This window comes from Crinia signifera, chromosome 19 (genome assembly GCF_055691185.1).
Source record: "Crinia signifera chromosome 19, ASM5569118v1, whole genome shotgun sequence".
NCBI lineage: Eukaryota > Metazoa > Chordata > Amphibia > Anura > Myobatrachidae > Crinia > Crinia signifera.
In genome coordinates, this window is record NC_139226.1 from 109,151,452 (window position 1) to 109,280,727 (window position 129,276).

Genomic DNA, 129,276 nt, shown 5'->3' on the forward strand with positions numbered 1-129,276 from the left:
GGAAAAAACGGAACTTGCTGGTTATAGATCTGACTGTTATTATCAATCAAATACTCCAACCTTATCTTATATGTATTTAATGTATCTGCCATCACAGGGCCGAAACTAGGGTTTCCGGCGCCCGGAGCAAGGCAGTCTTTTGGTGCCCCCCCCCCCCCCCAGCGATGCTGCTGCGAAATTTTCGGGGGGGGGGGGGGTTGGCCTAATTTGGGGGCGTGGCCTATAATCGCTGCTCCCCCCGCGAGGCCACGCCCCCATTTTGCCGCTATGGGGGCATGACCCAGAGGCTCTGTGAGCCTCTAGCCATGCCCCCAGCCCCCTGGCTGCGGGAATAGACGCTGTGCGCATGCGCACAGCGTTTATTCCCCGCTGCTTAGTTAGCAGCTGACAGGGGGGACCGACCAAATGACGCCTTGTCCCTGGCGCCGGAGACCCCCCCCTCCCCGCACAGTCCTCTCACCGTTGAAGCCGCAGGTATGTCCGTCCATCTCCTACTAGCGCTGCGGCGGGAAGCGCTGATGACTTCAAAAAGACTTGCCGGACGCTGATTGGCTGAATTCTTTTCGAAGTCATCAGCGCTTCCTGCAGCCGCGCTAGTAGGAGATGGACGGACATACCTGTCACCGGACCTCACAGCGCCCCTCACCTCCAGCGCCCGGTGCGCGTGACCCCCCAGCCCCCCCCTAGTTACGGCCCTGGCCATCACCACCTCCGCAGACAGTGAGTTCCACACCTTTACTGCCATCACGGTAAAGAACCCCTTCCTGTTAAGGGTATGAAACCTCCTCTAGTTTAAGTGGATGCCCTTTTGTATTGGTCACCAACCTTAAGGTAAAGTGGGTGCTTGGTACTTACTTATATTGCCCCTTAATATATTTATTTAGGTTAGGCATGTCTCCTCTTAAATTACATTTTTCAAGTGCAAACATTCCTAGTTTGACTAATCTGTCTCAGTACTCTGTCCCTTTACTTAGCTTAGTTGCCCTTGTTGAGCCCTTTCCAGTTCAGTAATGTATTTTTTTGTAATGAGGGCTCCAGAACTGTACTACAAACTCCAAATGATGCCAAACTAGTGTCTTAAAGAGTGGCACAATTACAGCATTGACCCTTGATTCTATACCCCCTTTTTATACACACTAGTATCCTATTGGCCTTATTTGCAGCTTGGCATTGAGTACTGCACTTCTAGGTCCTTTTCCATTTTCGATGCTCCTAAGTGTACCCCATTAAGATTGTATCTAGCACACTGATTATTTCATCCAAGATGCATAATCTAACATTTAGCAACATTAAAAAGCATTTTCCATTTGTCTGCCCAATCCTCAAGTTTGTTTAATACGGTGGTAGCCAACTCCAGTCCTCGAGAGCTACCAACAGTTCACATTTTCCAGACAACCTAGCTGCTGCACAGGTGCACTCATTACTCACTAACACATTTAAAAGACCCGCAGGTGTAGATTATTACTTCACTTGTGATTCTGTGAGGAGATCTGGAAAACATTAACTGTTGGTAGCTCTCAAGGACTGGAGTTGGCTATCACTGGTTTAAGACCTTCTGTAGCATGGATACATCCTGTCCTGTTTTAATCACTCTTCTCAATGTAGTATCATCCACGAAGATGGGCACTTTTCGTAATATACCATCCCCTATATCGTGGAGAAGTATGATAAATAGAAATGGCCCGAACACAGAACCATGGGGTACCCCACTTAGAGGGCCACCAAGAGGTATCATGGGAGGGGTGGCCACACCCCCTTAACAGAAAAAAACCTTTAAAGCAGTTGAGGGGGGAGTGTTATCATGCCTCCTCCCTGCTCAGCAGCACAGCAAACTCAGTCTACAGCATGTGCTGTGCTGCTGACAGGCACAGCATGAGCTCTCATACGCTGTAACGCCAGGGCCCCCCCGCCCCCTCCAGGCCCTTTAAGCAAGCTACAGTGCAACTAAAGCTTGCTACACATTGAGGGCCAGATGTACTAAGCGTGAAAAGTGATAAATTGAGAGTGATAAACCACCAGCCAATCAGCTCCTACCTGCCATGTCACAGGCTGTGTTTGAAAAATGACAGATAGGAGCTGATTGGTTGGTGGGTTATCACTCTCTATTTTATCACTTTTAACTTCAAGAATTTTTATTGAACATTTTTCTCATTGTACAAAACAAAACAGGGGAGGGGGGAACAAAAAGGACATTTTATCACTTTTCATGGCTTAGTACATCTCGCCCTGAATGATGTGTGTACCTACCCTCAGCTTTGATGGGGACCTGGTGGGTTGTCGGCATCAGCAAGTGCATACATCAATGGTTAAATATAGAAATGCAGCGGGACGTAAATTTATGTGGCACAAACCAGGCAAATAGGCTTCTGTTGCAGATCAGCACGCAAATGAAGACAGCTTCCACTATAGGGTGCGTGAAAGCATTATGCAATGTTGGTGACTACGAGTTTCTGTGACACTTGCAGCCATAGCTGCTAACTGATCCTGTTAGGTACATGATTATTAGGCATTGCTTACTATTCATAGCTATACTCCCAGGAGCCAATGGCGGTGCTTATCCCTACAGACCTACATACCAGCACCAGTAGCAGCCTTAAAGAGAGTAGAATAGTGATTTTGGACAAATAAAGTGACAGTTATTCCAAAAATAGAGGAACAGAGTGAAATATGGTGAAATGAGTGTTGATTGGCGATGTTTCCTATCCATCCATGTTTTTTTTTACTTCCAACAGTGGTTTTTCTGCTTGATGGCGGCTTTCTGATGACATTAAATGTTGGCTAAGCCATCGTCTTCCAATGATGCTCTTCAGCTGATGAAGCTCCTGCCACTGCAGGAATCTTTTGTGCATGCACAGATTGGGTTTCTTTCTAGACATTGTGATGGTTCTGCTACTGAATGGTACTGATACAATGGTAACTGACCACCAGATCACATGATACAATGCTTAAGTCTTTCCACTATTTGATGACAAACTTTTCATGTAAACTCTACAGGTGGCATTAATGTATCAGCCATTCATTATCATGGCTTGTACTGAAGATTCTAACATGGGTACTCAACCACAAACACTAATGCTGGGTACACACTAGGACGACAGGGGTCCGTTCCCATCAATCTAGATCCAATTCCGACCGACTGGATGTAGATTGTGTGGTGATTGGGCCCTTTTCTGTCCTGGTGTGGACCGATACCGATCCGATGCGCGGTCTCGCGGGTCGGTCGTTATACAGATCCTACCTGCAGCAGGTAGTATCTGGAAACAACCATACTCCCGGTGCGGGTCGCCATCTAAATGCACATCGTGAGCGGGTCATGCCCCCCGCGTCATCGTGAGCGGGTCGGAAGAAACACTGACGACCCGCTCACGATGTGCATCGTGAGCGGGTCGTCCTGGTGTGTACCTAACAGTTTAATGATACCTTCTGCATAACTTGTAACGAGGCCACTCTCCCTACCTGACCTTCATGTCCTGGCTATCCCTGCCATGCTCACTTCCTGACTTCAGGCCTCCAAGCTTCAAAAAGTGATAAAATGGAGAGTGACAAACAACCAGCTCTTACCTGTCATTTTTCAAACCCAGCTTGTAACATGGCAGTTTGGAGCTGACTGGCTGTGTATGGGCTACGTATCGCCCTGCTGCCGGGGGGGGGGGGGGGTCAGTGGGGTTGTCAGCGCTAACCGCCGCACATGTGCAGACCCCCGGCTTCCGGCTCAGCACTTCACAGGGACAGGGCTAATTTTGGAGCCCTGTCCCTGGAGAATGGTACATGCAGGTGACAGGATCGCAATTTACAATGCAATCCTGGGCGGTAATATTCCGCCCCATATCGCATTGTAAATGCGATCATTCATAAATGGGCCCCTAATGCCACTTGTACACCAAAATCCTGGATCGGACCTGGTATTTAGAACACAGTTCCAACCTGGATCTGGGATTTGCCAAGTTTACACTAGCAGACCAGCAGCACAAGTACTGACACCCCAGCAGACCAGCAGCACAAGTACTGACACCCCAGCAGACCAGCAGCACAAGTACTGACACCCCCAGAGGACTAGCAGCACAAGTACTGATTCCTGCAGCAGACTAGCAGCACAAGACAGTACTGACACCCCCAGAGGACTAGCAGCACAAGTACTGATCCCTGCAGCAGACTAGCAGCACAAGTACTGATCCCTGCAGCAGACTAGCAGCACAAGTACTGATCCCTGCAGCAGACTAGCAGCACAAGTACTGATAGCTGCAGCAGCAGAAGCCCCCGGGGAGCTGTCACCTAATGACACACACCAAGGCCACGCCCCCTCCCGCCCGCTCTGCTGCTGCTACCGTCACCGCTCCCCGCCCCCCTCAACTAGTCGTCATCAGCCCCGCCCCCTCACTTGGTCGTCACCAGGCCACGCCTCCGTGACGTCAGGCCGCGGTGTCCGCCGGTCAGACCGGGACTCGCTTCTCGCAGAAGATGGCGGCCTCAGTGCCCGGGGGCACCGGGACCCAGCTCCCGCCGCACCGCTCGGCCCCTGCCCGGATTGGATACTATGATATAGAGAGAACGATCGGCAAGGGCAACTTTGCGGTGGTGAAGCTGGCCACGCACATCGTGACACGGGCAAAGGTAAGCGGTGACACCAGTCGTGGGGTCTTGTTCTGTGTGTGTATGGGTCCCGGGCTGGGGAAGGCGGCAGTGAGGGCACAGGCAAGAAGGGGGCACCGGGTAGGTGGAAAATTAGGCGGGGGAGCTTGTAGCTTAGTCTGGGGGAGTGAGCACTGCCTCAATAGGCCGATTCATCAAGGGAACAACCAGGGGGATCCCTGCGGGGGTACGGTGGCGCTGCCATCCTGGTGCCAGGGGATGCCCCTTCATGGGGATACCTCATCCTCCTGTGCCCCCCCAGATGGCAGCCTAGTGCCAGTGAATGCCCCTGAATAGAGGAGAGACCTCATCCTTTGTGGCCCCCAGTTGCCACCCACTGCCTGGGCATTCAGTGGTGTGTAGGTAGTCAGCTATCTCCTACTGCTGATGCACAATTGGCGCTATTACCCTACTATACCCCCTTGTCCATGGTGGAAGGATGAGGTGAAACCCTCTGTCGCACAGGTAGCATTAAGCTCTGTGACAGGTAGTGTTTCCATCCTTTCCTTGGCATTGATCAGTCCGATACATAGAATATATAACGTGTAATCACACACCTTTCTTGTTTTGCTCTTGGTACCTCTGTATGAGCACTATACCTCTGGGGCACTGGTTTCATCTCTACGTATCTTTTTTTTTTTTTGTGCAGTTACAAAGAATAAATAAAATACAGTTATACAAACTGGTAGTACTGATCTGTGTAATAGAATAAAAAAACATATATAAATTGTAAAGTGTTTAAGATTTAGAACTCATTCATTTAGAGGTATAATTTATATGGTACCACAAAGCATCATTGCTGTGAAATGTAGACATTGGGTACATACTTCTGCAGGTATGGCATGTAAATGTTTACTGTGTGATGGTTGCTGATGGATGTGGGAGTTACAAAGGGTTTTAAGAGCTGTGGAGTTGAAAAAAAATATGTGCACAGTTACGTGGCTCATTGATGTTTGCTGTGGCTTGCACACTTGATGTAGTTTACTATTATCCCCGAGAGAATAGGAACCATGTAGACTGCATCTTTTTATTATTTGGGTGATAAGGTAGATCAAGGAACCATACTGCCAATGCATTCTGGCGTGTATACTGCGCGTGGAATTTATAATCTGCATTGTGAAAGGAAAGAAAGTCTGCAAGCCAATGTAGCTAACTAATATTTTTCCAGGAGTTCCCTGTTGAGGATTGTGCCCACACTTGCCCAAACAGTGCCAAGTACCCTGTCTTACTTCACCGCCAGCATCCTGGGTCTTTTAAACCTTGTTTATGTTTTTTTTTAATTGATGAGACTACTGGTTCCTGTTTCAAGTGATCTCTGTGGAACATTCTTTTGGTTCATCAATAAACATTGGGAGAGAAGACTAGGGCACCTTACTGCTAAATTCTGCAAAACCTGGTTATTAATATCAATAGATTCTGCTCTTTCCCTCACTTCTTCAGAGATTTTGCTGACTTGGAAAAGGCTTTTCTCCTCCTCTGCATGTATCTGTTTCTGCATTGCTGCAGTCACTGTGCTAAGCATTGAAGTCACAGATCTCAGTAATGTCTTGGTTGATCAGACGAGAAGCCGTAGCGATGTCGCAAAGGATATACGTAATTTACCATTACAGAATGCCGCATCGCATTCCCCTCCATGCCTCATAGAGGTGTGGGCAGCCAGGCATTTCCATGTTGACCGGCAGCACGTTGCTTTGAATTGAATACCCCCTTTCATGAAGTGAAAGGAAACTTTTTGAGATGTCTACACCACTGTAAATGTCCATAATCTGCGCAGCTGGCCTTGACCTCACTTCCCGGGGCACATCGCTTTGAATTGAATTCCACCCTATGAAGTTGCTTTTTGCATACGATATCTATGAACATTTATTTTTCCATTCTGCCTTTGCGTAGTCTTCTATGTATGGATTTCGGCCAGGGTTTTGAGACAAACAGGGCCAGAGCAAATCCAACTACATGGAGAAAATTTGCCTTGGGCTGTGAATATTTTTTCATCTTAACTGGGAGTGCTACTTTGAAGTGGACCTGTCTCTTACTTGGGGGGGGGGTATCCATTTTTTTGTGCTCACCCTGTATGTCTGCTGCCAGTTTGCTAGAGACCAGTGATATCACTGAGGTGCTGCCTATATATTATGTGTGACACCCTAGTTGCATTCCTAACATGCTTATTTCTAGAGAATGGATTTTTTTTTCTAACCTTTTGACTGCCAACATCCCTGTGAGAGATGGGCAAAATATCTGCTAAAAATGCCATCGTCGCTCACATTTGTTATATAAATTCAAATAAAAAAAGTTGTGTTAAAAAAAAAAATAATTATACTTCCTATATAAGGTAACATTACAGTTCATTATGATGAATAAAAATGTTTGCTTGCCAATTTTCACACCTATTTTTGACAAATTTGGCACTCAAATGGTTAATGGAAGCTTGTGGGGTATAAATATCTAATCACTGTTTTTTTTATTTATTTTTTAATCAAACGTTGCAGCATATTATTCAGCTCTGGGCATTGGGGTGTCTTCAAACAAATAACGTGTGCAATAACTAGCAATAGAGATCATCTTGCTCCAATCATAAGAAGTATCTAGCTACGGGCTACCATCAACTTACCGACTGTCAAAATGCAGACAGGGCCAAATGCCGCTATTTAAAATGTCGACATGAGATTTTCATGATTCTTTCGTTGAAACCGATTTGTTCTTACTTCACAAACCAAGCGGGCATAGAGTTAGACAATAATAGTGCATACCTCCCAACTGTCCTGCTTGTCCTGATGTTCCTGTGGCGGTAATAGGTCACACCCCCAACATTTCGGACTGAAATGTCCCTCCTTCCTCCAGTGCAATGTTGGGAGGTATGATGAGTGGCGTGCGGTCCACTTATATGGAATCCATGTCGACATAAACTCCCAAAAAACAAAGAACATGTCGGCATAATGAATGTCAGCATTTTAATATGTCGGTATTTTGACTGTCTGCCAATGCTTGTTGGTATTGTGACAGTCTGTATTTTGAATGTCTGGAAATCTTACTGAATCCTGTTACGGTTGGATTGAAGTAAAACCAGATGTAGACATTTGAGAGATTCTCGTCGTCGCTGTGTGTATGCACTGTAGCATTTTCTCGCACCGTTTGTAATCTAGTTCACTATACCGCTAAGTGTGTACCCAGCTGTAATTCAACCTGGACTCCCCTCTTTGCTCTATATGCTGTGGTTCTCCGTGTCTTCTAAAGCTTGCATGCGTATTTTGCAGCTCATGTGGCCCTGTTGACCGATACTGCCAGGCTTCTCCACTGTTAGTCTAGTTAAAGGGGAGGGCAGAGGGCAGAGCAATAGATGAAGTACATATGAAAATTCAACATCACTAGACAGATACAGCGTAACATTTGTGTTGCCCTTTTGTCGATATGGGGAGATGTTATTTTATGTTCCAAAATCTGTAGACACTCTACTAAGACATTGTCTGTGAGCCAATCCGGAGACCATATGGAATAAATGCTTTAATTAAAATATGAATATAGTCTTATACCATGTGATTGCCTCTGTGTTTGTGCATGTGCGAGAGAGAGAAGAGATATAGATTCATGCCTTGCCGGCAATCTTTCCATTTCCTCTATTGCTACTACCACTAGTTAATAGGCCGTTGCAGTGTGTGCCCCTTTCTGCATATTTGTGCCAACCTCTTGGGCCGGGAGCTGTGCAGGAAAATACTAAGCCATGCTTAAAACAACAATTTGTTCTGACTTTAATTACAAAGTCAGAGTATTGGCAGAAATCCGCAAAGGAAAATTGCAACTCATGAACTGCATCTCCCAGGGAACATCAGTGTGTGACAAGTCCTGGGTGGTGCATCCCCAAATAAGTTGGTTAATATTTAATAGAGAACACTCGTGTTCTGGGCCTGATTTAGAGATTGACATGAGCTTGATATGTACGATGTAACCCTGTGATGTTTATCGTATTGTGCATGTTCAGATCGGTTTCAGCAATGTTGGTCGCGGTGCCCCTAAAGCCACAAAATGATTAGCATTCTGCTTGCGACTGGGGGTGGCAGCACAGGGACATGCCAAAGCCATTATCTGCAGCCTTGGATGCAGCATCACTGGTTTCTGTAGTGCACCCCCCCCCCCTTACATTCTGAGACTGGCACAGGGGGGGTTATTCTGGTTAACACACAAAGGTAAATTCACTCTCTAATGGACAAAACTGTGCACTGCAGATGGGGCAGATGTAACATGTGCAGAGATAATTAGATTTGGGTGAGTTATTTTGTTTCTGTGCAGGGTAAAAACTGTCTGCTTTTATTTTTACACTGCAATATAGATCTCACTTAGTGTTCTTTGCCAACACCAACTTTGAAAACCCATGCAGTTCCTCTTCCCTGCCTGGGGTGTCACTGTCTGCTGCAGTGCTTCTACCACAATGTGGTCTGTATATAAGCACTGATATGCAATCCAGACCTGTGCTAGAAACAGCGGTACTCTTTACCTAGAACGGCGACCATCGTATGCACTAAAAAACGGGTACGATGCGATGCCCGCGATGGCCCTGAAGTCTTAAATGGCCCCCACAATTTTTAACGCCACCCCACGATCAACGTGAACCCGAAAGCGTGGCGAGCGCAGCGAGCCCGCGAGGGGCGGCGGTACGCGTCCTCCGACCTTTTCATACCCCCACTATCCACGTCGGCGTGGAGTTGAGAATAGAATAGTGTGGCAAACGCAGCGAGCCACCGAGCCCGAAGCGCGGCGAGCGCACGCGGATACCTTCACAGGTATCCGCGTCCCCTCGCGGGGCTCGGTGGCTCGCTGCGCTCGCCACACTATTCTATTCTCAACTCCACGCCGACGTGGATAGTGGGGGTATGAAAAGGTCGGAGGACGCGTACCGCCGCCCCTCGCGGGCTCGCTGCGCTCGCCACGCTTCGGGTTCACGTTGATCGTGGGGTGGCGTTAAAAATTGTGGGGGCCATTTAAGACTTCAGGGGGACTATTAGGGCTCTGTGGCCCATTTAACATTGTTTCCTATGTATAAATCGCGGGCATTGAGGCATTTAACACTAAAATCGCGTCCAATCTGACTTTTAACATTGATCCCTATGGGAAAATCGCGGGCATCGCGTCGCACCCGTTTTTTTATGTGCATGCGACGCCCGCGATTTTTTACCCCCGACGCCCGTGATGCCAATCGCGGGCGCCGTTTTAGGTAAAGAGTACCGAAACAGCACAGCAGACAGCGACACCCCAGGCAGGGAAGAGGAACTGCATGGGGTTTCAAAATTTGCAGGTGCTAGAATGAACACTATCACTTTTAAGTACACCCCCCCCACCCAAAGTTAACTCTCTCTGCACACGTTACATCAGCCCCACCTGCAGTGCACATGGTTTTGTCCATTAGAGAGTGAATTTGCAGAATAACCGCCATGGTCCGATGCTGAATCTTCAGAAGGAGCAGCGAATTAGAGAAGCCAGTAAGTTGTGTCTATTTCCACAAGATGCCTACTGCAGCGTTTGCAAAGCAGCAGCAATGATGACAATTGTGTGAATCTCTGATTCCGCCCTCTCTTCTGCTACATCCCTCCTCCTAACCTCTTTTGATCATCCTATCCTGCCTCCGTTCCCATCCGTTGCTACTTATCTTATTGTTTTTCGTTCGTCCACCCACCTCCTTTTAGTATGTTAACTCTTATGAGTAGGGCCCTCCTTCCTCACGTACTCACCCTACCTCTTTACCTCACCAGTGCTCCTGCCCTGTTCTTCCCTTCCTTTACTTCATCTTCTGTCTCCTCGACAATTTCGACACCTACTTCAGAACTGATGCTGATTTTAGTTCTACCAACTATACCCCTATTTATGCTGTATTTTATCATCACACCCTGTACGTTACCTTGTAATTTTTTTTTTGGGTACTTATGTATTATCTGGACTCCCATGTTAAATGCACCCCATTTTTTCATACCCCTACTATCCAACTATGCATGGACTTGATTTTATATAGTGTGGCGAGCGCAGCGAGCCACCGTGCCCGAAGCGTGGCGAGCGCAGCGAGCGGACGCGGTCTCATAAGAAAAACGGGAGTCCAGATATTACATAAGTACCTTTTTTTTGTTTGCTATGTACAGCACTGCGGACACTTTGTGGCACCTTATAAATAAAAGTACTACTACTACATACTCTAGATTAAAGGATTTTTTTTAAATTGTGTATGTACACAAATATGTTCTAATATAGTACCAGATTTTTCTTCCGACAAGCCAGATTGGACAATAAATCTTTAGGTGTATGGCCAGCTTTAGTCTAAAAATTCCACTAATCTTCTAAAGAACCAGGCTGGAAATGGTCATCGCTGACATTCGATACCGAACCCCAAAAACAGCCTGGACGCGCCTGTGATTTTCACAAAATGCCATGTTTCCACCCCTAAATGCTGGCTTCCTGTCAATCAAACTCCAACTTCTATGCGACTGCTATACATACAGATAATTGCCATGCAGGTAATTGACCGGGTTGCAATATCTCTGATTAGCGTTCCATGCTGCGTTAAGTCCAAAGTGCTCCGTATTATAAAACGTAACGCTACACGCCAAATTACTTTTCACTTATGTATTGCAATTTTTGGTAAATATGAAATACATTTAATAAATCACATTTTTGGTTGCAATTTGTTTCCCAATTAAGAGGACTTAATTCTGTGGGTTTGTTTTGTATTTACACTGGAAGGCCTCACGTTCTAGTCCCTTACATTAGAGATGTTTTTAAATGGAGAAACTCCTATTACTGAGTTCGCTGATCAAGCTGTCAGTTTGTAACCTGTATGCACACACACACACACACACACACACACACACACACTTACCAATACACTGTTCTATATATGTCATATGGACCATGCCCGCCCAATTGTGATGTCATCTTCAATAGCTAATTGTAGATTGGCCAGATGTAGCGCTATATCCACACAACATATCAGCATTGGCTGTGCTGCACGGCTCATCACCAGATACGTCTGTGAACAACGTTGCTCCCAGACCTATCTGGTGTTCACATCTGCTGATGTGTTAGAGATACATAGAAAACGGTGGACCCAGCCTTAATGAACTCGTCTGTGCATGATTAAATAGTGTACATGAGGTTTGAAGTTGAGTAACCCTGCGTTACATAATTTTTTTTGGATTTTCAACAGTTATATTCTTTCTTTACACTGCTTGGTATATACTGTATGCCAGTGGCTCCCAAACACAATACTCTAGAACAGGCATGGGCAACCTGTGCTGTTTTGAAACTGTAGAAAATCCTCCAGATTTTCTCATCCTTATAGAGGATTCCAATATGTATTAATAGGGTCTGGAGGAGATATCAGGCATCCCCTTTTCACCGCAATACCCATACTGTAGGTTATTGTATACTGAAACATTATGCTTGTGCCAATAGCTAACTCCATCATTAAATCCCATTGGCGGTTGCAGGCTACTTCTCATTAACTCCCAGGGGTAAATTTACTGAGACAGGACTTCTATTGAAGATGGGATTGAAGATGGGATGTTTCCCATAGCAACCAAGTAGATTATTATTATTATTTTTTTTTAGCACCTTCTAGAAGATAATTATTATAATTGGTTGCTGGGGTCAACATCCGTCTTCAATAGAATTCCCGTCTTAGTAAATGTACCCTCCATATTGAGAACGGAGGATCTCTCTCAGATACTGGTTCCTTGCACAGGACAATGGGGGCTTGCGCACGTCAACTACTTGGAAACCTGAAAGCGAAGGCTATTGCGTCACCGGTGGGAAAAAATGTATCCCCAATATTCTGCATATACAATCTCTACAACGCAAGGTTTGATGCGTTTCGCCAATAGATTAAACCCCCCCCCCCCAGGCTTTTTGTGGGCATTAAGTTCTATAGCATACCTTAATTTTTTTTCAATAGAATTTGATGGTGTACGGTAGGTATGACCTATATGTAGACATGGTCATGCTGACTTCTCTACGGCCTTTATCTTTATGGTCTGTCATTACTACTCTGTGAAAGCAATAGATCATTATTTTCTTCGTTTCTCATACAATTTTCTTTCACTCTTTTATAAGTAGTCCTCCACTCATGTGCCTGAAGAGTCCAGACGCGCGGATGGAAAAGGGCACTATAGTTGGCCACAAATGGAGCAATCATAGGTAGCAATTTGCTTATATTGGAACAAAATTGTCCTGACATCGCTCAGCGAACCAAAACAACCGCGTTCCAAGTAAACAGATCAAAATCAAATAAGAGGTCACCTAACCTTTTATAGATAACCGCAGTTTCCCCAAGGCCTCTGGTCTTCATTGACTACAGCGGTTGGGCTGTCCGCTTTTGTCTAACTTGTGTAATTTGTTTTCAGACATTTGGCCAAATTAGAAGTTCCAGTAGTTTAAGATCAGGCTTAATGAATGGATTTTAGTGCATATAACCATCAAATGAATAATGTTTTTATACTGTCTTCTAAGTAGTGTTACTGGATGTGCCACAAAGCATGTGTATGATGCTTAGTTTGACTTACGGCGAATGGTTTTTGTATAACGGTTTCAGTTTCTGAGAGCGAGCATGGATTTCCTATTCTGGAGAGCAGTTAATGATGTCACTAGTAGGTTTTCAAGTTCTAAAAAGGTACTTAAGTAGTCACGACCACTTTTCTGGACCTTGCGGTTTCACTTGCTAATATAGAAGGTAAGCGGTTTCTTCCTCTGGACTGTAGTACCACCACTGTGTACATTGTCCTTTTTAAGACTTTCCTACTGCCAACGGCTACTCTAGTAGGGAGCTCATCTTTTTCTTCCTGGATAGAATTTTATCAGCACAGTACAAGCTATGTTCAGAGGGGTAGGACATTAAATCAGAGTAAACAGACTAAAGAGTGAGCTTAGCAACGCCAGCCGTGCACTGATACCTTGCTATCGGAAGTGTGATAACGCTCAGCCTTTACCGTAACTGGTGGTGGAGTACTGTGTACATATCAAGTTTTATGTTTGGGAGGGGAGCGGGGGTTAGGTAACCCCTTTTATATAGTCTGAGGATTCAGTTATTTTTTTTTTTTTTATATCTGTGTGTTTAGTAAAATTTTTGTTTTAATCATTTCTATTTTTAACTGTAGGAAATTAAGATGCAGCCAACGATGATGTCTTAGATCCTTAGCTTACACAGTGTACAATGCTTTGTAAGTGAACGGGGGTCATACTTTCTTTTTTTTTTTTTTATTGCAATTCGATCGTCAACTTTGGGAATAGTGATCCGAGCTCTTGCTGTGTTGACGGCGTTGGGAGCATTTCATTGACCGCTAAACATAAAGTGCAAGTTGTCTGAGTTAGATTTTCTAACCACGTTCACAATTTCAGATCTAGGGGGTTATTCAGATCTGATTGCTGAGCTGCTAATTTGCAGAGCCCTACATTCAGTTAATTGCCAACCAGCCAGAATGAAATCCCGATCTGTGCAAGTCTGCGAATCAATGTGCACGGCTTGCGAAAAATTGAAGTCGATGATCGATTTCCAGCTATTTTATACGCAAGATGCACGCCATCAAATGATTTTTCCCACGGTGTGCTGTGCGTAGGAACAAGCTGATTGGGGCTGGAGCAGACGTCACATGACTTTCCATCAAACACTTGGGCACATGTATGTTTTGCCTGACACTCCCATAAAATGACTAGTTACCACCCCACAAACGTCCTCTTTCTGTCAATCAAGATGCGCGTGTGCCTCGTTTTGACTGAGCCCATCACCGCTGCATGCACCCACCCTAACCCTGCCTGTCTCCCTGAAGTGGAGACGGGCAGGGTTTCCGCCATCTGCCACAGAGTGAAGGGGACGAGAGTGCCTGTGAGACGATCGCGCGTCCCCATCAGATGCAGTGCCTTTCCGCCAGCTCAGGGAATCGGGCTGAGAGGCGCTACATCTGTGTGCCATACACATGCGCAATCTGTCGCTTTTTATCTCCCGGCCTGCAAACTCGCAGACATGCTCTCAGTTCTGAATAACCCCTTAGACGTCTGTTTTGTGAGGAGAGATTTGTTTTCCACAACTCCATTACATAACACTGCGTCCAGTCTCTAGGCGAAACAGAAGGGATTCCGAAGGTCAGTATACCGACACCAGAGTCCCGACCGCCAGTACTCCGACAGGTGGGTGAGCGAAATGAAGCCCCTTCCGGAACTGCCCTTGTGTCACTGTGCATACAGGTGCTAGTGGTTGTATGTGACGGCCCAATGTGCTGCCAAGTCCTCTCATGTTTGAGTTTCCAATTGCTTTGTGTGACTGCAACCAAACCCATGCACCGCAGATTGCATGTGTCAGATATATTTGCAGAAAGATATGCCGGAATGTCAGACCTCCACCATACAGGTGGTGAGACCATTCACTGAAGTGCTGCTAGGCTGCCACACTCATGTTTTGTAGACTATGTTGATTCTGGTATGCTTGGAAAGGTTTTGGTTGTAAAAAGCAGCTTAAACATTTTATTTAGTAGAGTTCCTGGGTTGCCGTAATCTATAATCACGCTCTTTGTGCTGCTCTATGATTACACGCCTCTCTTACTGTTACTTCTAAGGGGGGATTCGGATCAGTTTAATGGCCACAAAGTGCCTCAGAAACGGCCGGGCAAAGGAACTTTGTTACTCATGTTTTTGTTGAGGAATACTAGCAATGGTTTCAGTAGTAGAATGCCGCACTCGCAGCTTGAAGAAACTATGCATTTTTCTCTATCATCCGGCAGGGGACACTGGCGTTCACGCTGGGTAATAGAGGTGGATGGCTGGGAACTGGCACACTGTAACTTTAAACAGCTGGCTCCTCCCCTCTAGTACCCACAATCCCCAGTTAGAAAAATTGTGCACTGGGAGCTGGCCACGCAGGAGTTTGTCTCCGTTCTAGCTTCTCCTTTAGTGTTGTTTTCTAGCTGTTCTCAAAGGTTCTGCTGCTGCAGCTTTGAGATACTCTTATTCTCTCCCTGCAAGGAAGCTTTGGCGCCGCTGGCTAGTCCAGCGCTCTGTCAGGGTCTCGTCAAAGACGCCTGCCAGACTCCAGTGTTCTGCGGTCCCCCTCCAAAGGGACCGTCAGACACGAACTGCCTGCCTGCCTGTCTGTCCTGCGTTCCGGCGGTGAAGACTCCTAATAGTAAGTACCCCTTCAGCGGGCGTTCTGTGTGGGCTTAAAGTCAGTGCGCGCGTGTGGACCTGTAGCGCTGCTACCGCCGAGTGCTGGGGGTCTTAACCCTCTCTGGGCGGGAGGCGGCCGTGGGGAGACACGCTGTATAGCGCTGCCAGAAGCAGCTCGGGCGCGGTACCGCACGCGGCGGGCGCCATTTTTTAAAAATCAATGCCGCGGGTGAGGGGGCTTTGGGCAGTGGATAATGCTATAAGGCTGTAATGCTTTATGCTGTGCTGAATACTGCTGTTACAGGCTTTATTCTAAAGCGCTGTTTCTGCTTGTCACCTTTTTCCCTTAGGTGCACACAGCAGTGGGGACTGTTAACCCTTTGTTCCCTTGATATAGCTGTATAGCTTTGAGTAAGGGGGAGGGTGTTTTGCTTACAAGGAGGCAGTGCTTCCTCTGGTGCCCACAGTCCCTTTGCCCCTACACCTCCTCTGTGTTATCGCTGTGTGTGTGTGTGTGTGGGTTCATTTGTTATAAAATGACTCCACCGGATATGGCGAGCATATTCACTTGGTGTTCCGCTCGGGGTTACCCGTTCAGGAGTTTCCATCTGCCTAGGCTTCTTCCGTTTTCTGCAGTCGGGGTTGGATTCAGGGCTTCGTCTAGCTTCCCTGAAGGTCCAGGTTTCTTCACTGTCCATTCTGTTTCAGAAGAAGTTGGCTTCGCTGCCAGAAATCAAGACAGTTTTTGCAAGGGGTGGCCAGAGTCCAGCCCCCCTTCGTTCCTCCTACGCCGCCGTGGGATCTGCCTTTGGTTTTGCGCTTCCTGCAGTCCGATACTTTTGAACCCTTGGAGCAGGTAGATTTAAAATTCCTGACATGGAAGACAGTTACGCTGTTGGCTCTGGCTTCGGCAAGGAGAGTCTCAGAGTTGGGTGCTCTGTCTTGCCGGGCACCTTTTCTTGTTTTTCATTCGGACAGGGCGGAGCTTCGTACAGGGCCTCCTTCCCTGCCTAAAGTGGTTACTTCTTTTTCATGTGAATCAACCGATTGTCATCCCTGCCTTTACGGACTCCGACCCGCAATCGGTCTCCCTGGATGTGGTCCGAGCTTTGCGAGTTTATGTGTCCAGAACTGCGTCTTGAGGAAATCAGACGGCCTATTTGTCCTGTATGACGCCCTTAAACGGGGTTGGCCGGCCTCTAAGCAGACCATAGCTCGCTGGATCAAGCTCACTATTAGGCAGGCCTATTTGGCTGAAGGTAGGGCTCCGCCTTCTCTATCACAGCTCACTCCACCCGGTCGGTGGCACGTCGTGGGCGGCGCGACGAGGCGCGTCTTCAGTTCAGTTATGTAGAGCGGCTACTTGGTCGTCCTCTCACACCTTCATTAGGTTCTATAGATTTGACACGTTCGCCTCCTCAGGGCGGGATTTTGGTCGATTGGTCTTGCAGCTCCTCCGAGTTTCTCCCGCCCAAGGGGGAATCTTTGGAACCTCCCCAGCGTGAACGCCAGTGTCCCCTGCCGGATGATAGAGAAAAGAGGAATTTGGTACCTACCGGTAATTCCGTTTCTCTGAATCCGCAGGGGACACTGGCCTCCCTCCCTACTCTGGTCGCCTGCCGGTCATTGTTGTCATGTGTGTACAGTTGTTGTTGTCTGTATATATGCATATATGTTTGTAAATATGTGGTTATTTGTCAGTAGTAGTCTGGTGTCCTTCCTCTCGTTCCAATTTTCCTAACTGGGGATTGTGGGTACTAGAGGGGAGGAGCCAGCTGTTTAAAGTTACAGTGTGCCAGTTCCCAGCCATCCACCTCTATTACCCAGCGTGAACGCCAGTGTCCCCTGCGGATTCAGAGAAACGGAATTACCGGTAGGTACCAAATTCCTCTTTTTTTTCTCTTTCAGCCTTTGGCATCTGTGTCAGCGTCTGACGGCGTGTCGGGTTCCCCCACACATGCTTTTTTTATTTTATATTTTCAAAATAGCCAGAACCTGCCCACCTTCATTTGGGGCATGACAAATTGGGAGAGAAGTTGGCTGGTCTGAGGAATACGTTTTCAGGTTGCCTGGTCTGATGAAAACAATGGTTAGGTGTGTGGGGTGGTGGTTAGTTGGAAGGTTCGATGAAAGTTGTTCTGCTGTGTGGCCAGCATAATGCCCCTTTTACACTGCCATAGATATGTCATGTTATTGCAGATGAATGCGCAACAATGCAGGATATTGTGTAGTGTAAAAGAACCATCCTAGCAAGCAGTGTCAATGGGAACCTGGGTCAATGGCTTTTGTTCACAGCAATGAAGCCGCCAGCGTTGGGAGATGATCTCATGTCCAAATGCCAGCTAAGCACCAGCCTTTCCATGATGGCACCCACCCGGCATTATGCTGGGTAGAGATGCCAGTGCAAAGGGCATCGCAACCCGGGTCGCACCCAGATTCAAGTTGTCTTCAAATCCTGGGTGCAACACAGCTAAACAGTGTAATGCCACTTTCAGGTTGCAAAGCCAGGTCAGACCCGGGATTTTGATCCCAGGTCCGACCCTTTCACACTCAACTCATTGTACACAGGGCAACCTGGGTTTAACCCTTCTTATAACCCAGGTTGAATTGCTGGGGTGGTCAACCCAGACTATTCATTTTGGTGCTTTTACACCGCACCATGACCCGGGTGGATCTGGCAATAACCAGGATTATTGCTGCGATCTGAAAGGGGTAATAAAAAGGAGTATTACGTTTTGTGCTCACAGGTGTATTGTAGTGTATGGAGGGCTGTGCCTGTATAACCTCACGCTCCTCTGATATTGTTGTGTATGACATGCACACTTGGCTATGCCCTACACTACATTTGGTACTCTTGTTACCAGCGTGCAGGAATGCTGTGGGTTCTGCACCATTGTGTGTTGCCTGGTAGTTAGAGTTCTGCATAGTATTCTGGCTTCCTTACGTGCCTCTAGCTTTCTGCCCCAGGTGTGATTGCTGTGGAGATCCGTATCTGTATCAGACCATTCTGGCCACTTACAGCTCTGTTACAATGTTTGCAGTTTTGTGAAATTACAAGAAGCATCGCGTGTGGTTTTGCCAACCAGATATCTCCCGAATAAATACCAGGGTGTTTGGAGGTAGCAGTGGTTTGTGGGCTGATATGTTGCCAAAGCTCTGCACAAAATATATTCGTGTTGCTATGCAAATTATTGGGTGTAGTTTATACAGAACAGTCTATTTTTTCTTCAATCTATATAAACTGCACAAGATCTCCTAACTGTACTCTTCACATATGTCTAGCGGATATATTATTGGTTCTACCATGTGTGTGTCTGTAAAATGTTATGTTGCTATGTGTATCATATATTGTATGTTAGGACTAGGCCTTTTTAGGTATTGGTGACTGAGGACAGTTTTTTTTCTTTGTTTAATGTCTGTGAAGTGATAAAGTTGTTGGTGATGACGCAAGCAACCAATCAGCTCCTATCGGTCATTTTTAAAACTCCGTCTGTAACTTGACAGTTGTTGATTGGCTGGTGCATTTTCACCCGCCACTTGATAGGCCTCCATACACTAGTCTGCCTTGTCCTAAAGACAAGTTGGATCCTATTTTTATTGAGCTCCCCCGGCCTCAATAAATTATGGAGCGTCTCTCCTGCCCGTCGCTTCCCTGCTCTACAGATAGATGTGTTCCAGTGGCGCATCACTGCTAGAACACACCTACAGACTTTCGGATGAGACACATCACAGGTGCTAAAAAGCATTCGCTATATGCCGCTGACGGCTGCACATACAACTTATCTAATGTGCAGTCCATCCGACTCCGATATCGGCGCAAGGGGCAGCGGATCGGATCGTATGTCATGCATATGCCATTTCACCCGATCCACCAGAATCTGGTGAGATGGGGCCCAAATCGCATAGTGTATTGGGGCCTTATCACTTCACCAGGCTTAATAAATCTGTCCCAGAGTGTAACTCAGAAAAGATACAGCAGAAACGACTGATTGAGGCTGACAATCCTGCCCGGTTCCTCTGATGTCAGGAGACCCTGAGACGTCACCTATCACCAATATCCTAGACAAGCCGTCCTGATGGGGAATCCTTGTCAGTCACGGTGTCTGCGTACGTTAAATACTGCGCTCGCTGCTCACGTACTGTGTATGTGTGTAGCTGAGATGTTAGCAGTTGAGTGCAATTTTTATTTATTTTATTACATTTCAGCAGGGACAGATGGGATCAGTTATAGGAGAGAATTAATTAGTTTTAAATTATGATGTTTTGGCTTAATAGGGTGAAGCTGGCAACCACACGTTCTGATTGCCAGACTGCATTTCCAGCATTAATGCTGTGAGCTGTTATAATACAGATTTATTCCCTTACCCCCCCCTGGTTACAGCATTGCAAAGTAGAAGTCATCTGGAGCCTGTTTTCCTGTTTGTCGGGCTGACTTCAGCAGCAGTGCAGTGTGTTAGGCATGCTAGACTGAAGAAAACAAGGAAGGCATTGACTTATTCACGGTATACACAAAGCCTTCCATTCTGCCAATCCCTTGCTGTACCAAAATATTAGGTGGAGCTTACGTTATCTCTGAAACATGCCAGCTCCCTTCACTTTTTTTTTTAAATTGTTGGCCAATACTTTTAAAGATCTGCACTAGGAGGTGTCCGTTTGCAAAAAGTTTCATAGTGTCAAGTAAGAGCCCTGTGATTCCCATACTATGTAGATTAATTCGAATCGGGTGAATGATTTAGAAAGTAGAGGCAATTTAATAGATTCCATGAAAAATACTTAAAAAAATGTTAAAGTACAATGAAATGAATAAATATGAAGCATAGTAAGGATAAGCCAATGCGTTTCGTCCGTTCCTGACTTCTCCCTTGAAGTCCTACAGGATGAAACGCGCTAGTCTTCCCCTTGTATCACCTCTTACAAGATAAGTGCCTAATACCTCATCTATTTATTTTTTATACTTACTATGCTTCATATTAATTTTATTGTAATTTAAGATTTTTCAAGTCTATTTTTTATGCCTTCTATTAAATTTTCTCTACTGATTCTAATTGTTCTATATAGTATCATTTACTGATTATTGCATGACACTGTTTGTCGTTATTACCCCTATCCCCCTTTCTCTCTCTCTCTCTCTCTCTCTCTCTCTCTCTCTCTCTCTCTCTCTCTCTCTCTCTCTCTCTCTCTCTCTCTCTCTCTCTCTCTCTCTCTCTCTCTCTCTCTCTCTCTCTCTCTCTCTCTCCCACTCAAAGCAAATGCTTTGAAGGCTAGTCTGCTACCTTTGTGATTCTCTCTGTGCATGTGTGTGAGAGAAAGAGATGTACTTTCACTCTCTGCCAGCAGATGGCACAGAAACGTACATTAGACATATACGGATGATAAGTATTTTGTTTATTACTGGGCAAGCCAGCATCTTTGATCACTGAAGTAATCGCCCTAGAAGATAAGAACCTGGACAGATGTGATTTGTTGGTGGTAGCAGTAAATCAGTTTGCTGATAATCACCTTTTCCTGTGTGAATGTGCTTATCAACTGATGGATACGTTTATAACTTATTCATTTGTTTGGAGTTGGGAACGTTGAGAAATCCGTGGTATCTCTGCAATATAGAGAGGGAACCAAAAGTATGGCTTTCATCTGCTAAATTTCCAGCTAAAAGCCAGGTTGATTTATTGAGTAGAACCCAAACAATAACTACTAGGGGGTGTATTGTTTGAATACTCACCTTCTGTGCATGGGAAGATGGGGTATATAATGTGCCCTTTCCCATCTCGGCTAATGTTGCATAGATACTTACGCTGGCCGTGCAATAGACACATATTTGTTTTTTTTGTAGCTTTAATAAATTTTTGTTCATTTACTGTAATAAGTTTTGTCTTCCTGTACTGTTCCTTTGTACGGAGCTGCGAAACACTTGTGGCTTCTTATAAATAAAATTATAATAACAATATTAAGAAAAACCAGCTTCATCTTTAGATGAAAGCGTGAGGATTTTATTGTGGCTTATATCTGATGGCTAAGTGTCAGGCGACCATCAAGGAGAGTGCCACGATTCTGCGACCAGTGTTTTGTAGTTCTGAACACCCTAGATGCAGGATGGGGGGTGATGGTGGAAAGATGCCTGGAGAATGATCCATGCAGGTGATGGCACTGGAGAGATGCAGCTAAGGTTTGTGGATCAGGATTGGTGTTTAAGTACCTGGAGAGATGCAGGGGGGTGTATTGCCCCCCCCCCCTGCAGTGAGGTGGTGCACTGGTCGCATGTTTCCTGGGCGGTTTAATGTTGTTGTTTTTTTTTCCCCCTTGTGCATCATTTTTCATCTACTTCGGGTTGCACTGTGTATGCGACCCGCTGGTGTTCATACTGTGTCGCGGTACGGATCCTGATGCATACATGAAGAAATGTGTTGGGCATTCCTGGATAGTTACTGAGGTACAGACGCAGATGTAATGTACTATGGGTCCAAATTCCTTGTTGGGCATATGGGTCGTGTGACTTAAGGTAAATCCCTAACAATCCTGCTGCATTTGTAGATAACCGTTTCGGCTGCTGAAGGCGAACTCTCATTTATTTAAATCTTTTAGATGACCTTGTGTTGTCATGTTGATGAAACTATCTCTAGAGAATATGGTATATTGTTACTCTTTTATAGGTACTTATTAATCTTATTTGAAAACATTTTATTGTAACGGAAGACTTTCATTAGATTGTTTTTTCTAAGTTTAAACTGAAGGTATGTGACATTGTGCTGCTCCCTGTCTAATACATTCTACATTTCAGATAAGCCCTTAACACGTGTATGTTCACTTGCAGGATTTATATTCGTGTAGGTGTAGTTGTCCCCTGACTCATAGTCATAGGGGGTTATGCAACCTCCCACGCTATTTCTGAAGGGGGAAATGGCGGCGGGGCCCTATTCAATGCTGACAGCATTGAAGAGGGGTCACTGCAGAACGAGCCCTACTTTAGAAGCCGTCGGGCCTGTTCTGCCGATAACTGGCGTGGATTGCCGCAATCCAGCCGTTTACGTGAGCACGCCCACTTTCCGCCAATCGGCTGATGGGACATTGAATCCCACCTGCTGATTTGCTGTCAGGCACAACGCAAACGGGCCCAGATCACAGCTGTCGGGAGGGATCGACAGCCGTGATCCGAGATTGCATATCCCCCTAATAGTCTGGTCACAATAGGGACTACACACTACACAATACCCACAAGTAAACATGGGGTTCACCGTTTTGCTTTGTCCTCCATACCTCTTCAATAATGGACGCAGGCATCTCCTGTGTGGCTTGTACTCGCTATGTGGGAGTGGCGACACGTACACAGTCTGACAGCCTATCAGAAAGAATTGGCCTATCTTTTGATTTGCTGCCTGATTGTCATCTGCAGTAATGAGGAGATATCAGGTGAAATGTTTCATATTGTGAGGTTGCGCTCTGTGTTGTAGCAGTCATGAATGTTATCAGGGGTGCGGAAAGCTGGAAGAACCTTCAGAATCCGCAGTGACCACTTGCTGTTAACACGTGAGGGATACTATTTGCTCAGTATGCACCATGGTCATGTGACTTCAGCAAGGGCACATTCCCCTACCCAAATCATGTTTGTGTGTGTTTGTCTTGCAGACTGGGTAGCAAATGAATATTTGACACTGGATTTTTTATACCCTTTCCACTGTCCCAAAAACTTGGGTTTTGCTGTATTATGCCGAGTCGTAAATATAACCCAGGTTCAAGTGACATGAGAATCCAACCTGGGTACCGAGCAGAGTTGGACCTGGGTAGAAGTCAAGTGTAAACAGGTGACCGTAGTCCTTGTATAAGTCCCACGAATTGGAGCACTCCGCACACTGGATTAAGGTTCAAGTGACATGAGAATCCAACCTGGGTACCGAGCAGAGTTGGACCTGGGTAGAAGTCAAGTGTAAACAGGTGACCGTAGTCCTTGTAAAAGTCCCACGAATTGGAGCACTCCGCACACTGTATGCGGTGACCTATTGCAGTCTGCGTCTAGTGTACAGGGCTGCAGCACTAGTAGCTGAGTAGCTGTTCTATAGCAGCATACAGAGTGATGAATAGATTGCTGAGGATGTCCCTTTCAATCTTCCCAGGCAGACTCTATCATGCTGCTGCTGCAGTGCAGGTTGTACGTGCAATGACTTCTCCACGAGAGAGCTTGTGCCGAGAGAATGTACAGTGTATCTATCACCTCTGGAGCTGCTCCAGTCTTCCTCGTGGACACCTGTAATCACTGTGTGATCAGTTGTTACATCATGAAGATCGGACCCATCTCAGGATCTAGCTTCTACTTTTCGCCTTTAATTTAATTGTTTCTACAGAGCGAATCCTATACGCGGTGACGGCATCTGTTTATGGGCAATATTCAGCCTTAGTTCACTTCACAAATTACAGCAGTGACATCTCTCAAGCAGATGGTATGGGTCAAAGGGTGGAAATACATTGGGTGGAATGTTGTCATACTTGGCATGGACACCGTCTTAGGGGTATATTCAATGGTTTTTGCAAACTGTGACAGCAAGCAGTGCCGACTGCTCGCGGTCACAGCTCGCACTGTCAGTATTCAACTGACCCCCTGCACACGCCGTTCCCACCTTGTTGTTTTTTTGCAGCGACGGGGAAACAGCTTGTGCGGCAACTAATACAGTGAGGCATGCGGCTAAATGCAGTGAGCTCACTGCATTAGCTGCGAGCCTCGCTGTCTGGGGGAATCCTCGCAATCATCTGACAGCGAGGGTTCCCCCGGAACACTGAATAGGGTGTTTGGCTGGCGCGGGGGTTAAACGGCAATGGTCGCTTGTTTTCGGCGATCCCCGCATTGTATATGGCCCTAAGTGTACCGCTGCACTTGCCATGCTTCGGGCACGGTGCCTCACTGCAGTCGGCAAACAAGGCAGGGTGCCGAGGTATGGTAGTGTATGAAATACCGCATGCCGGCTAAAAAAAATTTGAAAAAATCGTCAACCTTCCCATTGTCGACCTAATGCATGTGTCGACCTTCCGTCTCTTTTTAACCTCTTTCAGATGTCGATTTAAGCCTGATCGACCTAATGTATGTCGACCTTCGTTTCCCAATTGCACAAGGGTAGCACTTCTCCGGTATAATTCCTGTGTGTCGGTTGTGTGAAAGCTGGATTAGCATCTAGAACAGTGATGGAGAACCTTCAGCCCTCCAGCTGTCATTGAATTACACATCCCAGCATGCCCTGCAACAGTTTAAACATGGCCAAATAGTAAAACTGTGCAAGTCATGCTATGATGTGTAGTCCAACAACAGCTGGAGTGCCAAAGGTTCTGTATCACTGACCTAGAACATAATATTTCTAATATCCTCCTACGTGCAACAACGTTCCTGGGGTAGGGGTTGTCTTTGCTCTCATACAGTCACAGATGAAAAGCAATTGCAGCTTGCGATTGGTTGAACCACACCATGCTCCTCCCACTGCCATTTAACAAAAAGTAATTGGCCAGTTCTGTACCACAGGACTGATCATGCCCTAAAGGTGTGTACACACACAGTGCAATTTGGTTGCTCAGCAATTTTGGCTTAATATCTCTCAGCAATATATTGCTCCGTGCACCGTTTTCATCGGCGACCAGCGATTTTGGCTGAAAATTGCAAGAAATTCTGTCTCTACCTCATTTTGAATAGAAGTTGCTGGTGCACAGTGCATTGCTGGACCGACTGGGTGAGCGCACTCCTAGCGACTTAGCGCCCACAACACAAAAAAACCCACTGGCTATCTGGTCGCTTAGCGACCATTCAGCCAGCGATAATGCCCCAAATCTACCTGTGTGTACAGGGCTAAAGAAATATGGCTGCACACAAGGGAACGCCTTACCCATGTTTACTAAATGGAAGTGCAGCTTTAGGGGCTGTTGAAATGATCAGCGTGGCTGAGAGATCATATTGTCGCCTGGCTTTTCCTCAGATTCAGGTAACTGACAGTTACCATGTGTGTGTTGGCAGGCAGCTGAATTCGCACACACATATGGATGGTTATATTGGAAGCACGTTCTTTTGGGTTCCGCTAGGACTGGCTCACAGGATTGGCCTGTAATAAATCTGCATTCAGTGTAATGGAGTATTTCCTGTGCACATGTAACCCACTGCATGTTTAGCATATCTGCCGTTTGAAGCACTGGTATCAGTTGTTGGCCCAGGTGCAAAAATGTAATTTTGCCGTCACCCCCCCTCCCCCAATCCAAATTCAGAAAATGCCACTCAGCATTGGGTGGCAGCAATGGGCCCCTTAGACCTCAGGGGCCCCATGCAATGCACCTGCTGCACCAATAGTAGCTCTGCCTGATGGTTCTTAGATTTGCCGTTCTGCTACTCAAGCCGTGGATCAGGCAGTAACTAGTTCCTGCTAAGACGGCTTCATGCATGGCTTAGGGTAGCATGTCTCCTAGCACACAAGCGTGTTCCCTGACTTGTAATTAACTGAAAGCTGCAATATAGGACCCATGGGAGCCAACTAATGAATTGTGGTATTTAGGAATGTGCAGAAAGCCGGGGAGGGGGAGGAGGATGATCAATTACTTTTAATAAACATCAGCCAAACAAGGACGACGTTCTCCTTACGTCTAATGTCGGAGTAATACTCTGGTTTCATCTGTAGCGTTTTGTGATCCTGGCGCGCTCTATCTTGATGAGACTCGCGGTGAATACAGTTAGAGTGCACAGTCTCCCCCTTGTTAAAGCCCTGAAACTCTGAGACGTCTGCCATAGATTGGATATGGCTCTTGGCACTTCTGGAGGAGGCGATGAAAGCCTTTCATGTGATAGGAATATGTCAGCTTATTGCTGAAATAAATTATTATACTTAAATAAAGCTTATTTTATTTGGTCTTATTGATGATGTTCAACTATTTTGGGTGACTCCCCTTATGCTGCGTTCTCATTGCCGCCCCTGCAAAATCCCGGGTTTTTGTTCCCGTGTTTTTGGCGGGGCACAAAGCATCTCCGCTCTACAGACCTGATTCATACTGCACCTTAGACCCGGGAAATTCCTGTGTCTGCCCCCTTCACACTGCTTCCCCTGGTTTGCCTGCCATCAAGTGTGTGGCATCTAAGAGCAGCTTTGATTGGCTGTTTAAAAAGCAGCTTTGAGCAATGCAATGAACTTGCTTTTTTGCATTTTGTGAGAAAAACCTGGATCTAGCCTGTTCACACACCCGTGTATTACCCAGGAAAAACCCTGCAAAAAACCTGTGTGTATTTCCCGGGGCATAACACCCGGGAATTTCACAAAGACCCTTCCACACTGAGACAGGAACTGGGAAATTACTGCTTGCCCTGGCAAAAACCTGGGTTTTTGCGGCAGTGAGAATGGGGTAGGAGTTGCTGGACCATGTTATGTCACTCTCAGCCTAACGTGACATTGTCTCTCCTATCTAAGCGTTTGTCCTTTACTTGCCGTTAGGCCCATACACACTGGGTGATTTTTGAGCGGACAGCAGCTCAATTTTGACATTTGGGCTGCTTTCCGCTCAAAAGCCGCCCAGTGTGTATGGTCCGGCTATGAACGCTGATGAGCACTCCGACATCATCGCCAGCAACCACCATTTATCTGCTGGTATTACCAGCAGATGAGCGACTGGGTGGGCGGCTGTCACTAGCGACAGATATGATTTGGCTTACTAGGGAGTCATCCACACTGTCCACTGGCATAGCCACTGCTCTTCTCCAACTGCTGCCCTGCTCTTAAACAGAACCATTTGTGGGTATTTGTGGTTGAAGCAGCACATCTGCTTCCTGTCCCATCATCAACTGCTAATTGTGGTTGTAATGGGGTGATTAGAGGGACATGGAAAGCTTAAGGACTTTTTTATTAACCCTTTGAGTGGCAGGTAAATTTGTCAAAATAGGTATGCAAATTGCCAAGCAAACATTTGTATTCCTCATAATTTTTACCTTTTTATATAGAAAATATAATCTATTTTTTTTTTTTTTTTTAAAGGAACATTTTTTATTTTAATTTATATAACAAATGTGAGGGATGCTTGCATTTTTTTGTGAATATTTTGCACATCTTTCACCGAGATGTTGGCACTCGGGGTTAAATAGGACAGGCTGTATTCCGAAGAGTGTAGTGTCCCAGCAGGTGAAGTGCCATAGGGGCAGCACGGACGGTGTCATGGTTAGCGTTACTGCCTCACAGCACTGAGGTCATGGGGTCGATTCCCACCATGGCCCTAACTGTGTGGAGTTTGTATATTCTCCCCGTGCTTACATGGGTTTCCTCTGGGTACTCTGGTTTCCTCCCACATTCAGAAAAACATACTGGTAGGCTAATTGGCTCCCAACAAAATTAACCCTAGAATGTCTGTGTGTGTGTGTGTGCATGTGGTAGGGAATATAGATTGTAAGCTCTACTGGGGCAGGGACTGATGTGAATGTTCAAATATTATCTGTAAAGCTCTGCGGAATGTGTGTGCTATTTAAATAACTGGTAATATATGTATGTATGTATATAGGATTCAGTATTGAATCCCGGCGTTCAGAATCCCGATGCCGGAATCCCGTCAGCTGAAATGCCGACAAGGGGGGGGGTGCGTGGATCGCCCCCCCTTGCGGGCTCACTGCGCTCGCCACGCAGCGGGCCCGGTGCCTCGCTACGCTCGGCACACTAATTTATTCTCCCCCCAGGGGTGTCGTGGACACCCCAGGAGGGAGAAAGTGTCGGCATTTCGGCGGTCGGGATTCCGGCGTCGGGATTCTGAACGCCGGGATCCCGACCGCCGGGATTGTAACTGCATCCCTGTATATATGTGTGTGGGGAACAGTGTTTTGTTTTTTTACTTGTCCTTTTGATGTATATATTGTTAGATCCTGAGGCTGGTCCTGTTTGCTTCTATAGACAAGCGAGCGCACAGCATGAGCGTGTGCTCATGTGTACACTATGCCTGCTCAGATATGTGTGTGATGCACTGCGCCAGCCGGTAGCTGCATTTATTGTGTATTTGGTCTCCAGGCAACATGTAGATCAGATGCTCTGTAACTGCATTCCTGGTGTGAGACTATTACACTGCGAGCTGCTTCAGTTTTCCATCCAGCCTCTCTACCAAGCCTTTGCCCGCGCTGCTCCACCAGCTGTTTTTTTTCCCCCAAGCTACAAGGAGCCGTGCTACCTGCATCCTGTTCTATGTGCGCTTATTGTGCAGCCCCACGTCTGACGTCTGCCTTAAACCAAATGCAGTATAAAAATATACCATCTTATGTTCCGATGGACTCCATATCATTACCGGTTTTTATCTTAAACTCTATGCATCACAGTATATAACATTTTTGGACATTGCAATCAACGATTCAAATAAAATCTAATCGTTAACAATTGAGTACATTTAAAATTTTAAACCAATCGTTAATAAATGTATTCTAGGGCTAACCCCCCCCCCCCCCCCCCATTGCTCTGACGCCTCTGTTTGATCACACGTGTGACACCTGCTACTACACAAAACATGAATGGTTAAAATTTTAAATAGATTATTTTTTTTGCTGTATTTTTTTAATCATTAAAACCCCTCGCCATTGATCTAAATGAGTCTGGTTTGATATGTGTACATATAGGATACACTCTGGCTGCATTTTCTGCTTACTCAATGCAATGTGTTCTGTACACTTATACCTGGATGCGTGCACTGATGCACACCATACAAAGGGCCTTATGAACCTTGTGCTAAATTGATTCTCCCCCATGGAGATACACGTTTTTTCCCTTTTGGTTCAAGATGCTAATGATTGCATACGCTTCATTCAATTGTGGTAATCATGGTCACATGCATGGATGTAGTACGCGGACAGGATCCTGAATGTTTTATATAAGAGAATACTTCCCCTTGCTTTTCCTTATGACATGACCCATTATGGGGTCTGGTCATCACCTGACTAGAGAAATCTTGTCTGATTGTTCTGAAAATGGGAAATATTGTTTTTTGTTTTTTTTTGCATTGGCATCCGTGGTAGCCCTCAGATGTGTTCTTTATGTCTACATTCCTTCCAGTAGCTTGTTGCTATAGTTCCTACAAAAAAAAATGGATATCCATACACAGTATGTGTTTATTTTTAGTCTGCATTTGAATACCGCACAAAACAGGAGGAAAGTTACTGGTACCTGACTTGTACCTGAGGTCACCTCATAAATCGAGAAAAGGAATTTTCCGGTTTGTGTCTTGAGCTAGATGTACTTAGCTTGAAAAGGGATAACATGGAGAGTGATAAACCGGCAGCCAATCAGCTCCTACTTGCCATGTCACAGGCTGGGTTTGAAAAATGACAGATATGAGCTGGTTGGTTGGTGGTTTATCACTCTCTCCATTTTATCACTTTTCAAGCTTAGTACAACTCGCCCTGTGTGCCTTATGGAGGAAATCGAACCAGAGAGATGTCTGAGGAGGTCAGACAAGCTTGCAGCCATTAGGGTGGCCAATCCTGGGATGGGATCGGCGGGATCCCGGGATTTGGCCTGAAAAAGTCCGGGATTTCAATCCCGGGATTGGAGTATCCAATCCCGGGATTAGACTGCGCTTGCGGGCAGCGTCTGAGCACACGCTCAGACGCTGCCCAGCTCCCGAATCCTGACCCCTGCATGCGGCCTGCGTAGTGTGACAGTAGAGGTCATGCTGCGAAGCCTGCTGCTGTGCCTGCCCCCTTCCAGTCTCCTCCGCACGGCCTCCTGCCTCTGCCCGCCCGCCTCCTTTCCGGCCTGCCCTGCACTGCCTCTTCATTCTCCGGCCTGCCTGCTAAGAAGGAGGTGCACGAGCCTATTCTCCGGCCTGCCTGCTAAGAAGGAGGTGCATGAGCCTGGAGGCACCGTGCACCTCCGAACCCACTCCCGGCCAGCCGCCCGCTAATGTAAGTAATTGTGCGGGTCGGCCGGTGGGTATGTGTGGAGCAGAACTGTATTAGGGATGCCAATCCCGGGAATCCCGGGATTGAGCATTTTTCAATCCCGGGATTGGCATCCCTAGCAGCCATTCATATGCTCTCTTAAATCCGATATCCAGAGACCACGGTCTTCCTGTTTCCTCTGCTCATGGTATCAGGAAGTTTAAGGCCTGTAGCACAATAGCCAACCTTCTCGGTCCTGTCCACTGGAGAAAACGTGATGCAGAAATTGCAACAGGGTGCAGACAACGCCTCATTCAGGTATCCAAATATTCTTGCTAACTTTCAGACATGAAGTATTGCCGTTACAACTTACATCGTTGGTTGTCCATCTTGATATGGTATGAGGCTCCACTCCTGAGAGAGCGTGAGACCCAGAAAGCCAGACGAACATTTGTCAAAAAGCTAAAAGCAAATCAAAATCCTTCGGGAGGACTGTTGTGGGCAGATAAGACTATGAGAACTAATCCCTGTGTATATATAGAAAATAAAACTGACATTTTCAAAGAAAAGAACAACATAAATAGAGGTTCAAGTATGTATTAGTGTGTTTTTGTCACTTATGTCTGGAACGTGTACATTGCATTATAATTGATCAAGATTACTACGGCATTTTAAGCAAAAATGTTTTACCCATTGTCCTAAAACCTGAGTCTGTTAAAAGTTGTAGCTCTTCAAAGATACCCGCAAATGGTCTTTGAAATACTGATGGGCTATAGTGACATGTCAGACAAAAAATCCTAAATCCAAAAACTTTTGAGAAGATCCCAAAAAAAACCCCATGGGGTTGCCGAAAACAATGAGCTAAACCAGTGGTTCCCAACCCTGGTCCTCAAGTACCCCCAACAGTGCACGTTTTCCAGGTCTCCACACAGAATCACGATTGACATCATTAGCTGCACCTGTGGATCTTTTAAAATGTGTCTGAATAATGAGTGCACCTGCTGGGTGACCTGGAAAACATGCACTGTTGGGGGTACTTGAGGACCAGGGTTGGGAACCACTGAGCTAAACCACCAGTAGGTAGCTGCCATAAGCCCATCTGGTGGTGTAGGTATTTTAACCAATGGTCCTGCAAATATTAACGGAAGGGTTTCAGTAACTGTCAATGTCTCTCTCGATGTCAAAAGCAAAGGGTTTGTTTTGTTAGCAGGGAAATAACTGTTGTTGGTTCCAATTTACGTTTTGTTGAGATTGTGAATTATTTTCAAAGTATGCAAGTGGCGCCAAATGTAATATTATAGAATTAGAACCATATTTAAATCTATTCAAATAAAGCTCTGACCAGATCAGCTGATATCCATGAAAAGTCACCGGTTTCGGAGCACAAACGAGACTTTTCACGGTGCACCCATTAGGTTGGTTGGATTAAGTTGCTGTGCGGTGCTAAACCCAACCTTAATGAGTGCAAATAGAGAATCATCATCATTTGTAGCTGTAGATTGGTTCCAGCCACCGCTGAGGTATTACCCCTGTTTGCTGTTTAAACATCAGCAGCAGACTCTGCATTAAAAGTCTGGGCTGCCACCTGGATCCCTCCTCAGCCTTGCAAAACATCTTGCTGAGTGTGAGGGTGGACTGAGCATTGGACTATACCAGAATTAATTGTGGCTTTTCATCTATAGCCCAGACACCTTTATCTCTGAACGGGACTGGTAACTATACAACATGTGCCTTGCCTATTATGTAAAGTTTGAGATCTGAGCCTATCTATCTATCTATCTATATATATATATATATATCAAGCATTGTTTATGTTAAATGTTGTCTGTCTAGTCTGTCTTGTTTTATTCATGAAGTGCACTTCTCTCATTATGAGTCTTTTTTATTAATTTCATGTATACAATTGCTTTTTTTTAAATAAAAAAAATTCATACTTTGGAAGATTAAATTGCAATCTGATTATTTTCTGAACACAGCTGCGCTTCCTGTCGTTGCATGTCGGCTTCGGCTGCTTGCATTATTAGCTGTACAAATAGAGATCAATTTGCAATCTCCAGTCACTCAACATGGAAAATCGGGCATGATGTGACCATTAAATACGCCCCTTACTTGGTGAGTAATCCATCTATTATCGGTGCATTGCCCTGATAACTTAACGATGTGTATGCGGCAACAATCTCAAAATACCAATCTGGCATTCTCCATCATCCAGCTTGTCTGTTCGTTACCAGTTGGCCACATTGTGCAGTTCTGTGGGCAGTGTGCATAGGAAGCAAATGATACATTCGGGGTCACCACTTTCTTGTGAGTACAGCTTCCTCTAAATGAAGTCCTGAGGATGGCCAGATAATTATAAAGTCATTTTGGGTGACTTATTGCCTGAGTACTGGGTGCCCGCTACTATCCCAATTGTGATTTTGGAGTCCCAGGAATCCGCCAGCAAATACTTTGCTAAACTCTTATGGACTAAACAATTCACCATTTGCGTTTTGAGTATTTTACTATATGTACGCTGTTTTCTCTTTACCTCTGTACCTTTCCATTTAGATTGAATGAAGAACTGCTCTCTGATGTAGTTATCCGCTTTGCCTTAGCATGTGATCACCGTATCCCATTTCTTATACTGATAAATAGTATTGGCTGCTACACCATACAATATGGTCCCAGAATGAATATACATACATTAGTGCTTCTGCTTTCCCTGCTAGCTGAACAAACTACAGGCTGACTTATTTATTATGGTGGTTTTGAATTAATTAAACAGCCTTATAATTAAGTGCCTGTTTTCGCACTGCCCTTGTGGGATTTTGTTCACATTGCTGCGCTCGCTTTTTCCTAGACAGAATTAACTCCCTGCTCTGACACGGCAAGGATAAATTACAGCAGCCTGGTCGCGGTGTAACCTGTGCATGGCCACACAAATCGGATTTGTTTGGGCTTACACACGTGGCGTTTAATACCAGGTGCTCAAGCACGTCAACAAAGCCATAGTAAGTGCTCTCCTGCCAGGGATCTAAATGGCAATATACGCCAGTAGTGCCTTACATACCGAATTCTGGCAAGCATTCCCTTCTAACTGCGTTATGTCAGAGTCTGTGTTGCTTGTAGTGTTCACATACTTACCACTCAGTACGGTATAACGCTGCTTTTAGAGTGTATGATGGTACTGCAGTACACTGTCAGTAGTACTGAGGTAGGAACTTGTCATCTTTTCTCTGGAGCAAGGTCAAATAGGCTTCAAACACCCGTCTGTGTGTAGTCTGTCTTAGTTCTATGAATGTCAGAAGATACCCAAAGGCTCTATGTAGATTAATAGTACATCTATAAATTGCAACCTTCTCTATTAAAGAACTATACTCCTAATACATTTACTTTATCCATGTAGCTGGCAAGATCAACTAGGACCAATATTTAGATCTCCCTTCCCCACTTTGTTACTTACAACTGTAATCATGTCTTGTACTTGTGGGTTAAATATTAGTATTTCAGCTTAGTATTTTACCTTTTTTTTTTTTTTTTTATACAGTGATAATTGCAAGGTCATTTTAGAGACATTAAAATGTCTTATCTTGGGTTGTTGGCCATTTGAGGTAAAGTAAATTGTGACATTTGCCTGGTCTGCCTTTAGTGGGGTATCTCGGGTGCTACTCAGTCCACATTGAGGGCCAGATGTATCAAGCTTTCAAAGGTGATACAATGCACAGTGATAATGGACAGCCGATCCTCCCTGCCATGTTACAGGGTTTGAACAATGCCAGGTAGGAGCTGGTTGTTTATCACTCTCCATTGTATCACTTTTTAAAGCTTGATACATCTGTCCCTGAGAGTGAAGTGTGCATCCATTTCAGATTCAAACAAGGATGTCACAAAAGCACGTCAAATGTGGTATTGGGGGGGAGGGGGGTTATTTAATGTACCAAGCGGTGGAGACATTACTCATACCCCTTTCACACCATCCTGAATTCTCGGGTTGGCCCCGGGAACAACCTATGTCTAGCGCTGGTGTGGTTCCCGGGCCATATTTCGGGAAATTTTACCGGAAATTCAACCCTGCTACATAGCAGGGTTGTTCCCGGGACCAGCTCGGGAAACAGGCCGGTGTGAAAGGTACTTACCTGGCATCCCAGCTTTCTTTCATCCGGGCAGCGGGGTCCCGGCAGCAAGTTTCGGGGTCCAGACTGCGGGGATCCAGCAGCGGCGGCTGGGTGCTTGTATCGCTATTTGCCGGGCAGGAAGCGCTGCTGGATTTGAAGACTGGCCAGACGCTCTCAGCCAATCAGCATCCGACCAGTCTTTTCAAAATTATTTAAAATTCACCTGCCCCGCTGACCAGGAAATAGCGCTACAAGCAGCCAGCTGCCGCTGCCGTATCCCCGCCACCTGCTTCCTGGACCCCGCTGCCCCCGCACACCAGAAAATACAAGGAATATCCCTGCATGATCCAGGGACCATATTCCCAGGTAAGACCCTGCATTTTCTGGTGTGAAAGGGATATCATAGTAACCAATCTGCTTTTCCATAAGATTATGTACAGGTTGAGTATCCCGTATCCAAAATGCTCGGGACCAGGAGAATTTTGGATAACGGATTATTCCGTATTTCGGAATATTTTAATATTTCAATTATGTATTTTGAAGTATCTTGCATGTATGCTGTATAAACACATAAAATACACACAAATATATTTTATTACCACATAAAATACACACAAATATAATTTATTTGTTCAAAAAACAAGGTTTCAAAACATGAAACAAAATTTGTGTACTATCTCAGATATTGAATTTGAATGCCAAGCAATCATTTTCTTGCACATATATAGTGCCAGTTACATATCATGTCCTCAGTGATGCTGTTACATATGTCCCCAGTGAGTTTTTAGCAAAATTTTTTTTTTCTCACTTTCTAGAATGTATGGTTTTCGGGATACTCGGATACGGGATACTCAACCTGTAAAATGTATTTGATAAATGCCACATTGAAGCTCATTGGTGGTTATCGACAACATCCCTTCTCCACTGTTTTCACTGCTTGGTGCGTTAACCCTGCAGTTCTGTTGTCGCAGAGTCAAAAGGTCCACAGAGGTGGATAATCTTTCCAATCTTTACCTTCTGGTTTGTTTATTGTTATTCCAGGTATGAGCCTGAATCCCAGCATGCCGAGCGGTCCCTATCCCAGCGGACATTGTATGCAGCGTTTCGCCTGAGTGGCATGTGCTTAATGCCAGAGGGCTGTGCACGCCCACATTTCATCCCTTTCACTGGAATTTCCATAAAGTGTACGAAGCAACACTGGGTTTAACATGACTAACACAGGATTGCTAATAGGTCCATTGGATGGAATTGTACTTGATGTACAGTTCTAGGCAATAAACCTATACAACACTTAATAGCCACAAGCCCCCCCCCCCCCCCCCCCCCCCCCGGGGAAACTTACAAAAGTAATAAAGGAATCATAATAAATCTTACTGCTTTTAGCTATGTAACTACGTCAGACACTGAGAAAAGTACGTACATGTGGTTGTATTATTTTATGTAGTATGAGGTGATAAAAATGATCGCTCGGAGGTTGTTAAAATCAAATAACATGAGCTAACGTTTCAGGAAGCTGATTTTTTATGTAGTTTGACCATTTATGGCCTGAATAAAATATATTCTTATTCACAATAATAAGCTTCCTTTTGAAACCAGTGTTGTACAAAACACTTTTGTTCCGTTCGTTAAAGAGCAAGCGGCCATCAGCCATTAAGAGGTTAATACATTTGCGGTGTATATATTGGTAAAGTTGAATCGAAGCCCTAGGTCAGGCAATAGGCATCCTGTGGCTCTTTAGCTGTTTATTTTTTGTTTGTTTTATGAAACTACAAATTCCAGTATGCCGTGCCACAGTTTTAGCACTCCCTAATAGCAAAACGGTGGCAAAGCATGCTGGGACTTGTAGTTTCACAACAGCTAGAGAACCACAAGGTTGCCTACGCCTGCCCCATGTACACATGGCAGCCATGTTGTGTGGCCTGCTGGGATTATTGTGCACATGTAAATCTTATGTGGACATCATCAGTATGGCTGTAATGTATTTCTAGTAAAAGGCCACACATTTTGCTGTGAGTAAATGGAGAAGCCGTATTATTTTACCTGAGAAAAATGCTAGCCTGCCTTTCTCATGGACCGAGGAAGCGGTCATCCATTTATCACTTCTATTTATTGCAGCTGCGATGATGTGATCTGCGTCGAGCTGTCATGCAGCCCGGAATCTATCTGCAATCATTCTTGGTGCAGTTTATTTTTCTTTTAGTTACATTTTATTTTTATTTTTTTACATTGCTTCCCACATACTGTCATTTCTGTTCTCTCTGATGACTGACAGTTTTCAGCGTTTCATGATGTTCCTGTATAGAAGGGCTTCTGTTTAGGGCAGAATGCACCTTGCATTTATTTAGCCACAATCTGCTGTGCTGCCTCAGACAAGTGAGGAGTCTCAGCCGTTCTTCCAGTCATCCATAGCTGAAATGTATTGCTTACGGTGGTAACATCATGTCATGGGAACAGGTTAGGGTTCGTGCTGCTGATATGCCCTTTAGACACAGAAATCTGACCACAGTACGCACCTCAGTGTGTGGCCATGTCTCCTCCAGCCCCGCCATTTTATACCTGAGGTTAGGACAATATGACTGATCTGTGGCGCATGAATTACAACGAAACAGAGAATATTCCATATGTGATAAGTCGTTGCCCTAATTATTGATCCACTGTTGTATACTGTATAAAACTTTATTCTGTAGTTAAGAGAAATACGGTTTACTATTTTTTTGCAGGAAAAAGTCTTCATTCATATCTTGCAGCAATATTTGATATCCTCCTACGGGATGAAGAGCCATGCATTTTTGATCCAAAAAAGAGCCTCTATAGAACCTGCTAAATTGTGAAATGTACCAAGATCCAAAATGCTTGGTCACAGTAACTAAAGCCACCCTTAAGGTCCATACACACTGGCAGTTTTGCCTAGCGTGTATGGTGAGAGATGATGGGGAAAATCACTGGGAAGAAAAACGCTCGGTGCATACACACTGAGCGTTTTCCGCCCCTTTTGGAGATTTTTCCATTGGGTGGATGACTTTCCATAGTGGGATGCTATAGAAAGCCGTCCACTCCGCCGCTCATCTGCTGGTAATACCACCAGATGAGTGGCCAGGCCAGTGATGATGCGGGAGTGTACATCAGCGCTCATCCCTGCCCCGTACAAACAGGCGGCTTTCAAGCTGAAAGCAGCTCAGACAAGTAAACTGATCTGCTTTCTGCTCAAAGTCGCCCGGTGTGCATGGGCCTTTAGATCGCTTTGCCATTGTCCTCTGGACTACATTTCTACTCCTTTTACAGGAGAGGGATCTGAAGGATTCTCCTCTGATCATTTCTGTGCGTGCATGCACAGTCTTAATATCGCACATGAGTGGTATGATTGTCTGATGATTGCATATGAGCGGTAAGATTGTCTGATGATTGCATATGAGCGGTAAGATTGTCTGATGATTGCATATGAGCGGTAAGATTGTCCGATGATTGCATATGAGCGGTAAGATTGTCTGATGATTGCAGATGAGCGGTAAGATTGTCTGATTACATATGAGCGGTAAGATTGTCTGATGATTGCATATGAGTGGTAAGATTGTCTGATGATTGCATATGAGTGGTAAGATTGTCTGGTGATCGCATATGTGCGGTAAGATTGTCTGATGATTGCATATGAGTGGTAAGATTGTCTGATGATTGCATATGAGCGGTAAGATGGTCTGATGATTGCATATGTGCGGTAAGATTGTCTGATGATCGCATATGAGCGTTAAGATTCTCAAAATGTATAAGTGCGCAGGAACTATTTTTTCAAAATATATAAATATTTTATTACATTTTTAATTTGATGCACAAATAGATCAGTAAAAATGTATATAAAATAATAGACAGCTACAATATAAAATATTGTTTAAATCTCATAATTCCACCAGTATAACCATATTAGGTGCTCAATAGGGGTAATTGCATATAGTTCCTTAGAAGTATTAATGTGAATCCCGGTATTGAATGCTTGCGCCGCCGTCCCTCCGGATGCTCGCTCACCTTGGTGTCCAAGCAGTCTATCAAGTGGGGGATGGCAGCAGCTGGCAGTTTGAGACACATGTGATCCACCAGATAAAGCAGGATGGAGGAGGCACAAGCGGATTCCCCTGGAGCTGGAAAGGGGTTCTGCTTGTGTCCGGAGACCCTCTCTTTACGCGTTTCTCCGCTATGTGGGTGACTGCGGTTTCATCAGAAGATGATGCGATGATTGCATATGATTTTTAAGATGGTCTGGTGATCGCATATGAGCGGTAAGATTGTCGGTACTTGTTTAGTTTTGCGGCACCCGATATATCGATGCGATCCTATGCGATTTTTTTTTTTTTTTATTACCTGTTCATAACCCCACTATCCACTACGCATGGAGTTGTGGCGAGTGTGGCATAGTGTGGCGAGCGGACGCGGATTACTGCACTCGCCACACTATATAAAATCAACTCCATGCGTAGTGGATAGTGGGGTTATGAACAGGTAAAAGATTGCATCGGTATATCGGCCGATATCGCATCCGATCTATCATGCTCTGTGAAACTAAACAAGTACCAATTGTCTGGTGATTGCATATGAGCGGTAAGATTGTCTGATGATTGCATATGAGCGGTAAGAGAGATACATGTGAGGGTGATAAACGTCCAGCCAATCAGATCCTGACTGTCATGTTATAGGATGTGCTTGAAAAATAGCAGTTTAGAGCGGATTGGCTGGATGTTTATCACTTTTTATTACCATTTCATTTATCTCTTTTTAAGGCTTAAATAGTCTGGCCCTCAGAAACCACACATCTAATAGTCTGATATATGTAAAATGAAGAGTAATTTCCTATTGGGACTTAAATGTAAATCAGGTGTGGAAAAAATGCTGAAGAATTCTTCAAAAATAGAAGTGTTTTATAGTTTACTTTGTACAAATGACATTTCACTAAATTGATAAAAGTGGTGCTAGAAATCATCCCAATTTTTGGGTTGACCACCCATGGCCTTAAAAACAGCCTCAATTTTTCTACTTGCACAAAGTCAGAAATATTGTACGATTATAGTCGGGTGTATGATTAATCAGTCATAACAAACAGGTGGGAATGATCATTTCATATTTTAGTTTGAAACACGCGCATTAACAGAAACCAAAACCGCTGTATAGGAGGCTTAAAACTAGATAAGGAACAGCCAAACTCTGATAGAAATGTGAGTTTGTCAAAAGACAATTTCATGTCACCTGTCATATCCCATAACAAGACACAAGGGTTGAGATTTAATAGGATGAGAGATTCAGAAATTGAGAGATTTGGTGAGAAATCTTCAGTTTTTTTTTAAAGCGGCAATCCTTTACACTTCAAAATCAAACTGGTTTAGCTGTGTAAATGATTTCTGCTTTAAAAAAACTGGAGATTTCTCACCAAATCTCTCACTTTCTGAAACTCTCATCCTATAAAATCTCACCCATGGTCCTTATTCTGCATTAGCAAGGTCTTTCCAAGGCAAAGATTTCAAAACCAACTGTGGATTCAAGATTTGTGGTTCAAGCTCTTCAGAAGAAGCGCAAAGAAACTGGGAATCTTGAGGACTGTAGACACAGTGGTCAGCCAAGGAAATGAGTGAAATCAGATTAAAAATACATAATGTTTCGCTTTGAAATTGGAAGTTCTCTAGCAGTGCCATCAGCTCAGAACTGGCAGAAACTGGTAGGAACCAGGCACACACATCTACTATCCGGAAAAGTCTGGCCAAAAGTGGTCTTTGTGGAAAAATAGCTTCCAAAAAGACTATGGACTAAAGCATAGGAACTAGGGTGCAGTTTGTTTGGCGAAGGGCTGACGTTACGGAGTGTCTGCAGGCAGGTGGAAGTTTCCTGCAGGTTTGGGACTGCATTTCAGCAAATGGAGATGGGAATTTAGTTAGGATTAATGGTAAATACAGCTAGGTACTTAACAACCACCATGCAGTACCATCAAAGATTGGCTTCAAATTTATTTTGCAGCATGACTTCGACCCCAATCATACAGCCAATGTCATTAAGCACTATCTTTAGCGTAAAGAAGAATATTATATAATATGGCCTCATCTCACCATTATCGAGTCTGTCTGGGATTACAGGAATAGACAGAAGGATTTGAGCAAGCCTACATACACTTAAGATCTGTGGTTAGTTCTTCAAGATGTTTGGAGCAACCTCCCTGCCGAGATCTTGTAAAAACTGTGTGCAAGTGTACCTAGAAGAACTGATGCTGCATTGAAGGCAAAGGGTGGTCACACCAACTATTGATTTGATATTGATTTCTCTTCTGTTCATTCTCTTTGCATTTTGTTAATTGCTAAAAATAAACCTATTTGTTAAAGCATTCTTTTAATTTCTATAGCACACCCTACAGACCGCGTAGCATGGTTGTCTATATAAGTTAAAGAGTGTGTGTGCTTGTCTGTCGCATAGCGTAGACACCGTGGCACTCAGAGCCATTAAATCCACCAACAAGGTACCTCTGGACCCGGTGGTGTGCATCTCGATGCCGGTTTTTTTTTGGAAATTTCTCTAAGAAATTTAAAAAAACACCAAGGTTCAATTTGACTTGATTGATCTGGAAAAAAAATTGACGATCTGGGAAACAGATGATGAAGAAACACCACCACACCTGACTTTATTGCTGTCATTGAGTATCAATGCAAACACATTCTAACATTATGGTGGGGAGGTTTTAAAAAATGACAATCTTGGGCCTTTGGCACAGCATAAGATGAAATGGTACTTTATCTGGGCGCCCGATTTTTTTCATCGCATGCAATACAGTGGCATACAATTCATGCGATGCGATTTTTCATTATAAAGACCCGATTTTTTATTGTATAGTCACCCATGGGTGATTTCATACCCCCACTATCCAACTACGCATGGAGTTGATTTTATATAGTGTGGCGAGCGCAGCGAGCCTGAAGCGTGGCCAGGGGACGCAGAATACATGTAAAGTAATCCGCGTCCCCTCGCGGGGCTTGCTACGCTTCGGGCTCGGTGGCTCGCTGCGCTCGCCACACTATATAAAATCAACTCCATGCGTAGTTGGATAGTGGGGGTATGAAATCACCCATGGTTGACTATACAATTAAAAATCACATTGCATGCCTTAAGTAGTGGCATGAAATGAAAAAAATCGGGCGCCCAGATAATACATAAGTACCAATGAAATTTCACAGCAATTTTGGAAATTAAAAAACCCCCAAGGTTTTCCCGGGCAACGCCGGGAGGGTCAGCTAGTTTGTAATGTGTGTGTGTGTGTGTGTGTGTGTGTGTGTGTCATGTTAATAGTAAATCTGACAGTGTAGCATGTTTGGAAAGCCACCTTTGCAGAGAAGTTATTGGACGTCTGGAATAGTTTCGCAGTAGAAGTGACAGACTGATACAGTAAAAGAATTTAAAAATGTCTGAAAAGCATAAACCTGCCCCATGTCATTAATACTCCACACAAATAACTGGGACTGTTACAGCAGTGTTTAAACTGACCAACTGGTTTCTCTCATCTCCATCAACCTGTTTCTTTGTAGCAGATGAATAGGAAGCCGACAGAGAGGAACGTGGCTGTTCTCCCATTTGTCTTGTCCTCAGACTAATGTAACCTTGAACTCTGGATTCCAGAGCTTATTAAGGATAATTTCCTGTCAGGGATGTGCAGGACCTGTCATAGTGTGTCATCTTATGCCTGGTACACACCAGGACGACTAGGGCCCGATCCCCTCAATCTAGATCCAATTCCGACCAATTGGATGTAGATTGTGTGGTGATTGGGCCCTTTTCTGTCCTGCTGTGGACCGATACTGATCCGATCCGCGGGTCGGTTATTATTCAGATCCTACCTGCTGCAGGTAGGATCTGAATAACGACCATACTGCCGGGTGCGGGTCGCCATTGGATCGGACCTGCTCACGGTAAGGAGTAAGGCAGTAAGGAGTAAGGCAGTGACGAGCATAGGCATTTCTGTACATAACTTTCCATCAGTCAGTCACTGCTGCTGTTTTTGTGTCTTCCCCTTTAGTTAGAAGGTATGTTCACCTGTAGAAACCTATTGTAGTCTGGTACATAGCAAGGCCTTACTAGCCATTCTCGTGGAAGGAGAGAGACAATGCATTACTAACTGCATGACTCTTGGTATTGTTCAACCTCTCTGCAACAAGCGGAGGAAGTCGTGAGATGTGGAGGAGGTCACGTGATGTGAAAATTGGCTGCTATTGGCATTTACAAGACGGATCTTGGCAAGATCAAGTTCAGTCTTTGTCTTTGCTTTTGACCTTGCATGTAGCACCAGCTGCTCCTGCTGGTGTTGTCACCATGGAATATAATACTGGAAGGAGATGAAGGCTTGAAGGGACACATAGAACCCACCACTACTAGAGCAATGCACCTTTTTCAGCTGATTTCACTTTCGGCAGCTGTATGGACAACTCCTCTGTAGATCTATCCTTAATCTCCTGCTCTCTCCAGATGGTATAAAATCATAGGACCCCCGTTATTTGTACACTGCTGCCTGGTAGCACCATAGTCTGCAAAAGGAGAAGGGCACCATTACTCCTTTAACCCCTCTTAGCCAAAAGGCCCAAGAGGGAAAAATAGGGATTGGTGGGTCCTCCTAGCCCAAGTTTGGAGAGACCCTCTTCCCCCAAGGGTTAGGGTGGGTGGTTCCTCCTTGCCGAAACTTGGAGAGAACCTAGGTAGGCTTTCCTCCGCCTTGCGGCTCAGGGTCGCCCTCGGGGACCGCAGCTCTCCCCCAAAGGAGAGAGCTTTGGTATGTGGGGAGCAGGTAGCCCATAAGTGTCGTACCTACAGCCCAGAAAACGTGAGCAAACAAATGGAAACTGTGAAAAAAGTGACAAACGTGAGATGGAAAAGAAGTAAATAAGAAAGTAGACCCCAGCCAAAAGGCCAGGGTGGGGATGTCTGAAAAACTGTCCTGTCCCAGGGCAAGGACTTAAAGGGAAGTGCTACCTGCTTCCCACGTACCAGTGCCATACTTGTGCATAGTGATTTTTGGGATCACCTGTGCAGGTTCAGGCACCCCCGCGTTTCCCCGGTGGCTCTGAGCAGCCGGGCCAATCAGCGTCCAACCAAGGTTTTTCTCTGTTCCACTAGCAGGCCCTTCCCAGCCCCTGGCATGGGAATGAATACTCCACTGGGCTTTTTAATGTATCTCTCCCCAGGGGGAGTTACCCCGAGCAAGAAGAAAACACCTACTCAGTCCCGATGTTTCTCGCCTCCCAGGAATTAAGTACTAAGCTGGGCTTTTCACTGTATCTCCATCAGGGGTTATGAACCCCCGTAATGAGAGCAATCTATTCAGTCCCAGCAATTCCCATATTCCCGGTATTGGATACTAGACGGGCTACAAACCTCCGGGAAAGCGAGACAACCGAGCTAAACATCTATGAGGCCACCTTCACATGTTCACATGAGGTTCTAGACCAGTGGTTCCCAACCTTGGTCCTCAAGTAACCCCAACAGTTCACGTTTTCCAGGTCACCCAGCAGGTGCACTCGTTATTCAGACACATTTTAAATTATACACAGATGGAGCAAATTATGTCACTTATGATTCTGTGTGGAGACCTGGACTGAACCTTTCTAGAATGTATTAATGGGACGTTTCACCAGAGATGTTTCCTTGAAGAGTTCACCGTACGGTGTGATATACTGCAGTGGCTGAGCATCTTCCCTCAGAGATGTGTGTAAGAAAGTGAGTGTAAATTCCTACTGGTAATGTGTGAAGACATAGGAGAGAAAAGTAAAAGTTGTAATAGTAATTCTTCCTTAAATTGGCCTTTTAGCCATGCTATAGTTAATGTAGGTGCCTCATACAATTAGGAGCTAACTGGTTGGTACTTTATTAACTGCCTGTAGTATTTCACTGTAGATGACACCTGCTTGGGCTGGAGCCTCGGGTACCCAGGGGTGATACCACAGCATCTTTGTGTGTTACTTCCTCAGAGCTTGGGTACCCAGGGGTGATACCACAGCGTCTCTATGTTACTTCCACAGAGCTCTGGTACCCAGGGGTGATACCACAGCATCTTTGTATGTTACTACCACAGAAATTGGGTACCCAGGGGTGATACCACAGCGTCTCTGTTACTTCCACAGAGCTCTGGTACCCAGGGGTGATACCACAGCATCTTTGCATGTTACTTCCTCAGAGCTCAGCTTCCCCGTTGGGAGATACCACATTGTCTTTAGCATGTCAGTTCCACAGAAAGTGAGTTTCGGAGGAAATTAAACACGATACCTCAGTGACTCAACGCATTTTTTCTGCACTGCAGGCATCGTAGTTAACGCTGTCATTGCTGGAACATAGGCCAATCCCTTATAGATTGGTGCTTATTAGCATGCTTCTGTTGGCACTACAGCCCTACGTACTGTACTTGTAACTAGGGTGTGGTAATGAGTAATTTGGTAATATAGGAATTAATTATTGTAAAACCGGCTTCACCAGTGCTCTTATCCTGTACGTTGTCAGATGAATTGTCTTAGTATACGTTTCTTTAAAAATCCTTAGATTTGTGTATATTTTCGTAGGCCTATGCGCTGCACATATCAGCATAAAGCAGGTACCGGGGTTCATAACGAGACCCTATAGGGGGATTGTTATTGCGACAGTGATCGCTGGGCACAGAGCTGCCTGTCCTAGGCTTGCACATAGTTTCCAGTGTGGGGTTCGAGGAAGAAATTTGGGCTAATCCGCTGATTACTTCTAACCACAACTGGAGTCCTAGTTGATATTGCTGGTAAGATGCCTTTTGGTGATAACAGGGTATAGTAGGTGGCACCCATGTTCTGTAACACTCATCAAACCATCTTCACTGCATGTGATACGGCCTGATTAAAAATAGGACAGAGCCATTTGCCCCACTGGCTTTTGCTATCGTGTTACCCTGTAGCAAACACATCGATTGCTATGGCAATGGTTATGCAACGGACTGCAGGGAATGCTACTGTTATGTTATCAAGTGCTGAAAGTTTTGTTTTTTCAGATTTGTATGAGGGGGGATCTTATCCTATGTAGTAGAATGGACATTTTACATGGACAGTCCATCACTTCTAGAACACGATTACTACTCGTCACAGGAAGCTGCCATGATAAGTCTTTGACGCTTACTGCCGCCCATATAGATAATGTACACACTGACTGATATCGGTAAACTATATTGTGCAGTGACATCACTGGGACCTGCTTAACATGCGGATCGATGGCTATATAGCCAAATTGACCTGCATATTCAGCCAACGGAAGTGGTTGTTAACGAAGCATGGGAGCTCGCGTCGTTAATGATATTGAGTGTACACCTAAAATCTAGTCCTTTCTGGGCGAAATCTTTTACTATATCCTCTAGTGCAGGGGTGGCCAAACCTGTTCTCAAGATCTACCAACAGTTCAACAGTTTTGCAGGCAACCTGTGGATCTATAGTAGGAATGAATGCAGCAGGTTTGAAAATGTGACAGTTAAGGTACCCATACACTAGTAAGATTTATCTTCAGATCTGGCTGGTTGGAACAAAAACATGATTATAGATGAGTGAGTTTGTCAGTTTTCCAGCATTTCCAAGCAAATGGTCCATTGTCGTTTTGCTCTCATCCATAACCATGTTTTTGTTCCAACCAGACAGATCTGCAGATAAATCTGCGTGTGTATGGCCACCTTAAGTAATGACTACAGCTGTGCGCCATGATGGGATTTGGGTAATGTGACAGTTAGTAATGACTACAGCTGTGCGCCAGCTATGGGATTTGGAAAACGTGGGCCGTTGGTAGATCACGAGGACCAGTTTGGCCATCCCTGCTTTAGACGGTTTGCGTTTGCTTGTTATAGTTTTTTGCATAAATACGGCAGCTGACAACTTCCAATTTGGTTTTCTGAGCACTCTAGGATTCATACCCATGTAGTGTGTGACGGACCAAACAATGTTTAGAAACTCTGGGTTTGGTTGGTCTCCTAGCCTTTCCTTGTGTTCAGTGGGTTTGTCAGTTGTTACACAACGGCTGAGGATTTATTTTCGGCATTTCCTTTAGTAACATCGTCTGAATATTTTGCATTACTTAATACATAGTTCCAAGTTGACACGCATATATATTTGTTAAGCATAAAGGTCAAAATTATTTTTCTTTTTGCCTGATTATATAGTGTATTACAAAATACTGGAACCATGCTTTATTTTTTTTTATTTTTTTTACAATCTATTCTTGCCCTTTTTATTTTTTCTGGCATTTCCTGCCTGATTTCATTGGCTTTGTTATGCTTTGAGTGGGAAGAGACAGATTTAGCTGCTTTCAAGCGACATGAGAACAAGATGGTCCCTTCCATTGCGGGTCTGAGAGGCGGCAGTTTTATTTCCATTTTCATCATTCAGACATGAAGAACAACTGTCGTCATATGATGTTATCAGACCCCTATGTACTGTAGGTTGGTTTACGGCAGGGCTAGCCAACTCCAGTCCTCTAGAGCAGGGGTTTCCAAACCGGTCCAAGATCTACCAACGGTCCATGTTTTCCAAATCACCTATCTGCACAACTGTAGTCATTACTAACTGTCACACTTTCAAACCTGCTGCATTCATTCCTACTATAGATCCACAGGTTGCCTGAAAAACATGAACTGTTGGTAGGTCTTGAGGACAGGTTTGGCCACCCCTGCTCTAGAGCTACCAATAGTTCACGTTTTCCAGCTCACCTTGTAGGTGCACAGGAGTACTTATTACTGACAAACACATTTTAAAAGATCCACAGGTGAAGCTAAATACTTCACTTGTGATTGTGGTGTAGATTTATTATAGCGGCGCTAAACGCGCCTCTCGCTACTCTCGCGAGATCCCCAGCGCAGCTCAGAGACAGCAGCAGGGACAGCCTAAGGTGAGCTTAGGGCATCTGTTAAAGCTGGATTTACCTATTGATGTACCCCTGAAGAAGTCCGTACGAACGAAACGGATATCTGATTATCCACAGTGCTTGTCTTTAAGGAGACCCAAATGAGCATTTATTTATCTTCCAGTGTTCAATGTAGATGTGTACTGAACTCTTATTGTACACCTTTATTAAAGAAAATGTTGTTAATTTGTTAAATAAATCTGAACTGTTCCCATTATTTGTCTGTAGGTGACCATATATATTCTAAGGATATATGTTTTCCAATTAATCTGTATTAACAACGAAAAGTCTTGGCACCCTCTAAATCTGTCTATTTGGGTGTTGGTTTTTGGACTCTGACTACTGTTGGGAATTAGACTCTGACTAGCAGAGGGTCCTTTTCAGAGCAGGGATGGGGAACCTTTGGCCCTCCAGCTGTTGTTGGACTACACATCCCAGCATGCTCTGCTACAGTTTACTATTTGGCAATGATTAAAATGTTGCAGGGCGCACGAATCAGTCTTTTATATAATTCTCAAGGTGCTAGAGTGGTTGATCCTTTCAGTATTGCGGACACCTTTGCGGAATACTACTCGCAGCTATATAATCTTAACTCTGACGCGCTCACTCCTCAACCAACGACAGCTGACATTGACGCCTTTCTGAATAGTATTAATCTCCCGAAGCTGGACTCCGGGACCTGTCTGTCCTTGTGCTCTCCCTGGTCCATCTCTGAAATAGAGGCTGCCATTGATAAATTGCCAAGTGATAAAGCCCCTGGCCCTGACGGCTACCCTTCGGATTTTTATAAATGCTTCAAGTCAGATCTAGCCCCCTTATTGTTGCATGTCTTTAATGAAGCATCAGAATCCAAAGGCTTCCCGGAAGAAATGCTTGAAGCGCGAATTGTGGCGATCCCTAAGCCCGGAAAACCCTCTACATCGGTTCAGAATTTCCGCCCTATTGCCTTATTGAACACCGACCTTAAATTGTACGCAAAGATAGTGGCTAACCGTTTGGCACCTTTACTCCCCTCCCTTGTTGCGGCAGACCAGGTGGGATTCGTTCCGGGCAGACAGGCCCCGGATAACACGAGAAGGGTTTACAACATCTTGGAGTACTGTGATTTGAATCAGGACCCCCTATTGCTGCTTTCTCTGGACGCTGAGAAGGCGTTTGACAGGCTCCACTGGGGTTACCTTAGATCTGTCCTGTTACGTTTTGGTATTAGCGGTAGATTCCTGGATGCCATATTTGCTTTATACTCATGCCCCTCCGCAAGGGTGTATGTAAACGGCTGCCTTTCCTCTAGTTTTCGCATCTCCAACGGTACTCGGCAGGGCTGTCCCCTGTCCCCGCTCATCTTTGTACTGGCCATAGAACCCCTCGCTGAAAAAATTAGATAAAATTGTCAGATTAAAGAACCAATTATCAGTGGGATTCCCCATAAAATATGTATGTTCGCAGACGACATACTCCTATGCCTATTGGATCCTGAGAAATCCCTCCCCGCTCTCCATAAGATTCTTGAGGAATATTCCAAGGTTTCCTTCTATAAATTGAACACTTCCAAGACGGAAGCCCTCCCACTAAATGTCCCCCCAGCAGTCGCTGTGCTATTAAAAGATAAATACCGCTATGCCTGGCAAACAAAGTCAATAAAATACTTGGGGGTGCATGTGACTAGGGATGCCAATATAATCGACTGCAATTTTATACCATTACTAAAATCTTTTGAAAAATTAATTCTAGAATGGTCCATCCATGAGATCTTGGCTTGGCAGGATAGCAGCATCTAAGATGATATTATTGCCTAAACTTATATATCTTTTCAGGGCTATCCCTAGACTTCCTTCCAAGTCTCTGATATGTAAATTCAACACCTTGTTTTCGAAGTATATTTGGAAGGGCTCTCGGCCCCGAATATCTAGGGGGGTCCTCTCGCTGCCTAAGGAATTGGGGGGGGCCGCCTACCCAGATATTGAGAGATATCAAATGGCGTGTATACTTAGTCAGGCCAGAGATTGGTTTGAGCTTCAGTCCCCTAGGCCTTGGGTGGTGATGGAACGCTCTTTCTCATCAAAAATTCCTCTATCCGATTTGCTTTGGGTCCCTCCACATGCATCCCCAATATGGTCTGGTCCGGGTGCAGCTATCAAAGCTACCCTATTAGTCTGGTATAGAACTATATCGGATGATGTTAATGTGTCCCTGTCAGGCCCCGACCTATCAATAAAATCTATAGCCAGGCTCATACCGAACTTGCAGCTGGACTCTTGGATTGAGGCAGGAATTTTACACCTAAGACAGTTGTTCTCCGACGGCGCCCTTTTACAATTCTCCACTCTGCAGGCGCAGTATGGGCTGCCCAAACAGGACTTCTACAAATACCTCCAAGTACGTCATTGGCTATCCGCTACTTTTAAAAATGCTTCAGTCTGCCCATCCTTCCCTAAATATCTATTCTCCAATATGTCTTCTCAGACGCATAGAGGGGGGATATCAAAATGGTACAATTACTTAATTACAAAAGTTAAAAAAGGAAAACTGCCAGCACAGTTAAAATGGGAAGCAGATCTTTCCACCACCTTCACTGAGGAGGAATGGGATTCCATTGCCTATTCTGGCTTTAAAATGTCCAAATGTCTACATCATTCTGAGATGTTTTATAAGTTGTGTCAGAGGGCATACTTCACCCCTCAGCGGCTACATGGGATCTGGCCTGCCGTCTCCAAGCTTTGTTGGAGGGGTTGCGGTGATGTTGGTTTAATCTACCACATTTTCTGGGACTGTGCACTGATACGCCCGCTGTGGTCTGAAGTATTCTCTCTCATTACTGACGTCCTGAAAATACGCGTCCCTCCTGACCCGATAGTGGCGTTACTACATCGTAATATGTTACTCTCTGGAGGAGATCTATATATACTTAGGCACATTTTGATTTCAACTAAGGCAGCCATAGGCCAACATTGCAAATCTCCAGTAGTACCTTCAATCTTGCATATTGCTAATACTACTCATAAACATTTCTTATTCGAGACCGCTAATGTTAAACACTCATCCTCAGCCTCGTCGATCCATATCAAATGGTTCAAATGGAGCGAATACAGAGAATCACGAGGCCTATCAATCTTCTATTCTGAACCCTTAGATCCATCAGCCCTTTCCTCACCTCCACATTCCTCGGCTGAATAATTCCATAATGGGAGCATAAACCCCTTCTGGGATATACGCGGTGCTCTAATTATACTACGGCACACACTGGGGCTCTATCCCTTACCCCTACCCCCCCCCTGTCCCTCGTGGGTCCCTTCCTCTTCTTTCTTCTCACCCCTTCTACAATAAATACTGGTCTTGCTTATTTGATTGAGAGTTAAGCAATTTTCTCACAGAAGTTACTTTGATGTTGAGTTTTCCCTTTCTATAATTATTCGTATATGCACATTACGCTTTTATACAAAAATTGTCTGTCCTTATTTTGTACTTGTGCAAGACTTAATAAAAATTTATTATTGAAAAAAAGAAATAAGAGTTGTAAGAGGACCTCGTGGTTAAAGTTGGAATAAAACCCATTAACTTAGGGACCATTATGTTCCTTTTATATGGGCTATTGGGTATCAGAAAAGTTAGCTATGAAACATTTTGGCCTTGATTATAATAGATAAATAAATTGCACATTTTTTTATATTATCAGATTCTCTTAAAGCAGCACAACCGTCTTGGACAAAATGCATAATAAATCAGAGTTGCACTCTAAGGTTAAATATAGGTTATTAAAATGATATTTCCATACTTCGACATACAAAATTGAATGTCAACTTTCCATACTTTATTTTGGTATTATTAGTATCAATACAGTGTTTAAATGTAGGATACACATATTATATTTATAGCATATAAGATATATATATATACCTCTTATCTCTATTTCATAGATTTACATTGCACATTTTGCTTTATATTTTAGCCCATTCATAGTGAAAGGGACCAGCACACTCCACAGCTGATGTTTTCATTGCTCTTTCAATATCTGGGTTAATGTGATTCCTACTGAGTTTTCATTATTGTTACACATTACATAGAGATGTCATTTTTACATCTCATTAGTGGCACGTTTATTTTTGTTTGGAAAGGTCATAAGGCAAATAGCAAGCATGATATTGTTAAAAATGCTGTGCTACATCTCAGGTTAGATATTTGATATCCAGACTCTTGTTTTTTTTTAGATGTAAATAGTCTCACCAGCATCATCCATTTGTTGTCTAACATTAAATGTACAGTTTTTCATTAACTATTTCCTGTTAGAGCTAAAGGTTAATGTTCAGATGTTATTTAGCCTAAATTAGGGTGAAGTAAACATGATTTTACCAAAAAAAAAAAAAAAATGTTGCAGGGCATGCTGGGATGTGTAGTTCAACAACAGCTGGAGGGCCAGAGGTTCTTCATGGCTGTTTTAAGAGGAACAGCTGTTGATTTACCTGAAGTTGGTTTCTGTCTTAAGGTACCCATACACTAGTAAGATTTATCTTCAGATCTGGCTGGTTGGAACAAAAACATGGTTATGGATGAGTGACAGTTTGTCAGTTTTCCAGCATTTCCAAGCAAATGGTCAACTGTCATTTTCTCTCATCCATAACCATGTTTTTGTTCCAACCAGACAGATCTGCAGATAAATCTGCGTGTGTATGGCCACCTTAAGACCGAACTTCTTAATTTTAATATTTGGTGATGCTTTGAAGATTCAAAAAAGAATTTGCTTTTACTTATTTGAATATCTGGTGAGTGCCCCTTAAAAAAAAAAAAAAAAAAAATGCTATTGATTAGGAGGGTCACATGACTGCTTGTTCCTTGTGGTCATTGCTTGGTTCTAGTTATTAGCCAGCGGGAATACCGGCTGTATGTGAGCGCCGGCCACTCCTGGATTTTTGCATCTGCTGTGAGGCGTGTTTACCTTCCCAGAACAAGTGTAGAGGGGATGCATGTCTTGAACTGTGTCTCCTGGTTCAGACATTTAGAATAAACAGACGTGGCACAGCTCAGGTGTCCATCCGTGAAACAGCAGAGAGATCTTCGTGTTTGCATTGGTGGAGGTTTGGATAGTTGCAGTCTGACATTGCCGCACATCGCTGCCCATTTTACCCTACGATCAGTCAGGTTGGTTATTAAAGCCCAAAATACCAATCCGCGATGTTCCGCAATTTCTAACTACAACATTGCATGTGGTAAAAGGAAAAACAATACCCAGAGCCCAGATATATATTTGGGCCCCTACACCTAAGGATGCCCTCACTTTACTCATTTGATTCTGGCTGGTGGTAATGTCAGGATTTTGGGGTCGGGATTGTGACCACCGGGATCCCAATGGTCGTCATATTAATTGTATACCGTGCACAAAGGTGAATGTAAGGTTGTAGTAGTAACATTACGTACCAGCTTCCACATACACGCAGCGTTCTACCACTGATCTACACTACAGTATAGGTAATGGTATATTACATCTACAATTTCTTGGTCTACAGTCAAAAGCTTGACCACTATTGGTCGACAGGGTCAAAAGTTTCACAGTCATAAGGTTGATATGAAAATAGGTTGACATGAGTTATTTATAGTTTTTGTGTCTGTTGACATAGGTCTGTATGGACACCGTCTATGTGTGCGGTGTCCTCTCGCATGGCCAGGCGCACTATTATATTCCACGCCGTAGCTGTTGGTAGGGTATGAAATACCACCTGTCAATACATGTCGGCTCAAAAAAACAGTTAAAAATACATGTCAACCTTTTTTTTACTGTCGACCAATAGATGTGGAACTTTTGGCTTTTGACCTAGACATTGTAGCTCTAATGACTGCATACCACGGTATAAATAGTAGACCATGTCTAGGTCGACCACTAATGGTCATGATAGCGTTATTAACCAGTGACCAGGTCGACACCTTGAAATAGTCGACATATCCAAGGTCAATGTTGGCTTATGAAACATGACCTGTTAATAATGTTGCCACGCACAGCACAACACTTCCCGAGCTACAGCATAAACCTATACTCCAAGTCTGTGCATAAGGAAATGTTCCAATAACATGTCCTCTGTTGGTTCCCTGAGAAAATGGAGCAAGGTTCAACTTGTGCCTTTGCAGGGGAGTAATATGCAGTGATGATGGTGGAGGTCTGCTTATGTTAGAGATGCCTGGCTTTCCCCTCCTCTCTCCTAGCTCATAGTGGGGCTGTTCCCTACCCAGACAAGTACTCGATTCATCCACTTTATAAACTGGTGATGTGGGCAGAGGGGCGTGCTGACCATTGGTTTAGGACATTCACTTATCAGACCCCCTGGGGGATTCACTTATCAGACCCTGAGAGAATTGCTAACATTTGCAGGTCACAGATCTTGTGCCCACATGGGGGAGGTGGCAGATGGAAAGGGGCTGAAGAGTTGTGTTGGTTGATTAGTGGATGCCTAAGAAGGCTGCCCACACACTGTTTTCATTCTTAATCATTAGTACTTGCATGTAAATGTCACAAAGCTTGTGTCTGACTACAGCTGCAGTCCCAGTCCTACACTGTATTCACAGGTTTCTCTATGGCAGTAGGAGAAGTGACTAAATTGCAGACGTCAAACCTGCGCTTTTCTTTTAAATCTTTAAACCGAATGGTGTGTACAGACTGTAAGATATGGCTTCCGATGTTGTCGATATAGTGAACATAGGAAGCCATATCGCATGCTTTTTTAGGGCTTGCGAGCCCGATACGCTGCAGATGCGCGCTCCCGTGTGAGCGCAAATCGGCAGTGTAATAGAGAGGGCAGGCAAGACTATATAGTGCAGATCTGTACTATATAGTCTAAATCTAGCATGCCGTGCGATGCGAGTCCCGATGCGACTCGCATAGTGCGGCATATTGCCCCCGTGTGTATACACCATAACACTACTTTGAAAGGTGTACAATCTGTATTTGTGGGGCGATGAAAGGTAACATAGATTTTTGGGATTTGTCTGCTTTCCAAGTTTCTCCTGCGTTTAACATGTATTTATAATTCGTTAACAGAGGTTATGCAATCATTCCCCTCAGTCCTCGCTGTAGTCCTGCTTACAATAAATACTTAATAAATATGCACATGCACAATCCTTCCTATACAGAGAGGAGGAGGACATGCAAACTCCACACAGATGGGGCATTTTCAGAATCAAACCCCAAGTTCTAGTGCTGAGAGTCGGCAATGCTACCAATATTCCATGCATGTATCCTGAGAATAATTCCTATGGGAACACCAGAGCATCCTGGTCTCATTACTCCTAGGCCGATGCTTAGGAGGGGTATAGGTCATAGGGTTGACTACTGAAGGTCAAAAGGGCTTAGAGCAACACATAAAATAGGTTGACAGGGCCAGAAAGTTGACACGAGCATTAGGTCGGCAATGGAAAGGTCGACATGAGTTTTTTACATTTTTGTCCCTAAAGTCTATGTGAACACTATATCAGTGTACCTCTGCGCTGGCTGTACTTGGCACACTGTTATATTCGCCCTCCACGCCCTAGAGGATGGTAGGGTATGAAATACTGCCTGTCGGCCTAAGTCGGCTGAAAAAAACCCTGGAGAAACTCATGTCTCCACGCTCTCTCCAAGCTGGAGGCTGTCAGCACTTTTCTTCCGACTACACAGTAGTGAGTTGGGCAGCAACGTATTAAAGTGCTAAAGCTCATACAGAGCTGCAAATATTACATTGTTGAAATTAAGCAAAAACTTGACCTGTAGATAAGAACCACTTGGCCCGTCTATTCTGCTCCTGTCCACACATACTCGCACTATACGGTTGATTTCGGTTGGAGCCAATTAACCTTCCAGTATATTTTTGGATTGTGCGTGTAAACTAGAGTACCCAGAAGAAGCCCACGCAAGCACGAGGAGAATATACAAACTCCACAGAGTTATTGCCATAGTGGGAATCGAACCCATGACCTCCATGCAGGAGGCAGTGACGCTAACCTTTACACCGTTCCTGGTGACACAATTGCAGTTTTACTACTTTTTTTCAAAAGATAATTGTTCATCCTATTCACTGTATAATATGCGCTAAAAGCTTAAAACAGCCGAGGAAAATAATGTACATATTGGATGAAAGCAAGCGCGTCGAATGATCACACCACTTTATGCTTTACTATCTCATCACCTTCTCTTTTATTAATAGGTGGCAATCAAGATAATCGACAAGACCAAACTAGACGAGGAAAACCTGAAGAAGATATTCCGTGAGGTGCAGATCATGAAGATGCTTTGTCACCCCCACATTATACGTCTATATCAGGTACATGTACCCAGAAAAGTCTGTACAGTTGTTTCCTTTAAGTTAATGCATGGGGGACCTCTTGCAGTATGCTCCTATGACCTGAAGATTGTAGGGAAATGTTAGTTAAATGTGTTAAGGTGCAATTTTTTTTATTTTATAAGATTAATAGGACAGGTCCTAAATGTTATTGATAACTAACATATCTGCAGGAAAGTTCTAAAGAGAAAATGCGCCTCCAAAATAGGTCGTGTGAAATTCATGTCGTAGGAACTGGGTACAGAGCTGGCATTGTGTAGACCTACTGGCACAATGCTCTCCTGAGTTACCTTGACCTACCAGTGCTGCGATTGGGCTCAGAGAACAAAGTGGACCTGTTTTCCCCAAATAAAGCAGCGGATTTCACTAGATGAAATCCTAATAGGACAACGTCCTTGTCCAATGCTTCAGCTAAGTACCTTTTATCTGTTGACGTTGCTTAAGTTCTACCGATTGTTCTCCTCCTTTTCATGTAATGCTAGAACCACTGATGATCGGAAATGCCAGGAGGAAAGCGAGAACACCGATGAAATGGGAAAATAAATACGTATTCAGAGACCAACCTTTTCTAAACCAGAGCGGGCCGTCGCGTAATGAGGGGAGAACTTGAGGGAAACAAAACCACCTCATTTGAGGTCCAGCAACAGTGAATTAGATATTGTCCTATAAAAACTATTCAGACGTTTGTCCTGGCGACTTCTCTTTGTTATAGTTCAATATTTGTTCACTCACTATGGCGCAGTTACCCTTACTCTGAAGGGGCCCCCGTCGTACGTGCGGCTCAGCCGCCATATAGCACATTGATCTAAAGCCACCACTCTGTAGTTCATAATGCTGTAGTTTTGAAGGATAAAATGAATTCTATAACCACTACCCATTCCTTATTAGAGTGAAGGATGTGACGGATGCTGGGATTAACTTGGAATTCCCATCACACAAATAAGGCAGTGTGTAGCAGAAATAATTCCGTGCTAGAGGTGAAGAGATAGTAGATGGAAATGGTAGCATGTAGCCTACCAGCTTTTTTTGCAGCGCTTACATATGTTGTTCTTGTCTTTTTTAATTTCAATTTTACGATCTATTCTCCACTATAGATAGATGTAGCGCAGACTTATTTCTGCAGCACGTGGTACAGATAGAAAGTTTCAGACCATACTTAAATCCGTGATCTTACTTCCTATTGGTCAGCAATGTTGTAAAACAGTATTAAGAACAGCTTATAGTATGCCTGCAGTTGGGGAACCCAGACTTAGGCCCTTATTCTGATCGATGCGGATATTCCCGCTTGCGTACGGGCCGCCGATGTTTATCTTCTGCGCATGTGCAGAGGTCACTCTGCGCATGTGCAGGCGATTTCGCCGCAAGGATTCTCTATACGCCGCACAGGGGGCGTAGAGGGGCGTGAGGGGCTACTTATCCTCATTACCCTATGCATACGCCCCGCGTTTCATGGGCGTTCCCATGCAAACGCGGGGCGTATGCATGGTAATGAGGCCGTGACGCGTGGGTACGGGGCGGGCATCTGACATCGCCGGATGTCAGCTGCCCGCCCCCATACAAGATTTCACACGGACAAGTGTCCGTGTGGTCTTGTGTTGCGGGACCTGGTGGAGCGTGCGGCCCTGCATTCGATGTTCGGCGACCATCGAATGCAGGGGCTGCTCCCAAGACGGAGGAGGCTTATCCCCGTCCAATTTCATGCGGATCACCACATATCCGCGTACGGACGGCAGGTGGCGATCCGTATGGAAGGCGGGGATTCGCCTGCACGGTCGGAGCCGCATATGCGGCTCCGGCCGCACCAACCAGAATAAGGGCCTTAGTGATATTGGTGGAGCAGATCCAGTAGGTGTATTCCAAACTGGATGTTGGTCAGATTGGAGCCCCAATTCCAGTTTAGGTCATGTCTACTTGCGATGGTCTCTGGGTCAAGACTTGGACTGTGGTAGTGCAGCTTTTTTTTCAGAAGGTGATATTCTGCACTGAGCTGGTAACGTGATTGGTCAGATATGTTGCCTTCTTTCCAGTGAATCTGCCATAAGTACGGGGTTCTCGGTTTGTGTTTCCGGTAGATGTCAGTGAAGGTCATCCTAAAGACACACGAAATGTAAATACAATGAATGCTGCCTTTCTAGAATCCATAGTTGAATTCCTCTTAAGATTCCTGGGTGTAAGCATATGGTTAAGGGATACATTAACGAACTGCTAAGCGTTCTACCCATGTGTTCTTTCACTACCAGTCTTCCTGGGTATTGGGTAAAGCACCAGGTCACGCAGGACTCCATTTATACATTATTACATTATTCAAGCCTGTTTGGAACAAAAATAAAATGGATCTTTTTGGTCTGTTTTGAACTGCGAGACTATTTATATTGCATTATCATTAATGCCGTGACAGGTTTTTAGTGCTTGCTCATTATTTTCATGTTCTGCCATTGTTGTTTTGGTAATGGCTCTGTTGGTGTTACTAAAATGATGGTGGACATGGCTGCCTTGTTGAGGTACATGAGGTGTTGATTATGCCCTACGGTGTTTGGACAAACTTAAAAATCTGTGTCCTCCACAATCAATTTAAAGGTGGCTGCCATTTTAAAAATGAAAAATATTTGTGGCATGTAGGGGTGACAATGACCTACTTTTTTTTCTTTTTTAAGTGGTCATACAACCGGTGGTGGAATACTATGTGTCTTGACCCTTTTTAGTATTTTGGGCAAGACATTGCAGTGACATTGTTGGAGTTCATTCCATGGGCTAGATGTACTGAGCTTGAAAAGTGATAAAACGGAGAGTGATAAACCACCAGCCAATGAGCTCCCATGTCACAGGCTGTTTGAAAATCTCAGGTAGGTGCTGATTGGTTGGAGGTTTATCACTTTCCATTTTATCACTTTTTAAGGCTTAGTATGTCTCGCCCAGACAGTTTTTATATTTGCTACCAATATGCAATGAAGACAGCGTAAGGCACGGGTGCCCGATGACTGCCGACAATCAGGATCAGGACAGTCAGTATACCGACATCAGAATCCCGACTGTCGGTGCTCCGACAGGGGGGATCCCGACTGACAGGTGCTATGTTCCCTTGTGTAAAGCGAGCCACTGAGCCCGCAACGGCTTCTTTGCTCTCGTCCCCCTGTTTGAGCACCGGCAGTTGGGGTTCCGATGTCTGTATACTGACTGTCAGGATCCCGATTGTCGGGCAGTCAAACAACACCCGTAAGGCACAACTGTATAGAAATGCTGCCTAGGGGTTATTCATACAGCTGACCTCATTTGCATCTTTAGGTGCCTATCTTTCTATTGGTCAGTACCAGATAGCCATTTCTCTGTCATTCTGAAAAATCCTTCATGATAAAAATCCCCTGAAAGTGTCTTCCCCACTGTTACATTGCACTGTACACCTAGCCCCCTTCTAGAGTGGTATAAAAGATCCAGAACTCCAAACTATGATCGATCACCTACTCTCAGATCAGCTCCAGACATCACCACCTGTAAATCCCAGAAAAACCCATTATAATATCTATATGATACTGGAGGCCTACAGTCTATGCTTCTTTACAGGTGGTGCTGATGAAGAACACGGAGTACAGATGTTTCCTCATACATCTCAGCTTAATACACCATGCAGCACAAGATATCTGGGGGATATTCTCAGGGGTTATTCTCCCTCATGAGGGTTCACGACCCCCATGGAAATAGAATAGAACAAGTGGCGAGCACAGCGAGTCCGCAAGGGGCTTCTTTGCTCTCTACCTCTGTCGGACTACCGGTGGTTGGAATTCTGATGCCGGTATACTGACTGTCGGAATCCTGACTGTCAGCCTGGTATACCACACCCTTTATTGCCTTATACTTGTATATCTGTGTGTGACTGCGTTTGTATACAGAGCACAATGGATCTTGTATGGGGGAAAAAAGCTACAGTTGCTGCATCATAGCCTTTCATGTACAGATTGAGACTTAGGGACAGACTTATCAAGCTTCAAAAAGGGAGATAATGGAGAGTGATAAACAACCAGCCAATCAGCTCCTACCTGTCATGATATAGGCGAGTTTTGAACAATAACAGGAGCTGATTGGCTGGTTGTTTTTCACTCCATTTTATACCTTTTTTGAAGCTTGATACATCTGTCATACACACAGATATACAAGTGTCTAATTTAATCAGCACAGTCTCCCGGTGCGAGCAATTGCGACTAAGACGTATTTTCACCCAAAAAGATGTTCGACGCTAACATTGTGTCTTACAGCACCTGATGCGCCAAGGGGACCAGTTTGTCGCAGCAGTGATAGGAGGACACATCTGTACATGAAGTTCATTTGAAAGTAAACCGTATTTAAAGTCTTGTATCTATCCTACCTTGACTTCCTCTCTGTACTTATTGGTTATGTGTCTCTTCTAGGTGATGGAGACAGAAAGGATGATCTATCTTGTGACAGAATATGCCAGCGGAGGGGAGATATTCGGTAAGCCGTGCGATAAATGAGATCAGTTAAAAAGATATGAAGGGAGAAGTGGGTGTGTGACCGTCAGTTTGATTTACGTTTGCTCACGTTGCGTGTGTTTGTGTGTTTGATCTGTTGCTGTACTTGCACAACAGGCCTTTGTTTTTGTAGTGAATTATATCTCATTATGAGTTAGTGTAGCCTTTTCTCATCCAGCTACATAACCGCCGCTGGCCACAGGTATTTCCCAGCCAGTGATTGACTGTTATCTGCAAGGAGCGAGTTTGGGGAAGGCGAAGTGTGAGTGTAGCGCAGTATCCGGAATTATATTATTATTCAAGTATATTCATGATCCACACGGAATACTGAGAAGCCGATAAAACCATTCATGTTTGGGAGCACGTATACCTATCGCCAACAGCAGATCAAGGGTTAATTAAGCCTCGTGACTGGTAATGAGATGCGGGTCCGTGGTGCATGCAACAGCCTGACTCTGTAAACAGGATGTATCATGCGAGTGGGAGTCATAACATCATTTAAGCAGTCTCGTGTCACTCTGGGCTATTGTGAGTTAAAAGAGGTTTATATATATAAAAAAATAAATAATAATAATTCAGGTTTATAGTATTTATGATCTGCGTCTTATCACTTTGTTACATACAACAGCAGCAATGGAATTTCAGTGCCGACATTAAGCTATCTCTTGCCAGTGTACAGTGGATTAAAAAATTAAGGGGATTAAGAAGGAAACATTCAACTACCAGCAGAATGTCCTAATTTCTGGAGGTGTTAGGGGATCCCGTTGCCCCCCCTTTCCTTTGGCTGAACATCCTGTTCTGAGCCCTCCTTGTGAACACATCTCCCGCTCCCTTGCACCAGCCTCCTGGCTATCCCAATACTCCCGCTACAGAAGAAGGCTTTGGTTTTCATGCATTCTTTCAGCAGCCGCCCCTATAAATAGGACCACTCTCTTCAATGAAATGTCTCACATTCCATCCCAAAGTGCAGGATGAATCCTGTTTCTACTGCGCCGGACAGCAAAGGGAAATAGGGCTTGTGTTGAGTTGGAACCAGATCTGTGTGAATATACAGGATATAGCCTATTCTAGTGCACGCTGCCAAATTGCAAAACAAAAATGAAGAAACCTTTTACACGTTCATCAATCACATGGATTTAGCCCAAATTCCAGGTTTATAAATACACAAGTAGATTATGTGTGTTTGAGTTAATGCACATATTTAAAGCGAAAGGGACTTTAATGCGTGATGTCTGAGAATCCTATTCTACATACTACCGGAGATGACCTTGCAACTTTCCCTGCTTAACTTATTACAGTTAAAGTATCCCTTACCCAAATATCAGTTATCCAAATTTTTCCGAAAACCATAGTTTCCAGAATGTACTTTTTTTTGCTAAAAACATGCTGGGGACATGATATGTAACTGGCACTGCTGGGGACATGATATGTAACTGGCACTGCTGGGGACACGATGTGTAACTGGCACTGCTGGGGACACGATATGTAACTGGCACTGCTGGGGACACCATGTGTATCTGGCACTGCTGGGGACACCATGTGTAACTGGCACTGCTGGGGACACCATGTGTAACTGGCACTGCTGGGGACACCATGTGTAACTGGCACTGCTGGGGACACCATGTGTAACTGGCACTGCTGGGGACACCATGTGTAACTGGCACTGCTGGGGACACCATGTGTAACTGGCACTGCTGGGGACACCATGTGTAACTGGCACTGCTGGGGACACCATGTGTAACTGGCACTGCTGGGGACACCATGTGTAACTGGCACTGCTGGGGACACCATGTGTAACTGGCACTGCTGGGGACACCATGTGTAACTGGCACTGCTGGGGACACCATGTGTAACTGGCACTGCTGGGGACACCATGTGTAACTGGCACTGCTGGGGACACCATGTGTAACTGGCACTGCTGGGGACACCATGTGTAACTGGCACTGCTGGCGACACCATGTGTAACTGGCACTGCTGGCGACACCATGTGTAACTGGCACTGCTGGCGACACCATGTGTAACTGGCACTGCTGGCGACACCATGTGTAACTGGCACTGCTGGCGACACCATGTGTAACTGGCACTGCTGGCGACACCATGTGTAACTGGCACTGCTGGCGACACCATGTGTAACTGGCACTGCTGGCGACACCATGTGTAACTGGCACTGCTGGCGACACCATGTGTAACTGGCACTGCTGGCGACACCATGTGTAACTGGCACTGCTGGCGACACCATGTGTAACTGGCACTGCTGGCGACACCATGTGTAACTGGCACTGCTGGCGACACCATGTGTAACTGGCACTGCTGGCGACACCATGTGTAACTGGCACTGCTGGCGACACCATGTGTAACTGGCACTGCTGGCGACACCATGTGTAACTGGCACTGCTGGCGACACCATGTGTAACTGGCACTGCTGGCGACACCATGTGTAACTGGCACTGCTGGCGACACCATGTGTAACTGGCACTGCTGGCGACACCATGTGTAACTGGCACTGCTGGCGACACCATGTGTAACTGGCACTGCTGGCGACACCATGTGTAACTGGCACTGCTGGCGACACCATGTGTAACTGGCACTGCTGGCGACACCATGTGTAACTGGCACTGCTGGCGACACCATGTGTAACTGGCACTGCTGGCGACACCATGTGTAACTGGCACTGCTGGCGACACCATGTGTAACTGGCACTGCTGGCGACACCATGTGTAACTGGCACTGCTGGCGACACCATGTGTAACTGGCACTGCTGGCGACACCATGTGTAACTGGCACTGCTGGCGACACCATGTGTAACTGGCACTGCTGGCGACACCATGTGTAACTGGCACTGCTGGCGACACCATGTGTAACTGGCACTGCTGGCGACACCATGTGTAACTGGCACTGCTGGCGACACCATGTGTAACTGGCACTGCTGGCGACACCATGTGTAACTGGCACTGCTGGCGACACCATGTGTAACTGGCACTGCTGGCGACACCATGTGTAACTGGCACTGCTGGCGACACCATGTGTAACTGGCACTGCTGGCGACACCATGTGTAACTGGCACTGCTGGCGACACCATGTGTAACTGGCACTGCTGGCGACACCATGTGTAACTGGCACTGCTGGCGACACCATGTGTAACTGGCACTGCTGGCGACACCATGTGTAACTGGCACTGCTGGCGACACCATGTGTAACTGGCACTGCTGGCGACACCATGTGTAACTGGCACTGCTGGCGACACCATGTGTAACTGGCACTGCTGGCGACACCATGTGTAACTGGCACTGCTGGCGACACCATGTGTAACTGGCACTGCTGGCGACACCATGTGTAACTGGCACTGCTGGCGACACCATGTGTAACTGGCACTGCTGGCGACACCATGTGTAACTGGCACTGCTGGCGACACCATGTGTAACTGGCACTGCTGGCGACACCATGTGTAACTGGCACTGCTGGCGACACCATGTGTAACTGGCACTGCTGGCGACACCATGTGTAACTGGCACTGCTGGCGACACCATGTGTAACTGGCACTGCTGGCGACACCATGTGTAACTGGCACTGCTGGCGACACCATGTGTAACTGGCACTGCTGGCGACACCATGTGTAACTGGCACTGCTGGCGACACCAATATTAATAAAACCACCTGTAAAGAAGAAGCAATTTAAAGGGTCGATCCAGTGCAGGGCACAGTTGAAAAACATATGGCAATACTGAATAGTGATCCTCAATAGTGACTTTAATGGTTTACATGAAAAACATTTCAGTACACCAATCAGAAGTGAGTAGCATGGGTATAGTCCAATAATGTTTTTGGGGTCTCTGAACTGCCCCTTTTTAGGTGACCAAACAACGACCCATTGGCAGGTGGAAGGAAGTAGATCTGCAAGGTCTACCATGATCTGCCCTGCTTTGGAGTAAATGCCATTGTTGTTCTTCTCTTCCCCATAAGGCACTTGTGTCCCAGTGATACAATGTGGTGTTCTAGTGTAATGAGATCTGTACGTTGCCCATGGAGTCCGACCTAAATGGGGAGCATTGATTATGTTTACAAAGGAACATAAATGAAAGGTGCAGCGATCACAGCTCCAACTATATTTAGCAAAAATACGTTACCTTCTGCTTAGAGCAATATTAAAAAAAAGAAAAGCACACACTTGATATTATGGGCTTTTAAAAGTAAAAGTGGTCCCCTTGCCTTTGTAATGCATCAAATGCTCCTGCACTCCAGAACCTGACCACCGCTTTTCTTGTGGCAGATCACCTGGTGGCTCACGGGCGCATGGCGGAGAAAGAAGCTCGGAAGAAGTTTAAGCAGATCATCGCCGCTGTCCATTTTTGTCACTGTAGGAATATTGTGCACAGAGACCTGAAGGCTGAGAATTTGCTGCTCGACGCGAACCTCAACATCAAGATTGCAGGTGAGTTGGCTTCCTTATAAATGTGACATCTTGGCATGTCTTAGCCACGTTTTCAAGTTTTAAGATGTTAATTAGCGAGCAGTTGCTGCCACGCTACCTATGGCAAGCTCCTTGCCACTGCAACGTATTTAGCAGAAGTGTACAATTGCTGATCAATCAAATGGTTGTTATATTTAAGGATCTTTTTATTTAATTTATCTATCACATGATGTACCTGAGATTGAAGCCTCTGCTTCAATTGAAATGTGCAATGCTTATGAAGAGCCGAGAACCAGACAGATCGGCTACATTTACAATCAGGAGCCAAGTCCCAAAAAGTATAGCCAAGTATGCTGTTTAGGTGCGTACACACGGGGGGCGATTTTGTGTAATATCGCAGGAGATATGGTCGCTAAGCAACCATATTGCCCGCGATGGGAGTGTGCACAAGCGATATATCGCCGGAACATGCTCCTGCGACCAGCTGATTTCCACTGCCGGGCTCCCCCCGGCAGTTTCTTTTTCATCAGCGACCATCTCTGGTCGCTGATGAACAGGAGAACCTGAGCAATATATGGCTAGCAATATATGGCTGAGCAATATATCTCCCCCATGTGTACGGGGGCTTAAGTGCTGCTGCTTCCATTCTCCCTTGTATTTTATACGTCTGTACTGTCCTGTGGGTTACAAAAAATGGGGAATAGTACACACTAGCAGAAAGAGCTGTTGGCGCGCACACCAGCCGGGTGGTCTTAAACAGGAGATTAGTGTTTTTTTGTAGTGTACATACCGTATATTGTACATAGACTGACTGATACACACATGAATAGCAGAGGTGGAGTGAACGCACAGTGGACTAGCCAGTTACAGTATGTATGTAGGCACTACATGCGTTACCGTTGGGTCTCTACCACGGTGACTCTAACGCTGTAACAAGATGGCTGCGATCTTGGTAAGGTATGTGCAACGGCTTCAGGTAAAGCATGATGTGGAACAGTGCAGTAGCGCACCCTATATTTCAACACCGCTTGGTTTAGTAGATGAGGCCTATGGCACCCAAAGCACACGGCCACGTCGTAACTTTTAAAATGTTCCTTCCTTGTTACATTTTACTGTATATTCCTGACAATCCAATGTTTAACTTCACCTTTCAATGGGGGGGGGGGGGGGGGGGGTAGAATCTTTCACATAAAATGAACTCCGCATAACAAAGAAAATGATTGAGTGGGTTTGGGTGCCGCATTGTGCTTAATGGTAATATAGGGCCAGATGTACTAAGCGTTTCAGGTCTCAATAAATGTTTATGGACCATCGACCCTCTGTATATCTTGTGACTGGGTCATGTATATATTTGTTCTTCACCTATAATATGTGGTGTGCCCTTTATGAAAACTAAAGACAGTGCTATTGGTTGCATAATATCTTTTTACAAAGTGTAGAGTCCTAAATTACCATGCCACCACCTCCTAACTGTCATTTTGTCAAATCCATAGTGTGACATGACAGTTAGGAGCTGATTGGCTGGTACTTTATTTCTCTCTCCACTTTCTCACTTTTCAAGGCTTAGTACATCCCACCCATTGTCCGGTTATGGAGAAGTCACTATAAAGAGCCATACGTTGCAACGAATTCCCAAGTGTATTCTTTTGCCATGTCATGTATAGGAGAGTGGAGAGCTTTCAGCAGCACCAGCCCATAACTGCTGGGACTTCTGGGAAAAAAATGTTCCTAAAGTGCCTTTTTTGCTTTAACACATTGGTCTGCTCAACAAGTTCTTATTTGATAGTAAATAGTTGGCATTACGAATCCTTTTGAAATCACCACGAATAACTATCTCTGCAGTGACTCCTTTGTTCCTCCTGTTCTCCAACTGGAATGGCCCACAGATGCCTTACAACCGATGGACCGCGTAGCAAATTATGCATGAAACATACAAGCGAGCCGCCTCCTGGGCTGGTGGCTTCTTTTGTATACCAGTTACACAGTGCCGGGTTCCAGGCAGCTATGTGCTAAGGAAGAGGGGGAGGCGATATCCTTTTAGGAAGGGGCGCTAGTTTACTGGGAAGCCTGAGTTGCAGCCTTTAACCTAATGACTCTACTAGCTCCATGTTAGGGTCATTTTATGATGCCGAATTCTGTCTAGATCTTACAGGAGCACAAGCACACAGCCACATAACACCTGCTAGGGTCTGACGACCCTTTCAGCACTTCTGCTATTGTTCTCTATTCAGACAGATTTGTAATGAATGTGACAGCGCAAGGTCCACCCTTGGATACGATGGTGCTTCCTATGGAGGTTTTCACAAAAACGCTTCAGCTTTGCTTTCCGGCAGTCCTAGAACGTGCAGGCGTTCTCGGGGGGAAGACGTGGTTGGATGTTTTACTGCACATAGAACAGTTTCGCTCTGCAACTGCCAAATGAGCAGGTTTAGGGAAATGTTCAGCGTTGAACTGCGGGTGATTGGCCGCTTTGTTCTCACTGCAGTGACAATTCTCGGCAATCCTAGGCCAATGTTCTGTATGACAGAAGTTACTGCTGGGATGAGAGCGTGTTCCTGGGAATCCTGTGGCTGGGAGCTGCTCTGGAATTGCTCCGGATCCTCCCATCTGCTGTTTGCTTTGGCAGCTGCTCAGTTCAGTCATCTGATGAGTAGGATGGAAAACCTGATTTACTGTCAGAACCGTTCAGTGTATCTTTCTTGTTTTTCTATTTGTCTTTCCCAGATTCTGCTCGAGCCGCAGATGTGACAGTAGTCAATGTCAGACGCTTATTTTGTTGCTTTTTATGTCCCAGTGCTTCCCAGCCGCCCCTTTACCCCATGGGCTGTTCTCTGAAATTATGGTCATGGAGCCTGAAATATATAAGTCAACACAGGTACAGGAAGTTGGCGTCAATAATCGGTGGCAGTGCTCTAATTTACCATTGGAGGAAAATCATTTTGGTGTGTGATCTCTTTGAAGACTCTTTAAACTATTAATTGCTCACTAAATGAAACCAATTTTATAGGCTTGTTCATTTGCATTAAAAGCAATGAACATATGTAGGAGGGTATTCAATCCAGACCATCTTCATCCGATCTGACAGTAACTGGACAGTCGGAATTCAATGTTCCGTCTGACGGGTGTTGGAAAGTCCGTGGATCGGCGAAAACAGCGGCGGATTGTCGATACACAGCCGTGAGATCTGACTGCCTTCAATGCTGTTGCTAATGACAGCGTTGACTAGACGAATGCCGCTATTTTCAGCGGCGGATATAGTGGCACAGATTGAATACCCCCGTAAATGATCAAATAAGATCTAAATTTCAGGGTTAATATAATAGAAGTAAGGCAAATTAACAGCTATAAATCTCTCTCCATGATCTGGTTAAATTAAAGTTAAGTACGCACCACAGCAGACAGCATCACCCCAGGCAGGGAAGAGGAACTGCATGGATTTTCAAAGATGGCGGGTGCTAGAATGAACAATACTTTCTTATATAGCGCACACATATTACGCAGCACTTTACAGAGAATATTTGAACATTCACATCAGTCCCTGCCCCAGTGGAGCTTACAGTCTATATTCCCTACCACATGTACACGCACACACAGACATTCTAGGGTTAAGTTTGCTGGGAGTCAATTAACCTACCAGTATATTTTTGGATTGTGGGAGGAAACCGGAGTACCCGGGGAAACCAACGCAAGCACGGGGAGAAAATACAAACTCAACACTGTTAGGGCCATGGTTGGAATGGAACCCATGGCCTCAGTGCTGTGAGGCAGTAATGCTAACCACTACACCATCCATGCTGCCCACACATAGTGACATGTATCATGATTGGCGATTCTGTGAACGACTTGGCTGATTTATCAAGGATAACTTACACAATGTTTGGTAGTGTTTTATATGGGGTTATTGTGTTGGGTCATGAGGATTTGTCACAGTAGTGGTGGCAGTTGTTTACTGTACAAAGGTGGTTCTGTTAGCAGTGGAATTGCCTCCATATTACTGCAGTGTGATCAGGATTTGCTCTCTGGTTACTGGATGTGGCCTGAACACTTTTTTTTTGCTATATGTATGCATTGGTTACCATATATACACTGTTGATACTAAAGGTGGCCATACACACGCAGATTTATCTTCAGATCTGGCTGGTTGGAACAAAAGTATCACAAAAAGAAGAAAAAGGATGACTCTTTTTGTCGGGGCACAACTTGATATAAATTTTGTGTGGTTGGAACAAAAACCTGGTTATGAATGAGAGCAAATGACAGTTGAGCATTGGCTTGGAAATGCTGGAAAACTGATCACTCATCCATAACCATGTTTTTGCTCCAACCAGCCAGATCTGCAGATAAATCTTACTAGTATATGGGCACCTTTTACTCTCTGTACACACATATTGTGCAATTTGTCATGCAGTAAAGGGACCTGCAACCACTCTGCATTGTTTGATGAATTGTTCAGTCGCATCTTCCCATGTATTGTGGTGCACATGATGGGACTGTGCGACATGGAATGCGGTGCAATTACATTAATCCTGTAGCAATAGATCATGATATTGCGTGGATGATATTGTACACAGGCCCTTATTTTGATCTAATCGCAGTACAAATATATTCTCAAAATGGGCAAAACCATGTGCACTGCAGGTGGGGCAGATGTAACATGTATACAGAGAGTTAGATTTGGGTGAGTTATTTTGTTTCTGTGCAGGGTAAATACTGGCTGCATTTTTTTTACGCTGAAATTTAGATTTTAGTTTCAACACACCCCGCTCAAATTTAACACTCTCTGCACATGTTACATCTTCCCCACCTGCAGTGCAGCATTGTTTTGCCCATTTTGAGAACAAATTTGTACTGCGATCAGATCCCAGTGTACACAGACACAACATATTGGTACATGTTATCAGTTTGTCGTAAAATTGTCTGGTCATGAAAATGCGTACCCGGTTTAGTCAGAGCCACTATGTCACCACAGTATACACCTGTTTGCTTGTTCTTAAGATACCCTGATAGTCCAGGTTTTTTGGTTTTGAGCGCAGATGGTTAAATCACAATGATTGGGGTGCTAATTAAGTCACATGTGCTCATGGTTGGATATCCTGAAAACATCAATTGTTTGGGTGTCCTGAGGACCAAGTCCGCTAACAGGTAGAAAATACTGGATGTTATCATATTTTGCGCATTGATTAGCTGGAGGCCTTATTACAAAATGAGAAGTTTGGGAGAACTACATTGATACCATACCCCTTTTCTCTGAGACTCCAGAACTGTTTCCAGAGCACACTCTTGGTATGAAACGATAATATTCTCAGGACCCAGGAAACCAATCCTGGGGCATTTTGTCAATCCCGGAATTCAGGAATTAAAAATGATCCATACTGGGATTAGCCGGGAAAGCGATGCGGTTCAGCTAGGGGTGGGGTGGAGTAGCTTTGCGGCGTGACCTCACACTATACGTGTAGCCGAGGACGGGAGAACCGAGCAGCACCTGAGTGTGTGTGTTAAGGTGCCCACACACTAGAAAGATCTGCGATCGTAAGATGTGCGCATAAATTAGCCTTGAAATCTTTTTTCCGTCCTGGACAAAAGATTTCAGGCAAGCGCACATTTTTACCAAAGATTTTTCTTAAGATCCCGTGTACGTTCCTATGGATCTTTTGTTAAATCTTCTGATCTTTTGTGCAGCACGTAAGATCAGAAGATTCAGCTAAAGATCCACGGGAGCGCGCATCGGACAAAAAACGGCCGATTTTCGACCGATTATCGGTAAACATCGGCCGATTTTATCGGAAATCGGCCCAAAAATCGTTATAGTGTGTGGGCACCTTTAGTCATGAAATCCCGGGGTTTGAAACTCCAAACCCGGGATTGAAAATCCTGCCAATTTTGGGGCTGGATCCCGCTGATTCTGATCCCAGGATTGGCCACCCTACTCAGGACTCCACCCGACTTTTTTGTATTAATTCCCAGGGCTAACATGCCAGTTGACTTGGTAAACACTCTTTTTTGATGAGAAGTTGATGAGGTGGAGGAGATGCAGTGATTTATTTTTTAAGTTTCTTATATAGCGAAGCATATTCCGTTGTGCTTTACAATTGGATACAGTGATAAAACACACAGGCTGGTTTGTTCTACTTTCTCTGATGCTGACATAGACAGTGGTGTTCTTATATCTCAGAGACGTTTATTCCATGTGAGTGTTTTCTCTTTTTATATCTATGTATTCTTTATAAAGAGATACCTGAAAGAACACTCTTTTTTTTTTTTTTTTTAAGGCCCAGCAGTGAGATGCCTGTTATACCGCCTTTGTACAAGAGTAGCCATCCCTTGCTTTTAATAGTCTATTCAATAATTTCTCATGTGACATTCATCAATTCATATAGCTGTAAGAAATGACAATGTTATGCCTGGTACACACCAGGACGACTAGGGCCCGATCCCCTCAATCTAGATCCAATTCCGACCAATTGGATGTAGATTGTGTGGTGATTGGGCCCTTTTCTGTCCTGGTGTGGACCGATACCGATCCGATGCGCGGTCCCGCGGGTCGGTCGGTCGTTATTCAGATCCTACCTGCTGCAGATAGGATCTGAATAACGACCATACTGCAGCTCCCAACTCTATTGCCGTACCTGTTGTCACTATTCCGGACACGTGACTTTTACAGAACAGGTTGCAGGCAGGAATATTGGTTTGAGCGGATATATAAATTTAGAAGCCCTGGCTATGGCGAGACCTCACAATCAACCACATCTATAAGGAATATAAATCCCTGCCTTGCATTTGCTGCGTGCCATACATTTCTAAAGATTTCTGATCCTATAAAATATTGGGAAAGAACAGGTCTGTAAAATAGCCATCTAGACGACCGTCATATTCACGGAAGTTTTTGACCTGTTCCGACAGTCGTTATTCAACGTACCCACCGTTGTGTGTTGGAACAGCCGCACTTTGACGGGAATGGCCGCTAAATTGTCAGAATCGGCTGCGAATCCGACAATTAGAAGTAGTTTCCGACAATTCAGATTTGTCTTAGAAAAAAGAAAAAAAAAATCTGAAGCTTTCAGTGCTGTTCGAAACAGCAGCATTGAATAGACGAATCCCGTCATTACCATGTCAGTGCACAATACTGTAATCCGTATTCCTTTCCATAGATTTTGGCTTCAGCAATCGTTTTACACCAGGGCAGCTACTGAAGACATGGTGTGGCAGTCCTCCATATGCAGCCCCAGAACTGTTTGAAGGAAAGGAGTATGAAGGACCCAAGGTGGATATCTGGGTGAGTAACAAGTCCGTGAGTTCAAGCAATGATTGCTTATGATCTGAAAATGGACACTGTCAAAAGCTGCGTTAATATATAGGGAAGGACTTTACCGAGCACCAAGCTATAGACCAGTGCACACGGGGCGATTTAAGCTATTCTAGCTGGCGAAATGGTCAATAAACAACCTTATCGCCAGTGTTTTTTTTTTTTGTGTTGTGGGTAATAAATCGCTAGGAGCGTGCTTTTGCAGCCAGCCCTTAATTGGTCGTAGGTGCATGTTCCTGTGATTATGGCTAAAGATTGCTGGACGCTGGTGGACAAAGAACTGTGCACCAGTGACCAGCGATTTTTAGTCAAAATGAGGTAGAGACAGAGTTGCTTGCAATTTTCAGCCAAAATCGCTGGTTGCTGATGAAAAAGGTACACTGAGCAATATGGTCGCTGAGCAATATATTGCTGAGAGATAGTAAGCTAAAATTGCTCAGCGACCATTTTTTGTAAAAAAAAAATATAAACTATTATAAATGATAGAATATAAACTATTAGGCTCAACAAAGAACACATGCTCATATCAAATAGAAGAGAATTCCAACTTCTGAGGAAGTGATGAAACGCGTAGGGTTTGCACTAATCCTTTTTGGTTTACCTTAAGAAGCATTTTTTGATATCCTGGTGGTTTTGCTAAAGAATCCGGAGTTATTCTGTCATGTATTATTCTTGAAGTACATATCATTTTACCTTTCATTAAAGATGTCAGAAATGCAATGCTATAGCTGCAGTTGTGTTGCTCCTGGTCAGGGAGAGGTGCTCTGTCTCCACCTTTCCTTAGACTTTATTAGTGTTAGCATGGACTCCAGTGCTCCTTAGGAGGTCCTCTGTGAGGCATGAGGAAAAAAGCTCCGGTACCCCACCAACTCCTCCTTGAGGACATCACTCCTGTGTAGTACGCAGTGTGAACCTGCAGACATTCATATGATTCATTCCTTGCGCTCACCCACTACTGCCTATGATCCGCCCTAAACCGTCTCTCTTTCTCCATGCAGAGTTTGGGAGTGGTCTTGTACGTGCTGGTCTGCGGTGCTCTCCCCTTCGATGGAAGCACATTACAAAACCTGCGGGCCAGGGTCTTGAGTGGAAAGTTCCGGATCCCATTTTTCATGTCCACAGGTACCAGATCCACCCCTTGTGTGCCGTCATAACCATGTGATTTCTTATGTCAGGATTTCATTTATACTGATTTGTGGAATGCATTACATGGGGATGTTTGTCTACTTGGCTGTGAGCATTAAATGGGTTCTCAGTTTCTGGTGTGGGGATTCCCTGACCGCTCTAAAAGCTTCTGGTATCTACTGCACAAGAGGTGATATAATAGCGCAGACAGGAAACGGAGGTCTAGTGCTAGGTCCGTTTCTGATTCCAATAGATTTACATTTTACATTACCAGTTATTTATATAGCGTACACATAGGGTATTCTGTTTGACTCGCAGCCTTGCACGTCCACCAGACACTAACCGACCCCCCCCCCCCCCCCCCTTACATGCTGCGATCCTCCCGAATGGCTACAAATGGATGTTTAGCATAAACATCCATTCACAGCCTTGGGTACGGGGAAAACATCAACCAATCATCACCAAATGATTTCTCCAGCACTCGCAGATCTCAGATGCCTCTGTGGGCGCTCTGTGTGGGAAGCGGGCAGGCAGCTGACAGCTGCTGATATCAGATGCCCACACCTGTGTCTTCGGGGAATTACCATAAGAATGCCCAGCCTTTCCTTTGGAACGCCATGAAACGCTGGGTGTTGCCATGGGCGAATCCCCTGGCCCGCTGCCCCATGCCCCCTGTCTGCACTGTTGTGTGCGAGTGCCAGCAAATCCTTACACCGTGGCCATTCGTACACAGCGGCTGCACATGCGCATAAGTAACTATGGGCAGTCGCGAAAGAGCACGCCCCTGCGAGTACACGCAGAGGAGCGTATCAATCAGAATAGGGGCCATATTCCACAGCGATTTGCAGAAAATCTGTGGCCATTCACATTACTCCCTGCCCCAGCGGAGCTTACAATCTATATTCCCTACCACATGTACACGCACACACAGACATTCTAGGGTTAATTTTGTTGGGGGCCAGTACATTTTGGGATTTGTGGGAGGAAACCCATGCAATCTCAGGGAGAATATACCAACTCCACACCGTTAGGGCCGTGGGGGAGAATCAAACCCACTGGGGCATAGTTGCATATGGCCATAATGTAAAGTCCTAAAGACAAATCCATGGGCGTGAAACATTATTTTCGCTTAAGAGTAGATGTGAGCGCGAGGGACGCGGAGCTGCCACATTTTTTTTCTCCAACTTTTTGTGCTTTCTGCAATGGTTGTAGTGTGTATATGCTGGTTATTCCGGGTTCATCGCTGGCGTGCTCTGTAACGAATGCCTGTAAATTGGCAGACGTTTGGTCATTAAAGAATCCTCACGCTTTTCAAAACAATTAGAGGAAACATTGTTTAAAAGTTGTAGCTAGACCTGGACAGAGGGCAGCATTGAATGATGGTTATGTGACATGGTGACGAGTTAAATTTTTTGGAGCCACGTGCTCTCCGCTTCCTCTGTCCGCACCATAGTGCTCAGCCCCATTTCCTCTGCTCTTCTCTTACTGTTTCCTTTGGAGAACTATTAAGCTCCTTCAGGTTGTCCGTGTTGTCCGTGGAGATGACGTTTGCCTATACTAACTAGCCCCTCCTGCATGTCTCTGCCTTTTTATCACGGACGTCCTCACGTCACCTCAAACTCCATATTTAGAAAAGGGTATGGATCATTAGGTCTCCACCAGTTAGGTCGACATGGGTGTAGGTCGACAGTCAAAAGGTTGACATGGAGCTTTTCACTGTTATTTACCTGAATGTCGACATTGACACTGGTACCCTCGGCACACTTTTTTTTTCACCCACCTCGCTGTAGTGGATGTTAGGGCATGAATGAAATACTGTACCACCTGTCGGCTCAAAAAAAAAAAGGTGAAAAACCCCATGTCGACATTTGTCGACTTTCACTGTCTGCCTTGCCCATGTCGACCTAATGAAATGTCGACCTTTCTGCATGTCGAACTAATGGTGTGGACCCTATACATGTCAAGCTAATGACCGGATCCCCTTCAAAAGCAGAGCTTATTATATTCCTGCTGGATACAGGATCATTTTTGTTTTGGCTGATTTGTCTGACCGCCCCCCCCCCCTCCCTCCCCCCTTCGTCCTTCCCACAGAATGTGAGCATCTTATCAGACACATGCTGGTTCTGGAGCCCACTAGGCGGCTGTCCATGGAGCAGATCTGTAAACACAAATGGATGTGCCAAGGAGAGCAGGATCTTGAGTTTGAAAGGGTAAGTGAACACGGAGTTCTGCGGTCCTAGTCTACCCGGCAGGTGTCAGAACGTAGAAGTGGCCAAAGGCAATTTAATGAATACTCAGTAATTAGAGACTATAATGGAAATTATTGCAGCGTTCAAATGAGTTGTATGAGGAACTATGCCATCCATTTGTAACAGACGATCGGGCCGATGTACTAAGAGAAAAACTAACAACCGATCAGCGCTTAATTGTAATTCTTACAAACAGCCTGTAACTTGGTTAGGTGCTGATTGGCGGGGACTTTATCTCTCTCCAAAGCTTACTATGTCCCCTTTCTTAACATCTGGGTTGTGGGGTTGGACTATTTAACCAGATTGGGTTTCCTGGCCAGGTTCTGCTGGGGCAGTGGGGAGAGGGATGACAGGCTGCTGCCGCAGGACAGCCTCTCTCCCCAGCTCATCACACACTGCTCCGTGCCGTGTGCTGAACTGCAGGGAGAGAGACACCGCTGCAGCGGCAGTCATCTCTCTCCCTCTCGTTTAATTTTTGTTCACGCACGCCCCACCCGGTGGCCACGCCCACTCCATTTTACTAGGTTTCGGCTGACCTTGCATGTGTTTCATGTCCTCAGTCCATTATTAGAAAATAGCATCAAAGAATATAGTAAAGCCTACAATTTTAAAATAAGGTTGAAGTGAGTAAAACATTTCCTAAATACCTTGTTCACGATTGTTCTGCATATGATCAATCCCATAGTAAGATTCTCTGAGTGATGCCTGTGGACAGGACAAATAAATTGCAGGAATTACAATATTATGCTTCGGCAACACATTTTGGGTGGTATTTAATGTTGGGGGCTATTTCCGACAAGGGAAATGGCGACCCCCTCCTATTCAATGCTGCCGTTTCCGACAGCGTTGAAAGCAGATTTTGACGAAACAGACTTTAAAACTAGTCGGATCTGTTTTGTCTTTTTGCCGACTCGCCCACTTTTCGACACTCGACAGATGGAACATTGAATTCCGCCTGTCGAGTCTGTCAAGCAGAGCGACAGTCGAAATCCCGGAATGAAGACCGCGATTTATGGCAGTGGTTCCCAAACTTTTTTGAACTTTTTTAAAGTATCCGAATTTTTTTTCACGCCGCCCCTAGGCCAAAAGTTTCTTATCGAGAGATGTAAACAAGAAAAAAAAAATTAAGCAAATTTTGTTAATACACTTAGGTATAAGTATGGGGTGAGGGACAAGGTTCACTTCTGTTTGTCCGCATAGGGGGTATTTAATCCGGGATTCGGACTGGCGTAGCGCCCCGATTGTTGGAATCCTGGGCTGTTTTTGTTCCGTTTGACAGCTGGAATTCAATGTTCCAGGTGTCGAGTGTCGGAAACTCCGCTGATCGGTGAAACCGGCTGCAGATTGTCGAAAAACAGCCATGAATTCGACAACCCGTGGCCGTTTTAAACAAAACCGATCAGACTCCAAGGCACTCCAGGGTGCCACAGCACACAGTTTGGGAATCACTGCTTTATGGGATGCAGTGCAAGGTTAACATAAATCTGTTACATTCTCCATCCATCCATCCTTTCTATTCCAGTTGATAGCAGAATGCCAACATGTGAAGTTGGAAAGGCAACGGGAGCCTCTGAATGAGCAAGTTCTACTGACCATGGTGGAAATGGGGTTGGACAAAGACCGTACTTTGCAGGTGACTTGCATCATCTCCTGTGTGCCTCTGTTCCGTTCTCCTACACTGTGTTTTATCCCTCCTCCATTCTTCCCCCTCCTTTGATCACTTGTATGATCCACGTTTGTCTCTCCTACCCTTCAGTCTCTGAGGACAGACGCCTATGACAACTACAGTGCTATCTACAGTTTGCTGTGCGAACGTCTGAAACGACACAAAACTCTTCGCCTCCCTAATCCACCCGGTGCACCTCGCCCAGTGTACCCCGCTTCACCGTTACAGGTGAGCTCTCTACCCTGTCTGAAGGGTTCCTGTGTAAGGTTTTATGTTGCTAAGCATTATGGGAAATTCAAGACCATGTGGTCAGTGATGCATGCTTTTCTCACTGTGTTTTACATGTATATCTAATTGCCTTACAGGCTGATGCCGCTGGTAGTGCAGTCAGTATGAACGTGCCCCAGGTTCAGCTTATCAATCCTGAGAATCAAATTGTTGAGGTGAGTACAGTGATCAGGAATTGTGAAGGCACCCATACATGGTACAATATTACTGTGCGTTTTGAACTAGATCGCATTGCATGCGATGCGATTGGGACCTAGTTCAAAAAGCACGGGCTGCACAGACTTTATGTGCTGTGCGCTGGGATGCCCGCGGGAGATGGCATCGCACAGCACCTTCGCACCGTGTGTGTGCACCTTGACTGGTTATGTTCTATACAGCAATACAATCCATCCTGGATGAGTCCTCTGCTCGTACTGAATTACAGCATGAAGTAAGCCGTGATTTCTGGCCTCTGGTACATTTATGTTATTTATATAGGCACAATACGGTAATTGGCGTATTTAAAATCCAGGACACTTTCAGCTGTGGTTACTTAAGCGTCTGAATTAATGGTGCTGTCCATTCTGAGAACCACCCTTTACATCATTGCATCACAAGACAGACTTTCTGCTCAGACCATGTGCAAGAGTCTCTTCAATTTTGAAGCTCATTAGTGTAAGGTTTATATACGCTCACAGACGTTCGCCCCGTGCCTAATTTTGTTAGAGGTCATCCTGTCTTTTAAAGATACAAGTTTGCATACTGTGTCTATAGAGGAACTTTTAAGATGTGTCAGTAAGGGATCGCTTTTCTTGTAGATTTGTTGCTGGAATGGTCAGCAGCTCACATTGCTGTAGCCGATCACAAAGTTTTCTTTGAAGTTTGAAGACAATATACTTAATATGTGAAATGAAATTACACATTTCCTCTTAATATGATTTTTCTTAATTTCCCAATAAAAAAAAAAAAAAAAGAAAGTTTACACCAGGGGTACTGAACATGTGACACTCCAGCTGCCATGGAACTATGCATCCCAACATGTACAGTTGCAGATCTGAGCGGCTTCTGTGGCGCAAATCAGCGCAAAATGAGGCGCATGCGCGCGCGTGTGTGTGTGAGAGAGACGCTCGCAGCAATGGATGCTCACACGTGAGACGCTTGTGTGTCCCTGTCCTGACGAGCAGTGTGCCGGCTCAGCTAATAAGCATGGACCCCATCTGTATGTTATTACGGGCATGCTAAACCTTCGGCTAGGCATGTGGGGAGCCACCTATTCTCTACACCTGGTGTACACCCGATTATTTACTATTTTACTGTTAACAATAAAGTTATTTAACCCCAAAATACAGGAAGCCTTTATCAGAGTTCAGGTACTTGTTCTCCCTGAAAACCCAGTGGTTCCCAATCTTGGTCCTTAAGGCACCATAATAGTTAAGGTTTTAATCAGTATGTCAATCAGTTTGACTAAACCATCTTTAATCAATAAGATATCCATAAAACCTGGACTGGTAGGGGTATATTTACTCACAGATGTGGAGAGATTACCCACAGATTGTGCTTGTTATTTATTTTGCACATTCCAGACCAAGCCTGGCTACCAGTGCCTCTCCAGCTGTTGGTGAACTACACATCCCAGCATGCCTTGCCACAGGTTTACAGTTCCCTAATAACAAAACAGTTGCAACGCTTGCTGGGACCTGTAGTTTCACAGCAGCTGGAGAGCCATAGGTTGGCCGGGCCTGTTCCAGGAGATAGTAGCTAGAATTTGGTTGCTATGGGCAACGTCTTCTCTACACAAACCCACACTTTAGTAACTATTCATCTTAGGTCGCCTTGTGGACCAAGGATCGAAACACTACCCCAAATGTTACAAGTCACAAAATAAAATAAAGGTTATGGCTCAAGGGTTGGATGGTGTTATGAAAGAAGGTTAAGAAAGTACACAAAAGTACACATTTATAAAATAAAAACGTACCAGGAAAGACTAAAAGATCTTAATATATGGTTTAGAGCAGAGAAGGGAAAGGGGGGACATGATATAAACTTTCACATATATCAGGGGCTTTAACAAGGTACAGGTGGGAGACATTCTTCACAGGAAGAGGAGCAGCAGAACACGAGGACATGCACTGACACTAGAGGGAGGAAGGTACAGGTGGGAGACATTCTTCACAGGAAGAGGAGCAGCAGAACACGAGGACATGCACTGAAACTAGAGGGAGGAAGGTACAGGTGGGAGACATTCTTCACAGGAAGAGGAGCAGCAGAACACGAGGACATGCACTGACACTAGGGGGAGGAAGGTACAGGTGGGAGACATTCTTCACAGAAAGAGGAGCAGCAGAACACGAGGACATGCACTGAAACTAGAGGGAGGAAGGTACAGGTGGGAGACATTCTTCACAGGAAGAGGAGCAGCAGAACACGAGGACATGCACTGACACTAGAGGGAGGAAGGTACAGGTGGGAGACATTCTTCACAGGAAGAGGAGCAGCAGAACACGAGGACATGCACTGACACTAGAGGGAGGAAGGTACAGGTGGGAGACATTCTTCACAGGAAGAGGAGCAGCAGAACACGAGGACATGCACTGACACTAGGGGGAGGAAGGTACAGGTGGGAGACATTCTTCACAGGAAGAGGAGCAGCAGAACACGAGGACATGCACTGACACTAGAGGGAGGAAGGTACAGGTGGGAGACATTCTTCACAGGAAGAGGAGCAGCAGAACACGAGGACATGCACTGACACTAGGGGGAGGAAGGTACAGGTGGGAGACATTCTACACAGGAATAGAAGCAACAGAACACGAGGACATGCACTGAAACTAGAGGGAGGAAGATTCAGGGGAAATTTGAGGAAGAATTACTTCACAGAAAGAGTAGTAGATAAGTGGAATAGCCTGCCATCAGAGGTGGTAGAGGCAAATACAGTAGTATAATTTAAACATGCTTGGGATAGGCATATTGGTATCCTTACAAAGCAATAAGGATGAAATGTGGTTTGAGGTAACATGTTTATAAAGGGGCAGACTAGATGGGCCAAGTGGTTCTTATCTGCCGTCAAATTCTATGTTCAAAACAAATTAGAACTGCAATACAAAGAAATCTGTAGTTTTGACAATGTCATTTAAAGTATAGGCAATGGACGCACGCTGGTGACGCACCCTGTGTTGCAGTTGTAGGGGCAATGACCATATTAGCGCCCGTGAGCTTGCACTCTATTCGACGGTCATGCCATTTTAGCTGTAGCCCTGATACCTAGAGAAAGTCCGGTCTTCCCTAAATAAATAATAAAACCGTCACTTGGGTAACAGAACAGTTTTTTTTTTTAATCCCTGTTTACCCCAATTAATTTAGATTCCCCCCCCCTCCCCCCCCCCACTTAGCAGCATACTAATGTCCAATGAGGTGTAGAGGCCGCCATGTTTTGGGAAATACTCACTGACTCATCCCAATGGTAACACTGATTTTGAAGACAGCCCTGAGAAGTTGATATGTTATGCATTGCAGGGATGTTGAATAGCTATTGCTGCAATTTTTTCACGTCTGCTGAATTGTCAGCATATTGAACAAGTGACATTTACATCCCTCCATTCTTTTAGCCCTGAGTAATCATTCTGAGACTTGAGACGTCTCCTACTGCAGCGGTCACCAACTGCAGCGATCCTTCCTGGGTTTGGGACCTTGTAATTACGCTAGTTGGGAGGAGGCTGCACATTGAATATCGAAAACAAAATTTCTTGTTACAGCAGCAAACCTTTGCATAGGGTAACAGCGCCACCTGCTGGCTGGACCGAAGCGTTGCTCAAACTTCTCTGTATCAACAAACCGCAATGATTTTTCACAAATGACATAATTGCAGCTACAATTTTACGTAATATTTCTGAATGACAAATACTCAATATTTTTTGTCACCTATACGAAAGCATGTTCAATGAACAAAACAGGGATCTGGAACATGTTCTATCAAAAGAGGGTTAATCATTAATGCTTTTACATTTACTGCCCGACTTATAGTATTAGAGTTAGCGCAGTATTTGCACGCGATAGCAGGCCCGGATGACTGAGACTTCCATATAGAGATCCTCTAAAGAAATGGCTGGGGCAATATCCCCGAATTAAATATTTAGCTTGTTCTACAATATCTTAGACACTGACACTGGTGCTTCATTTGGGCACAAAAGACTGTTTTACAGGGGACACGGTCACTCGGTCAACAGGGTTGGAAGGTTGACAGTCAAAATGTGGACATGGGTTTTGAGAATTTTTTTTTTTTGGTGCTGACAGGTGATATTTAACCCATTCAGTGGTGTTTTTTTTTTTTTTTTAGGGAGTGCTCTCCACTGGGCGAGTTTTTTTTCTGGGGAGCACTCCCTAAAAAAAAACACTGCTGTCTCGCCGGTTCCGGGCATCGACGCTGGACTGCCAATCAGCCGCTGCCCGGCCCTGTGCCCCGTCCCTACATGCGTCGACCGGCCTGTCATAAGCATGCAACAGCCGGGTGTGTGTGTGCGCGCTGCGGAGGAGGAGGAGAGGGAGCCGGGCAGTTCAGCGATGAACTCAGTAGTGCTGCCCGGCGCTAATCACTGCCAATCCCGAGAATGTTCCTGGCTTACTAGCCTGGGCATTAAGGCATAGGCCGGTAAATTCTCTGGATTACCAGTGAAGGGGTTAATACCATAACGTCCACTATGTCGACATTCGGGATAAAAAAAGAAAACCTGTGAAAAACTCATGTCAACCTTTTCACTGTCAACCTTACAACCCTGTCGACCTTAGCCATTTCGCCCTATTTGATCTTGAGTGGTCGACCAATGCATGTCGCACTAAATTGGGTATAACCCAGGGCTGGGCAATAAGCGGCCCTCCAGCGGTTGATGAGCTACACATCCCAGCATGCCTTGCATCCGTTTTGTTATTTGGCCATGGTGAAACTGATGCAAGGCATGCTGGGATGTATAGTTCATCAACAGCTGGAGGGGCCGCTTATTGCCCACCCTTGGTCTAACCAATGACCCATAGCCAATATACAAGCAGTCCAATGTGTGGTTACATGCCACTTCCCATCAGTGCTGGCGGACTCTCCTCCTCATCTTACATGCAGCAATTTGTAGAGAACCATTTTCCAAAATGAAATATTTGTATAAAACCATTCCATCCATGGGAAGAAAACGTAGCCCTTGCGCTCTGTTATTTGGAACAGTAAAACGAGTCTGTACCTTAGGGGTAGGATAATCTGGTTGCTGAATATTTGCTAGGGAGTGCAGGAGTTACTGACAGTTGGATGCTCCCTGTTATTAGTTGGAGCTGTGTGTCTGTCCCCTCTCCTTGTTCCCCTAAATTGCAGCTATGAATAACAATTTTCAGACAGCGTGAAAGAGGAACAAAGCGATCTCTGTTCTTGGTACATTAGGATAAATAGTCAGCTGTATTACGTTAAACTGATTTCAAACCAAATGAAATTAAGATTAAACAGACTGTATTTTTATAACCACCCTGGTTCCTATGGTATCCAGCCAACATGTGATTTATTTGTACTTTGCATCCAGTCTACAGTGACCTGTAGCATTTCCCACTATGGCACTTGTAGTAACATTTTCCCTATCTTTTATGTCGGGTTCTAGACTAATGGCACCATGAATCTAGACAGCGATGAAGGAGAAGAACCGTCACCTGAAGCTTTGGCGCGATACCTGTCGATGAGGAGGCATACAGTGGGAGTGCCGGACACACAGTGAGTTATGGTAGCGGTTTTGAGGCAGTGGGATTGTTTGCTGTGCCAACCGGTGTGGTTACCCCAGCGAAAGGTGTTTTTGTTTTGGTTGGTCAGACAGTAACCTACTTTTTCCTTTCAGCCTATGGTGGATGCTGGGACTATGGGTATTATGGGTTCTGGAAAGAACCGGGCTACAAAGAGTTAACTGCTTTATAGTAGTGCAGCCTGATAATGCGGCTCTCACTGTCGGCGCTTGAGGCAGCACCAGCAGGCATGGCAGTGGGGCTCAGTCAATTCTAAGCACCCACTAGACCACCAGGGCCTTTAAAGGAAGGAGGAAATTGGTCCCAAAGGCGGGAAACCCAGGGGAGGGTGTGGCTACAGTCAGCACCACCCCCTCATGGGACCCCAGGGAAGCCGCCATAATGATGGCTATTTAAGCGGCCTTTGTGTTAGAGTTGTTTTATTAAGTTGACCTGTCTATTCCCACCATGGCCCTATTGTACGGAGTTTATATTTTCTCCCCGTATTTGCATAGGTTTCCTCCCACAATCCAAAATTATACTGGTAGGTTATGTGGTTCCCCACAAACTTAACCCTAGAATGTCTGTGTGTGCGTGTACATGTGGTAGGGAATATAGATTGTAAGCTCCACTGAGGCAGGGACTGATGTGAGTGTTCAAATATTCTCTGTACAGCGCTGCGGAATATGTGGGCGCTATATAAGAAATATAAATAAATAACTGACAATGTGGGGCTAATTGCCTTCTTATTCCAGCCTAAATTCCAATCCTTGAAGTATGGGTTATTTAAAATACGTCATTAAGATAATTCAGCAATTTATGTCAAAATTTCCTGATCTGCTCGCACCCCTATAAACCGGGTAATAGAGTAGTTGCAGATCCTCTATGTTTTGGACACAACCCTAAATCATTTGACACAAAATGGCTCCTCTGTTGGTGGGAGATATATGCCCTGTTCAAAAATTTCAGGCGAGTCTCCTGCAAGGAGGTGGCCTGGAGATGTTTCAAAGTGAGGTTGCACTTTTTAAATATAATTGAAATCTCTGGGAGGGTGGAAAGATCCCCCCTCCATTCTGATTCCAGTGGGCATCGTAATGCTTCTCCATTGCAGGTTACAAGCGAAAGATACAAATATTGGAGTCCGTAACCTAAAATATTATGCAAAGAAAGCAGTGATATTAAAGGATCAGGTGAATTGGTAGTATCTACTGCTGTCGGCAAGGATTGTGCGAATTGTAAATTCCTGAAAAATTGACTGTTGGGAATATCACATTTTTCTACTAGGTTTGAGTAAGGCAGGATCACGCCACCCGGGTTGAAGATGTTCCTACCTGCTGCAATACCTCTATGCCGCCATTCTAGGAATTTCAGATTTTGCAGGCCAGGTGTAAAACATTGGATTCCCCCAAAACGTGGCGAAAGAGGAAACGTAGCGTCTCCAAATGCATTTGTAAATTTATCAGCCATGATGGATACGTAGCTTTAAAAAGGATAAGTATAATAGGAGAAGTAGAGTTTATTAGGGTATGCGGTGATAGTACTGTCGGGGAGTAAGGGTAGAATATACATTCTTCCAGTTTTCTATTACTATAGACGGATCCATTAGTGAACCAGTCCATAATATAATGAAACATGGCCGCCTGGGAGAAGGAAGGTGGGTGAGTCATACTGAACTCTCAGTCTGGTTTTAGCAAGTGCAGTCTTACTACTGGAATCCTGTTTTTTTTCCCAGCCCATATTAATTTTCTAAATATTGAATTGAATTTATGTGTATCAGAATTGGTTATGGTCAGTGGGAGCATTTGTAGAATGTAAGATAATTTAGTAAAGGCGATGCTCTTGATAAGTGAATCTGCCCATTAAAGGCAATGGTAATGACTTCCAGTTGTCTACTAGCTTTGTGACGGAGTTAAGCAAATCTAACTGTGAGGGGATCAATATACCGAGATATTTGAGTGGTGTTTGACAGATGAGGGAGGGTAAAGGGTAATGGTGATCCCTGAAGAACAGCATTATATATTGAACATAGGGGTCCCACAATTTGAGGGGCTTATTTGTAGTATTCCTTCGTTAGACCATCTGGTCTGGGAGCCTTGCCTGATTTTAGGCATTTGATGACTCTTGGTCACTTCAGTTACAGGGGCTAAAAGGGATTGGGTATCGTAGCTGATAAATTCGGGAGGTGGATGGAGTCCCAGAATTTTTGCTTATTAACTGTGTGGTCGGAATAAAGAGAAGAATAATATTGGTGAAGGGTATCAGAAATATTTTTTCCTGAATTATAAGATTGTCCATTCCGATCAACTAGGGATATAATAATAATAATAATAGTAGGAGGGAATTGGTAAATTAGCAAATTAGGTTACTTATTTGATTTGTTGCCAAATCGATGATGCCAGCATTGGGTTACAAAAGTAGATCTAGATTCCTGTTGTTGGAAGTAGGTTATCAAATAATGATTTATGATTCGAAGAATCATTTTTATTAGAGTGTGTGGGATTATGTTTAAAATGTTTGTATGATTGAGTCAATTGTGTTTGCATTTCAATGTAAAGTTGCGAAGAATCCTTTTTTCTCTTAGAGCAATAAGAGATCAGTTCACCTGGAAGTACTGGCTTAGATGCCTGCGAAAATAGTATCGGAAAGGAGGATTCTGTGTTGTTCTGTTTGTCGGTTACCCACGTGATCTCAACCACATCTCTAAATTTCTTTGAATTAGACAAATATACCAGGGGGAGGTATGCAATGTGCCGGCGCTATTTCCGACGTGGGAAATAGCGGCGTCTCCCTATTCAATGCTGTCATTAACGACAGCATTGGTGTGGGATCACGGCAGAACGGGCCCGACTTCAGAAGCTGTTGGGCCCATTCTGCCGATACCAGCCGTGGATTGTCGTTATCCGGGCCGTAGATCGACAATCCACGGCCGTTTTCGCGGTCCCCTTTGCGCCCATCAGCAGACGGGGCATCGAATCCCGTCTGTCGTTATGCGATCGATCTGACTGCAAACGGGCCAGGATGACGGCTGTCGGTGGGGATTGACAGCCGTGATCCCAGATTGCATCCCCCCCCCCCGTGTATCTCCATTGTATATAAGGACCATTGTTGGGGTGTGTATGTTAAAAGTCGTCCAACACGTGGCATGGTCCGATACATATGGGTTCTATACCAGTATTGTGACTATGAGGACATAAGGAGGAGGAGCCTAGCATGTAATCACTGTGTGACAGGGTGTTGTGAGCCCTAGATTGCGGGGTCGCCAGGTGTCAATAAGATGTAATTGTGATAATTAAAAGCGGATACCACGCTTGTGGGGCTGCTCTCCGGCCTGGGACGTGGGAAGCCCTATCCAAATATCTCTCCAGTTACAGCACTCCCATTTGAACTCGCATAATTATGCTAAGTTCGCAAAAGGGGCCGGCGAGCTGGCCACACGTTGAATACTGAGGAAGTCAGAAATGAGGAGATGAGAAAAAGTGCAGAGTGCTTCAGCGAGATCACAGGGACACAGAACAGTGAGCGGTGAGCCAGATTCTCAAAAAACATTGAATACTCCTCTAAAAGTTCTAACATTTAGCTGATACATACCAACATAGCGTGAATGGAGCGGATGGATCAAGGCAACTTATTGGGTAGTGTGGGCATGCAATGCGTTGGCGTGTACGTATTTCATGTCCCTCACATTCTAGGGGAAGACAAGACAAAAGACAACAATGGAAAACGCACAAGGATGAAACAAAACACAAAAAGAGAGCAAGTGCAATCTCTAACGCAGAATGATTATGTGATCACACAATTGAATTATTGTAAATAACTGCAATAGCTGTTAATATCTTTAAATGCCGACTTCCGGAGGTCCAGTCAGTAAATAGCCACTGGATATCCTGAAGCTGTCTGAAATCAGGGAAAAAAAACAACAAAAAACTATGACCACCTCTGAGAAACCAGGCTCGCACCAGCCAATAATTTCAGTAATGAAATGTCATTATCAACCGTTATAAAACCGCAGTATAACTTAACCGAAGTAGTCCGAGATATCGTGTATACCATTGCACCCATCGGGTATTAGACAGGAAATAGATGATAGTCTGGAGTAAACCCTCATCGTGTAATGTCATTATGCACATCCATAATAGTACCAACAAGGCAGGTAAAAGAAGACTTATCTCTATAACCACGGGTGCCCGACAGTCATTTACCCGACGCCGGGATCCCGACTGTCAAAACGCCGACAGCCGGGTGCCCGACGGCCACCCCATAGAGAGAGAATAGAATAGTTGGCTCGCTATGCGAGCCACCGTGCCCGCAGCATGGCTTTTTTGTGCTCGCCATGCTGTCTGACTCCGGGCAGTCGGGATCCCGACGCCGGGATAATGACTGTCGGGATCCCGACGCCGGGATAATGACTGTCGGGATCCCGACTGTCGGAGTCCCATACCACACCCATAACCACAGGAGGTAGAATTGGTGAAAAATTGTGTCGGGTAACCTCAATGGTTAGTAAAACGAATGGAGATAATCAGTGTCGTACACTATGCAAATAGAGTAGTGTGTCACAACAAATGGTAAGTTGTGTTTTACCAAAGTGTATACCAAGTCAGCTGTCACCGTCTGGGGGAGTAGGATTGAATGAGGCCTGAGATTCTTCTGAAGTTCCCCGTTAGCCACTGATGCCTGAGCTTTACTATATAGCGCGGGAGGTGCCTGAGCTTTACTTTATAGTGCCCATCCTTTTTGTACAACGTTGTATTCCACATTGTGTTTGCAGTGTCCTATGATACAAGGATTTACCGGAAGTACAAAAGTACATTTTTATTATATTGTGGCATAGGTTGTGGTTGATTTTAATGTTAGTTTTGATTGACCGCTTTACTGTCATGATCGCCCGCAGTGCTTGTACTCAAGCTATTATTCTACCTTTCAGCACTGAGGGTGGGACAGAGGAGCTGCAGAAGATTATTCCTGGATTCCCAAGGGTCGCTCCACAGACTCCATTCCGCCCAGTGACGCAGAACACAAACACTCTCCACCCCCTGCTACCAATGCAAAATATGCCACCCAGCGGCCACATTGAGTATAAGGTATGTACCCACGGCATCACACTCATCACTTATATTTAATATAGAGGAATGACAATGCACATCCAGAAACGTAACCTGTATTTGGAACTGTGCAATAAATATCCCCTTTAATTTTATTCATTCTGTCCAAAATGTAGACACCGGGCATAGTGAGAACTGCTCTCATCTTCATTACATATTAACTCCAAGTATTGGCAGATTGCTCACATAACATTTTTTTTTTGATGGTTCTGTTCATAGGGCCTGATTCAGACCTTTTCGCTATGCAGCGTATATTCTCTGCCTAGCGAACAAGTGATGAAACGCACCTAAGGGGTTCACTGTGGGGTTTACACATGCGCATATTTGTGTGTGCGCAAACCCCAAACCTAGTGAACGTATTTGGCCTGCAGCGCGCGGTTCTGAATCACCCTCATACTACAGGACATTGGCTAAAGATTGGTGGCTCATGTAATTGCTGTATCACACAGATAGAACTCTGGAGCAGATGGGTTACGCCTGGAAAAGTGATAAAGTGGAAGGTGAGAACGCACCAGCCAATCAACTCCTAACTTCAAACACAGCTGATTGGCTGGTGCGTTCTCACCTTCCACTTTATCACTTTACCATGTTCAATACATCTGCCCCTCTAATAAATATGGCTAATGTGGCAGAAGTACTGTGGGAAAGAACTCCAAGCTCATGCCATTTCTATTACACGCCCACAGTTCAGCCTCTTTCTCCGTTTATGTTCCGGTTACCACCCGGTCTGTGCCCGTATTTGCACATGCATTGCATTGGTCTCCTCTTGTACGCACAGTGAAGTATACAACTGCAGTGGTGTGATTGGGTGACCCAAAATCCTGGCTCTACATACATCAGTCCAATTTGTGTATGTAGGGCCTGATTCAGGCACGGTTGCAGCTTGGCGAAACTTCAACAAACTGCAAGTGGCGGCGTTAGGTTGCCCTGTACAGGGCAAGGCCATCCCAGGTGCCGCCCCAGTTTGTATGCACATTGCTAAAGTGTGAGGGATTCGCAGTGTAGGGAAGTACTCGTACATTAGCAATCTGAAGCCAGTCACATGCCGGCCATGTTCCCCAAGTGCTGCAGACACACCTGACCGCTCCCTCTAAAGCGTAGCTTCCCGCAATGCTTCATTACTACCGCCTCCGACCGGCACGGAAACGGTGATCGCAGTTTTGAGGCTCGTACATGTGCGCTCTGATGCATATGCGGAAATCGGCACATAGTGATTTCCGCACTTGTGCGATGGGGCCTGAATCAGCCCCAAAGTCTGTGGGAGGTAATCAAGAACACTGAACCTACAGGCGGACAACAGAACAAGTTCCACTTTCCTCAAATCCTTTTCTCTGAGTCTCTAAGGGAATGATTGACAAGCTGACTGCTCCACCTATTGGTCTTTACCCACAGCAGTGACTCTAAGGGGTACATTTTCTAAAGCTTCTAAATATGAAAAGAGGTAATGTTGCCCATAGCAACCAATTGGAATCTGCGTCAATCATTTTTAAGATGCAATAGAGAAATGATAGACTGAATCTGATTGGTTGCATTTTTACCTTGGCTGAATGGCAAAGACATTCTCTTCCGTTTTCAGGAACAGTCACTTCTACAGCCTCCTACCCTTCAGCTCCTGAATGGCATGGGGCCGCTTGGACGCAGAGCATCTGACGGAGGGGCCAATATCCAGTTACATGCGCAACAGCTCTTGAAGAGACCACGCGGACCCTCCCCGCTGGTCACTATGACAACTGTGAGTGTACGGTGGCTCATAGGGAATGGTAACCGCTCTGTGTGGGGAACGTGGGAATAAAGAGATCTCTGTACTGACCAGACTGAAAAGCATACATGCAATAGACATAGCGCACACGTATTCCGCAGCACTTCATTCACATCAGTCCCTACCCCAGTGGAGCTCAGTCTATGTTCCCAACATACACTAACACGCTAGGGTTCGTGTTAGTTTGAAGCCAATTACCCTAAAATATATTTTTAGATTTTGGGCTGGGAAACGTACCCGGAGGAAACCCACACAAGCACATAGAGAATATACAAACTCCACACAGTTAGGGTCATGGTGGGGATGGAACCCATGACCTCAGTGCTATGAGGCGGTAATGCTAACCATTACACCGTCCGTGCTGCTGAGTTGTATAAAGATTAGGCATTTATTGAATTCCCTTTCATACAATATATGTAGCACAGCATAGAAAAAGTATCACAGGAGAGATGACTGTCCTCATGTAATAAAATATAATGGTAAAACCCTGTCGGAAGGATGTCAATTGTGGTTCCTCGTGGCTACCACTAGGGGGGGTACAATGGAGCAGTTCAATGGTTGCTCCATTTAGACACCAGTTAACTGCGGGGATGACATTTGAGCAGAAATGTGTGTGAAGTTTGTGGCGTTTGAGCACACTAACCAGGTATTGTAGATGGGATAAGCTGCTAATCCCCGCCTGTTAGGGCATGATTCGCCTGGTAAAAATAACTTTTGAATTGTAACTCCCAAGCTCCATCACATGAATAACCCCCTTAATATTAAACAAAATATTTATCCTTTATTAGGTGTTACGAATTCAAAGTTCCGATCCCAGATAGATAGATAGAGAGAGAGAGACATTCTTGTTGTAGTATTAACATCTAGATGTGGTGCATGATGATTTAATGTAAGCTCTTTTACCATAAATGGTTTTTGCTCCGTCTTCCACAGGCGGTACCGGCGGTTACACCAGTAGATGAGGAGAGCTCAGATGGAGAGCCTGATCAGGAGGCTGTGCAGAGGTAATGGTGGTGTCCCTTACATGGCATTAGATGACCATCCGTATCCTGTCATCGATGATGGGCATATTTCAGGTGTACAGCACTATAAATGTGCCGTTTCCTGCTTTGCACCATCAGCTGCACGACTAACTCTAGCAGAAACTATGGGCGGAATTTAATGCTGCCCGAGTTCAGCGGCAGTGCCAGATGTCTGCCAAACTTGGACATGGTTTTTTTTAAGGGGAATTAACTTACTGGTTTTCACCTTTACAAAACGTCTGAGTTTGGCGGACATCTCGCACTGCTGCTGAACTCGGGCGGCATTCCACCCAATATGTTTCACAATGCACCAAGGCATCGGAGAACAGCTGTAGAGGCACTGGTCCTCTGCTTCCCTTGCTGCAAGTCTTGTCACATTGTGGCCACTGGTATCTGGCAGCCTTGACATTACCCAGGTGACTACATTCGAAGCAGAATTTCAAGCACATATCCACATTTACAGACATTAGGTGTCATTTCTTTTTGAAACTCCAGGTGGCACCCTTGTGTGCTGATCAGTGTTCATTGGTTTTATGGTTCTTTTTGCTATTGGGTGCCTTAGATGTTATTGTATATAGGATTACGTGTGCTCAGCTACCCTGAATTCTGTACCCTTGCGATACAGTATAACTAGCAAACGCTTATATATGTCTTAATGTGCATACTAAGCGATTTACATGCAGTTTGGCCACGGTTTATGTGATTGCGGTGATCAATTGCATAAAAAGCATCCAAACTGCGTATATTTGACAGCAGGTCCCATCTCACTGGAGACTGCAGAAAGGCATGGTTTGTATTGCATGTGATATATCGTATGCAAAAGGACCACATACTATATATCGCATGCGATCCTGCCGCCCAGGAAGGTCCGGGGCGGCTCAGTGGAGGTTTGTAGGCGACTTTAGTGATGAAAGGTAAAGGAATTTGTTCTCCTTCCGTTTGTAAGACGGCATGTACTAGAGAGAAACTGCTGTCTTGGGATGTCCTCTTTATCAGTATCACAATTCCAGGTATCTTGCCAACCGCACCAAGAGACACACATTGGCAATGACTTGTCCTACAGCCGAGATTCCTCCAGAACTGCAGCGCCAGCTGGGCCAGCAAGCTTTTCGTAACAGAGTTTGGCCGCCACACCTAGGCCTAGACCCACACCGGTGAGTACCTGGGAACTGCTATGCAATGTATTATGGGGGGGGGGGGTGTGTGTGTGTGTGTATTAGGGATACGGCGGTAGATATATGAAGCAGTGATAAGGGAGCAGAAGTGGCCTATGGCAACCAATCCGCTTTTGTATCATTTGATATTATGCAAATTAATAGATGTTACTTCAGTGCTGATTGGTTGACATGGGCCACTTCTCCTCCGGCTCACTTCTCCTCCCTTATCACTGCTTCATACAGTGTAAATACTCGGGTAGATTTATTAAGCTTGGTGAAGTGATAAAGTGTCTGATTTTTATCACCGGCCAATCAGCTACTACCTGTCATTTTACAAACCAAGCCTGTAACTTCACAGGTAGTAGCTGATTGGCCAGTGATGAAAACCAGACACTTTATCACTTCACCGAGCTTAATAAATCTGCCCATAACAACATATGGACATCACTTCTCTGACATTAGATGTAGATGGCCTCATCATGGTGACATGGTAGTTAGCATTGCCGGATCACACTACTATGACCCATGTGTTCTGTTCTGTCAAATGTCCTGTTTGTGTGTAGTTTGCATGTTCTCCCCATGTTTGCAGTTTCTTTGGGGTGTACCGGTTCTTTCCAACAGACTTCTTGCCATCTGTCTGAATGTGTGTTAGTGGGTGGGGAAGGGGTTCAGTTGGGACATTCTCTATGTAGTATTATATATATTGCACAATTTATATGTAGTTGATAATCTTTATGGCCTTTTCTATGATTGGAGAACAAAAAGTCCTGTTTTGCTGGGAATCTGTCCAAAGGTGCCCTGCACACCTTTGACCAGTGAATGCATACGTATTTGTGCAAACTTTGTACAACACCCACTGATTGCCACGCTGGAGCAAATAGACCGGTGAGGGGGCTGAAGTCTATACGGAAAGGCAATCCAGCAGTTTTCCACTGCAACCTAAGGTTTAATTAACGAATGGTACTTGACAAGTAAATTGGTTCCTTGATAATAATGATACCGATGTAGCCACTAACACTGTTCCATGTACGTAAGGCATAAGGTCCTTACCCAAATGCTAGTTTAGTCTGGGTGGGGGTAACCTTTTGTATCAACCTCTCTGATGTGGTGAGATAATCATTATCTGTCCGGCAGCAAGAATAGCGGGAAACCGCTTAAGACTTTGGCCTGATTCAGTCCTGTTGGTTAGGCCGCGTATGTTCGCAGCCCAGCGAACAGTTTTACGCCACCCGACCAAACATCCGCTCCCCCCTTTCCACCCCGCTAAGCGAATCCCCTCGCATGTGGCTTCGATAATAAAAGCCAATCTAAATTTACTTTTATTCCCACAGCAGATCGCCGAAAAAGGGGCGGGCGCTGATGTCATGAGATGCACGCGCCTGCGTTCCCAGGGAACGCCCAGAGTTTTTATGGGTACGCCCACAAAATGGCAGGCGTTTCCCCTGCCCGCCCCCTTCACGTTCCCGGGGTTTGCGCATGTGCATGTTCGTGCATACGCAGACTCCGAACATCGAGGATAAGGCCGAATTCGGAACCCGGCCGAACAGGTAGTTACTGTATACAAGGCATCCGTCCCGATGCCAGTAGACATAGCAGTTTACTGGATTTGCCATTGGCGGAGGTACAGTAGGGCTGGTTCTCAGTTGGAAGCAAAGGGGAAAACCATGTAACATTTGAATCCAGTACAAACCGTGCAACAATACAAGGGGAGCGAATACATATATTGTTTTGCATGCAGGGTATATCCTGGCTACTTTTGCATGCAGCCCATGAATGCCGTGTCAGATATTGGGGGGTCTGCGCATGTGCGAACACCTTTGGCCATTATCACACTCGCCAAGGCATTAACACTGTCAGAGGAGGGAAGGGGGAGGGCAGGGGAATGGCCAGCGTTTTATGAACACGGGCGTGCCGATGCCTGCTCGGGGTGGGAGGCCAACGCCAGCGACCATAGAATGATTTCTCTCCCCTACGGCCGCATGCGAGGGGATGTGTTCTCGTACATATCCCCTCGCATGTTAGAGAGGGGATTCAGTGGCGTGGTGTGGTTGCCTGGCAGCCAGCGCTTACCTGTTTGCTAGGCTGTGATTATACAGGCCTGAATCAGGCACATAGTACATCTCCCCCACCTGCATATTGTAAGCACAGTTCTGGCGGGAAGTCTGATGCATTCATTGTCACCTGCTATATTTTACCTTTCAGTTCCATGTACAAAGACTCAAACACTCTCCACCTCCCCGCCGAGCGCTTCTCCCCAGTGCGCAGGTTCTCCGACGGCGCTGCCACGATCCAGGCTTTCAAAGTTCACCTGGAAAAGACCGGACACACCAACAGCAGCATCAAACAGCTGCAGCATGTGAGTGGCCCCCGTGTGCGTGAGACGGGGATTGGGTCTTAGGGTCCGCAGTAATTAGATCCACCACTATTGGTCGACACATGGAGAAGGTCAACATGCGTTCGACATGGTCAAAAAGTCGACACAATCAATAGGTCAACATGTTTTTCATGGCTATTGGTGTCTTTGTCAACTTAAGTCGACATGGACACCATATGGGGTGTACCGCGTGGCTCGCTTCACCTGCCATGCTTTGGGCGCGGTGACCCGATATACTGTACTTGGCACACTATTATATCCTCCCTCTATGTCCACGGGGATAGTTATGAAAAACAACCTTTTTAAAATGGAAAAACTCGTGTCGACCTTTACTGCGTGGTCCTGATCCATGTCGACCTTTTGTGCATACCGAATTTTTGCCCCGGTCGGCCTAATGAATTTTGACCTTTCGACCGCTTGACCTAATGCATGTCGACCGTTTGACCCTATCGACCTAATGCATGTCGACCGCTTGACCCTATCGACCTAATGCATGTCGACCGTTTGATCCTATGGTCCTAATGCATGTCGACTATTTGACCCTATCGTCCCATTGACCCTATCCTAATGCATGACGACCTTTTGACCCTATCCTCCTAAAGCATGTCGACCGTTTTCATGTGTCGACATATTGACTATCGACGGCATCCCCATGAGACTGGGCGCCAGCCGCTGCCACACATCCGCCGCACTGGCCTGATTCCATCCAACCAGCGATCCGTACTGTAGGTCCTGATGTGACCTTATGGCTTCCTTGGTCTGTGTCGGGGCTGCATGTGCCGCTCCTGTGTACGCTTCAGGCCAGTGTATGGGTAATGTTTATCACATATGCATCGGTAATGCTGATTGGAAGCCGTAGAACACATGGTATATAAATGACATGGTTAAATGGTGTACGATGACATTACAGGAGTGTGAGCAGCTGCAGAAGATGTACGGTATACATATGGATGAGCGGACCTTCGAGCACACCCAGCATCAGCATATCATGTACCAGCAGGAGCATCAGCAGCACATCCTGCAGCACCAAATCCAGGTACATCACATTCTCGCCCCGTGCATGCTGCAGGCTGAGCGCCTTATGAGTCTGGTTCTGGAGCAGACGCTGCTGCAACTGCGATAGCGTCTTTTACCGTAATGCTATTATCAGCATCCAGTCTGAGCGGCTGCAGCGGAAACACGATCAGGATTATGACCTACCCCATGCTGGGCCTCCAATGTGAGTTTACATCCAAAGCCATGCTTGCGACACACCCATAAGGCAGAATATATTCATGCTCCTGTGCAGTCACCATCCAGGAACACCCGGTTCTGCGGTTCCATGCACAGGAACCTTATAAAGATTTAGACACATGCAGGTTTGCAAAAAAAAACTGGCATTGCGCCTGCTGCAGAGTCAGTACCTGTATTGGGTATATAGGCTTGTGGTGTTGTGCTATATACAGTATATATGCTTGAAGTGTTGTGCTGTCAAATAACTGACTGCGGTCCATTCTCTGTTCCGTTTCAGGACTGTATCCATCCTGCACAGCCATCACCACCTCTCCAGTCGTCGACCATGCTACCAGCCTGTGAGAATCAGCCTGCCATGCTTACTCATCAGCTTCAGAGGTACTGGTCCAGTGAGACTACTTCACATGTAACAGAATGACACCAGGGCCATGGTGCAGTGATAGAGACATTATTGTCGGAAACATTTTTGTTCCTTAAGCACACAACATGTGTGGTGCTGCTAGCGGTGCCGTGTGGGTGCGACAGGCGTTACACTTTATTTAAGTCAATAAAATTGAGGGCCAGATGTATTGTGCCTGATAAAGTGGAAGATGATCATGCACCAGCCAATCAACTCCTACTTGTCCTTTTTTTAAACACAGCTGATTGGCTAGTGCTTTATCACCTTCCACTTTATCAATGCTTTATCACTTTACCAGGCTTAATACATCTGCCCCAGTGTTTTGGCCCTGTTGAGTGCTCCTGTAGTGTGAGGACCCAAAGATCGAATCGCAATCGAATGGTACGCAAAATGCATTCCATTTGAATATATAGTACAGATTTGTGCTATATAGTCTTGCCTGACAAGGCTATTTTTATATTCGATTTACATTACACGGGTGCGCGCATTGGGATCGAGTCTGCATCGAATGTAGAAAAACCATCCGGTTTTTTAATTCGATTTTTCTCTTCGATTTTTCTGCTATAAGCAATATCGAATAGAAAAATGGTGCATATCTCGCCATGTGTACCCTCTATAACATAACTACAGGGAGTGTAAAGGGTAAAACTGGTACGTCCGGCAGCTATACTTGCGTTAAGCAGGAATTACATTTTCTTTTTTAATGCTTCTCCATTTTAGATTTCCAAGTACTGTAGTAGGAAATGGATATATATCTCACGGGCTCCATTTTTGGCTTGAGCAAGATATCTAGATAAGCATCGGAAACACCGTTGTGTACTTCATAGTGTTTCCCATTCATTATCATGATGCTGCTAGCACATTGCACAGCCAGTGATCTACACTTATGTGAGACAGCTTCAGGGCATGTACCTGGGACTTAGGTCATTGGTAGTAATTCTGTGTATTACAGCTTGAATCTGCTCCTCTCTGGAACTTACGGGGCGTACGCACAGGACGATTCCAGGGCATTTTGTAAGCGATCTTACTAGATCACTTAGAAAATGCCCCTACATCGCTCGGTGTGATAATGATGCATGGCCCAGCACGTCGCTAGCCCCCGGCAATTAATATCCAGCATGCCCGGTAAATCTAGTAGCCGTCGATTTCAGGACCAGAGTTCTCACCACAAATCACTCAGCACAGCACTGACACATCCCTGTGTGCGATCTAGCATCGCCTCGGACGCTCAGCATATCTCCTGGTGTGTAGTCCCCATTAGGTCTGAACTTTTATTGAATCAAACAACGGATAAATGCAATTGTCTGAAAAATAAAGCTGGTGCCTTCGGCCGGCCGTGTCTGACAGCCCAGTTATATTGCGTTTTATTGATCTATGCTCCCTGAGATCGCATTACGTGGATAGTGGTAGTGAAGACGGCAGCCAGGGCTTTTATAGATGTTTGGTATTATCGCTATGCAGAGCACACAGTCTGAACCTACTGCTCTGAGTTATTATTACATGCTCCTTATTACTGCTCTTTTTGCATTTGTAATTTATGCCCCATGATATTCTCATCACACTGACCACCCGCTTTGTTCCGTTTCAGATTGCGGATTCAACCTTCCAGCCCCCCGCCAAATCCAGCCAGCAACCACCTCTACAGACAGCCAAACAGTAGTCCTCCACCCTCCTCCAGTGCCATGCTCCAGACTCACGGTACGGTTCCCGGTCCTGACCGGCGCGGTGCCTGACTTATGTATTGCAGTGGTTCTTATTTTTGTTCTTTTTTTCTGCAGGGGCCCCTACTTCCACTCAGTATCAGGGGATGCCGGGTCACAGTGCTATTTACCAGCCTTCCAACACTGGCTCCCCTCCTCCTAGCATTACACTGCCTCGCATGAGCATACAGCAGCAGCCGCCGCAGAACCAGCAGCAGTCTGCTCAGCATGTCACCATCCAGGTGCAAGAGGCGTCCGACATGTCAGGAGCTGCGCGGGGCGCTCCAATCAATCCTTGTGCCAACCACATACAGATGCAGCAGCGGGCGTCCTTCATGGCTTCTTTGGGCAGTTATACCCACCGGCCGCTGTCCAAGCAACTGAGTGCTGACAGTGCTGAGGTGCACAGGTACAAGATTGGGAAGATGAGGGGTTGGCGTAGAGCAGGGGAGAAAGTCGGTCTCAATGGTACAGAAAAAGTAATGCCCCTTCCAGTGTATTACCTTGCTGAACATTCCCTGCATCTGCTGTCTACAGATGGCATTTCTAAGTAAAGGCCCATTTCTCGTAGGATGAGAGAGATTGGATATGGGGGTAGTATGGAGAGACGCGGCAGGCAGTCTGTGCATCGTGGGTAAGAGATTAATATCGGAGTGGGCACAGACTGATTCAGACCCGCTCGGCAAATTCGGTGCTGGGACCTATCTTGCGGGTCTGCGGATGCATAGCAGCGAATACACACATGTGCACACCCGAACTATCACAGTCACCAAAGCACAGCGCGGCACGCTGGGGGATGTCGAATGGGGCACCCAGAATTTCTTGGGGATGCACCAGAAAAACGCTGGGCGTCCCTATGTGAATGCAGGCACGGCAAAGACTGGAGGGGTCACATGACGTCAGCGCCCGCAACCTTTTCTTCTGCGGCAGACGTCAGGGGCCAGAGGGATTACATTGGGTAGAGAGTGAGGTCACGACCTTTCCAGCACCAGAAAGGATAAAACTTCTGGACTGCCCAGAGACAGCCCTGGCTCCTCCCTCCTCTACCCCGCCTCCTAGGCTAGCTTACTTTCAGTTTTGATTGTGCTGGCAGGAGCCAACACGCATTTTGAAAGGGCTGCTGTTAAAGCAGCTTAAACTTCGTTTTGAATTTTTTTTTTTTATTCTTATTTTTACACTGACTGGAGTCAGTGACAGAGCAGCAGCACTGGGGGTCTGTTAGATCCCTGCACTGCGCTCCATCACCCGGGACCCGGCAGCCCAACACCACCCACGTGGCTCCCACAAGCGGAGGTGTTCGGCTGGCTCTGAAGCACTGGAGAGCACAGCCGCGACGGGGACCGGGACATCAGCGGTGACAACCGCTTTCAGGTAACGCGCTCCCCGCTGGGAGTGCGAATGCGCACGCAGTTATAGCGGCTGAGCAGCCCGGTGGGGGGGATCGCCGGGCTGCACTAGCAAGCGGCCAGAACGCCTCCTTTCACTAGGTGTGCACCCTGACCCGCTGGACCACCAGGGAGACTTTGAGTGTGGGCAGCGGCGTCGGTATGCGGGGCCGCCCGGCAAGCCCCGGATCCCCGCCATTTTACCGACGCCGCATGAGTCATGAAATCCCGGTGGCCATTTGCTAGTAGGGGGAAGGGAGCCTCTCCTCACACAGCCCCTCTCCCGGAGACAGGAGCTAGGATGTACCCACGGGGTTTCCAGCCCTGATCTCTTCCTGCCTGCCTGCTGCAAGTGTAAGAAGGACACAGAGAGCTCTCTGCCAGTCTGGAGTTCCATCTCTTCACTGCCGGGCCATATGGGCAAATCCCACCTGTACCTCTCCTACTGGAGCACAGGGTACAGTACTTTATGCTCCTGCCGGCCTATGTGCTTTGCGGAGCTCAGTGCCACTTTTATTATTATATGCATTGTGCTGTGTCTCATAACTGTGTTAACACCATCACTGCATGTCAGAAGTATAGGTGTTAGCTGTACCAGTTTAGCTGCCTCTTGTACAATCTTAGAGGACAGCGATAGTGACACAGGGACTCCTATATTGGTGTCCTGCACACATTGCAAGGCTGGCCCAAGTACCACCGGCCAGCCTGGGCATATGAGTATAGCCTGATGGCGCGGCTACCCTTTCAAAAAGGGACGCCATTGTAAGGACGGAGTCCATGGTACTTTCCCAGCTATCAGGCGGTTCTGGCGGTCATTTTAACATACTTGCCGCCATTGCACGCTGCTGGAGGCTCCTGACTGCTAATGCCAGGGCTGTGCTCAAGCTTGTCCTGATTAACTGCATATTGAATGCAGTAGCTCCCCCAGGTTCTGTGATCAGACAGTGGGGTTTAGAGCATAGTGGGACAGTTTTGGGCTGTATGTAAATTAGGTCATAGCACTCCTGTGTTATATACCATGGTGTTGTTGATGGCCTGTGGCAGCTCATCTCCTTATACTGTCTCTCTTATCCAGTGATTCTATCTCTGGTTACCTATACCTACTATTTCTCTCCCTGTGTGTGTGTGTAGTGTATATATTGTCAGGTGGAAAGTGTATAACTCAGTTTACATTGTCATCTGAGGCCTGAGGCCATATACCCTGTTGCCTTGCCTGATGTATTTTTCCTCCGTGACATAGAGATCGTTAGATTTCTGCAATAAGCCTCTAATTGTGCAATGTGTATCTGCTGGCTGACCAAATAAAAACCCCTTCTTGCTTTCTTCCAGAAAGATACTGTGTTCTCGGATTACAGTTTATGGGGGGACAGTTTGCTGCCAGCTAGGTCATACAGAGGACAGCAGGAAGTCTTATACCCTGCTATCAGGGTGACACAGAGGTCACTGCCTTACTCTAATGCACAGATACTGAGGGTAACATTGCACTGTCACATACAGAGGACAGCAGGAAGTCTTATACCCTGCTATCAGAGTGACACAGAGGTCACTCCATTAATCAAAGGCAAGGGCAGCAATGTCTAATGCAGGTAGCATGACTTGTATGTTACTAACTCATGAGTTAGCAAAGTTATCCATAGCAAGTCAATTAGAAATCACAGTGTGTGCAGCCATTACAGTTCTGGTCCAGACACTTGGTGTAAGACACCTCTGCTAACTTTTAAACCCTGTCGGAACATAGTCCAGGCCTGTTTTACCCTAATAGAGCAATAGCTCAATCAGCAACGCTCCCGTCTCTTAAGTAGACAAGGCGCACGGCTATAAGGATTCAGTCCCCACAATACAGGGGTTATTTCATGTTCTGACAGGGCACTATGGTAAACGTCACCAACGGTGGACTCTGAGATGTAATTTCTCCACAGGATAACCTTTGGTATTCCTGGTCATTGGAAGTTGGAACATTGCACTGTCACATACAGAGCTGGTTGTGGTGTGTACGCACAATACAATCCAGTGTGGGATCTGACTATGTAGTCGGATTTACATTAGGATCACATGCATCTAACATGCAGATCGCACATTTGAGATAATTTGACTTAGTATGCCTCCAGGCCTCTAGTAGCCTTGCACCCCAGCGGGGTAGCATTTTTGGGAGATGCAGCTGTGGAGGTGCAGTACGAACTGTGTAATGGTTAACATTACTACCTCACGGCACTGATGTCAATCTATATTCATACCACACTGGATATGCCCAATCTCATTTGAGATCACATGGGAACACCAGCTGTTGTAGATAACATGGGTTCCATTCAAACAACGCCATTACCCTAACTGGGTGGAGTTTATGTATATTCTCCACGTAATTGCGTGGGATTACTCCGGGTGCTCCCGTTTTCTCCCACAAACAATTCGGTTTGTCATTTCTTATGGTTCTCCTTTAAGTTATGTTAGCGGAGTAACACTGGCTGTAGCTTTTATAATTAAAAGCTAATATGGCCTTGACTATGCATCCCTTCAGGGACGCAATCTCACTTTGGTAGAAGTTTTACTGGTTGCCAATGTTGACGGCCTTGTTCATTTCAGCGCCACCATATGCTATATACCAATATGTTGCCTCTTAATCTGTACGACCTATTGTATAGGGGTACATGAATGCATATGTTTATGTTTGTAGGCATTTGTGTATGTACATGTGTATGTATATATATATATGTGTATACATGTACATACACAATATATATATATATATATATATATATATATGTATGTATGTGTATATAGCGGTGCTAGGTCAGCATTCTCGCTTCTTACATTCAAACAGCGGTTCGATATAGTTTCCTGTTTGTTTGTTTTCTAATGTATCTACATACACATACATTATAACCAAAACTGATCCTTTTGGTAAATCCGTGTTTTATACACGCAACAGTACATCTTAAGACATAGACTGGATAATGCTATTATGGAAAAGATGCTTCTGTCTTGAAACCTAAGTGAAAAAGACAGTCCTGTGGGATTTCTGCAAGGTAGAACCTTGGTTTCTAGGTCACCCTGTGCAGGTCCAGTCGGGTGATGCAAAAAAGGGTGGTTTGTTATCAACCACTAGGGTGACACTCTGAGTGGGCCGGCTATGAGCCTACGGCCACACCACCCTGAACACGCCTGATCTCGTCTGATCTTGGAAGCCAAGCAGGGTCAGGCCTGGTTAGTACTTGGATGGGAGACCATCTGGGAATACCAGGTGCTGTAGACTTAGGCCTCCCGCTTCTTCCAATGGGAGCGCAAGATCCCGGCCTTGTTGGCAAACCTATACCAACAGATGGACCCTCCCTTCGGAGGTGTTCCTGTGGTTGGTAGGCCATTGGGGTGGACCAATGGTGGTTTGATGGCTTTGCGTCACATTTACCAGGTCACCCTGTATGTGTCCAGGTCTCGAGACCCTGCAGGTTACAGAGTCCACGCTCTGTTATGTCAGTCCAGTGGCTATTCGTGCGGAGGTAGGCTTTTCACCATTTTTGCTCCTCCTCAAAGTAATTTGTACATTAAAAGTGGAGGTGGGGGCACCTTAATCCAGGAGAATCTGGTTCTCGGATCTGTGAACCCTGTTAGGGGTCTCTCTTATCTGTCTGCCTCTGGGGCCAGAACTGCTCACAGGGCTGTTAAGACAACCTAATTAAAAGCCACGGGATTGAATTCAATCCCAGAATTTACCGTTTGTCTAGGGTTTTGTCCTTTCGGTAGAAGTAGTGGGGGCTGGCCTCCGCCTGTTTCTTTAAAGCAACAGGGCTCAGCTCTCTCCTTTGTATTCCACAGCCTATGAGCTCTGTGGTATGATCTCCGCTCATTCTTGCAGGGGGTCCTGCAGATCCAACCTCTGGTTGTTACAAACATGGTGGTTTGATAAAATCTTTCTCTGATTCTTTGGGCACTTTAGGGCTCTTTACAGGCTAACTGGGACAACGGTTTTCCTGTTGACCGTTGCTGCTGGGTGTCTGCCCGGTAGGCTCTGTTAGGTCAATCGCCTTTCATAGTCTTTCATTCTCATAGAACGGATTCTTTGAAACGTTACTTTACACTTCACAAGGTGGTTCCTGAATTTCAAGTCATCCAGGAGATAGTGATACCTGCCCTTTGTAGGCCGGCGGTCTCTCCTGGGCAGCAATCAACTGGAGATGGTCTGTGCTTTGCACGACTATGTACATCACGCTGTAATACTTTGGCCATCTGACTCTCTCTTTATCCACTAGAGAATTCATAAGAGGGGCTGGTCTGCTACCATGCAGACTATTGCCAGCCGATATCTGCGGTCGTTTATCAAGCAGGATTCCTTGTTCACCTCACTCTCCGTTCTTGCAGGGGTACGGGCTCATTCCACTACATCTGTGGGTGTGTTTCGGGCTTTTACAGGTGGTGCAACGGCAGAGCAACTTGGCAAGGCGGCAACTTGGTCGTCTGCCAACGATTTCTTACGCTTTTTTGCGTTTGTTATGTTTGCCTCTCAGAACTCGGCATTCGTCCAGAATATACTGGCCGCGGCACAGGCGCGTCCCCACCCTTAGGTGGCTGCTTTAGGACATCCCAATGTAATCCCTCTGGCCCCTGACGTCTGCCGCAGAAGAAACTGAGATTTATGTCTTACCTGTTAAATCTCTTTCTTCGAGGACGTCAGGGGCCACAGGGATCCCTCCCTGCCGCGCCTGCTTCATAGTATTGAAGTTCATAGTTCCTCCGTTGAGTGAACTTAGTTAAAAGTTCCTTTGTTGAGGTACTTATACATGTCACAGTTATGGTTCCTCTGTTGAGCAACCACACACACATATATTTGTTGAATGTGTTACTGTATGGGTTTCTCTTCCTTCTATCTTGTCTCCTGCCTGGCTTTGGAAAAAACTGAAAGTAAGCTAGCCTAGGAGGCGGGGTAGAGGAGGGAGGAGCCAGGGCTGTCTCTGGGCAGTCCAGAAGTTTTATCCTTTCTGGTGCTGGAAAGGTCGTGACCTCACTCTCTACCCAATGTAATCCCTGTGGCCCCTGACGTCCTCGAAGAAAGAGATTTAACAGGTAAGACATAAATCTCAGTTTCGGCCATCTCCGGCCCAGATAAAAGTCGTGCCCATGGAATGATTTTTCGCCCGAACGACCGAATGCAAATTTGTATGCCGGTGAGGTCATTGGGGGGGGTTCCGTGCTCCCTCGGTGTCTGGAGTTTACCCGCTCGCTAAGCAGTGAAAGAACGCTGCTAAGCGAGCAGGTCTGAATCAGACCCACAGTGCACAATTGGACTGAATGCACGATGATAGCGCAGGAATAGACAGTGTTGTGTTACTAATGGATTATCCAGATGAATTTGCAGGAGGGATGAATTGAGGAACATGGGATGCGCAGAGGGTTCAGTGCTTCAAACTAGTTTGAGTCCAGATTCATATTGAGTGTAGTACTGGAGAGAACAGGGTGGGTTTTACCGATAGTGGGGCAGATGTATTAAGCCTGTAGAAGAGATAAAGTGGAGATAACGTGAAAGGAGATAAAGTACCAGCCAATGAACGGTGTTTGAAAATGACAGTTGGGAGGTGATTGGCTGGTGCTTTATGTCCTTTCACTTTATCTCCACCTTATCTCTTCTCCATGCTTAATACATCTGCCCCAATGTAACCGTTTCAGCGGTCAGTACTACCGATTGTAGTCATGTGACTCTTATCATATCTTTCAGCGTGAATATGGGGCGCTTCTCCCCCTCCACAAACTATGACCAGTCCCACCTCCACCCTCACGTGTTTACTGATCAGACACGGCCTCCCCCTACAGGATACACTACCCAAGGAAGTGCAGGATACAACCCGCCTGGTGCCACTGGTTATCCTCAAGCTCTGAAAGTTCCACAAATAGAGCAGTACCCTCCGTTTTCTGCGACTCAACAGAATTACCCCACATCTGTGCTGCAGCAGGCCTTGCTCTCGCCCACACCCAGTACGTACACCAGGCATCACCAGCAATTGCCGCACATGCTTCAGGGGCTGCTCTCCCCGCGTCACTCTCTGACCGGCCACGCGGATTCACGCTTACCCCCCGCTGACTTCATGCAGCTTATTAAACAGCACCAGCAACAGCAGCAGGAACTCAATGAACTTTTCAACCAGCACCTGAGTCAAGGAGATGCAGGTAACCTTTCCTACCAGAGTCCCTCTGAACCCTACCACCATCTCCTCCAGATTCGAGCGCAAGAATGTATGCATCAAGCAACACCTGCACCCCCACCACCCAGATATCACCCATCTATGCTGCAATCAGAGAGCATGGAGGAGGACTCTTCTGGTGGAGGACACAGAATGGGTGAGGGAGATACTGTCAGAGGTTTGAGCAAACCCCAGCAGGAGACTGGACATGGGGACACAGAATCTCTTCTAGAGACAATGAGGGAGCAAGATTTGGGTACGCAGCAGTATCAGCCGCAGACCTCGTATAGCAGGACCAAGCCTACCAGCAGAGGTGAGTTTACAACAATTTTTACTGTGAACATTCTCCCAAAACACTTGGGACCTTATGTAGGCGCCTACGAGTAAAGGTCGGGTGAGTCTGAGCAGACAGATCTTCCTGAATCACTCTTGTTCCACCATACGGTAACCGTTAGCACACGGGACTCGAATGTTTGTATGTGTAGACTTAACATCGGACGTTTGCTTGCTTCACGGCCTCTGCATCCACCTCCTGAGTCAGAGCCAGAACATCTGTGAAGCGAAGTATGGGGAAACGCTTACAGATAGCCCTGCTATTATCTTAATGGATTTTATCAGTTTGCCTCTTGAACTGTCATCATGAAGCCTTATACCTAGAAACCCATCAAAACACTTTAACCCCTACACTTCCTGTCTGCCAACATTGCACTCCAGGTCTGAACCAGCTTCCCCCTGATGCGGCACAATGTCTGCTCTCTGTCTGCGTGGTTACACAGGGGGAAGTAACGGACGAGGGTGTTTATTTGACTTGGGTGGTGTTTCTGTTTGCTTTGGGGTTTAGTTGTATGTACTGTGGACCGCGCTGGTCAGGTTAATCAGTAGGACTTTGTCTCCTCTGTAATCTGACCGTGACTCAAGGGTTTTTTTTGCAAGTTTTTGTGATGAAATCGTGTTTGTGGAGTGTTTTTAATGTAGAGACTCCAGAAGTTTTACTAAATGTTTTTCTTTGTTCATAGTATTTAAGAAGGCGCATAAAAAAAAATATCTGCACTCTGTATGTAAATGCATGCACTCGGTGATACAGGTTGGCTTGTAAAGAGCCGATTCCGGTACGAAGGCTGATGGTGCGGCTCTGCGCATGCGAATATGCGGATATACGCATGTGCACGGCCGCTTTGCGAATGCCTTTGGCGACTTTCACGCTGAGGCATTCGTGCAGGAGGGAGGCTGGAAGGAGGAACACATGGGGATGCCCAGCGTTTCTTGTGTACGCCCCCAAAAAAGCTGGGCCCCCTCATGTGAACACAGGTATGCTGACATCACAGGACGTCAGTGCCCGCTACCTTTTCAGCCATCTCTGACCCAGATAAAATTTAGATGAAACAGATTTTTAGGTACTCTTTACCTAGAACGGCGCCCACGATTTTGATCGTAGGCATCGCAAGGTAAAAAATCGCGTCAGTCGCATCGCATGCGACCAAAAAATCGCATGCGATGCGACCGAAGCGATTACCGTGATTTTACATAGGGAACAATATTAAATGGCCCACAGACCACAAATAGCCACCCTGAAGTGTGAAATGGGCCCCCCAATTGTTAACGCCACCCCACGATCAACGTCAACCCGAAGCGTGGCGAGCGGCGGCGGTACGCGTCCTCCGACCTTTTCATACCCCCACTATCCACGTCAGCGTGGAGTTGAGAATACAAAGTGTGGCGAGCCACCGAGCCCGAAGCGTGGCGAGCGGACGCGCATACCTGTGAAGCCCGCGAGGGGACGCGGATACCTGTGAAGGTATCCGCGGGGCTCGCCACGCTTCGGGCTCGCTGCGCTCGCCACACTTTCTATTCTCAATTCCACGCCGACGTGGATAGTGGGGGTATGAAAAGGTCGGAGGACGCGTACCGCCGCCCCTCGCGGGCTCACCACGCTTCGGGTTGACGTTGATTGTGGGGTGGCGTTAACAATGGGGGGGGGGGGGCATTTCACACTTCAGAGTGGCTATTTGGGGTCTCTGGGCCATTTAACATTGTTCCCTATGTGAAATCGGGTCAATTGGGCCATTTAACATTGTTTCCTATGTAAAATCGCGGTAATCGCGTCGGTCACATCGCATGCAATTTTTTGGTCGCATGCGATGCGACCGACGCAATTTACATTTTAACATGCATTTCTTTGTAAAATCGCGGGCATCACATCGGTCGCATCGCATGCCATTATAATGGCATGCGATGTACATGCGATGCCAGCGATGGGTGCGGTTCTAGGTAAAGTGCCGATTTTTATATGCGAGCGGGCAAAAAAAAATCATTCGCTGGTCAGTGACCGTCGCCCATGCGGCTACATGCGAATGGATGTTTCAGCGTACACATCCATTTGCATGCCGAGGCAAATATTCGCACGCCGGTTTCGGTCGGGCATTCCCTCTGCCATGCTTTGTATAGGAAATGCATGTTATGGAAGCGATCACCAGAGGATGGAGAAGCCTTTTAAATAGTTTAAGGTTACAAAACCTAGAAAATATATTGCTTAGTAAGAGCTTCTATTACTGCACACAACACTTACCCATCTGTTCTAGCATTTAAGCCTCTGACGGGGGAATCCCTTTTCCCATTACAGCGCACCTGTGAGGTAGGGGCAAATATTAGGCAGCGAGTGAATAGTCGGTTCTTGAAGTAGATGTTTTTGATGCAGAAAGTTAGGATTTGTAAGGATCTGAGCATTCTGACCAGGGACAAATTGCAATGACTAGATGATTGGGTCACAGCAGATCTTGTTGGGTGCTTCCTGTATGGCATGGTAGGTAACTGGTAGGGTTGTGGGCACCAAAGGCTCATTGATGGCCATGGTGAGTGAGGGCTAGCCTGTGTGGTCCTATCCCACAGAGGAACCAATGTAGCACATGATAGAAAGGTGTCAGAACACACTGTGCCTAGCTGCTTTCCTGCGGTGAAGGTGCCAACATTGGGCACATGAGTGCCAGAACTAGACCACGGAGCAATGGTTGAAGGTGGCCCGGTCTGAGGACTTACATTTTATCTTATATATGTGCCATTAACCTGGGAAAGGGATGGCACCAGAATACACTGTGCAAGGTAGTTGGCAGTGCGATGCTCTGGGCAGTATTCCACTGGGGTCCTGTCATTCATGTAGATGTTACTTTCACGCATACCGTTTACCTGCCAGGTGATAGTTTCCGCACACAGGCACATGCGCAGAGTTCCTCCCCAGGGGGTTGGGACAGTTAATACGTAACTCTAACTGTACCTTTAATCTTGTTTTACTGTCTGTGTGTGTCTATCTATCCCCAGGGGTCAGCACGTACCCCTAACAGTGCACGATTTCCAAGTCACCCTACAGGTGCACTCATTACTCACTGACACATTTAATAGAAAAATCACAGGTGGAGATAATTATTTTACCTGTGATTGTGTGGAGACCTGAAAAACGTGACCTGTTGGGGGTACTTGAGGACCGAGATTAAGAACCACTGCTCTATACCATCCTGTGCTCTATACCTATTGACCCTATACAGTCATTCTGTGCTCTATGCCTCCTGACCCCTTGAGCGGTTTGTGTAGCTACCTATATAAATGTTTATATGGAAGGTTTAAATATAATGTTATGTAACCTATTTTTATTTTATAACACACTGTTCAAGGAAACAACAGAAACTGGGTTAAGATGGCAAATGAATCCTATGTTTTTCTGGGAGTACTACCGGCGTGATATATGTACTACAGCCAACACAATATGCTAATTTTTTTCTTTATTTTCATAGAGCCAAGACCTTCGGTGAACTGCATGGATAGGGTTTCCCCTCCTAATGTCATGGAAGTTCCAGACCACAATGGTGTCCCATACCCTCCCAGGACGTCCCCGAGTGAGCATGCCCGCACCCGGATGCTGCAGCGGCACCACACCATCCAAACCAGTGATGACGCCTTTGTACGTAGGTCTTGTGGCTGGATTCTCTACGCAATGTTTAGATCTATACAAGTAGGAGCTTTGGTTGTCCCCTTAGGATTAGGGAAATCTCTGGGCCCACAGGATGCCTGTAGTTCATACTGCCTGTACACTGACTGCTGCCGTTCCTTCCAGGTGCAGCTGGACAACCTGGCTGGTATGAGCCTAATGGCCGGTAAAGCTCTGAGCTCCGCTCGCATGTCCGACGCCGTTCTGAGCAACTCGTCACTCATGGGGAGTCAGCAGCTCCAGGACGGGGAGAGTGAAGGTGATTTGTGTTCTCAAGGCTCCACCTGTCTTCTCTAACCTTACATGGTTTCCTCGCGCTTATTGTGCCTTGATGCATGTTTCATTCTTGTGTTTACACTCCACCTATGCACTAATTGCTCTTTGTTCACGACAACTTTTGTTTCCTAATTTTTGCTGGCAGCAGCCGTTGTTTTTGCACTCCTGCTATATACCGCTTGCTTCAGCAGTGTCCCCACCATTAGATGCCTGCTACGTGCTTGCAATGTCAACAGCTAATGGTGTACAAAACCCCCCGGAGCGAGTTCGCAGTGCAGCCAGACCTATGAGCTCATTCTAAGTGGCTGTCCTCCTGTTTCACTTTGATCCAATCGGGGAGGCACTGGGCTATGAAAACGTTACAGGAGAAGTATCCGTGACCACCGCCTTACTGTAACAGGGAGAATACTCTCCCTTGGGCTGCATCTTGGCTTCAAGAATGGCCATTCCTGAGGGTGCAGCACACATCACAGAGGGTATGTGACATTGGGTCGACCACTAAAGCTCTACGTGCCTTAGGTTGACACAGGAAATAGGTCAACATGCTTAAGGTTGACATGGATGGAAGGTCGACACACTACTCTCCCTCCACTCCATTGTAGGGCATGAAATTCCGCATGTTGGCTGAAAAAAGAAGTGAAAAACCCGGTGTCAACCTTCCATCCATGTCGATCTTAAGCATGTCAACCTATTTTATATGTCGACCTAAGCCATGTTGCCATTTAGTGGTCCATCCAATGTACGTTGACCTATAATGTGTCCACCCAATGACCATATACCCATCACAGACTATGTAACCAAACCGAACCTTCACAAATAATCAGATCCGAATGTACAGGTTTGCCCCAATGTAAACACTCTTTAATCCCGACTGATATATCGTCCGTATTCCCAGCTGTCTGAATAGTTTCTGTCAGTTGGAAACTCCTGATCGGTGAAAGCAGCCGCAGGTTCCATAATCCAGTGGCCGTTTTCACCAATGCAGATTCCACTTTTAACAAAGGATTGAATACTGACGGATAGTATTTCCGGCTGGTGGAAATATTGGCCTAGATCAAATACCCCCTAGATACCACTGGTTGCAGAGGGGCGAAGCCGCTCCTAAAGTTATACTAGTTTAGGTACAGTCCCCTCAACAATCTCCCTCGGTTCCTTACATGGTTTGCCGGCGATACTAAACTCCCCCTCCCAGTGATGCCCCTGGGCTCCCATCTGAACTTTTCCCTGCCGCTCCCCCCGTCCACCCCTTTGTGATGTCCATGCCCATCAACTGTGTTTTCTAATTTTTGGCTTCTTCTGGTCTCGGACTGGTGAGTTCTCTTTCTATGCCTCTTGCTTGTCTCCCTGTTCTTCCCTTATATTGCATCTCCACATGCTACAGTCCTGCCGTCTGCTTCCTGTTCTGCTGCTGTTATTACTGCCATATTAGCATTTGCTTTCTCTTTTGTACAGATTGTGAGAGGACTCCTGAAGAGACAGATCTATCTGTGATAGATGACAATGGGCAGCACCTCACCAACTCTTGCTATCCCGCTACCATGCTGCTGGGGTACAAACACACTGATCTGAACTTCAGCATGGAGCAGGCAGGAGTGTGAACCGAGGTATGGAGCCTTACACGTAAGGGATGTTTAGTCTTGTATGGGCTGTATGTTAAACCTGGTACGCTGCAAAAAGGACCTGTGCACTGCCTGCCTTAACGGGCGCTCCGCTTGTCTGTTTTTATTATGTTTGTCAAACATTGGGGTAGATTTATTTAGCCTGGTGAGGTGATAAAGTGGATGGTGATAACGCACCAACCAGTCAGCTGCTGTCAATCCCAGCCTGTGACATGAAAGTCAGGAGCTGATTGGTAAGTGATGAAGTACCAGCCCCTTTATCACTTCATGAGACTTAATAAATGTGCCCCAATATTTTGGTTTGGTGGACTGCTGAGATCTTCTACCTCGTTCACATCGCAAATGACCGGTCGCAGCCAGGATTTGGACATGGGTCCATCCCTGGAGAAACCCATAATTTGCGCGGTTTGCTTAGCAGAGTTGCTGATGTCATCTGGGTGACAAAGTGGCGGCGGGTAATGGTGGCAGCACTGAGTTGATACTGCCTCCTCCATAGAAGTGAACGGGATCCAGCTTATTGCCAGGTCGCTGACGCCATCCAGGAGGCGGGGCGGAGCGACGGCCCGTCAGACGGGGGAGGAGGCAGCACTGAGTTGATTCTACTGCCTCCTCCATAGAAGTGAACAGGACCCGGGTCGCTCAACCTGGGTTACCTGTTCACGCTGCCCAGCAACCCAGGTCCTACTTGGGCTAACACTTCTTTTTATCCCTGGTTGGATTGCTGGGTTACTGGACCTGGGATATTTGACATGGCCATTTCACTCCTCACGTCAACCTGGTATAGACCCGGGTTATTTTTGCGGTGTGAAAGGGGTATAATTGTGAGATGTTGACCCTTTCAGCACTTTGAATCAGAGCAGGCAGTACACAGGTTCTCTTTGCAGCGTACCAGGTTTGACGTACTAGGTGTAGCATAGCTGTAGCGATCGGACTACCGATATACTTACACAAGATCATCTTATTCTTTTGCAGGTTTCATTCAAGAAACAGAGGGTCCCATCTTTTGAACACCAACAGTATCTGCAGCTTTAGCGCCAAATTTCATCTGTATTCCTTCCCCAAACTGACTCTCCATGCCCCACCTCATCACAGACACTGATTCTGGAAACGCCCATTCATTTTTAATTTTACCATTTAATTGTTTTAACCCATACTCCGTTCTGGAGTTCGGGCCTTCATGACGAAGGGCAGGAATTTGTAGTGGGGAGACTACACCCCACTGTTACTCAAAGAGAAGTCTGTGAACTTGCCGCAGTTGCAGGTTGTGGCAGGGAAAAAAAGGAGGAGGGATTTTGTTCAAAGGCGCTGTGAGGAGGGGTAGCATCGTGGGGTGGGGAAATATGTGGCGACTGAAATGTAGACACACCAGCAAAGAATCCTATATAGAAGTCTGGCACCTATTGTGGCAGGAGAGACTACAGCCTCACAGTAGGAGGGGCTAGCGCCCAAGCAGGGACACAGGATCACAGGCACCTGTGGACGACCGAGACTGGTGTCCTAGGGTGGGCTGGCAGGAGTGGTTAGTGCCTGGGGTGAAGTGTTATATGAGATTGGCATGCGACAGCTGATGTCCCACAATCTACAGTACATTGGCATTTTTTTCTGTTCATGTTTAAAGAGTTGATTACGGTCCAACGGACAGTGGTCATGAATGTAACCTATGACCTCTACCAAGCTCCAGTTTTTATGAATTGCACTATTTTATTTTACTAGTATAGCTTAGGACATGTAGTTCCGAGTGTCCTTAAGTTGTAAAAAGCCAAAGAAAATACAAACCTTCGAACCCCCCCCTCCTCATTGTGAAGGGTAAATGGGACTGGATATATGTGCCATTTTAATATATATAAATATATATTTTAGTTATTTTTTTCTTTCTTTTGCTGTATTATAATATAGAAGGTGTTAGGTGGACAGCAAAAAGTTCCTCCAGAATAGAATATTTTATACTTTATAGAGCATATTTCTTGGTCAGTTTCCAGGAGACTCACCAAGATTCCAAGACAAGATTCTGATCTTCAGAACCATGCCTTATACCTGGAGATGAGACCTGCCGCAGCATACTGTAGGATGGTTATTGGAGGTACAGTATAGGGAGTGCAGGAAGATCATTGTTACACGTACGATGCCGGAGACAGCCTTCTACAGGGGTGCCTACATCACACTACATAAATGCATGGAGGCAGTATGTGTAATACACAGGCGGGGCACAGTGACCATTATGGTATGACCATAACAAAACTGTCCCCTGTAATGACAAGTTTCCATTTCCATGCCGAGATGTGCCATACCAGTGGTCTGCACTTTAGCTAGTGTAGCGAGGTTATATAAAATATTATATATACATATGTAATGGAAGGAATTGTGCCTGTATAGTTAGCTGGGTAGAGATTTTAGGATAACCTTACACCCTGGGTTCCAACTCCTCCTGCCCACCCACCATCAGACACAGATCTCGCAGCAGCGCCCAAGAGGCCCTTTGGAGATTAGGCCTGGTGCAATATGCTACTTATTTTACATATGATTATTTTTATTATTATTATTTTAGTGTTTTTTGTTTTTTTTTGTCTGTCATTCATCATGATCAGAATTAACCCTGTGTGTGCCAGGAGTGCATCATCTCCAGTTGGCAGTGAGAGGGTTTGTGAGATCCTAAAGTGTTCCATGTAACGTATGTGTGGGGACTGTGTATATAAGTGTGTGTATATAAAATGCCTGTGTGTATGGATGTATATATATAGGGAGGGTGTGTGTGTGTGTGTGTATATAAAGACCGTTGTTCCTAGAGATCGTAACTGTCACCTATAGCCATATAACGTCAACCCTATTTAGCAATTTGCTTCTGTATGTCTTCTCGTATGAGAGAACCTATAATTACAAGCAGTCGGGGTCTGTTACAGGACTTTTTTTTTCTTTTTAGGGAGGGTCTGTGCATATTTGTATTTTTATCAAATGTATGGAACTTGGAGAAGTGCTATCTATCCCACGTTATGTGCAGGGTGGTAATGCTCCAGCCAATCAGCGCCTAATTGTCAATTTACATATTGCAGCTGATTGGCTGGAGCATTATCACCTTGCACATAGAGTGTTCTTTATGGGGATAGATACCACTTCTCCAAGCCTCATACATTTACCACCATAGTCTTGTGTGATAAAGCACAGCAATGGCCCATTGCTTGCAGAGGGGAGGGGAAGGGGGGGGATACAAGAGGCGCAGCCATAAAACCAGTTCAAATTTTATTAAATACAAACCAGACCTTGTCCCGCACTATAACCTTGCACATTCTCTATCTCTGCTTATTCATCATACGCACAAAGGTTTCTCATCCCCTTTATTTCTTTGCTGCCACTTTCATATCCTAGCACTTTGCTCTTTTATACAAGCCATGGTATATCAAGCTGACAGCTTTTTTTTTTTGCCGGACCTAGTCATTTTCCCATCTTGTGTTGCTGCTATATTTCCACCACTCACACTACTCATTCCTGTCCGCATAAGCTGTTCTCTTCCTAGCCGGGGAAACAGAAGTGAGTTTTGCAATACTGCCTTTTCTGTCTCCTATCAGAGAGACCTGGGCAGCTGGCCCCAGGGTTGTAGAATGTTGCATCCAGCACATTTTATGCTTACTGAAATGTGTAGATCTGAGTCATAGGAAGCCGTTTTCTGCAGAGCAGCTTGTGTAGGTGGGGGAGGGGGGGGGGGGTAGCAACGTGTCTTTATATACACCAGTATGCATGATGTCCCTGCACTATTCACCAGTTCATTTCAAATGTGGCCCAAAGAGCCTATCTTTTTTCTTATAAACACAAATATCAAAGTATGTATATATAAATATATATATATATATATATATATATATATATATATATCGAGATATATATATATATATACATACATATATATATCTATTTATCTATATATAGATATATATATAGATATTTCATGAGAAAAGAGCGAATATTAATCAACACCTCTGACATAAAATGTTTTTTTCTTCCCGTTTTTGTTTTTATAGTTCATTTTACTTGTCTCCCTAAATGTTGTTATATAATTGTTGTTATTATTGATAATAAAAAAACAAAAAAAACAAACCCAAATACAGTTTGTGTTTCAAGAGGGCAGAATATACGGGTCTGCATGTGGGTCCCCCACTCATTGTTCATCTTCTTGTTTGTTGTACATCTTTTTTTGCTTCTTTGTCTCTACTTATTGATTTGCATTTCTTTATTGTGTTTTTGGTTCTTTTCCCAGGCAGAGAGCAAAAACTTCCTTGCACCTCCTAAAAGCGCCATTTTTTTTTAAGGTTTGGGATGGGCCTGTTTAAGTTGTCCGTAGGTGAAGTATTGTTGAACGCGTTACTGCGCGGTGGAGAGTAGTGCCATAACGTACAGATGCGATCATTCCATTATATTCACGCACTTCTTTATCGCCCGCTAAGCCAGAATCTGCTAACCTCCTGTACAGAAATTTCGATACATCCCGAAAGAGTTGGACGAATCAGATTTTGCCGTAAGTAGCGGTTATTGCCGGCAAGTAGTAGCCACTGACAATCGGTGATTGCGGCTGGCGTTCTTCTGGCTACATCAGAAAGGCTGGCGGAAGGTTTGTTCCCACGTTGGACACAACTTTGACTTGTACAAGTAAAAAGAGACTCCTTGTATTTATTTATATATATTTTTGTTTTTCAAATATTGCCGTGCCTACTCATTAAGTATACATTTTGCCTGGTCCTAAGCTTTTGTAAAATGGGGTTCAGGCATTCAACAATCATAGTTTGGCATGTGCACGGAACCTTTTTATTTTTTTGCTTCCCCAGTAGTGTTGCTGGGCGTAGCCGTAAATGATGGGGTGAACACTTGTTAGGATTTTGTTTCAGTGTGTTGAGGCACTCAGGAGTTGTGTTACCTTGGGGTCACTGCAGCCCTGGTTACGCGTCCTCTTTGCCTTACCGCTACATTACAGCAGCCTTTGAAATTATTATTGGGTATTTTCTTAGCGTTATGGTAGATGTTTTGTATCCTTTGATTTGCATGCTTTTTGGTTTAAATGCAACTTTTCTTTTCAATTCCTTTCCCTGTGATAACAGATGTTTTTGTTTTTTTCTGATTCCTGCCCGCTATTTGCTTTTAATCGACGATTGCAAGCATTTTCCAAATATTAACGTTTCTATAAACACTCCTCAGATGACTTGTTCACATGTTAAAACCATCTCCGGAAAATCAACTCTTGTACCTCGCCCAGCGTAAAAGTTCCGCTGCCTGTGCGGTTTATGACGTCATGGAAAGTCATGTGATCACCAAGTAACCGTTAGTGTGACCCAGTATTAACATGCTTGAGTTTGAGTTTATTGTTAATCCTACCAGAAGTAACTACACCGTGGCAACATTATTCAACAGCGTAACACTAGTGGGTAGGTTTCCTAAGGAGCAGGTTGTGAAAGCAGACTATCAGCAGCTTCGACCTATAGTTTGAAAAATGCATCAGGAGTAAGTGTTAAACCAGGGCTTGCTCATCTATTGCTGGTTTAAAACCATTTGTCTTTTTGACAGTACCCTCCTTAGTAAATCTACCTGTCGGAGTAGGAATAAATATGAGCGCTTACCGGTTACGTGGTGTATAATCATAGATGGAGGAAGGGAATGTTTAGAATATAAAAGAAAAGAATCAGAAATATTTAAAAAGTAAATTGGAAATAAATATATATATATATATATTATAACAAAATATGTATACATAAAGAAATAATTATGAAAATAAAAAATATTCAATATAATGGAAAATAAAAATCGGTACTTGTTTCCTAGCACGCCCACAATCGCATTGATCTTGTGCCCTTAATAGTGGTATGCGATGGCCCCCGACGCGATGGACCCGATTTACCATTGAAATGCATTGAAAAGTTAAAAAATCGCGTCGGTCGCGTCGCATGCGGCTAAATAAGCATTAAATGGTCCCGACGCGATGCCCCCGATTTCCCATAGGGAACAATGTTAAATGGCTCAATTTACCCAAATCAACAGGGAACAATGTTAAATGGTCCAGAAACCCCCCAAAACACCCCTGAACAGTGAAATGGCCCCCCAAAATTAGTTAACGCCACCCCACGATCAACGTGAACCCGAAGCGTGGCGAGCGGCGGCGGTACGCGTCCTCCAACCTTTTCATACCCCCACTAGCCATGTCGGCGTGGAGTTTAGAATAGAATAGTGTGGTGAGCGCAGCGAGCCACCGAGCCCGAAGGGTGGCGAGCGCACGCGGATACCTTCACAGGTAAACGCGTCCCCTCGCGGGCTTCACAGGTGTCCGCGTCGCCACGGACACCTGTGAAGCCCGCGAGGGGACGCGTATAACTGTGAAGGTATCCGCGTCCCCTCGCGGGGCTCGCCACGCTTCGGGCTCGGTGGCTCGCTGCGCTCGCCACACTATTCTATTCTCAACTCCACGCCGACGTGGATAGTGGGGGTATGAAAAGGTCGGAGGACACGTACCGCCGCCCCTCGCGCGCTCGCCACGCTTCGGGTTCACGTTGATCGTGGGGTGGCGTTAACTAATTTTGGGGGGCCATTTCACTGTTCTGGGGTGTTTTTGGGGGTTTCTGGACCATTTAACATTGTTCCCTGTTCATTTGGGTAAATTGAGGCATTTAACATTGTTCCCTATGGGAAATCGGGGGCATCGCGTCGGGACCATCGCATGCGATTTTTTAGCACGCATGCGATGGGACCGAGAAGATTTTTTACCTGCGATGCCCCCGATTAGAATCGGTGTGGCCGTGCTAGGAAACAAGTACCTAAAAAATCAAATATTTATATGAACAACTGTATGGAGAAAATGTTATATGTGCGAGTCCTTTTGTGAAAGAAAGCCAGACTGATGGACATATTCAAAGCGGCCGGCGAGGTGGTTAAATGGTGAGGATCACCGAAAACAAGTGATCCTTGCTGTTTAAAACACCCCACCCCCCCTGCCGTTCGCTCACCCTATTCTATGTTCCGGGGGAATCCTCTCTGAGGACAGCGAAGATTCCCCCAAACAGTGAGGCTCGCAGCTAATGCAGGGAGCCCGCTGCATTTTGCCGCAAGCCTTGCTGTTTTAGCAGCAGCACACGCCGTTTCCCCTTTGCTATAAAAACCTAGCGAGGCGGAAACCGCGTGTGCAGGGGGTCAGTTGAATACTGACCCTGCGAGCAGTGAGTACTGTTCGGTGTCAGAGCTTGTGAACATCATTGATTACACCCCTGACATTCGGCTTTCTTGAAGTTGCTTCACGGGGATCAACACTTTTCCTGCGTTAAACACACTTTTTTAAAGATTTTATTTTAATATATATTTCTGATTTCTTTATATCCTAAACATTCACTTCCTACATTTACCATTATATACCACCTAACCTGTAAGCGCCCATATTTATTCCGGGTGCCGGACGGGGGTCCCGACAGTCGAGATCCCGACTGTCAAAACACAGACAGCCGGGTTACTGACGGCCGTCGGCTATTTTCCCTCGTGGGGATCCACGACCCCCATAGAGGGAGAATAGAATAGGTGGCTCGCGTAGCGAGCCCGCAAGGGGCTTTGTTGCGCTCACCATGCTGTCTGGGTCCGACCAGTCGGGAGCCCAATGTCGGGCTAATGACTGTTGGGATCCCGACGATTGGACCCCTGTACCACACCCATTTATTCCTACAACCGTTTCTGTTACAGGCATATGCTGGCCCAATCCTAATGTACAGTGCTGGGCTATCTAAAGGAATAACCTATCCTCTCTCGAATTACTTATGAACGGCTAATTAAATCTTGGCTTGCACACAATATAATAGATATTACATGCTTTATGGCTTTATGAAAGCTAAACTTCTGAATTGATTCTGCAGCCAGAGGCTTACCATTCTCCAGTACAACCCCATCAATAGCTTCTGTTTGGGTGAATCGGCTAATTTCCACAGTGGTCCATTAAACAGGATAAATAAACAGGGTGTTTATCACCTAGCTGTTATCTTCATTTGTCAAGAACGCATGATCCCTTGTGTCATTTTATTGCCTCCTTGTGTGTGTACACTTCACTGCAGATGGCTTTTGGCAGAGGTCATAAAAACGGCAGCTGGAACTTAAATTTGCTTAAAAATTCAGATTAAAAGAAGATTAGCCATCATTAAATCTACTCATTTATCACTTGATAAAACAACATAGGTGCATATATGTTTATCTAATCAACGACACAGACTTGTAAAGAACTAAACATCTCAAACGTTCCATTACAGGGTAACAATAATTCTCAGTACAGGTCACTGATCTGATGCAGCAATTCACAGTCAATTTCTGGGTACACACACACACACACACACACACACACACACACGACTGTCCTACAGATTTGAGTTAGAATTGGTGATATTGGGTTTTCTGTTTGTGTGTGTGTGTGTGTGTATGTAGATATATATATAGATATAGAGAGAGATATATATATAATATATTGCATAATATTTATGCAGTGTTTACAATACTAATTAACAATTTAAGTCCTCACTTTGCTTCACCCAAATAGCAGCTTACTAATACCCCTTTCACAATGCACCTCAAACCCATGTTATTGCCAGGTTGGTGATGTGTCGACCCGGGCGAAGGTGCGGTGGTGTAACATGACCCAATTCCACTCTGGGTAGAAGAAGTGTTAGACCCGGGTCATCCTCTGTTTGATGAGTGACCCATGTTTAATGGTACATGTATTTTTACCGTCGTTGCTCATAAAAAATAATATAATAATTTTGAAAATTTTTATATATATATATATATATATATATATATATATATATAATAAGTACAATATCTCTAGAATTTGCGCTGAATATGTGTGGTTGCTATTAACACTAAGCCTCCTACTAGAGAGACCAACCAATCCAAAGCCACAAACAATAGTGTTAACAAGCGCCCAAATGATAATAGTCTTTCCCCTAATTTATACAACCATGATCAACCAAGTTTTTATCAGAAATAAAACATTTATTAAAACAATGATATAAAACAAGCATATTGTTGAATTTTGGAACAGTAGTATTCTCCAATATGTATCATAACAAGTACCCAACGCGTTTCGTCTCTTTACGAGACTTCATCAGGGGTGCAGTACTTTTTATGAATCTACAAGAGTAGAACAGGATTGTAAGTATACATCAAATCATATACACTGGAAGACATTTACAATAATTCATTTAACATATGACTGTAAAAAATAAATTAATACATAATACAAAAAAGAAAAATGGTGGAGGGAGAGAGAGGAGAAGACAAATGGATCCGGGATACAGCAATATCGCAGTTATTTGACAATCGATGATTTAACTGTTTTTAAGAAGTTGACAAATTATCCACAGATGATTTCTCATGTACTGCACCTTTAAAGATTCTGTAGGAATCTATGCTTGCACATTGGACACAGAGGAGTACACTTCTATTTGGCAAACCAGTGCTTGCTTTTGGACATCGAATTGTACATTGAGTTCTATCTTTGAGGATCAAACTAAATATACACCTATTGGAGGACTTAATTGTGATCCCTATCCCATCATTTGGATCCCTCTATAGAGTATATGATGAACATTATCGGTCACATTTAATTCCAGAATTTAATCGAACTGATATTTTGTGATGCTACTAATGAAGGTGGGGAGGAATACCCATTGATAAAGATTTTTGGGAAAAAAAAACATATTACAGTGAAATAACAATCAGTGGAAAATTACTGTGCTAAATAAAAGTACACAATAGAACATCAGTACTGGTTCACAAAAAAGATTGGCAAAGATTCATATAACGCACCCCTGATGAAGTCTCGTGTGGAGACGAATCGCACAGGCCTTGTGTACATCAAATGTATAAGAAAAATTTTCTGACAAGAAAAGTGTATGAAATTTGTTTTTATGCTTACATTTTAAATGTTTTATATTTGGAAATCTTGTCTATGGATATAAGAATTTGAAGAATTGGGAAAGACTATAGTAAATACTATTGCAATATAGGGCGCTGTATAACACTTTAGTGGTGATATATATATATATATATATATATATTGTATGTATGAATGTATGTCTATGGTCCGGCACTCCAATTTACAGCTGTTACTTTCTCCGGTGCCCTCACAGAAACAATCGGTACATGGGCAAAGGTGCGGCACACGGAAAATGATTCCACTTACAACAAGATAATCTTGCAACATTTCAGTTTATAACTGTATTCAAGCAACCAAATCACATACAATACAAACATTTAAATACCTGTATCCTTGCCGCTCTCACCAGGGGGGAACTGAAACGTTGCAAGATTATCTTGTTGTAAGTGGAATAATTTTCCGAGTGCCGCACTATTGCCTATATATATATATATATATATATATATATATATATATATTATGTGTTAACCATCACCCTCACAGCCTAATCCTCCCTCCCCACAGATTAAACCCCCCTAACACTAACCCTCCCAGAGTCGGCAGTCTCATTAATGTTGGCATTCCTGCTGTTGGCATTTTGTCCCATGGTATAGTCACCACATTCCGTCTTACACTGTGCGACTTCACTTTTCCCAGTTTTGTGATCACCTGTACCAAAGTACTGGACAATGTGCAGCCCACAGTTTTGCAGTACAAGTCAGGGGTGATTCACAATGAATTTGAGTTCTAGGTATTGTCGTACTGATTGCCACATCCACAACACAAGAGGTGTTGGTAAAGTCGGACAAATGATTCACCATTGCTGGCACGTTGATCATTAATATACCATGTCTTGTAAGGACGTTTTCACAAGTGTCTGCAGCTTATCACAATCTAAATGACCCTATTTTTTGCTGTAAAAAAAACAAAAAACACTGTACAAAGCTTTTGCCTCAAGCATCTGAGATCATTGTAAGCTTCTGTCAACAAAGCCCCATGGCAATTTAAACTTCTAACAAACGAACTTGTAAATGATACTGGGAATTTTTGGTCAGTCATGTCTTTGCATCCAATACACAGGAATCCGCTGATTGTAACAAAACCGCGCTCTATCTGACTTATGTCCAAAGTAATTATTTAGATTTTGCTTTCTGGTTGATATTTTTTTTATTAACCTATTTATGTTGGACTAGAAAGAAAAATATAAAAGATGTAGTAATATGGCTGTTTCAGTGAGATCTATATATATATATATTTTGTTTTCTTTTTGTTTATTTTGAGATGTCAGAAAATGATTTTTGAAAGTGAATTCCTGGAAATAAACTTGTGATATGCAGATGAATCCGTTATTGATTTTGTGACTTTGTTCTTATTGGTTACAGTGAATCTTTCATCACCCAATGAAAATGATGTACCGTTAGGGATGCATTTGTGCGTTCTACTACTACAAAACTTAAAAAACAAATGATGCACTATCAAGACTTTAAACCGAATCCTTTCCAAGCTATGATGGCCTGAAATCTGGAACCAATGGGCATCACCAAATGCTGGGTTTTCTTTGTTATTCTTTTCCAGGCCTTTATGGCAAAGATTTTTGTTTGCTCATGGGTATTTCTGCCTTTAGTATGGTCTTCAGTAAGCAAAATTCAGGCTCAATCCGGTTGATAAGAGGTGCTTTGAACTCCATGTTGGCTTTCATGATATGATTTGGACCATTGTCCATTGTGAAGCACCATCCAATTAACTTTGCAGAATTCTACTGAATTTAAGGAGACCTATTCATATCATCTCATCAGTAAACACTGCCATTGGAAGCCATGCATGCCCAGACCATCACAGTCTACACCATATTCTACGGAAGATGTGGTTACATTCTTTTTTCTTTCCACCATTCTGGTACAGGTTGATCTTCGTTTCAGCTGTCCAAAGAATGCGGTTCTAGGACTAGGCTGGCTTTCTTATACCTCTGTATTTACCTTTCTCTTTATTCTATTTTTAACAAGGATCCTGTGACCATCCACCACTGTTGTCTTCTGTGATTGTCCATACATTATTTGTGTTGCTGAGTTTTCTAGAAGTAGTTTTTTCTGTTTTCAGAAACTATTTATTTAGATACACCTAATGTCCAAAAGTTTTCCAGGTTGCAGTGCAACACGGCATCTAAGCAAATGCGCAATCCAAGAACATACCATCTTACAGTACGAGACAAGGTAGGACAAGTACAGGATATATAAACATTGCTGAATCAGGGGACCTGACACACACAGGTAAGCATCAGTGACCGAAATAGAGGGGTAGGTGTTCTATGGAGTAGAAGAAAGTCTATGTAAGAAAAAAGGAGGAGGGCCCTGCTCTGAGAGCTGACATTCTGCAGGGGAGGGGCAAACAGACAGGGGTGACACAGATTGGGTAGACAGTGAGTATGCAACAGAGGGTTAGGATGAGAGACGTCTGGGTTTGATGTAGACATGGATCTTGAAAGCCTGATGGAAGTTTTGTACAGCGGTGGAGAGTCTGATCTATGAATGCACCTAGTATCTCTGTAAAGGAAGATCTGTTGTGTCCAGTATATGGTGGTTCTGTGTGTACTAAGACACTAACCATCATCCACACAGTGCTCTGTCTACATCAGATGACCTACCTACTGTCCACATTGGTGGCTACTTCGATTAGTCCGCCCCATTTCATGAACCTTTTTTCAGTTACTAAGATGTTATATTGGCCAGTAACAAAGTAACATAGATACAATGATTCTGCCAAATACACATCATAAAGGAGAAAAATGCACAGATCTTTGTAAGAATCTCAAATCATCATTACAATAGTCTGTGTGAGTTTCCAAAAGAATACTAATCAATACAAATAATACTGGCTGTACTGCTTCATCAATGCCTAATTTTATTCATTAGCCAATTATTCGGATAGTGTTAGCTTGTACCACATTTTACAATTGGAGGTAAAGAGGGTAATAATTATTGGGTACTCTTTACCTAGCACGGCGCCCACGATGTCCATCGCGGTCATCGGGGGTAAAAAATCGCGGGCATCGCATGCACTAAAAAATCGGGTGCGACGCGATGCCCGCGATTTCCCATAGGGATCAATGTTAAAAGTGTGATTGGACGCGATTTTACTGTTCAATGCCTCAATGCCCGCGATTTTTCCATAGGAAACAATGTTAAATGGGCCACAGAGCCCTAATAGTCCCCCTGAAGTCTGAAATGGCCCCCACAATTGTTAACGCCACCCCACGATCAACGTGAACCCGAAGCGCGGCGGTACGCGTCCTCCGACCTTTTCATACCCCCACTATCCACGTCGGTGTGGAGTTGAGAATAGAATAGTGTGGCGAGCGGACGCGGATACCTGTAAAGCCCGCGAAGGGACGCGTTTACCTGTGAAGGTATCCGCGTCCCCTCGCTGCGCTCGCCACGCTTCGGGCTCGGTGGCTCGCTGCGCTCGCCACACTATTCTATTCTCAACTCCACGCCGACGTGGATAGTGGGGGTATGAAAAGGTCGGAGGACGCGCACCGCCGCCCCTCGCGGGCTCGCTGCGCTCGCCACGCTTCGGGTTCACGTTAATCGTGGGGTGGCGTTAACAATTGTGGGGGCCATTTCAGACTTAAGGGGGACTATTTGGGCTCTGTGGCCCATTTAACATTGTTTCCTATGGAAAAATCGCAGGCATTGAACAGTAAAATCGCGTCCAATCACACTTTTAACATTGTTCCCTATGGGAAATCGTGGGCATTGTGTCGCACCCGTTTTTTTAGTGCATTAGATGGCCGCGACCATCGAATGATTTCTAATGTGCAGAGTGGTGAAGTGCAGAGTGGTGAAGTATCAGCCAATCCGCTCTTATCTCTCATTTTTCAAACCCAGCCTATAATGTTGATTGGCTGGCCATTTATTACTCGTGATCATGCTCCACTTTCACTTCTCTTGTTAACGTTTAATACACCGGTCCCATTGACACAGAGAATGGGTCATGCGGTGACTGGTGATGTACGTTGCCTTCATTCAGGAAGACCTTACCTGCAAATGTAACTGCTGGCGACCTCATGGATGAATCTCCTGTACGATGGCAGTTAGGAACTGATTGGTACTTTATCTCCTTCCCAAGGCTTAGTACACATGGCCTTTTTCCTAAATAGAAAATGCTAAAACCTTCTTTAGCGGCAAAAGAACATACATTATTTCGACGACTAAAGGCTGACGAAGCTTAGGTCAGCACTTGGAATAGGTGAATGTGTAGACTGAGTATCTGCACTCAAAATCCTGTCTGGGCAGAGGGCGCTGCTCAGCTGAGTCGTCCGCACTCCAGTTAAATTAAAAGAAGTGGTGGTAGCCAAGCACTCACCCTCTATTATGTTGTGTAGGCTATCAAAGTGACAGCCAAAGCTATGTGGTGATCTCCTGGGTGTGTGCAGTCTAATGCCTTTTAAATAAAGACCGAAAAATACTGAGATAGTCTGCAGTGTTTAATTCACCATGGAAGTGCTATATGTATAGATCATCTGCAGTACAGTGGCCCTTATTCAGATCTGATCGCTGTACAAATTTGTTCTCGATATGGGCAAAACCATGTGCCCTGCAGGTGGGGCAGATGTAACATGTATAAAGAGAGTTAGATTTGTGTGAGTTATTTTGTTTCTGTGCAGGGTAAATACTGGCTGCATTATTTTTACACTGCATTTAGATTTCAGTTTCAACACACTCCACCCAAATTTAACTCTCTCTGCACATGTTACATCTGCCCCACCTGCAGTGCACACGGTTTTGCCCATTTTGATAACAAATGTGTACTGCGATCAGATCTGAATAAGGTCCTGTTTGTGGTGCAGGATCTCTATGATAAAAAACTATGCCAATGCTGAGATATTTTGCAGTGTTTTATTCGCTATAGTTATGAATATAAATGTTCATGAACTGTGGAAGGGGCTGGAGTAGGTATGGGGCAATGGGGGGGGGGGGTTCGGGGCATGGGTGAAAAGTCTCGGGGAACAGTCCAGGCTGGAGATGCAAGATGTGCCGTGGGAGGCTGACGTCCCATCCTACCCGTGGTACATGTTTACCTGACTTCTGCGGTCCCTCGTCAGTGTCACTCGGTAATGGCAAGCGTCTCTGGGTTTCAGCAAGGACTCAAAACAAGCGCTACTGCGAGATCTCTGCGGCTACAGCATCCACTCTACTTCTTGTGCAGGTAGAAACTTAGATCTTGCGTGCAAATATTTTCAGGATCCTTGACAAAGGCCAGAAGGCTGAAACACGTAGGAGCACTACATACATCCTGAAAATATTTGCACGCAAGATCTAAGTCTCCTCCTGCACAAGGAGTAGAGCGCCCCCGGTGGATGCTCTATCCGCAGATGAACGAGATCTTGCGATAGCGCTCGCTTTGCATCTTTGCTGAAGCCCAGAGGCGCTGTGGGGACCTGGAAGCGTGGACAGTGCTTGCCGTTACCAAGTGACACCGATGAGGGACCGCAGAAGTCAGGTAAGCAAGCGTGCACCATGGGTAGGACGGGATGCCGGTTTCCCACGGCACGTCTTGCCTCTCCAGCTACATTGACACTGTATCAGTGTACTGCATCCCTTCACGTGGCTTGCTGCGCTCGCCATGTTTCGATCATAGTGATTTGCTGTGCTCGGCACACTAGTGTTTTCTCCTTCTACGCCCTAGTGGATGGTAGGTTATAAAGTACCCCCTGTTTGTGGAGGAAAACAATGTGAAAACCCTCAATAAAGTGAACTAGATTCAATAGGATTTTGCCTGCTGAAGAGGTGCGGAGTAGGATTTAATCTAGAAACCAATTCAGACTAAATTAAGTGGGCTATATGGCGATAATTCTGACCATGTAGGGTTTTCATCTGGGTCCTTATTCTGGTTCATTCGCAAAGGCAAATTCCTTCTCAAATGGACAAAACCATGTGCGCTGCAGGTGGAGCTGATGTAACATGTGCAGAGAGAGTTAGATTTGGGTGGGGTTTTACTTCAAAGTGAGATCTATATTGCAGAAAGTAACATATCTAACTCTCTCTGCACGTTACATCTGCCATAGATACCGATTTGATATGGACGGCTGAAGGGACCAGGCATCGAAGAGGAGGAAAGGGGGATGCTGTATAGAGCAGCATTACTCTGCCTTCGATCTGGAAGATCGAAGCAGAAATAGACTTGCCAGGCAAGTCTATTTCTGCTTTTGATCCCGGAGCTGTGCATTGGGATCGAATCTAGATCAAAGGCAGTTAACACTTTTCGATTCGATTTTGCTCCTAGAAGCAAAATCGAATCGAGAACATGTCCAAATCGACCGTTTGTACGTCCCTTAAGAATGTTGACAATCAAGTGTTCGATAGCAAAAAATGATGCCACTCAGGCGCTATTTTTTATTTATCAAATTGTGTGATACAACTGTAAATATTAGAAATAAGCTGTAGAAAACAAAAAAGTCTGCTTGTGGACGCACACAAAGATGTCTACAAGAGAACCAACTGCAAAATTCTATACGTTTCTGCGCTATTTTAATAGAAGCAGGGCTAATATAAGCAGACACAAATATATACCACAAGTAATATAAAAACATTTATTGATTAAATCCATATAGTTTCATATAGTAATCACAAATATCACAATAATTGCACATATACAATTGCAATAAAAAGTATGTGAACCCTTTGCTTTACCTAGATTTTTTCATTAATTAGTCATAAACTGCGTTCTGATCTTCATCTAGGTCACAACAATAGGCAAAAACAGCCTGCTTAAACTAATACTGTACCTACTACAGGTTGAGTATCCCTTATCCAAAATGCTCGGGACTAGAAGGATTGAGGGTACTTATATGTTAGTTGAGCGCCCACTAGGCTATTTGCTAAGTTTTCCGCGTCCCCGCGCGGGGCTTGCTACGCTCGCCACGATTCGGGCTCGGTGGCTTGCTGCACTATAAAATCAACTCCGCGCCGACATGGATAGTGGGGGTATGAGCGTACTAACTATAGTGGGTGCCCAACTAACATATAATTACCGAATTGCTTTGGATCACGGATTATTCCGTATTTTGGAATATTTTTCTATTTGAATAAGGTATCTTGCATTTATGTTGTTTTTAGCACATCAAACACATGATATACACAAAAATATGTTCTATTTGTGCATGAAACAAGGTTTGTGTATTATCTAAGGCACTGAATTTGAATGCCAAGCAATCACGTCCTTGCACATATTTAGTGCCAGTTACATGTTATTTCCCCAGTAGTGCCAGTTGTAGCCAATAGGTTTTTGGCAACAAATAAAAGAACATTTTGGAGACTATGGTTTTTATAATAATTTGGATAATGGAAATTTGGATAAGGGATACTCAACCTGTAATTGCAACGGTATAAAAACACTAGCGGTGAATCAAGAAACTTTTTTTTTTATTTATTCCGCAGCGAAGGGGGCTTTACTGCATACAAAAATGCGGTAAACAATAACAGGGTTTTTACGTCATTTTCTATTTAGAGCATCCCGTCTATAGTAAGTTTTGTGAAAAGTCAGCTCCTGTTCTGCTCTGCTGCTCTTTCTGCGATTCCCCCCCTTCCTCCCCCATCATCTCCCGGAAGCACTGGTAACACTGGCTGTCAGCATCCCAAGTCCTGCATACTTACCCTTCCATGACCTCACCCCACATTACACATCCCAACGGCAATTGCATCTCCCGTTTTACACCCCCTAGCCTCCCTGCAGAATTGCAGAATTTTACATGGACCAGTGGCACAGGAGTACTCCCCAGCATGTATGAGGAACAGGAGGAGCGGAGGTGGCTGCTGGGTGATAGGAACACAATGCCGACATATCTTAGAGACAGAGGCTGAAAGGCGCAGAGGAAGAGGGTGAGAGGTGAAGAGGGGAGGCCCAGAGTAAATGGTGGGAGGCTGAGGCACAGAGTGAAGGGGGTAGGGTGAGAGGCACAGGTTGAAGGGGGTGGCTGAGAGACAGATTAATGGGGAGTAGGTTGAGTGGCATAGATTTATGGGGGTAGGTGGAGAGACTGAGTAAAGGGTAGGAGGCTG

The 129,276-nt window shown here is 45.2% G+C and overlaps 1 protein-coding gene and 1 non-coding gene across 2 annotated transcripts; both read left to right on the forward strand.

Moving 5' to 3' along the window:
* Window positions 1-4,396: 4,396 nt before the first annotated feature.
* SIK3 (SIK family kinase 3) lies at window positions 4,397-117,302 on the forward strand. Its single transcript, XM_083163164.1, has 25 exons — window positions 4,397-4,611; window positions 55,758-55,874; window positions 60,293-60,356; window positions 64,641-64,802; window positions 71,930-72,054; window positions 73,083-73,206; window positions 75,301-75,419; window positions 76,981-77,091; window positions 77,215-77,352; window positions 77,490-77,567; window positions 83,019-83,128; window positions 88,058-88,214; window positions 89,812-89,967; window positions 90,928-90,998; window positions 92,027-92,170; window positions 94,376-94,529; window positions 95,458-95,583; window positions 96,058-96,158; window positions 97,769-97,878; window positions 97,959-98,289; window positions 104,970-105,745; window positions 109,215-109,381; window positions 109,535-109,667; window positions 111,137-111,288; window positions 112,276-117,302. Exons 1-24 carry the CDS (start codon window positions 4,459-4,461, stop codon window positions 111,280-111,282), a joined length of 3,873 nt encoding a protein of 1,290 aa, XP_083019290.1. The 5' UTR covers window positions 4,397-4,458; the 3' UTR covers window positions 111,283-111,288; window positions 112,276-117,302.
* Window positions 102,397-102,515, forward strand: LOC146043737 (5S ribosomal RNA). Its single transcript, XR_014464728.1, has one exon. It is a non-coding gene; the product is annotated as a 5S ribosomal RNA (ribosomal RNA).
* Window positions 117,303-129,276: the final 11,974 nt, after the last annotated feature.

Coding starts and splice junctions, on each gene's coding strand:
- SIK3 (XM_083163164.1), top strand. CDS start 4,459: ATGGCGGCCTCAGTGCCCGGGGGCACCGGGACCCAGCTCCCGCCGCAC. Junction 94,530..95,457: donor GCATCAAACAGCTGCAGCAT/GTGAGTGGCCCC, acceptor ATGACATTACAG/GAGTGTGAGCAGCTGCAGAA. Junction 98,290..104,969: donor GACAGTGCTGAGGTGCACAG/GTACAAGATTGG, acceptor CATATCTTTCAG/CGTGAATATGGGGCGCTTCT.